Raw genomic sequence first — 137968 nt, forward strand, 5'->3', positions numbered from 1 at the left:
GCGCTGCCTACTGGTCACGCGTCACGCAATGTCGCACCGCTGCCGGTCCCCACATCGTATCATCACATCTCTCGCACCGACCATAGAGTGGATGAGCCCTGTCGCATTTTTCCTCATATAACCTCGACTCATGGTAACGCCGTGACATTGCCCCGCCACATAACGCGCCCGCGCAGGCTTCCCTGCACGGATAATCCCGCGAGGGAGCGCCCCTTCCCACCACGGGCAACGAATGTCAACCGTCCTGCTCAACCGGCTTGCACCAACATTGCCGGCTGCATCCAGTCGGCTCAGACGGCCACACAGGGCCATATATGGCCTGCGCTGACTCGGTGAACCGGATGCGACCACCTGCGAACAGGCTCGGGAGTCCTGAGAGGGAGCCGCGTCGAGTCGGCAGACCCCACAAGTCTTTCGAGAAAACCCGCGGCTACCAACGCATCGACTATGCCTAAAGCGCGTGTGCCCGGGACCCTCACAAAGAAAAAAATGCAGCTCAGGCAGCTCTGGTCACTGATATTCCATTAACGGCAAAACAATCCTCCACGCATGGCGGAAAACGCTTGCGGCACGATATGGACACCTGTGTGGCAGTGCAGTAGTACCGAAACTGAAACTGCTACGTCTCACCATTCATTGGCACCGTTAGAGCCGTCCCGACGTGTGCTCTATTCATAGGCTCGGGAGTCCAATGGTAGAAAGAAACGTTTTCCCGCGTGCAGTTGTGTGCAAGGAAAGGAATGATATCGCAGCACCACTTGAAGCGGCTATCCACAGCCTTGCTCAATCCTCAATCCCATCCCGCGACACGACAACCTCGCAGATTCGTCGGCGCCCAATCCAAATGTCGATAGCGAAATTCCTGCGCATGGTCCGTAGATTCGAGGGCTGACGAAATCTGCGTAGGCCCCCGAAAAACATGTGTAATAGAGGCGGTGCTGAAGCAACTCGTACCCAGCCACACCTGTCGCCAAATCCCCTGTTCTGCCAACCTTCCCAGTCCACTCACTGTCACCGCCCCGACACCCTCCACCGCCCAAGTCTGCGCCTCATGGTCGGCAACGCACTGACATACCTACCGAATCGTTGGCCCCCCACGCATGCAGTTTGCCATCTCTCTCACCGAGTAGGCCCCTACTCCTTGTTCAACATCCACTTCCTTACTACCTACCCTTTGAGGCTGAACAGAAAATAACAAGAGGCACCGCTGCGCTCACGCTATGGGCATGCCAAGAGTGTCTGAAACAGTGGGCGAATCACCTTGCTGGCGCTGCAGTCTCGCCTCGCTTCGCACTCAGCAGTTGCCTTGTTTGATCCCCAGACGTAATCCAATGGTTTCCGTGAGACCACACGTTGTCGCACACAGCGTCGCGTGTAGAAAATGCAGCACCCCGACGCCATTCGCTGCTATTCCACTCCGGGAACATCCGGTCCCACACAGGGTCCTTCCCCACGACCACCACCCCTGCCCCCCCCTTCCCCTTCCGGTGAGCGGCTATGCCCAGTCGGAGGACCCCAAACCGATGCACATTCCTTCACTACTTCGTCCCACCAGGCTTCGCCTCATAAAACCCCCGCGCACGCCTCCTGCACCAACACTCCCACAACACTGCCCCCTTCCCCCCACCAGCAACGAGGGTCAACGGTCCCTCCCGCTCAACCGATCTGCAACAACGCGACCACGCGCATCCAGTCGGGTGGGACCACCACACTCCGTATCATACATGTCCAGAAAGGAATCGAAGCCGACCAGTTGTGTCAGCACGCTCAGGACGACACGAAAGGAAGCTACGCTGAGCTGCCATGTCGCATGAGACGTTCGGGGAAACGTGCGGTTACCAACCCAGCAGACGTGTCTAAGGCGTTCCGCTCCAGGGTCAAACACGCCGCACACGTTGCGAGTCAGACGTCCCCGAACACTGATGTAGGGCGAAAGCTCTTTCCAGTTCCATGAACGACGTCTCATATCACATTAGCCTCGCTGCCATGGCCTATAGGCAGTTATCATTAGAACATATCCAGTGTAAAGATGGAACGGAGTGCTGCGTAAGCTTCCTCATTCGCCACATAACACTCCGCAACGCCTGGCACAACACACAAGAGAGGAAATATGGACACCTGCGGCGCAGTGTCGAACAAACGAAATCCCTCCCCACGCCTCTCTATCCATCCACAGTTTTCGGGGCGTTCGCAGGTGCGCTGCGTCCATACGCCGTCAGAAGCCACTGGTAGACAAGACGTGTTCTGTCGCTGTCTACACGAACACGTCTGTTCCGACACTTCTCACTGACCTCATCGACATGCCCACCTGATTTGCGGCACCACGTAAAGCGCCGATCCACAGCATCGATCAAACACGAAACCCAGCCACTGACACGGCATGACCGCTTGCAGATTTCCACGATTCTCACACTCGCAGCGCTTATCGCCGCCGAAACGAGAATGAACGGTGCGCACTTTGGGACGCTGACGTCACCCGCCGAGCCCGCCGGAAAAAATGTGGGATGACGGCGGTGCTGAAACAACGGGTCAACAGTCACGCCTGTAGCCAAATCCCCTGTCCTGCCAGCCTTCCAAATCCACTAACTGTCGCCGCCCCGACACCCCCCGCCGCCTCCCCCCCCTCCCTAGTTTGCGATTCACACAGCCGGCAACGCACAGACATACCTACCGATTCGTTGGTCCCTCCACGCATGCAGTTGGCCATCTCTCTCAAAGAGGGGATCCTCAATCCGTGTTCAACATACACTCCCTTACTACCTACTTCCTGGGGCTGAACACCAAATAGCAAGAGACACCGCTGCGCTCACGCTATGGGCATGCCAAGAGTGTCTGAAACAGTGGGCGAATCACCTTGCTGGCGCTGCAGTCTCGCCTCGCTTCGCACCCGGTAGTTGCCTTGTTTGATCCCCAGACGTATTCCAATGGTTTCCGTGAGACCACACGTTGTCGCACACAGCGTCGCGTGTAGAAAATGCAGCACCCCGACGCCATTCGCTGCTATTCCACTCCGGGAACATCCGGTCCCACACAGGGTCCTTCCCCACGACCACCACCCCTGCCCCCCCCTTCCCCTTCCGGTGAGCGGCTATGCCCAGTCGGAGGACCCCAAACCGATGCACATTCCTTCACTACTTCGTCCCACCAGGCTTCGCCTCCTAAAACCCCCGCGCACGCCTCCTGCACCAACACTCCCACAAGGTTGCCCCCTTCCCCCCACCAGCAACGAGGGTCAACGGTCCCTCCCGCTCAACCGATCTGCAACAACGCGACCACGCGCATCCAGTCCGGTGGGACCACCACACTCCGTATCATACATGTCCAGAAAGGAATCGAAGCCGAACAGTTGTGTCAGCACGCTCAGGACGACACGAAAGGAAGCTACGCTGAGCTGCCATGTCGCATGAGACGTTCGGGGAAACGTGCGGTTACCAACCCAGCAGACGTGTCTAAGGCGTTCCGCTCCAGGGTCAAACACGCCGCACACGTTGCGAGTCAGACGTCCCCGAACACTGATGTAGGGCGAAAGCTCTTTCCAGTTCCATGAACGACGTCTCATATCACATTAGCCTCGCTGCCATGGCCTATAGGCAGTTATCATTAGAACATATCCAGTGTAAAGATGGAACGGAGTGCTGCGTAAGCTTCCTCATTCGCCACATAACACTCCGCAACGCCTGGCACAACACACAAGAGAGGAAATATGGACACCTGCGGCGCAGTGTCGAACAAACGAAATCCCTCCCCACGCCTCTCTATCCATCCACAGTTTTCGGGGCGTTCGCAGGTGCGCTGCGTCCATACGCCGTCAGAAGCCACTGGTAGACAAGACGTGTTCTGTCGCTGTCTATACGAACACGTCTGTTCCGACACTTCTCACTAACCTCATCGACATGCCCACCTGATTTGCGGCACCACGTAAAGCGCCGATCCACAGCATCGATCAAACACGAAACCCAGCCACTGACACGGCATGACCGCTTGCAGATTTCCACGATTCTCACACTCGCAGCGCTTATCGCCGCCGAAACGAGAGTGAACGGTGCGTACTTTGGGACGCTGACGTCACCCGCCGAGCCCGCCGGAAAAAATGTGGGATGACGGCGGTGCTGAAACAACGGGTCAACAGTCACGCCTGTAGCCAAATCCCCTGTCCTGCCAGCCTTCCAAATCCACTAACTGTCGCCGCCCCGACACCCCCCGCCGCCTCCCCCCCCTCCCTAGTTTGCGATTCACACAGCCGGCAACGCACAGACATACCTACCGATTCGTTGGTGCCTCACACATGCAGTTGGCCATCTCTTTCAAAGAGGGGATCCTCAATCCGTGTTCAACATACACTCCCTTACTACCTACTTCCTGGGGCTGAACACCAAATAGCAAGAGACACCGCTGCGCTCACGCTATGGACACGCCAGGAGTGTGTGAAACAGTGGGCGAATCACCTTGCTGCCGCTGCAGTCTCGCCTCGTTTCGCATTCGGCCGCAGCACCTTTTGCATCCCGAGACGTATTCCAACACTTTGCGTCAGACCTAACATCGCTGAACATGTCCTCCAGTGGGTACGCATCGTTCAACGCGATTCCGCTGTCGTTCCACTCACGGGGACTGCCGCTCCCTCGATAAGCCCGTTGAGGGGATATGCAGAAGTCGAAGGACCCCGAGACCCCCACGTCGACGGCCATCGCTTCGCTACTCCGTACCACTGCCTCGTCCCTTAATATGCCCGCGTACGCGTCCGCCACCAGCAATCCCACGAGGCAGCGCCCCTTCCCATCACGAACGACGAGCACCAGGGTTCGTGTTCAGTAGCGTTGCAACCACACTTGGCCACATCCATCCAGTCTGTTGAGACCGCCACACCGCCAGCGCCACGCACGTCGTGCGAAGACTCGGTCGCGACCGGCTTTGAGCGGCCTCGGGCAGAAACAAATGATGAAAAGAAGTTGTAAGGCGTCGCCACAAACGCACGAGCCTGTCGCGGAAACGTGCGGTTACCAACGCAGCAACTATGTCTATGGCGTGTGCGCTCAGGACCATGACAGAGAGAAAGGTGCGAGTCAGGTAGCTTTGATCACTGATGTTCCATTAGCAGGAGGACGCCCAGCAACGTCTGGCAAAACCCACACCCAGGGGCACCTGCGCTGTTGTTTACTACACAAGGCTTATCCACGACTTTATTCATCCACACCTGAGGGTTTAGGCCACAACCCATGCGCGACGGTGCTTCTACGCGCGAGACCACACGAACCTTTGAACCACCACAAGGAACACAGAGGTCTTGAGAGAAGTGAATATCGATATCGGCTTCAGATACTGTTGTGATAATCACTCTGTCTCGTTTGCTTTGCGGGGACAAGGTGCTTGGGGCCGTTGCTGGCGAACAGGCGGGTACGACAGACACCGCTAGGGATCTGCGGCTGACCTCCTCAATCACCCACGCAGATATATATTTCTGAGGGAATGTCCCTTAAGCTCGCCATCGATCTGTGTAAACTTCGCCACAGGCAAGCGCGTGACGACTGCGTACTAGCATCTGAGGAAACCCGCAGTGGTCCCCTCACGCGGCATCCGTTGAACGCGTCGCTGAAGCAACACCTCCGAGGACGCGCCTCTCGCCCATGACCCTTCCTCGAAGTCTTCCTGATCCACTACGCTGTCGGCGCCACAGCTACCACAGCGTGTAGCTTTGGCACCTCCGCCTCAGGCTGTTCAACGCACTCACTAAATCCCGACACTCCCGGCCCACACGTACAGAGTTCGCCAACCCTACCAAGCAACGGAACCGGATTCCATCTTCCCCAAACCCCCGACTACCTACTCCTTGATCCTGAAAACGGAATCGGACACGGCAGAAGAACGGTGGGGGTCACGCTGTGAACGCAGCCAGGTGCATTTGGCACGGCAGGAAACCTGTGACGCCACGCTGGCACCCGTGTCCTACCCCATTCCTCACTAACCTGTCGAAGCCGGAGGCGTATGCACCAGGGCTGTGAGTACGGCCTGATATCGATGGAGACACGCCCTGTAGTGGGCTCGCATCACTCACTGTACGGATATCACGATATTCACTTTGGCAGTCTCCTTCCTGATGTGAGTCTGTACGGAATACACGGATCGGATTCTTGTTGGACCCGCACCCGATTAGTAATTGGATGAACGCTGTTTACGGATAGTATGTACGGAAAATACTCGACTCTTCTACAGTTTATCCGCAAGTGCTGGGACAACAAAAAGCAGCATGGCGCGCCACAGACCATATGCGAACAGCCCCCGCTTCCTCTGTGGCCGGGAACACAACGAATAAATGAGGCATCACAATGTCAAACGAAGACGTAGGTAGGAAGAGATGAATATCAGGCATGAGCGAAGGCTGATACAGTTGCAAGGACCAACCTGTTTTGGCCTTTCCTCGAGGGCGTCAGTCTATTTGTCGCTGTCAGCGAACACAAGTGCCACGACAGTTCATATTGATTCTCTCGTCTCGGACGAATGAAACACAGCACCGCGTGTAGCAGCTGTTCACGGGCTCGCTCAAAAGCACGAACCCCAGCCCGTCACACACCAATCTTGCAGATTCGCGAGCCCTCATTCTACCGTTCTCCGTCGAGGTCGAATGAGGAGTGCGTACTAGCATCAGCTGACGAAACCCGCGATGGCTCCCTCAACTGACGTGGAATGAAGTTCCCGCTGATGCAGCTCATCCGCAGTCACACCTGTCGCCCATCCCCCTGCCTCCGCACCGTTCCAAAGCCAATCCCCGCTCATCGGCCCAACCCCACCACCCACGTGCAATGCGTAGCTACTACAAGTGCAAAAAGCGCCACCACGCCCCTCAGTATGCATCAAAGGGCTTCGTCCCTTCTGGACACGTTCCTCTTCTATATGCCCCAAACTCAAACGGTAGTAACATCGTCTGCCCCCACGCACACAGACCGCACGACGCTTTTCAAGCTGCGCGGGGCGCCACACCCTATGCGCGATGATGCTTCTACACGCGGGATCACACTAACCTTTGAACCACCACACCGAACACAGAGGTTTTGAGAGAAGTGAAAATCGACCCGATTTCAGATACGGTCGTGGGGATCACTGCGTCTCGTTTGCTTTGCGGGGGCGAGCTGCTTCTAGTCGCTGTCTACCAATAGGGTGACCTCCAAGCGGTCGCGTGACACTCGACGTCACGTGTAGCTGCTAGACGTCCTCGATTCAACACGAACCTCGGCCCGTGTCGAAACCACATGTGGCATCTGTGAGGGGTGCATACTGCCAGTCGCTGACGGAAATCGCGTTGACTACCTCATGTCACATGCGATGAAAACGATGCTGAGGCAACTCGCGCGCCCGTGTGCAGACCTCCAAACCCCTCTGCCTGCCAACCCTTCAAACGTGACACGCCGGCATCTCCCCGAACCCCATAGCCGGCTACGAACCCCATCCCACAAACACCTCAACGCAACGCAATCACATACCTCCAAGCCGTACGTATTGCGCATACAGCTCGCCAACGATCCCAAACGGTGAACCCGCATTCCGTCACCCTACCAAACCAGTCACTACCTACACTCGGAGGCTGAACACGAAATGAAGAAAAAAATCAGTCGGGGCCCCCTCCTGAACCACTCCCAGTGCACCTGAAACCAAGAGACATACGCCGCAGATTTGCTGACGTCGGAAGGTCTCGTCTCGGTCTAGTCTCGTGTCTTCCGAAACGTATTTCATCCCGCTACGCAAGACCTGTTTTGACGCAGACGCGCTGCCTACTGGTCACGCGGCACGCAATGTCGCACCGCTGCTGGTCCCCATATCGTATCATCATATCTCTCGCACCGACCATAGAGTGGTTGAGCCCTGTCGCATTTTTCCTCATATAACCTCGACTCATGGTAACGCCGTGACATTGCCCCGCCACATAACGCGCCCGCGCAGGCTTCCCTGCACGGATAATCCCGCGAGGGAGCGCCCCTTCCCACCACGGGCAACGAATGTCAACCGTCCTGCTCAACCGGCTTGCACCGACATTGCCGGCTGCATCCAGTCGGCTCAGACGGCCACACAGGGCCATACATGGCCTGCGCTGACTCGGTGAACCGGATGCGACCACCTGCGAACAGGCTCGGGAGTCCTGAGAGGGAGCCGCGTCGAGTCGGCAGACCCCACAAGTCTTTCGAGAAAACCCGCGGCTACCAACGCATCGACTATGCCTAAAGCGCGTGTGCCCGGGACCCTCACAAAGAAAAAAATGCAGCTCAGGCAGCTCTGGTCACTGATATTCCATTAACGGCAAAACAATCCTCCACGCATGGCGGAAAACGCTTGCGGCACGATATGGACACCTGTGTGGCAGTGCAGTAGTACCGAAACTGAAACTGCTACGTCTCACCATTCATTGGCACCGTTAGAGCCGTCCCGACGTGTGCTCTATTCATAGGCTCGGGAGTCCAATGGTAGAAAGAAACGTTTTCCCGCGTGCAGTTGTGTGCAAGGAAAGGAATGATATCGCAGCACCACTTGAAGCGGCTATCCACAGCCTTGCTCAATCCTCAATCCCATCCCGCGACACGACAACCTCGCAGATTCGTCGGCGCCCAGTCGGTGCGAGTCAGGTAGCTCTGCTCACTGATGTTGCACTAGGGACTAAGCATCTCCACAACGCCTAGCGAAACACACAAGCGGGAAACTACGGACACCTGCGCCGCAGTGTAGTGCATACCAAATCGCAACGTTTTTCTATTCGTCTACAGTTGTCGAGGGGTCTCGACGCGTGCCTCATCCATCGGCCGACGGAGGCCCATCGTAGAGAAACGCTTCTGCCTGCCTGCAGGTATAACACGACGCGATGAATGTGTCCGTTGCACACCGCCCCACGCGCGATCCTGCATATGCGGCCGGAAACACAGGACATGTATGAGACACAACACGACAACACGATAATCTGAGAAGCGAAGCAAATGAATGACGAAATCCGGTTGACTTGCCGGTACCTCTTTGTCTCGCCGGTTCTGCGATAATGTTTCTTTCACTGTCCTCTACCAGCTGGCGTGTGACGCCGCCTCACACTAGTGCTCGCGACACGGATGGGCCGTACACGACATCACGCCTAGCAGCCGTTAACGTACCTCGATCGAAACAAGATTACCAACCTGTGAAACGAGACATTTCCAGATTCGCAACCCGGCCATGAAAATACATGACCACTGGGACTCGAGAAACGATTGCGTACTGTGGGCAGCTGACGAAACCCTCGGTGGTTCCCTCAAAAGGCGTGGGATGAAGGAGATGCGGAAGCCACATGTTCGCGGTCACGCTTGTTGTTCATTTGCCTGCTCGGGCACCCTTCCAGCACCCCGAATCCATTCGCTGCCTCATACGCAACAGCGTCTCCTCAACACCTGCACACCACCCATTATGTGTCTACAGTCTGTGCAGCAAGCCCATAAACCATAAAAAACAGATCATTCCGACCATGCGCAACCGCCTGCGAAACGTCTCATCAGGAACTCGATCCGAACGTCAAGCACCCGATCTCCCGTATCCCACCTCCGAATCAACTTATATCCAACACACACACTCAGTGCACCCGTCCCGAGACAAAATTCAAAAGCTGCCCACTTGCGACTCGCATCACAGTTTTGGACCACTGCCCGCATGTAGCCGCTTGTACTCATTCAGTGGCACCACGGTGAACAGCAGGTTAGTTCGACAGCAATCCGTTTGCCTTCAGCTCACCCGATGTACGCAATATAAAAAACGACACCTGCACGAAACTTGCGTCCACAACCAAAACCCATTTGCCAACCACGCGGTGCACTGAGCAGCCAGCGTCACACAGACGGCAACCAGCATACAGGCACCACGCGAAGCATACCACGCGAAACAAAAATTGGGGCGCAATGTCACCTCGCGCGACCTGGGGCAGGCCAGCACTGCAGTAGAGCGCCGCAGAGCGAACACCAGGGGGGAGGGAGGATGGAGCGTTTAAACTCCCACACATATACAGTCATGGCAATCAAAACAATGTGCTGCCTCTTTTTTTTCAGAGATGACATCAGCACAACCCGCTATGAACCCAACTCGTCTCATCCATGACGGCGCAGTTTCGCGGTCAACCACAAAATTGGTTCGCCCCTTGAGACTCGTTGCAAAATTATGAAGACGGCACAAACTGCCAGATGGCCTGGTTTGTTACGACTCGCTGGGCATGCAATGTGGCCGGCTGCAACCACTGCCTCGCTGTCAGTGCATACGCCCTGGACCTGGGGAAAAACGGCGCACCACATCGTGCTCGAACGCGTGCACAACAGCCGATACGTGGCAAAACCCCCCTCTCTCCATCGGTCATCACAGACGGCTCCACCGCCATGCGACAGACCTCACGCACCTCAATCACCGGCAGCATGGCAGGCCACGCTCGCGACGTGCCACCATAACCCTATTCGAAACCACCACACCCTTCCCGGGGCGTTGGGTTCATCTCCATGCTCGCAGACCACTCCACAACTGATATATCCAATGCTCAACCTACTCATACCCTTCGACATCGTACCGTTTTGGCCTGAAGAAGGAATATGGATAGGCAGCAGCCTGCACATGTATCCATGTTGCACCCATAAAACGCCACACCACGGTGAGGGTGTGGTCCCAAATCCGCCGTATGAAATTAATTCCTGCCAGGCCGCGGCACCGCCCCGGGCACTACCCCGTCCAAAACGTCCTCCCGACAGACGTGGCACCGTGAGGCATACACGCCCGCACATGACGTCACATGATCTCCCCGTCGTTGCCCTCATGGTGGTAGTGTCTCTGCTGTGATAGCGGTACATCTCACATGCAAGTATCTCTGCTACCTGACGGCATAGGCTATGACCATCGCCTCAACTGTATGCTTCACCTCTGCCGCAACACCTCTTCACCCGACTCACAGACATCATAGTCAATTCTCGATCGCCCTAATTTCCCGCAATCTCTTGCTTGTTTGCCCGAACACTCGCTGCGCCATTCTGGCCGTGGCAACGATTCCGCTCCTGGCTACCATCTACGTCGCTTTCGTGAGCCATCCCCTCGTAAGACCCTCTACAAGTGGCCTACAGCCTGGTTGCGACACTCAAACCTCCATCGTGTCAGCAATATGGAAGAGCCATGCCACCGTCTCTCGACAGGACTGGGATCCCCACACTGGGCGGCTACGGAGGCGGTAGACGTTCTTTTCCTCCTGACTCCTACGGTAATCCCATCATGAAGGAATACACGCACATCGCCTCTAAGTCCCTCGAGACTCTATGTTTTTCTGCGCACCCACTACTACAGACTGCTTGCCGTCTTTAAGCCCTCTAGACAGCATCAGAACTACTGTGGACACAGTACAATCGTAGATAGTACAATCGTAGCACAACAAAACATGGTGTCTCTACCCAAGCGGACGAGTACTCGGAAAACACCACACTCCAACAGATCTGCACGTGCTGCAACAAATTGTGGCCACGCGACGTGTCAACCGCCAAGCACCTACTCCCCTCATCATTCCTTGAACATGTAGCTGTCCTCTCGTGCAGAATCCGACCTGCTCCCAAAGACCCACCCATCAAGCCAAGGATGTGAAGGGATCCCTCTGCCTAGGCACTTCCATCGCAAGTCCCATGCAATGATCGTACTTCTTCGACCTACGAGGGTACACCAAAACGGAACCCATCGATATACCTGCGCACCCAGCTGCAACGGCCCCTGATCAGTCGATCGCGCGGCCAATTAGCTTGCCCTGGCATCCCCCCAAAATCACTACGCTGATAGCCCCACTACCCCCATAGCTATCGTCGCAAGGTTGCGCCTCTTCGTCATCATCAAACGGACTAGCAAACCTCTTGACTCGCTGGTTCCACGCGTATACAGGCAACCAAACCCTGCAACCAAGGGGCTCGCATTCCGTCGTCAACACCAAATTCCTGACTACCTACGTCCTTCGCCTGAACAGGACAAAGACAATGGAGCGGCATGGTCCAGGCTGTGAACATACCCAGGTTCGCCTGAAACTGTGGGCAACTGGTCACGCCTTGCTGGCTCCGGAGCCTTGCCTCGGTAGTTACAAGGATATCGCTCCCCAATGCGTATTCCATCGCGCTGCGTAAGACGTGGAATCGACGAACACGCCACCTCGTACCCACACGTCTCCCAATTCAACACATCTGTCTCGCCTGGAAGTATCTCGTCGCTCGCAAAGCCAATGAAGTAAAGACACAAGCTGCATTGGATCGCAAGAGCATACCCAACCCTTCACAAGTTTTTCTTTGTGCCAATGGGCGCTTTACCCTCCGAGCAGTCCCTGTACACAGACTGTTTTACGTGGTATGCATCCCTACAAAGCAGGAGACAAAATGTGATGCATCCCACAGCTTCCGTCCCCCGTCACTGCCGCTGCCTTCCCGACACCCTGACCCGCTTCTTCATACAACAGCGTCTCCTCAACACCTGCGCGCCCTATCCATCATGTGCGTAGAGCCTGGCAGCAAGATCACAAATCATCAGATGGCTCGGCTCTGAATAATTGCGACTGGTTGCCAAACGTCCTATCAGAAACTCGGTGCGAACGGCAGGCGCCCATTCCCTCATCCCGAACCATCAATACCTGCGCACTTGCGACACGTATCACATTTTTGGATCACTGCACGCAAAAAAAATAGGCGTCTTTACTCATTCAGTGTCACCAGGGTTAACAACAGGCTAGTTCTCGATAACAATGCGCTTGCCATCAGTCCACCCCGTGCATGCCATATAAACGACACCTGCACGGACCTTGCGTCCACAACCAAAACCCATTTGCCGGCCACGCGCTTCACTCAGCAGCCACCGTCATACAAACGGCAACCAGCGTACAGGCACTACGCGAAGCATGCCACGCGAAACAAAAATTGGGGCGCAATGTCACCTCGCGCGACCTGGGGCAGGCCAGCACTGCAGTAGAGCGCCCCAGAGCGAACGCCAGCAGGTAGGAAGGATGGCGTGATCAAACTCCCCCACATATGCAGTCAGGAGGGTAAAAAAGCCGGGACGCTTTGTCTGCGTAGACATCGTCCGCAGAACACGCTATCCCATCAAACTGAATCTAAGCGTCCCTGCTCTGTCCCGCACTCGGGCACTGGCTGGTCTCGCGTGTCTCCGCGTGAAACCCGTAAGACGGCGCAATCCGCATCAGGGCGTGATATCTTGCGAGTCTCTTGGCAGGCCCTTGCGGTCGCGTCCAACGACCCCCTCGCCGCCCGTGCGTACCTCCTTGACCTGGCGAAGCACGCCGTTCCCCGCCGCACTCAACGAGCACTCCACAAAGCGGCAGCCGATTGGGGGAGACTCCCCAGCGTCGAGCGCCTGTTGCGAACCGCTTCGCTGCGATGACACGGTCTCACCGACAAAACCGACGGGCGCCATACCTACCCCATCCCACCCCACCATAGCCCTGTTCGACAACAGTCGCCGAACTCATTTACATGCTTGACGATGTCTCTACATTAGACACAATGCTACGCGGCCTGAAGGCAGCCAATAACACAGATGTACTACGTGTTGCTTCTGAGGTTGGCGAAGGGGCAGTGTATCTCCACAGCCTGGTTGATGCTGCCATTATCAACCAGGTGGGGAATATATGGCCTCCTAATCAGGTCCACCAACCGGACAGTTATCATATGCTGCTCTGGTGGTGCGCCCGCGGGGTGCTGTCAAACAACTTCTGTAGACCGTCAACAATTGTGATATGCTGCCGGCAGGCATTAATCGCTTCAACACCCGTCGACGCTCTTGTGCCAATCCGGGGACAGCTGTGAAAATGCAATTTCCTTGGGAAAAAGGTGTCCATGAAACACCGCACCGCGTGAGAAGCCACTTGCTACCCCGTTGTACAGAGAAGTTGTGCTTCACAGTCGGTTTAGGTCACTGAGAACCGGCAACCGACGTGAAACCCTGGAACCTAGCTAATCTGGCAAGTCAGCGCCCAGTAGATACGGGGTGTGAAATGTCGACGGTCGGCCTTTGAACGGTGGACAGTTGGTGAGACCGGACCGTACTCTTAATGAAAAGGACAGGCGTTTTACCGTCTTCCCGTTGATGAAGGAGTCAAGCTTACACATTTGCCTCCGTCGCCGCCGCCGCCTGCTGCAAGCCTTCGTCTTGTGTTTCCTTCAGTTTCGCTACTGGTGTTTTTCAGCGACGCCTGGAGGCACTCCTGTAGCTTGACAAAAGCGAGTAGTAGCCCCAAGACCGCTGTCAGGAAAACGCCCGCCGTGGCCGCCATCACCATTTTGTTACGACGTAACGCCGCCGTGATTTTCTTGGTGGGTCCACTTCTGCAGTGCAACAAGCAGACACACCGATTGTCTTGTAATCGATATACTGAGTGTTCTCGAAACCATGCTAACACAATAGAACTTGGATCCGGTAAACAAAGGCATTCAAGATCTAAACCAGTAGTCCAGTCGCGTCCTCTCTGGTACTTGAATCATCTGAGTTTTCTCCCCTGTAGCGTCGTCGGGGCTCCGTATATACTCCTGGGTTGACAACGGTGTACGCCTCATCTCAACGTGTAAACCCTACCTCCTCGACATCTTCGGAAAAACATCATCTGCTGTTTGCTTGAGCATAGCTTCAACCGGTACAGCTGAGCTGGAGTCCACGAGTACTGCGTCGCTCCCATTGGTCGTGCTGTTGGTAACGGGCACAGAATCCACAGCATCTGTCGTCATTGCCCGACTTTCGATGCAGAAGCTGTGCAGGGCGCACAAAAAGATGACTGAAAAAACCAAAGCGGCTGCCGAGGACGGATTCACCATCTTGTTAATCAGATGGATATGTGACGGGCCATGCAACCGCCCACAATCGCGTTGGAGCCGCTGAGACGTTCACGACGCTTATGCTCTCGAAGTAAGAAACGAAAGGGACTCGAAAGATCCAGTTTTCCGTGTCTCTAATGTTGTAGATAGCAACCCAATTTTGGAGGCAGTGGGGCAGGGAAAAGAACGAGAAGTAAATCCCGAACAGGAAGTCGATACTGTGTCCCACTCGACTTGCCGGAGGTGGGAGCGCGTCTATTTTTCGAGCAGGGTAGCTACGGAACCACACAAACGCGGAAATTCCACGAGAGTGCTACACGGTGAATCCTGCCTGATATACAGCATCCAGGTCAGAAGTATGAAAGTACCAAAGCATATGCTTTGCACTGCGTCGAAACGAAAAACACAAACTGCAACCAGCAAAGTAGTAGGTACTTCTTTGCGTGGGGGTCGAATCACGGGCCCCGAAAGGAGCGTAGGACCACGAAGATCGACAACGACCTCCGCTTTTACTGGTCAGTGTACAATGTCACCACAGCGTGTCTGGTCGCCGCAACAAGAAGTTTCCTGTTAAGACTCAACACGCAAATTTTTGTCAAGAGATTGAAAGAGCTACTCAAGAGTTTGGTAAGCCCATACGACGTCGATCCCAGGCATCGGAATGATGACGATCTCGAGGGCGTTAGCACCGACACGCCGTGCGAGGTCACGAGAGCAGCTTCATGTTTGTGGTGCTCCGTGCAGCCGTTTGTGGCAATGTGTATGGAAAAGTTATTTCTTCCTGAACATCTGAGGCAAGAATGGGATTCTGTAAATGCAGGGGGATGTTTGTTTCCGACCGTTTCAGCGGACGCCCCCCTCCCGCCGTCCCCCCCATAAATCCTTGGGGCTCGCAGCGGCTGGGAACGTTTGGCGCCCCGCAGCATCGTGCAAGGACGTCCATCGTTTGCGGTTCCGTTCTTCATCACCTTCCATATTTTCTGCTCGTTCGTCTATATTTCATTTGCCTTGGACCAGGTCGAAAGCCCTCTATCGAAATATGCGACAGACCTCAAAAGCACGGGCTCTATCTCCGAGGTGCCGCAGATGGGGTGCCCTAGTGTAGCAGTGTGGCTTCACTCGGATATTACACCAGTATTTTCAGTCACTCAATTTGTGGCCGCTAAATGGTCTACCAGTGCCGCAGTAAGGCATAAGTCACTACCTCGCCACCGGTGACACACATCTGGGGCCAGCGCGCACTGCGGTCTACTGTCTTTTTGAATTTGTAGTGGCGGCAATGTGGTGGGCTTCGTCTGTGACGTGGACCGCCAGAATGTGAAAGTGATGCAAAACCGGAGGTCCCCCGTCAGTTGCTGGTGTATCCCAGATGGAGATGTTTGGAGATAGGCCTACAACATGGACTCAGGTTCTACTGGTCACCCGTAGTCGCCGGGACACCTGCATGCTCACAGGATGGATGCAACCATATTTTCCCGATTACCCATTTTTGCACCTCCCTAGTGTTTGCGTTTGGGAAAGGGCCTCAGCGAGTTTCATTTCCATGAATGGAAGCGAACTGCGTGTTTCTCTGTTAAAGTCGCTTCTAGCACCTTGTTACAGTCGTGTCAGCTAACGCCATGACCGACTCTAGCATGATGCAAGAGCAAATCTCTTTGCGTCTATCGCGGATGTGCATGCATTCACGTTACTCGCAACGCTCTCACGGTGGCATTTCCGCGTGGAAGAAAGGCGGAGAACTTGGCCATAATGCCTAGTCTCTTTTACTAACCGCCTTAATAATTTTCCGCGTAAGGCCTTCATGAGAGCTTTTTCTTGCACCGTGACCTCATTAATCGCTCAGTATCCTCCTTTTCTCCAAGGCCAACCATATCGTGACTTGCGAGAATTTGATACGTGCTACAAACCATGTTCCGGAGACGACACATATATCAGCCAGGCGAAGCAGGCTATGCAGCAACGACAGTGAGCAAGTTTGTGAGCGTACGAGCCGCATAAAATGTTTGTTAACAGATGAACCGTTGGTCGCCGTCCCGTCGACATGCATTCACTCGGAGAGTCTCCTGCTGAACGAAGATAACATGAAGCGGAAGCAATGCCGGCAGATCAATCCAGTGTACTGTAGAGGAGGCACGTCGAGCTGCAGATGCTTAAGCTACCTTCACATTGTTCACTTTCCAAGGACAGCCGACACATCTTACCGAGATCCGGCACAATTCCAAAATTCGCCTCGAGGGACACTAGTAGTCTGTGCACCTCGTAAGGGTTGTAGTATTTCTCTGTGTCATACAGAACAGAATCATTTTGTGGACTGGTGCAGTTACAGAGCGGTGTTCTAGAGACGGAGTACGGTATGCACACAGAAACTGCCAACTTCCGCTAAATCTAGAGAGATCCAATCCGCAGTTCCCGTTAAATGGAAGATATATGAGGATTTTTGTCGTAATGATCGTTTGCCTGTTCAGAGCGCGGAGCTAATCTGAGGTACAGTAGCGACGCATCGACTGCCGATGTCACTGTCGTGTTTAGAGGGCATACCCTGCTGATCATTGCGGCCCAGGACACGCGAAGAGAAAGGGTGTTGCGGAAGGCAAGGACATAATGTTTCGAGACCACCATATATACACTACAAGTCTCAGCTCTGGATGTTTTTCAGGCGTGGAGACAGTATCCTATAACCTTCCAGACGCTGCAATATACGCACTTGTTTGAAGTGCGTACTTGAAATTCTCACTGGTTCTCACGTTGCATATACCCATCTTTGGTGAGCGTGCTCGTGCCAGCATGGTCACTGCCTACGATGAAGTGCGTGCATCCAAAATTCTTTCCGATAAGAGCGCGCCATACACACTCTCGTGGCCCATCCATCCTCATTTAAATGGGGATCAGGACCATCCTCGCCTCATCGTATCCGTGGTTTTTCATTTTTTTTTCGGAACAACGGCAAACCCGCGGGACAACAGGCGTCTCCTGCTTGCATCCGCCAAACAGCAACGAGGTGGGGCTGTTTTCGGGAGCTCTGCTTGAACGTTCGTCAGCGCAAAAACACCCTAAACGTAAACAGCACTACAATGCACTCTACCAGAATTGAAGCTGAAAAATGCTTTCCGTAAAACAAAATGTCTACACTCTAGATCCATAAGCCACACATGGGGATCTGCCAAACCTTTTAGATATTCTAAGTGGAAAATCGCTCCTTCAGGCGTAAATAATTTCTACGTCCATGTACAGTATTTCTTTCACATTCTCGGTGCCTCCTGGGCATCACATGCCTACTCAAATATCTGCGCGTGATGAACTCTGATGTCAATGCGTTCAGTAGCTGGAGTCGGTGCTATTTTCGCTGCCTGCAGAGTGCTGCACCGTTGGATGTGCATATCGCTGCACAGATATACGAAAGATGATTGTGATGTAGGGGATGCAGTTGACTCCAATGATTGAGCGAACAACCGCGTATCGCGACAGCAGGTGAACACTGGATTCGCCTCCCAGGGCAGTCCATGGCAACATAGCCTATGACCCACTTTGTGTAAAACACAGGCCATGACTCTTAACCGCAACGACCGCGTGCGCAAATCTGTTTCCGGAAAGAGAGTTTATAGTCACATGAATTTGGTGCGAGGTAGTGTGGGTGAACTCCCGCTAGACGGCCCTCAACCCATCAATGATCTTCAAACAAATATTTGGAATTCTCGACACAGCAGTGGGCGTCGTCATCTCCAACGGTGCATACATGCTGTGCAGCGTAGAACATGGATGAAAAGAACACGGGTATCCAGGCTCGTTTGGCCCGCTCGCTTACTAAATATCAGGTGAACCTTTTTTCTACAAACGCCGACGCAACATCCCTGTCGCGCCACACTATGAATAAAACTACGGGCGGCTGAAGTTATGATCGTCCACATGCTGCCGTGCAAAGACACATAAGGCAGCGGTCGAATATATACCAACAGATTCCAGTTGCGCACAGCCACTATCACAAATCGTCCACCGTGTTACAGAGGTAACACAGCTGCAAATCACCAATACTACCACGGGGGACAAGCCTAATCGTGTAGCAAGCACAACCAGTGTAGTGCCCAGCATAAGGCCGCAGATGTGATGCAGAGAAAAAACCCATAATCCACAACGTGCAGCGAGTTTAAAACACCATCCACGGTTTGTACCCCCCGCGCTCCGTAAAAGAATGGACAATTGTCCGGTCTCTCAGTCTGGGGGGACAATCGCACTCTCCCTCTTCTAATGCAGTATGGTCACCACCCTCATACAGTTGCCGTCCCCCTTCAGTGTTGATGCGGTTGCCCGCGATCTTGAAGGCAGCCGCCGTGCCGGGTGTCTATTCTGCGTCGAACGGATTCCGAGGTTCTGCAATCTGCACCATACCCTCTGTGTATTTCTGAGTCAGGACCCGGCGCTGCAGGGTTTCATTGCAGCTCGAGTCCATCGAGCGCCCCAGGACATCGTCCCGTGAAGTTGTACCTGCCAAGTGCCCATTCGTGACGCCGTTCGAACCCGCCGCCCCCTCTTGTTGAGCAACCGGGGACTGGATCGGGCCCCATTCATTGCCGTGACAAATACTCGGACCGACATGCACCGGTGAGCTCGGAGCAGTAGGCAAGACAGGACAAAATCCATTACCAGGAGAAACAGGACGCGTCTGAGATTGTACCGGATCCGGTGAGATCGAAGAAATCCCCCCGAGGGGCAGTAATAGGGGCTGGCCGCTACTCGTTCGGTCAATCGAAGGTAAGCTAGTACCGTCCTGCACAACTCCGAGATACGCTTCTGCCTTGAGCATTTCTGGGGTTGTCATACGCAGGAAGTTCACGGCGATCAACACACTCTGCAAACAAAACGGGGCAGGAGCGAAGCAGTGGTCAGCCCTGATGGGTTCAGCGCGCTAGATCAACGGCTCTTTGCGGCGGCAGCAGCCCCTCAGTAACCCCAAGTGACCACCGCTGCGCTTTCATTCTGATACCTTGGACACCAACTAACGTAGCTACCGCCATGGGCAACGGTGCAACCTCCCTTGACATTGCCACGGTCTTCCTTGTCACTACAGTCACCGTAGAACCTCTGGCGACACGGGTCTCATGCACATGCCAGCAAGGAAGCACCGGCCGACGAAACGCCGACCCATCTATGAACAGCAACATAAACTGCGAGAATCCGGCACTCCACGAAATGCATTCATATTCAACGCAGGCACGTTCTGTTGAATCCTGCGTATCCGACAAGCGACGCCTGAAAAGTGTCTCCAAATTTCCATGCGGATCGAATAGGCACAGCCATTCACAACTACGGGTACTTGCACACAAAAAATCGGTGGGCGCTGTATTGATAGGAACGGCCAGAGACACAGCTCTTTACGTTATCGACTACCGGAAGCAACGCTCCTACATAAAAAGGAAAACTCACCCTGTGGACCAGCGTAGCTGCATCCAGGTACTTGGTGTTCATTGCATTGCTTGTCTCGAACCTAAAAAGACACAGCAAGAAGACAGCGAGACAGATTCGATCACGAATTCGCGACCACGGACGGCAGGTGTCCCGGTCAGCCGGACTCGGTGTACTGGGAGATCATGCGTTGCTGCTCCTGCTCTTTGGGACTTACTGCGCCTGCATTTCCTTCATTTTGTACTGATTCATCGCGGCGCTCAGCTTTTCCTCGGCCTGGCGTAACGAGAAGAGAGGACCACCGATAACACCGGAGGGGCATGCACAAGCAGACACAACAGAAGCGGCTGTGCTCCGCTACTACATCTGCACTCAACGCATCTAGCATCTCCCCCCGGGTTGGGTGGCCCAGCTCACAGTGCGCTGCGTGAAACCCTGTCGTCGACATCTGCACGACAAAGTACCGCGAAACCCAAGTGAGACACCAAACAGCAGCAGGCCGGGCGGGTGTGGTTTTCCCACACAAAAAACTCCCTTGCGCCTTCAGAAGACGCGCAACCAAAATCAGTTCGATGCATATGCCCATACCTTCAGAATGTCTCGCTGTGTCTTTGCATCTGGACACTCCGAATTTTTCGATTTCAGTCGGGTGAGTTTCTGCGGAGAAACAGAAAAATGTCTTCGGGCGTTGATGTGAGCACAGTAGCGCTACGCAGTCGATCAAGGCCCGTTCATCTTTTCCGCCGTTTGCTTATTGCCTCGCGGACCAGGCGCGTTTGCCAGACGGCTAGCCACGATCTTCTGACGTATAAGAACCATTCGAACCATACAGAAAAACACGCGAGACCAAAACAAGGCACGGCCTCAGGCTGTAAATACTATGCAGGATGCCTCTGTTCGCACGAGTTGTTACAGGCACAGGCGTGGGACTGCAGTGGGGCCGTCCACACACACCAGTCTCACACAGAGCTGATGCTACACAGCAGTATTCGAGACCGTGGTCCGCGTCGGGTGGTTTATGTTGTCCACACTCGCGCTGGTCCCCGTCAGTGCCCCGACGCGCGACTTCCCAGTTCTGGCGATCAGATCCTGGATTTGTACATGCGGATGACCCGAAAGAGTGTACAGGAGGGAGAACAATGAGAGATTAACATCTTCCTGCCCTCTGTGTTTCCTGTATCTGGAGAACCCACACGAGAATCTGTCTACGAGTCCTCTCATCCCATTCAGAGAACTTGCGCAGCCTAATGCGCGGGAAGCACAACCTACACACACAGACGAACAAGGGTGCAGCTGCTGGAAGCCGTTTCCGGAGCCTCGTTCCCTCTCTGCTGGCGACCGCCACGCTCTACGAGCACAACGGCAGAGACGGAAGGCCAGACACTCCCTGGGTCGGTTTGATCACGTGTAGCTCCGATCTGCGTCAGCCTGTGTTCAGTGGACGACACCTCTGAAAAGAGACCACGCAGCGTTGAACGCCCGCTTTCTCCAGAGGCAAACCGCCCGGCCCCTTGTCAAGAGTAACGGCCGATACTCACCTTATTGCGTGCGGTAACTTTCCGCGAAAGCTGGTCTCGATCGTCCACCAGTTTCTGCGACGGCATGAAGGGGGGTCGGAGCAGGAGAAACCAGGAACCCGAAACAGCGCGGAAACAGTCAATGAGAATTCTGGAGCGACGAAGCGCTCTGGAGCTCGAGAAACGTAGTTCCAAACGGGCAAGAACACTGCCAGGCATCTGGTTCCGCCGCAAGGACGCCACGAAACGACTAAAATGGAAACATGCAACTTAGACCATATCTCGGACACGCAGACTGCACCGCCTCGCCACACGGAAGTGAGACAACAGCCCTGAACCACTACCTAGAAGGTACATCCCCAAACGCTCCTGTAGATAGCTGGCCAGCTAAATGCATTGGCACGTCTTGCACAGGTAACAGCCATATGTCCACATCTTGTTGACACTCAAAAGACTGGTATTCCTCTCGAGAGGAAACCCTGCAACCGGAACACCCTTCACGGGCGTATCACCAGCTGATTCTCTGCTCAGGGCACACACAAGGATAAAGAAATCCGACTTGGAGCACGAAGACCGCCTTCAGCGCTCCCTCTCTTCATCCGCACTGAGCTACAGGTGCAGTCCCAGTCATCACCTCAATGTTTTTGGCCTTCTTCAAGAGCTCCGTGGCAGTTCGCCCGACGGCCACGATTTGAGGGCGCTGAAAAACAAAGGCGCAGCAGTCCACGCCAGCAACGAACAGAAACCTGCGTGGGAGGAAGGAGGAAGATGCAAAGACTCACCCAGATCCGCCTGCACGTCCGCAGGTCGGCGAATCCCCAGGCGCTCTGACGTGAGTCGGGGGAACGCAGCAAGAAGCAAACGGCTCGAAACGAGCCGCCTGAAGGGTCACATCCGTCTTCGTAGCTCAGCAACCCGCCCCCGCTTCCAAGGTTGGCCACCGCTTCAGAGAGGGAAAACTCACAAACGAGAAACGATCAAAGTGAAGCATGAATCTGCCCAAGACATCCCTGCGTACACATGTACAGCTAACGCAAGCGGCACTTCTCCTCCACACATGAACACTTTCACGTGCAGACCTATGGGAATATTGAGATTTTCACACGTATACACGCAAAGCTGTGCATCTACGCAGCAGACGCTGCGGGACTCCAGGCGCCGGGAGCCTGGCGATACAGCCAATTCGATTTTTTACGCGGCACATTGCCCATGCATCTTTACCAGATCCGCACGTGCCTTCTCGAAGATTTTCTGAAGGTACAAAGAAGGGGAAAGAGACGGCCAACGTACTCGCTTTTGTTCGCGCGGTGACGACTCATTGAGGCACTCATGTCTGTGGTCAGTTGAAACCAGAGCACGCTAAATATCGGAGCCGATCGTGGCCCTCACTGTACACCGTAGGCAAAGCGAGAAGGGGAAAGGAATCTCTGCATGCTCCCGCTTGCCCCTAATCAGTATCGAAGCCACACGAGAAAGGAGCGGTTGCTTGGAGTGGTACAGATGCCCTTTTAAAGCCACCCCCGCAAAATCCAATTCCGCCCCCCCCCCCCCTCCCTCCCACTCCCATGTTCAAAACGCTATACTCACCATATGCTGCACTATGGCGACCGTACTCTCCCTGTACGGCGTCCCGGCAGTAAAGAATGAGTCTGTCGCTCGGCCGATGCGGCGGTGCGTTTTCTCCCATTCTGCGCCGAAACCAAGGCAAAGTGCGACACTCTCAGGTTTCACGGTTCAGGGTGACTAACGAAAATATGACGCTCAACATGCGACAAACGCGCAGCAACCCACAGAGGTGCGTGAGTCCACAGCCCAGCATGCCTCGGGGCGAACGCATCTCTCTCTCGTAGGCCACACGAATACGGCTGCAGAAAACGCGAGTAGGGAAAAATGCGTCTACAAACAGTGAAAAACGAATATTGGCGTGACCGAGTTCTCAGCTTGCTGCACGCCAGAAGACCAGCAGAAGACTGCGAACCAGCAAAAACGACACCGGGAGAGGCGCTTGACGGTAGGCGCGCACGCCCACGGAAAAACGCGTAGCAAACGCCACAGAACGAGGGAGAAAAGAACGACGCAACACGTCCCTCTCTCGCGTGTAGAGCGAAAGCCTGTGGACCAGTGAGGCGGTGTGCAAGTGAGTGTCTGTACATTCACGCCCGCAAGAGCCGCTTACCTGCGAGCAACTTGTCAAGTTTTTTGAGGTACTCCTGAACACGCTTAATCAGCTTCGCTTGCTCCCGCAGGTGCGCCCCAACGCCGTCCTGTTTCTTGGAGCTTCCCTGACCCATGGTGAAGGCGCGGTGAAAGGTGCCGGTGCGACGGATTCCTGGTGCTCCCTGTTGCTCCGCCGACGCTCTTCATCCCTCCTTCGCCGCCAGCAATTTTCTCGGCACCCGCTGGCGCGGCGCGTTCCGGGCGAGACTGTCAGAAACCGCCGAATGAGCGTGGCTGCTGAGCACCGCTTTCGCGTCTAGAGAGACACCAGCAAGCAGGAAAAGTGGGCACTCTGCAACAGAGCTGAGACACCAGATGCGAGAAGCCGAGAACGAACCCCCTCTCTCTGCCCCGAGGACTCTCAACCCCTCTGCACTCGGCAAAATCTCGCAAAAAGACTGACGACCCTAAACGCGTGTGCAGTTCGCCTTTGTGTATTGTCGCGCGGGCACGAAGGCGTGTGCCATCATCACCGAGAGCAAAGCGCTCAAAGTCGCGCGTCAACTTTCGGGTGTCGCCCCCACCGGCGCGTAAACGAGAGGATCTACACGGGCGAATCACTGCGGAGGCGGCGTCCCTGTCCCTTTTTACGCACAGACTTCTCCAAGGGAGTGCGTGCCCCCGCACAGGGTGAACACGAAGATGTGACTTTTTCCTTGCTCATAAACAGGACTGAACCGCTCCCACACAGCTTCGAGGCCACTGCCTAGCAGGCTCCGGCGCGCAGTCCTTCACATCTTGCCGAGCTTACGATCCGAAATTGAAGGCGGTGCGTACACGCCTCCTGGAAAGCTTTCTTCGACGGCCAGCTCGTTAGCCGGTTATCAAATGAAAGGCAGAAGGCAAAACCTACTGTGCACGGGACAGCGGCTCCCCCGAGGCACCAAGAGACCTGTGCCTTGGTAAGGAGCAGCGAGCTTCAAAGGCTAGTCCCGAAAACAGCGAAATATTCAATGTGCACGCATCGCTTGAGAACTCTGGAAAAAGCGCAGAACCCCGCCGAGACAGAGGTGCTGGTTTTCTAGGGATCCTCCAGGGTTTCAGTCACACGCCCGGAGAATCCGAGGCGAGCGCCTCACAACTATTCTGCTGGACCGGCGAGACAGACAACCCGGCAGTTTCTAGCTAAAACGATCAGAGAGGACCTCGTGAGGAAGCACACACGCAAACAACTCGGTTCTCTTCCACTTTTTGCGCCACGGAATGCAACGCAATTCAGTCTCGAGAGCCAGCTGGCTGTGCCGGAAGGTCCGGAAAAGGGCGCGCGCTATCGAGACATCGCGCTCGGCACGCCGGTAAATAGGGGCGCAACGCGGCACGCCCCCAGGCGGACTCCTTCCAAATCCGCTCAAGTCTGCAAAGAACAAAGACGCAGACGGCTCGTAGAGTTGGGTATTTCTTCTGTCGACAGATAAATTTGAGAACGACGGGCAGATCTTGAATAGGGCCAGTGCCGAGGCCGGCAGTGGAGCTGCGGCGGAAAACGTGCGAATGCTGCCTGGGTGAAAGACCCACGTTTTCCCCTGCCGTGACACACACACACACACACGTCGACAAGGGAGGTTCGCGCACTAAAAGAGGCAGGGGCTGGAATGCACGAAATCGATATCTGCATTTAGAAAGAAGCATTCTTCGGTGTCGGTCGTGCGGTACCCGGGATAGAGAGATGCAGTCGACGACTTGTACTCGTCTTTTCTCGGTCCTTGCAACCCAGCTGCGCCGCTGCGCAAAGCTGTATCACGCAGAGCGAGACCATTGTCTTGTCGAGGCAAAGTAGAGGATTCGAGAACTCGCAGCAAGACAAATTACTTCCCATGCATACTGAGCAAATGTTTTTTGCAGCAAAAAGAAGCACTGAAACGTGAGTACGCGCCTATGTCTGACTCGGAGGGAAGACAAACGCACACGCAGCGGTTTACACCCGCACAATAATCTACTGCCCTCTTCCTTTAATCCAAGCTCAGTGTGTATCTCCGAACGACCTCTCCGTTCGGGATTGCCTTCTCAGCGGCAATTTCCAATTTTCTGAATGCCGCAAGCGAAAACCCCCGCTGCAGCCTGTGAGGGTGCTGTCGAAGGGCTTGGCGGACCACGGAACGTGGCAAGTAGCGTCTGCATGCGCTGGAAGCCTTCGCGCAAACTCTCTCTCTTCCATTACCCCTGTCCCTTCTCAAACGCGCTCGCCATACGGACGCTCCTTCGTGGCTCCGGAGAAGGACACAGTGGGCCGGGCTGACGTTCCCTTGGCCCCCCCGCCCGCCCGAAACAAGTGCTTACTTACACACACGGGGATGCTTGTCCTCTTATTCGCAGTTTGAACGGAGTCCGGCAGCCCTCTTCCAGATCCCGATCGCCACAACGGTCGCAGCGGGATCTGCGGACCTGGAGGCAAAAACTAGTTCAAGCGGAGACAGTCTCTTCTCGCTGCTCGCGCAGCCGCTGCCGAAGTTTCTTCGTGGCGTCCGGGCGCGCCGCGTAGAATTGGTTTCGCCTGGGTCAATGTGGGTTTTGTGCGTCATCGAGAACGGCATGTGAGCCCGTCAGTTGCTGCGGCTTTTCCCTTCGGGTGGCTCTGTCCTCGTGCTCCGTTCCCTTTTTTCTCCGTTCCCGTTCTTCGCCGTTCCTCCCGCATTCCTTGGCCCAGATCCGGATGACTCTCTCCCCCACGGAGCCCCGTACCCCGCCGCCCTCTCCGTGAAGCCGCTGTCCCCTACGCCCCAGGTCCCGCCGTTGAGCAGCTCGGTTGCTCCCTTCTTCCTTTACCTGGAGCTCGGCTGACTCTCTGTGGCGAGCCCTAAACCGTTGCCCGTTCTTGCATCCCGCAGGCGGCGTCGACTGCGGACCCCCTGGCTCTCGGGGGCACGCAAAACGCATTTCTGCGCTGTACAGCCTCGGGCGACCAGAACCCGCGGATCGTTGATGCGGCTTCTTTTCAAGTCAGTTCGGACGTCCCGTGTACGCCTTCCAGATGGACCCGCCGGCCCCGGCTTCCTGCGCCGCCTCCTCGGCTGCTCTGTCTCCCGCGGATTCTTTGTCGCCCCCTCTAGCCTCGGATGTCCTCGTCGTCGGGACTGGACTCTCGGCCTGCGTCTGCGCCGCGGCCCTCGCCCGCCGCGGGGCGCGGGTTGTTCAGGTCGAAGAGTCGGGGACCTACGGCGGCGCCTACCAGAGTATGCGTCTGTCGGAGTTGATAGACTGGGCCTTGGCGGGCGAATGCGCCGGCAGAAACAACGGAGAGGAGGGAAGAGAGACCCAGACGCAGGTGCCCGACCGGACGCCGATCCTTGTCCTGGAGAAGAGCGAGGAAGAGAACGCGGTGAGCTTGGCGTGCCGAGTCGCGGAGGATCGCCTAGAAGATCAGAGTGAGGCAACGGGGCAGGGAGGCACAGATGCATGCACTGCTGCGCGTGACCGGGAATGCCCTGACAACGCCATCGACAAAAGAGCCTCAGAGCCTTTCTTGTCTCCAACGCAGTTCCAACCTCGCGGAGGCCCCGGCAGGGGTTTCGGAGACTTCTTCTCTCGCCACGTTTCCTTTTTTCCCTTCGCAGAAAAGTCGGAGGTTTCTGGGGTTCGCCCCGGCCTCGCATCCGGCTCCGACGTTCGAGGCGTGCGCGCGCCTGCAAGCGTGCCCGGGGCGTCGAGCGTACAGAGGCCTCGCGGTGGCGACACGGCGCCGCCACGCGCGACGCAGACAGAGAGCGACTCCGTGTGGAGAAAGCGAACCATGGAAGCGCTGCTTCAACCGTCGACAAGCAATGGATTCAGCCTCGACTTACTTCCGCGCATTCTGTACAGCAACAGTCCGATGGTCAACATTCTTGTCGAAAGTGGCGCTGCTCGGTACCTCGAGTTCCGGCCTCTCGAAGCGCCAGTGTACGTGGCAGACCTCGAGATGGAGACCGAGAACTTTACGTGGGGCATGCACGGGGACAGGCACGCGCGCGCGCACTTGCGTGAGGACGCCGAGGCAGGCGGCCGAGCGGAAAAGCGAGGCAGGTCCGCCTGCGCCGAGCACACAGGGCGTACAGAGAACGCGATTGGCTCAGCTTGCCACGAGGACGGAAGCGACGAAGTGAAACGGCGCAAGACGGGAGTGGGCGACGCGGCGGGCGCCAACCGGCCGGCGGGGCATTCCGAGAGCAGCGCGACGCAAAGAAGTACGCCGCTGCTCGGCCGCGGGGGCAGTCCGCAGGTTGGCAAAGACGGCGCAGCTCACATGACCTTGGAGGCTGTTCCGCTGAGTCGAAGCGCCATCTTTGGGAGCTCTGTCCTGACGCTGCGCGAGAAGCGCTCGCTGATGAAATTCGTATCTGGAGTCGCTTCCCAGTTCCTCAGTCCACAGTTCCTCTCTGCCGCCCACTGCTGGGGAAGGAAGGAGAATGGCTCGCCGAAAGGCAGAGCGGCGACGCCTGGTCGGGGTGAAGCCGGGGCAAGGGGGGGTCTGGCCGGCGACGAGGACGAAAAGGAAAACCTAGAAAACGGGGAAGGTTCGTTGTCTTGGGAAGCGTTTCTGCGCCGGCATGATTTAACAGAACGTCTTCAACGTTACCTTACGTTTGGAGTCTGTCTCTCTGAGTTTCCTCTCTTGGGAGCAACCGGCGCGGCGGCGCGGGTTTCTCCGGTCTCTTCGTTGTCCCCTCGAGCTCTCTCGGACGAGAAAGCCCTTCTGGCCGGCTCCTCGCCATCGCCCGCGAGGGAGGCAAACTCGCTGCCACACAGCTTGGTTTGCTCGGCCAGGGAGGGACAGAGGCGCCTCGAGTTGTTTGTGCAGAGTGTCGGCGTGTACAGTCGGCAGACTGCTTCCGACGGAGCGTGGCTCTATCCGCTCTTTGGGACGTCGGACTTGCCCCAGGCCTTTGCTCGGGTGGCCTCACTCAGCGAAGCGGTCTGCATGCTGCGCGCAGGCATTCAAGAGGTGAAGGTTTGGCTGAGAGACGATGCCGCTTTGCGAGGCCTGGAGGCAGACGACGGGCTGCCGGCCAGCGATGAGGGGGCGACGGAGAAGGAAAGGACGCAGAGAAGGCGACCGCGCTCTTTGAGTGCGGCTGCTCCCGAAGCGGATTTCTGCGATGTCGCGAGGGAAAGGGGAAAGGAGCTTGAGGTGCACTTAACCAATGGAGAGAGGGTGAGAACGCACCTCATCCTGTTCGAGTCCGATAGTCTGCCCGCAATGGACACGCCAGTTTGGAACACGTGTGGCGTGAAGGCAGGGGCACGGCGCGGCAGTGTCGCCGAGCGCCCCGGCGGTGTTTTCGGCCAGAAAGCCGCCCCCGCGTCTCTACGTCAGACGCTGTTCGGAGAGTCCCTCCCCGAAGACAACCGAGCAGCATCGGACCCGTCTGTTTCCACGGGCAGCGCCAGAGGCCGGAAAAGCGAGGAGATTGGCGGGAGAGCACGGCCAGCGTCAACTGACGCGGACACCCGCGGCCATCCTCGTGATGCTCTGAAGCGTCCAGCGAGGGTGGAGACGGAGAGCGTCTCCCTGTTCTCCTGTCACCTCATCGCCATCTGCCGCAAACCGGTGCTGGACGGCCCGGGCTTCCGCATGTGCGTTTGCTCAGTGCGGGCAGGCACAGAGGACGCACGCGAGGTTCAGACGGAGGATCCCAAGGCTCGGAAACACCTGGAAACGGACGCGACGCAACGTGTGCGGGGGGCCGACTCCGATACACCCATCAACTCTGCGCGTCCCTTCTCGACCGCTCGCTGGCCCGTCCACATTCTTCAGACCGACGCCTCATGCGCCACAGCGCCCCGAGACTTCACGGTCCTTCACCTCGTCCACGTAGGGTGTCCCGCGGTGGGGCCCTGTGGGTGTTGGCCACCGCGCGCGTCCGCAAACGGCCACTCTGGGGGGGGCGACGCCAGAAAACGAAAAGCGGCGGCGGGAAGCGAGGGAGGAGGCCTGGGCACAGGTGACAGCTGTGCGGTGGATCGGCGACGAGATGGAGAGGAGATGCACAAAGGCCGCTGTGGAGGATCCGTGAGAACACAAGGAAGCATCCCGTGCAAAATTCTCAGAGAAGTCCTGCGCTCTCTCCTGGAGAGGGCTCAGGATGGGAAGCCGGACGACGACTGCTTGCTGGCCTGCTCCTTTGTTTTCTGCCCAGCCGTGGAGCGCCCTCGCGACGCTGCGCTGGCCGAGCGAGCAAGCAAGCGCTTCGAAGGCTTCCTGAGGGGCTTCCGAGAGGGCCCGCTGATGCCCGTAGACGCTCTGGAGCGTATTAAACGCATGCGTTCGGGCCACGCAAAAACCTCGGAAAGGGATGTGGTAGACGCCTCTGTGCAGGAGCCGAATAGCCCGTCTGGAGCTGGTGTCGGTACAGCGCCGCGAGCAACGGACGCAAATGCTGGGACTGCCGAAGCGGAGGCGATTTGCGAAACGACGGACGACGCCCATGGGGTGAATCATACCACGCTGGACCACTCGGCGCCGGCAAGGGACGAACCGTCTGCAGCCAACGAAGAGACTGCGGGGGAGCGAACCTGTCAAACGCTGTCGGCCACGACTGCAGCTTCTCGGAAAGAAGACAAAGACACTTCTGGTTCTCAAGTGGCTACAGGGGCCGAGGAAAATAACGGCGCGGCAGCACAAGTCACCAGAGGAACGCTTCTCGAAGCGAGCGGCGTGAAGGGCTGCGGATTCGCGCTTCTGCCTTCCGCCCCGGTGACTCCCTTCTTCTCTCTGTTGTCCGAACCTGTTGCTTGTCGCGACGTCCTGTCGTCTCTCCTCGCATTTAAGGAGACGCTCAAAGTTGACGACGTGGTCCCCAAGCACATCCTCCAGGGGCTGGAGGAAGTGGAAGAGCTTCAGAGGGCGATGAATGCTCCCTACGAACAGCTCGATAAACTCGGCATATCAGCCACTCGCGAAGGAAACGAGCTGTGAACAACTAGGACCGAGGCAGGCAGCGCGATCGGAGCACGCCATGCTGTGTTGGGGGCAGCGAATTCGTAGAAGGCAGATCTCGGCCAAAGGCCGCGCTCGAGTCCACCACGCGTACTCCGTACACTTTGCGATGTGGTGGACGACCCTCTGTGTACGTTCCGCCTGTCGCCTCTGTTGGCACGCAGGCGTGAGGATTCGGGGTCGTGGGTTTACCGGTCGAGTCCAGAAATTAGTTGTACCGAGCTTAGGATCAATGCAGCGCTTGACTTCGCGCCTTTGCTCCGGTCTGTATACTTGCAGCATGGCCACTGCATCCACAGCATTCCGTGTCATTCCACGGAGTCTACAGGATCTGCAAGGATTTTGAGGCCGAAAGCTTGTCGGCATTCGGGCATTCGGCTGACGGGCCTCCTGCCAGGGGCGTTGCCAGTGTGGCCCCCCTGGCGTTCCCGTTGCCACTTTACTGAGAACCTTCGCAGACTTGTGACCGGCTGAAAGGAGCTGGACTCCGTTCTTAATTGGTTTCCGTTCCTAGAGGTAACTCTACAGGGGTTTCTTGCCATTGAGTCACTTCCCCGCGCGGCAGACGATTTTTCCGCGGTGCCTCGTGTGAAGTGCTGCAAAGGACACAACTGCCTTTGAGACCTTTGAGGAACGCCACATGCTGCAGACTGGGTCTGCGATGGACCTGTATCCATTTGTGGTCTTTTAGATTGGCGAGGACCTGGATACACGCCGGCAAAAGTCGCGCAGTTGCTCGGGAATGTACATGCCCAGAGACGTTGCGAATTGTGAGCTTCGCGCGAATGTGTTGCTCTACCGACTGTAACTAGCTCTCTAAGGCATATAAGGTTCAAAAAGTGTAGAGGCGAGCAAGCCGAGACGTGCTCGATTTACCCATTATTACTGGCGTTCCAGTGCTGCCACGTCAATCAGCATCCGAGCAAAAGGCAACAGTCGAGGAGAGAGTGTGGAGTCCGCCCTTCGGAGGAACGCCTCACCTCCCTAAGGAATCCACCTTTTTCAGCTTCATGAAGTCCAATGAAGTGTTACTGGCACCAGCTGCAATAAAAAAATCGCAGCAGACACGCCGTGGACCAGCCGCTATACAGCAGCCCCTTTTGGGAGCGAAACGCCACGATCACCAGAGAGAATTGCCCAGATATCTCTGCCACAAACCGTCAAGAGTTTGTGCATCAGTGAACCGAGGGACAACTTGCGTGCTGAAGTGGAATGCAGTCGAGCTACGCTAAGCGAGATGTTCTGTGGCCGTACTGGCTGGCCCTGGCGAACCGGAGGGCGGTGTGGTTACAACGCGACTGCTTTGGTTGCATCGCTGGGGAACTGCAATTTCCTCAAAAAAAATCGTTTTGGCGTCTTCTACATCCAACGCCTTCAAATACAAACAAAGGTGACACAAATGCTTAATCTCGTATTCCAAAGCCGCCCGACGGCTTTGTCGGGGGGTGGTTCTTCGGCTCGCGCTTGTCGAGCAGGACAAGAAGACGCTTCCGCAGTCGTTCGTGAAGCGTCTAGAACTTTGCGGTGTAATTTAGGTGCGTCCACACACCCTGGTGTTTTTTCCTCCTGGAAATTTCAGTCTCATCTTTCTTAAAACTTTCCCCTTGGTCACTGGAGACGTTCTCCGGGACCGGCCGCTAGTCTGTTTGTGTGACTACGCAGCGCGCCAAGAAAACGGATGTCTCCCGTGTCTCGAAGACACTTGCCCACCTCTGTGAAATACATGCATGGTCACTATGCGTTATAAATGACTTCGCAACGCACCGAAGCTATCTTGTTTTTCATCCGTGTAGCGGTAGTGTACCAAAGACGACGAGAAAGACCACCGTCTTCCTCGTCTGGTGCACGAATCCATCGTTCTAAGCTCACGTCTCCAGGTGGGAGGGAGACAGCGCGACTCCTGAACTATCCGCGGGTTGGCTGCCGGTCTTTTTTTGCCTTGCTGGCTCCGCGAAGGACCGGACGCCGCAGTCGCGTTTTCCAGTCATGTGAAGGCGTATTTTCTCTTTTTTCAAAAGCCTGCCTGTCCACTATCCCCTCCCGTAAAGGTCCACGTTCTCTCTGTGTTCACTAGCACAAACGACAGTGGTCAGATCCACGAGGCTGCCCAAGTACTGATAGAAGGCGACAGTACTGATCCATGGTTAAGCGTCCGCTTTCGAGCTGTGCAAAAGAAAGCCGTAGGAGAGTGACAGCATCTGACAACAGGCGTCTTGTTGTTTGCAGATTCGCGGGGTTTTGGCGCACCTTTGCGCGTGTGCCAAGTATTTCGGACGGGAGGTAGAGCGCCACGACTTATGCCTTGCAGTTTCCCTGCCAGTATTGGACTTTTTTCGCTTAGTGCTCTTGTAGCATTCTGCTTCCTTATTTCTGGCCCAGTTCAGAGCCAGATCGTGGAAAGTCTAGTTGCTGCGAGAACAGCCGAAATCCCGGACGGCCGATCGCCTAGACGGCGCCGACTGATTCTTCCAGTTAACTCCGTGACCGGTATCGACACTCCTGCCACGGTCTCCACGGAGACAATCGCCGACCCTGAAGTTTCTTGGGCTGCTTCAACTGCCAAAGTTTTCCTGACGCTGCGCGGGTCTAACGATTCCTGCTCTGAAGCCATGGAAGCTGCCACGCTCGGACCGGAGGTCTCCATGACGGAGACCGCCGCCAGCAACAGTGATGTGGAAAAGGTAAGAGAACGTGGTATCGGACTTTGGATCGTTCTTTGGTGGCAGAACAGGCGAGACTAGCCCGACTTTCTTCTGCAAGAACACGCCGTCGGTTTGTAATGCTAAAGAACATCGTGGAAGTCCTCTGTTGCATGCATCCCGAGGTTGTTGAGGATGCAGCGGGACAGGAGGAGTCTCTAACAGCATGAAAGGCAAAAGTGAATGCCGCTTTGCGTTGTTGTTGGATTCTGTAGATATGGGAAATGGACGAAACACTTCCACTCGTGCACTGGTCGACTGTCTAGTGTCAGGAGCAATGTTTTTACGACGGTATTGTCTGCTTCCGGGTACATAACACAATCAAGGAACGACCACCAGTCATACGGACTTGCACAAATATCGGTTGAAACGCTCCCGGCGGCTAGAAAGGGCATCTAAAGACGGCGTTGCTGCTTTTGTCGCGCAGTTGCCGTCGCGGAGCCCATGCAAAAATTCTGGTACTCCGCTTTCTGTGTTTATCCTCACTGGTGCAGGAGATCTGCGCGGAGGAAAAGGCACGGGCCGTCGCTGCTCCTTATAGGCCTCTTACCCATTTGGAGTACACCAATTCTTTCCAACTCGGTACGCGCATCTATCGTGCACTGAATGAGGAGGCGGGAAGCACGACATCGGTCCTCTCAAGAGCCGGGCGGTCCCAGTTCCCTCCTCAGGACCAGGGATGGAGATATGCCTTCCTAAATCTCTGTGTCCCCTTCCATTGTGTGTGCGGCCATGCTTTCGGGTTTGTGTCTTTGCCAATCTCAGGCGACATCGCGGAAGTCTGGTTCGACTCCATCAGCCGACAGGCCGCAGCCTTTCGGGGCAGTTGGCAAGTCCTTCTTAACCGGTCCGATCCTGTGGATGATCTTATGAAGGCCCTGGGAATCAGCATGCTGAAGCGTCGCGTGATGGCCTCATACAGTAGCATCACAGACATGGAACTTATCAAGGACGACGAGAAGTCGCCGGTGATGAAGATTACAACCCACCTTCCCCTGAACAACCTGAAGCAGTCTGTCGTCGCTTTCGACAACACATGGGCTGAGCAGAAGGTGAGCGACAAATGAAAGGGAAAGAAAAGCACTTTCTAATGAGTCTCATTCTAGAGGGATGTGCAGTGCATGAATATATGCATGTATTCAGATGTATCTCGTCATTGTTATGTGCACAATTTTCATGTATACCCTAGGTCCTTGCATGGGCGAGGACATTTTGTCTTATCTCTGACTGACCTCTGCAGGACTCAGACACCGGCACCTGGCGCACGTGGAGTGTCTGGATCAACGGGAGGGCCATCCAACGGAGAGAGGGGCCTCTCGGCACTATGTTCGACGTTAGGGCGATTTTTCCCTCCGATCCTCTTGCCACCGAGACGAAAGCTGGACAGGAAGTTTCTGGACCTCTCATGCTCTTTAAGGTAACCAACTGGTTTCAACAGAAGACAAATTGCAAAATAGCACAGTACTGCGTGAACGTTTTGCCTTGGCTGCCTGCAGATTAAGTTGCCCAATATTGGCGATTTTCTGGCGCTGCTTCCTTTATGTACCTCGTTCTATATTCGCAGTTATTCTGAAGAGACTGTGGCGCCGCCGGAAATCAACAGTGTAGCTTCTTTTTATGAAGAAGGAATTCCGAAGAGAGAATGCCCAGCCACGGGCCATACACACAGGCTTATGCCCACCTCCAGTTGCGGAGGCGTAGCTTCGTGGAAGGCCATGGCATTTGCTCTTACGTTCCTACTTCACCAAATTAGCCAATGGTTGTTCTCTTTTTCGTCGTGCAAGTGGCTAAGCAACCGGCTGTGGCGACGAAACTTTCACAAATGTAGGGAATTAGATCTTTTCGCTAGAGTATACGCGCGACATGGGAATAAATCTTTGCCGTGTAGTACAGGCAACGCTGCCGTAGGCATAGCAGGCCTCCATGTAGTGGTGCAGCGAATTTCTCTCCTCGGTGCCGACACGTCCCCCTGAACGTGATTCCTGTTGATGGCCGAGTGTCAGTTCTTCTGTTTCCCTGTCCTTACGCTTCAGTGGACGTATATCCCCACAGGCAAGCAACCAATCACGTCCATGCGTTGGATGAAGAAGCTGTAAGGCATTTAGGCCGTTGGACATGCAGCCCCGACGCTGCATCCGTCGGCAGCCAAACTGAGTCAAGGGCAAAAGATTTGGAAGGGAGAACTTTTAGATAGAGGAGAGATATAACGTTTATCGAAACGGCCACGCGGCTCACAAACTACAGCGTTATGTACTAGAGTCTGCTGGTTGCGTCACATTGTATGCTCGCAAGTACCACTCAAAGGTAATTGATGCCTCGGGTAAGACTGCGGCAATTCTTCAGTCGACGGAAAGTTCCTATTCGATTTTGATGTGTGAAAACACTGTAATGGAGATGCTTCGGTAGCAGTCTTCCTTTGATTGAAAACACTGTAACCGTTGTGCCGGGAACCACGCCTGAGGTTTATCTTTTCTGGGCGACCTATGTGGAGATTGCTGGGGCGTACGGTGAGTGTGGGTGAGGGTATTTGCCTCCACCGTGGCGTTTCAGCTTTTACGCGACTCGTTAACTGACCGAAAACAAGATATTCTCACCGCACAGACTAGTAGGGAAGAATCTTGGAACGAACAAGACGTTCTCGAGCCGAGAGTAGGTTTGTGAACGCGGAAACTCAAATAGCAGGAACAGTGATGCTTCTCCGTTTCGGACTGACCCATGCTGAGGCCTCTCCTGGAAAAAGACATGGGCAAACAAAGTCTTCACAAAAACCACAGGCGTAGCCGGTGGCGTCCCCGTCTCTGATCGCCGCCGGGGGCAGTTCTCTTCCCCTAAGCTGTCTCCCATGCTTGCCACTCGGCCTGGTCGAAAAAAATATAAGCCACCTTACTTTTGCCTGCCCCTGATATCTAGATATACACACATTCACAATACATCTCGTTGGTGATGGCAAGTTTAGAACGTTAGTCAGGGTTGCCCCACTGGTACACTTGCTACCGACTTTAGAGAAGCCTTTCCAGGTCTGATGAGTTAAGTCGCTCGTCCATCTACAGGGTGGTCGCTTCATCATACCATACCAGAAAGGTCATTCCACTTGCCGTCTACACGGACGAGAAGCTTCTTCCAGACTGCGGTGCAAACAGAACTGGCACAGTCGGTGAACGATGAGACTAGACTTCATCCGCGCCTCGTGTGATCAGGCTTCCCGGAAGCTGGTGTTTGAACAATTTGTCTGTACAGATTCAAGCTTCAGAGTATATTAAAACAGAGTCGTCATGGATGCTCAATTAGAGACATGATTGACTTCAATTATAGGAGACGGACACCGTTTATTCCATATCTGTACGTTCTCGGGCTTATTATGTGGAGTGTTATATTCCGCATGAACAGCGAAACAGAACTACTAATCAGATGCTAGGTGGATCATAGATCATAGGAAAGATAAATCTCTGAGATACGATTGTTTATAAGCGTTTATTGGGGATTACCTATCCTGATCCAAAACTACTCCTATTATTAGTGAGTGTGGTAGTTGGAGCAGGCTCTCGGAAAGCAAGGGGGATACATTATGTGGTATACTGCTTCTGAGTGTCTGGACGATTCACGTGTTTAACCAATAAAAATCGTCACAACGCGTAACTGTAGTGTACTACGGTATAGCATCCACTCAACTGCTCCGAATGTACACGTTTCATTACGACGGCGATACAGTATCTGGCGACATGCAGATAATGCCCCTGTAACGTGATCAACCTTGAACGGGTTACCTTCCCAATACGGTGATACTACCTACCTATATCTGCGTCTTACGCTGATTAACTAAGTTATTCTGGAGCAGATTGATGTTGCCTTCGGGTTACCGAAAGAAGTAGCAGATGAAAAGAACTCCGTATGCCAGATGCAACAGAGAGTAGTTTCCGAAGTTATCGTTCAAAGGGAGGCTCCTGAAGTATGCGCGATGTTGTTGTTAATGAGTCGATCCTCAAAAATGTCAACTCAACTGACTGACAGCTGTGGTGTTGTGTGCTGCCCCTTGTCAGGTTACAAAAGCACCGCAGTAATATAGGCAAAATCACCTGCCTGCTCCACCGGCATTCTCTTAAATAATTCAACCCTATGAGCAGGAATTTCCACTATGTTCAGTTTGCGTCTGTTAGGTTATATCGGCAAGCTTGCTATTATCTGAAAAAGCAACTGCTCAGCCCAGCGGCCGCCGTCCGAGGCCACTGGCTGCAGGCGTTCTGCTTCTAAACTGAAACGACCATTCGTGAAGTTTGCTCCAAGAAGCAGTTTTGGACACATCGATTTCAATCTCCGCTATGGAGCCATTGTATCCCCAGTTAAATGGCTTATTTTTTGTGATGTGTCCCATCGTTTTGCTCTTGGTGTTCTAAGGGCCGATGTGGCTCTCTGGCCAGCTGGCTAAGAGGTTCTGATCACTGAAGAGTTTGGAAATATGAGGCCTTCGTGAAGTAGCATTAATTCGTCTGAGACAGTGGGAGAAAGACCGCACTTTTGCATCGTGGAGTTGGCGGGGGATATCCAGACTCAGTGCTTGTTGCGTTCGTGCCAGCAATGCGGTGCGATGGAATTACCCACACAGCCAGGCAGGTGTGTTTGACATGAATAGCCACAATGGGAACTTTCATGAGAGCTGTTTACTGCCGGGCGACACCCTGCTCAAACAACCGGCTCTCTAGAGCCCGCCACTCCCTCATGGTACGGCATCATGCGAATGACGCGTCGACTGGCACTGCGGGAAGCCACGCTTTGCAGGCTGTCACAGTCCGTTCGGCAACGTGCTCGGGTAGATGTGCGAGAAAAACAGAAGACGACCGATATACCATAAACAACGCTTCTGGATGGGCTTGCACTCGGCGTCTACAGAGAGACAATAACGCAGCGACAGTCGTGAAGCCTCATACATCTCGAGTTTTACGGCATTCAACTTCCCCTACAGACTATCAGGGTGGGGTGTACTCTCTCTGTGCTCTTGCATCGGCAACTGTCCGCAATCAGATAAGTCCGGTCTCCTTTAGTAAGCGGCGTTACTCACCATGGAGAGAAGACGACAAGTGCCATATCCACACCTCTGCCCTGAAGCGCTTCCCGGTTGTCGATGGTGGGACCTCGCGCCAAGCACACGCCGCTACGGCAAAATGCATGCCAGATGGCGAAAGTCGGGAAGGAGGTAATGACTCCATCAAATGGCCAGGAGGCTGCGGCGGTAAACTCTGTGCCGGTTGCTCTTGTACCACCAGACTAGTACTCGAACCTGAGCCTCTACCTGATGGTAGGGAGGCAGGAGTTTCCAAACAAACATCCACGCGGTCATCGAAGGCGCCCTCCCAACAAGATCCTAGAGAGGACGACGACGAAGAAGACGGAGTCACATCGGGTAAAGGCATGGCAAAACGACACGCAGGAGATGATTGCTTTTGAACGTAGCGGCTCATCACAAACTTTGTTGTGGAACAGTTTTCACCTGAGGGCAATACCAATCACTGCAACCGACTTGCCTGGGCGTATACTTCAGAACAGATAAGAGTAGTTTTACAAGGCGTTCCTCTTATGCAACCACGTATATACGTATATATATATATATATATATGTATATATATTCATGGGAATCTGCATCTGCGTGCTCAGAGATACATACGTGCCTTTGTGCGTAAGCGTTTGCTGTGACTCGTGAAGTAACTGTGAGCCACACGCACCGCGTGTCTAGAGGATCGCCTCTGGTTTCCTCATGAACAGCCAGAGCACTTTTCTTCACACACCACCCCTCTCAGGATGTTGGGCAGCCGAAATACACTTCACCAACTGCACCGCATTGGCCGGTCTTTCCGGCCGTCGAGCAAGACCATTAAAATCAAGCCCTATACACTGCTGCTTCTCCCACGATATCAGCGTAATTTCTGTCAATGACACCTCTCCTTCCGCAGGCCCTGAACCTTGTTACTCCCCCGTTCATTCCGGTTACTACCTACAAGAATGCAAGCGAAGCTTCCAAACGTCATACGGTGGCATGCTCGATTCTGTCAGCATTGCATACGAGACGTGGGGAGACTTGAATGCGTCCAAAAGTAATGCGGTCCTCCTCACTTGTGGGCTTTCCGCATCCTCCCATGCCCGAAGCAGCTCCATGAACCCCCAAAGCGGTGTGTGTCCATTCCATCATTGCTTGAAAAAAACGGCAACCTAAAGCTACACGGAATCGACATTCTAACCGGTCACCTGTTTAAGGATATGAGAGACCGCCTTTTGGGGATAAAGTGTGATCATTGGTTATGATGCTTCGTCAAGCTTTCGCAGGGCTTTTGCTCCTCCAGTTATCCTTGTCTTAGAACGAGCTTGGACAGTTATGGACATTGTAGTAAGCGTGTGATCATGAGATGAGTGCAGCTTCAATAGAAGGAGCATATGTGATATGCGAAAAGCAGTGCAGCTGTTCACCTTTATCATCTTGTTTCTACACTCTTTTGCGACAGAGGATGTGGTATCGAAAAGCATCTCTGGCCTCCACGAATGCCGGAGTTAAATCTGTCTCTCTGTCTATGTGGGTGAATCATCTGTCAGGCTGGTGGGAGAGCTTTATTGGCCCAGGTCTCGCTTTGGACACCAACAAGTTCTTCATTATCTGCGTAGCTAACTTTGGAGGTTGTTCGGGAACCACAGGACCTAGTTCCTTCAACAGTCGAAGAGACGGGAAGCTAATACGTTATGGCTTGGAATTTCCGATGTTTTCAGTTCAAGATATGGTGCGAGTCATGTTTCGAGTTGTCGGTAAGATGCATCAATGAGCAAGGTGAAGCTCGTATCCGCTGGCCCGTTTCTTGTTTGCTTATCGCTTTATCGCAACTTATGGGTGACTTTTATAGGGTTCAGGTCTGCGATTCTCGGCGTTCTCATGCCAAATACTGTGTGGTTCGCCAATAGAATAAACCCATAAAATCTTTCCTAATGTGTAGAAGGTTTTGCTTCTGCATTTCTACGCACTTCTTCACCATACATGCAACTGTAGCAGTCGAACGGGTGTATGTCGCCTCTGTGTTCCTAGATGTCGAGAAAGTCACCAATGGCTGCACCCCCGCACTGGAGTGCTTGGGCCGACACAGGGACATCCTGTGTCGTTTCCCTGTCCCGAATATCGGTTCAGAGTTACATGCTCCTTCTGCTTTCCCGTTAACGCAGACCACCTTGGCATCGAAACCCTGCATGCCGTTGTTGGCAGCAGCCTAGGCGGCATGCAAAGCGTTGCTGCTGCGGCCATGTATCCGGAGAGGGTGAAGCGCCTTGTCAGCATCAGCGGTGCTGCAACCAGTTCGCCTCTCTCAATTGCCCTCCGATATGCCCAGCGTCAAGTTCTCGTAAGTCCCCCAGTGGGTTCTCTGTCGAAAACTGTTTGGTCTCTAGTTTCGCGCAAACCATGACGAAGGACGTTGGTGTTTGCGCACATGTTTTTGTTCGCACTCTGTTGAAACCTTCTGTTCCCACATTACATGCGTCGTACTTACATTCAATAACACATGCTACACTACTCCACAAGTATAAAGTGCAGTAAGAGATGAAAAAGGAAGCTCGCATCGTTGCCCACCCCGTAGTATGAACTATGGGTCTGCTGGGGAAGCAAAACTTTTGAAAACGAGTGCGGCCTATTTCGATGGACACTTGTGGCAGGATCAGACGAACTATAGGCACAGAATCGTCTTGGTATAATGCTCTCTGCTAGAACTGCTCATCTCAGTGAGAAAAACTGCTGCTTAATGCTCGTTCCTCACAGATGGCAGATCCCCTTTTCAATAATGGCGACTACTACGAAAAGGCATATCCGTTTACCGGTATGAAACTCGCTAGGGAAATCGCAACTATTACCTACCGGAGTGGTCCTGAGTGGACACAAAGGTTCGGACGCCAGCGCGTCCATCACCAAGTCCCGACCGACAATGTCACAAAGAATGCGGAAAGCCAAGCAAACCTTGCAACAAAACGACTGTACGACCGTCCTCCTACTCTGGGTCCGGACTTCACCGTTGAGGCATACCTGGAGCATCAAGGCAAAAAATGGTGTCACCTTTATGATCCAAACTCGATGTTATTCATCTCGAAGGTGAGGCAGCCGGGGCACACGAAGTCAGCTGCGATTGAAAGTACGGGGGCGTGACACTGCTCGTTCGGGAGGTGAACTCTCTGCAACAAGTGTCTTGTGCTTTGTGAGGACAGCCAAGACGATCAATGAGGGGGTTTCAGCGTCGCGTATCTGTCGAATTCCAGGCTTTTTGTGTCTTAGACAAATCCGAAGGATCAGCGGAGATCATCCTCAGCCGGCGTTCTGCCAGTTATAAGACCGTGTTTGCTGTCGAACCCAGACGGTCCATAACAGATAAAAGCCTTTTAGTTATAGGAGGCTGTTTTCTGTAGTGTGACCGTTGCATCAGGCGATGGACCACTTCTCTCTCGAAGAGCCCGTGGGACCGACCGGCGAGCTGTCTTTGGAATACAGTCTCCGCCGAGTGCGGATGCCTGCCTTGGTCATCGGCGTGAAAAGCGACATTCTCTTTCCAATATGGCAACAGAAACAGCTGGCTCATTCGTTGCAACGAGCAGGAAACAAATCTGTCGCATTTTACACGCTTGACTCAATTTATGGGCACGATACGTTCCTTATCGACGTTGCCAACGTCGGTGGTGCCGTCAAAGGTCATCTCGAGCAGAATCATTCTTAGTTTTCTTTCGACCATGTGGTCATCATCGGATACTGATCAACATCCTCCAAATATTCTCCCAGTAGTCTTCCCTGCCTCTTCCTTTTTTCTCTATGGACATGTTGTGACGCTTCATCCTCAACAGAATCACAGTTCCAACTTCCATCTTCCGAACACGTGCACATATGAACATCCGACACTGTAATTACGCGGTTCGCGTTCACACAACGCCAGCTAGCGCACCAAAGACAACCGCCAGACGCCACCACCGAAAAATTGACGTTGTTACAACCATTTACACTTTCCTGTTTTCACCTGCTATTCGCACCACGGAATATGCCCCTTCTGAGATTCGGAATCCGCTTCTAGTCAGGTAAACTGGAAAAAGAGTATCCGAGCTAGTAGTCGCTCTTAAAGGCGCATTCCAGTTGTAAGCTGCCTGGGTGGCATTGAGCGACTGCCATACCACACTGTTGAAAACCTAAACTACCAGTGCACAGCTGGGAGGGTATATGGCAGTCAGAGCTCCTGAAAGCTTCGGTTATGAACAGCAGTTCGGCGGTATTCGCATGGGATGGTTGATCTTCCATCTGCTACCGGTCACACGACATCCTTCGGTAAATCTACCAGTGGCAGATAGCGGGGCATCTACACACTGTAACACAACACACGAACATTCCAGATTGGGCAAGACCATGGTTGCTTATTGCGGTGGAAGAAAAGCAGTAAAGCAGGGTTGAAAGAACTTCAGCTGTATGTAGCAATCTCGTAGATACACGTTTTTTTTTCGTTCCTATAGAGGTTCCTCCGTTTCTTCGGGTTCAACCACCATACGTCGCAGATGTGCAGAAGGCAGATTTACGTCGGATACAGTGTGCTGCGGTTGATGGTAGGACTAGCCGTGCTACACAACTGTTGGTGATCTCATTCGACACACAAACATGCGAGAGCCATCTCACCACGTGAAGATGAGCGCCAAGACAGCGGCAGGATGGCTGGTCAGCAACTGCCAGCTTGGTGGCCCACTAAATCAGCAGGCCACAAAGGCACCGCATTGCAATTTTACGCAGAGTGCGGCTCGATTTATTCGCGATTCACGGTTTCAGCCCAAGCAAACGCTCCTCCCCGGAAGAAACAGAAAATTTCTTCCCAACGAAAAAAAGACGACACACGGCAACTGCATTTTTAGTTTTTACGTACTCTACCACAGCAGGACCGAATCTATTTCTGTGTGCCCCTTCTTCTGTTGGACGCTTGACATGCATCCCAAGCTATCGAAGTGCCCTCCTGCTCCGCATTCCCGTGAGACGAATCGAGAGAGCCTGTGTTATCCGCGTACTTTGTAACGTTCCTTCATTAGCACCTAATGTGTGTTGGGTAGAGGCCGATAGTTGCGCGTCTTGACTGTTTTGGCGTACATGCGCTCCTGGGGGGATGGGGTGTGATGTGGTTTCTGAAGAGGTTTTTTCAATGCGACCAGGTCTTTGATTGTCGCCAACCAGGGGCAGTGACCGGTGACAAAGAAGCTCTCCGGCAGCCGCCGCATGGGGGATCGCTGTTTCAGAGAGGTTGCTGAGGGATGAGGAAAACTCTCTCCCGTACCGCTGCGGCTGAGGCGTACGCGAGTAAAGCAAATTGCGCGGTTGTTCGACGTTGTCACCACATTCTATTGATCGGGTAGCGCACTCCAAGTCTCCGCACAATTACATAGTCGTGGAAGGAAAGACACCCGGAGAATCCGCCAGGACACTGAAGATGTCTACAGGATTCGACTCAGCCGCGCTACGGTGCGCCGAGGGTCTTGCCTCAAAGAGCCTGCAGCTTGTCAACCAGCTTCGAAGTGCGCTGTACCAGAAGCCTGATCCTGTCGTCGCTGCGTGGTATGTTATGGACAGAAGGTACAGCAGGTCTTCTAGAGACTGGAACCAGGGCCAACACGGCATTGCTTAGAGATGAGTCTGCTCGCACCCCCGGAGCATTCAACAATACCGAAGGGGATACTTGGTATTTGCAGCGCAGCTGCAGGCGTAGTTTTATGTGGTAGTCTCTGCCTGTCGAACCCACAGGGAGGAGATGTGATGCTCTACGTGGTCTGCTCGCTTACTTGTTCCCTTACGCGTTTTCTTGCTGTCTGCGTGTGTTGCTGACAAGGTGGGATGGCATAGAATGGATGAAATTTATTTCGTCTTTCTTTGGCCGAGAGGAGATATCTATTCACCTGCAAGTAAGTTCATCGAACCCCATTTGTCGAGAGGAGACGGTCAGGGTTCCACCCTAGCATTGTCGACACTGGTTTCAACCCGCTGGGATATCTCGTATTCCCGGCAAAGGCGGTTTCCATGGTTTCCTCCGTTGTGTCATCTGTGGTTGTGGGCTGCAGTATTTCCCCCCTCGTCAGGCGTCTTCGCTCTTCACGTACTACCAGGGCATACATGTGGAGCCTCGCTTGTTGCCTGCCACCTTTGTGCGCCTGGCCGCCCTCCCTCTTGCGGACTTCTACTTCCCAACGAAGCCCGTCGTGCGACGCGTTGTTTACGGCATTTCTGCTGTCTTTCTGCTAATTGAGCTATTTCCCTCTATCGCTTTCCCCATCATTCACGACAGTGTATTCTGGATTATCAAGGCGTGGCGTTTCGCCCTAGAGACGTCACGGAGCTCTGCGTAATGTGCAAAGCTGTTGTGCACCAGGGAGCGTTTTTTAGTCGACATTGGTAAATGCTTTGTTTAATGCGCCGGACATTTGATGCCGTATTCTGTTTTATTTGGCGTGCCAAACGGAATTCGTGAATCCCAGTTAGTTCACATTTCGCGGGGTGGTTTCCGGTTGATATTCTGCTGAGGCTGATCTTCGGATACAAGGAAAATTTGTGTTGCGCTGAATCTCGGTAAGTGCCGTCCCAGCGGAGAGTTGCCAGTTCGCTGCATCTGCCGAGTGAAACCTGCACATGATTCAAGGATTGCAAGTGCCGAACCCTCCAAACTCGGAAGATGTTTTTCTGTATGTTCGTTGTACTTGAGTATCTTAAAGTCACTTCCCACGGTGAAGGATCCGTTATTTTTCCCCCGCGGCGCTGCGTCACGTTCACACACAGCCGGCTGGGGAGATTCTTGTCATTCGGCCTGCAGTGCCGTGCAAAGGACGGTGCCAACAGAAACGTCTTCGCCAAGCGAATGCCGGAATTCCCCCCACGGCAAAAGATGTAGTAGATATAGTATTACTGGAGTCACTATGACCCAATGACTAAAGGGAGTGCCAGCAAGGAAACAGGGCTGCATGTTACTGATGTTACGTCAACTTTCCGACCCGAACGCAGACGTAGGAAAATATCAGACCGGCTTCCGAGACCTTGGCATGAAACTTGCGCTGTCATATAGCACTGATGGGATAGCAGTCCTAATCGAAGCCGCAAAGTTGTTTGAGCTTTTTGAGAGATTATACACCACCCGTGGACGAAAATGGATACCGGCAGAGAGTAACATAAGCGGAGTGAGAGGTTGCATTCCAGTGAGATCTGATGGTCCTTTGTCCTAGTATCAGAGAAACGCGGTGAAGCGGATTCCGTCAGGTACTCCGCAGAAAGCAGAGAGAGCAACACACCTTCGGCCCGTGACGTCATCAAATCAACCAAAATGTGGTCAGCAAAACATTTGAACCTTTTTACTGCGAGACAGTTTCCAATGTTTTGACTCGTCACAGTCCAGAACCATCCGATCTTGAGAACGCTCCCCGACATTGTACAAGAGACAAGTGTGCTTGACAAGGCGGAAGAAAAGGCTCGATACGTCTCGGATAAAATTGCGCTCACGGGTTCGGGGAGACCAAAGGCTCCCCTGTTGCACACATCTAATCTTTACCTGCCACTCAGTTTCAAAAAAGCATCGCTGTAAAACACTTGTCATACCGAATAGTACAAGACATATCCTGAATGCTCGCTTCAATGTATTTGTCCTTTAAACCCCCGCACAACCTGGTTCTTTGCCCCAAGTAGGGCGGTCTTCTGTGCCCAGGCAGCTGATAGATTTTCCTGCGATAGTGCTCGCTCATCCTCTGTCAGTGGAATGCAAGAGTACCATTTCAGAAGAGCAAAACACCGAATCATCAGCTTGACCAGTCCCTTGGTTTACTTGTCTCTTGACGGCGTATGGTGGCCACAGTAGCATGCAGGCCCCCTCTGCCTGGGTAATTGCTGTCTGTTCCTGTTATTTCTGATATAACGGTTTCCCAGGCTTTCTGCTCCCGTGTTTTCAGCTTCGTAGAACTCAAGGGAGAGGCAGGACCCAAGCTTCATCCCGAGCTATTTGGGGAATACAGAGAGGCAGTGTCGGGGCGCTTTCAACGGCGACGCCCTTGACAATAGCTGGAGATTCACAGGCGACGGGAGGCATACTGAGTAGCTTGGAAACGAGATCGATAAGTTTGTCTTCACGTGCTGATTCTTCCCCAGCAGGAGAGTCACAGCCAGGAGAAGGATCAATGTTGCCATTCAGACTTGATTCACTTAACCTAACTTTCTGCAGGCCTTGATTCTCCTTCCCATCAACCCCGTTATCCTCTGTATCTAGTGGGCCTAAACTTGTCTTGACAGCGTTGTTGCTCTCGCGTTTCTTTCTAGCTTCCTGGCGGCCTTGTTTCAGGGCCACTAGAACACAGAACGCGACTGCCTTTCTGAGCGGATGCTGCAGTCGATAAGCAAGATGCGCGTAGGCGGCTAGAATTGCGTCAATGTGTCCCCGCAACTCGGCCTGCCGAAAATCATTCTCTTTTGGAAACAACGGTGCACATGAGCTTCGTCTAACAGCCTGGACATTGACCGCCGGATCTACAAGGTAACGTGTGTTTCTCTGCGATTCCGCAATTGAAGCGCCAATCAAGAGAATCTGGACACCCGTAAGCTTGGAAAGCCTCAAGGCGGGCTTGTTTTCCGGTCCCAGAAAAAGCGGTAAATGCGGCGGAATCATCTGACAATAAAACGGCACGCACACACACAACAAGAGACAACAGAAAAGAGTAGGGGCGCTGACATCAACGACGAAAACAATAGTGACGATCCGCGAGCGGTCAGGCTCGGTGCAGAAGTCGAGAGGTGTCAAATGCTACGAGGTAGGCATAAACAAGAAATCGCGATTCGCACAACGTTTCTATCGTTATGATGTTCTCGAAAGTGGCGACAGCCGTGGGAAACATGCCCAGGCGAAAAAGACTGCTGACACCGGTGAGCATGTCATGTGCCTCTCTATACTTTGGCAAAACGTATACTTCCTATACCTAATGTCGGGCTCGAATGCAACAAAACAGGGATTTTCCAAATTGGGCTACCGCCACCTTATCCTCAGGTTCCGGGAAAAACCCTGGTTATGATTGGATGGCGAGAAACCTACGCCGAAATGCACAACTAGGTCTCCTGGGCTAAGACAGAGACATATGAAGCAGGTTAATTGAATGTCGTCGTTTTCAGGGGGCATTTGCTGAGCCTAGGCGTAACGCTACCCGCGTTGTATTTTCCATCACCCCATGAAACTAGCGCCGGAGGACCGCTAATCTATCTTCGGCTGACAGACGCATTACGTCTTCTTTGCGAATCATATGCCTGCTGATTGGCCCATGAGTTCCTTTCTTTTGAACACAGTCAGATTCGTGGACGCCTGAAACAGCTAAGACAGGCCAGGTTCAAGCCGGATGTCACCGTCTACTCCCGAATCGTTGGCGTATGCCCCCATGAGAATGTCAATTCTGACTTTTAGGTCCTACAGGTCCGCTGAGGCCTCGCACACCCACGTGAAGAAGGCAGTTGTCTCACTTACCATGATTCCCCTAAGCTAGCGTCCGGCGAAATGGTATTAAGTATTTTGGTGCATGCCACCATTTTTACGAGAGAGTTTAGGCAGCTACATTCAGCGACATTGTCTGTGAGGGACAACCAATACTGATATTTTGGTGTCTCTTACTCGTTACCATATATATATATATATATATATATATATATATATATATATATGGTAACGAGTAAATGTGCACAGCTATCTGGTTTGTGACCAGTTTTCCTAATTGGTAATCTGACAGCCCCGTATCCAGTGAGACGGGGGGAGACTGTGCCAGAACTTCGAGTAATCGTAGGCTTTTCTGACAACTAATAGCGCGCTCGGTTTCTGCTCTCTTGGCAGGAGGTATGCTGCGTTTTTCGGTTACTGACCTTGAGCAGAAGAGAGACCTGCTGTAGTTTGGACGAGAGTCGATGGACGAAGTAGTTGGTGAGGAGGCGCTGGAGGACCATGTCATTATCTTCGACGCCAAGAAACTGCTGGTGGGGCTGCACATTTGTATCCAGACCAAACAGGGCTGCAGCCTTGAATAACGGAGGAATGCACAGCCTCCCTTGCAGTTGCAGGTGAAGCTTCCCTGCCTCCTTTTCCCTGTTGCACGCGGCAGGCAGACCTTCCTGGGATTCCGCTATGACCGCTTCGTGTTCGTCTGTATTCTGACGGTTGCACGCGCGTGGTGGCCCTGGAAGAACAATCGAATTGCTAACGAACGACTTGTGTTTCTGTAGTGCTTCTCCCTCTGCTTTTCTTAAAAGGGGAACCCCCGGGTAACACCTTTTCCCTTCAATGGTGTCGTCCTCAGTTCGTGCCCCCCCTCCCAGACTGAAGCTGTCTTTCTCGGTGCCAACTGAAGTGTGAGCTTTGTAGTCGGATGCTTTGGGGTTGCTGGAAGCAGTTGCCGGACCTCTTGGTTCTGTTTCTTCGCTGTTTTGTTTAGGATTTGATTTGGTGGATGATACCGAGGACGATCTCTTTCCTTGATCATGTTGTCTATTATATCTCAACAGACAATCGAGACGGTTTCGAAAGAGGCGTATCCACTCTTTGTTTTCGAATGCCTTTTCAAAGCTCGGCCGAGACCGCACGAAGACTCGCCCTCCTCCAACGTCAGGCTTGGCAGCTTGTCCAGACCAGGGTGAAAAGTGCTTTGATTTCCTGCAGTTTTTAAAAGGCTCTTTTGGCGACGCGACTTCACTGGAGGAAGTTTTCTCCTGTGAAGACAAGACCCAGGAAGAATGGCGAGCTGCATCTTTCGAGGCCAGCTCCTCAGACGCACAGTTCCCGCCTGCTGCACGCGTTGAGGCGCCTGGGTGCGAAAGAGAGTCTGCCACGTTCTGCAATTGCTGGGATGCAACGTTCATCTGACGACTGCAAGTCGGCATCCTGTAACGATTCAGGCGAGTTGTCGACGATCTATCCTACGCGCCACACACCGCGGTTGCATATAAAGAGAGTTCGTTAGTCGGGACGCAGACGCACACGCATACATCGTGGCACACTCAACAGAAAGCGCGCGTGCATTTGTTCTGAAGCTCAAATACCAATAGTGGCGTGCATCTTTGCAAGAACAGACAAGATCTGTTGCCTCACAACAGCAGTACACAGATCCTGGCAGAATGAATTGTGCGTCAATCGCTTATGCGGTGGCGATACGTGACCATGAAGGCAAAAAACATGGTGTAGTCTCCGAATGGCAATGCATTGGTTCTCGAACGTTTGATCAAATGGAGGCTTGTTGAGAAACACGTGCGAGGGCGTTCGCTGACCTAAGAACTAGCTACCGTTATGCTAGTTCGACAAACCACACTTCTGCCGATTAACTATAAATCCAGGGCAATACGGAGCAAGTCCGTTGCCTCATTCGCGCCTCTCGGTAAGCAGTTTGAAGACAACTCTCTCAAAAACGACACAGGCAACTAACGCAGCGAAAATCCAGCAGAGCCATTAATCTATTTGAAAGACTGTGGCGGCGAAACTGTCTTGAAATATCACCATCATTTTCACCACATGAGTTCATGCACTGTAGCGGTCATTACTTGTCTCATACCTCCGCACATATGTATGCGATGCATCCACACAAACATACATCCGCGTTGCATGTATCAAGGTTAGACAAGGTTGCCTCGATGAGAATTCAGGCGGTGCCAGTGAAGACGATCGCGTGGTTGAGTACCTTTGTTTTGTTGCAGGTGCGGCAGGTCGCTTTCTCAGCTTTTACGTGCGACGACAAACAGCAGAAGAAGCGCATTGCAGACAGTCTTCCTAGGCGGTGTCGGCAAACAAGAAAAAAGTAGCTTCAACGTGGAACTGACGACGAAATTGGACCCCCATTGAATGTTCTTGAGTCTTTGGGTCTTGTATGGACTTTCGTAGTGATAGTCATAATGTACTTTCACCCATGTACATGTACACGAGTATATATGCAAATGTTTACGTAATGTTAATTTTCCAAACGTACATGCATATTCTGTAGCACATTTGCGGGAAGGTCAATCAGCTGGCCAGAGTTGCTTGAGCAGTAATTTGAGGCAGTTCGCCAACTTTGTTGACTACTTGCCGATCAACGTTACTCCCTCTCCACTTATTTACGGGAACAGGGTCGCCGGGAAACAAGCTTGTGGGAGGGCTACGATGATGCAAATGAATCTAGCCGCGTCATGTTTGAATCATGTTGGAGAACTGCATTCGCTTCCCACGAAGGAACAGCGTTTCCCCTGGTTTGCCCAGTTATTGTCAGAGACAGAAGTTGATGACTATATGTATACATAAGTACGCATGCACACATATGTTGTGTACATGGACGAGTACACAGTGTATCTGAATGCCTCTATCTCTGTTCAGAACGCACTCATGCAACCTCCTAGCTGGTGAACTGCATGCTTGCTGAGGGCAGGCTTCTTCTTTGATGCCCTTACTTCGACCAATCTCACCTCGCCAGGGCAGACGACGACCAGTGCAGGCAGTAGCTGGCTTCTCTCATGGGACACTGGACCGGAAATTGGAAAATGGTGAACGAAGGCGTACTTACGCCCGCTGGAGGTCGGCGCTCCCAAAGGGTGCCCAGACTGTACAGTCGGTAAACGATCGTTGTGAATTATGTAACAACCTTGCCGGGCTGTCGTTGTACTTCCCAACAGTAGGATAAATGAGGGCGAAGAGTGCACGCTGTGAAAAACGGTGGTCAGCAGGTGACTACTGTTGTTAGTGTCCAAAACTTTTCGGAAAGCTAAAAGGTATTTTCAAGGTGACCAAAGCCGAGAACCACGACACCGCTGGATTTTGAGTTGAAGCGCCATAGAGCAGAAACAGCGTTGAAAAAAGGAGAGCGAATTAGCACAACGCGATGGCATGGAGGAAAAGAGCGTACCGCCGGTCGCCCAGCGCTTCCTTTTCAAACTAGTTCGCAAGATATCTTGCTTCCTTATGTGGAAAGCAGGGCCGACAACACACGGACGAGCCAATAACGCAATGCGTTTACCTCAATCGATTAAAAGGACCTATTCTCCAATGCAAAATAAGGGAGACAGGATGAATTGGAGAAAATCTGGACCTGACACACCAGCCACCAGGAAATCAACCTGACGCTCGCGGGTCTTACAGATTGTTCCAAGTGTTACTGGCATCCCAAGGAGATATTTTTCTCGTGTGTGTCTGAGGTCCTCAAATCAGAGCAAAAACAGAGATTACGACGGAACGTCTTTCAAACCAATTGCCTCTACTCGGAGAAGAAAAGAAAAGTTCGCAGTTGCCCGGCAACTTCGACAGAATATCGTGAACGCTTGCCGCCCTGGGTGGCCTCATGCTGGAGGTCGGGTACCTCAGTCCATGACCTGGGACTGGACTGCCACTTGGATGAACTTAAACCATCTCTGTCACTGACACGAGAAAACAGCGTAGCCCTGAACACCAGTTACCGCGCAGCAAAATTCCGCCACCTCGTCCCCACATGCTGCTCCTGAAGGACAGCATTGGTTCGCCTTTTTGAATTCGTATTCACGATCCATGAAAAGAAGTAAATTAGTTTTACTCCGACGGGAATCTGGGTAGCTGACTGCTCCGACTCGACGATAGAATGCTTTGCCTCCTCAACTGACCCCATGGTGAACTCCATGCCGTTGCATTGGACTGTTACAACCGTTCAGATCCCACGTGAATGGTATTCGTCATCATATTACCAGGTGTAGCTTGCATCAAACTTGTGGTTTTCCAAATGTACAGGGCACAGCTCTGAGTTGAGCACGCTTAACGTGGTGGTCACGAAAAGCACGGCATATCTTGAATACGATAAAGAGAGACATCCGTGATCTAACCTTGTAGTAACAATGCTTGTACCGGATATAAAACGGTGCACGCTGTGAATGACTTTGTAACGTTGTGAGTGAATATAGCATAGCATGAACGTGCATTGTGGATATGGAACCAACCGAACACCACCCTTTAGAAACACAAAGATAATCGGGTGAACCGGGACACTCCGGGTTACAACGTTAAATTTCAGGATATTGTTAGGTATGAACGTTCGGACACTGCTGCACATGAGCATAACCACCGTTACATTAGCTCATTGGAGCCCATGATGGTACGTGCCAGAGGAAGGCGGTGCCGAAATGATGTAGATCTACAGCTAACGCAGACGTCGGTGGGGTAGTTAAATAGCTGCAGTTCCAGTTGCCCACACCTGGAGCTTTGCATTTTGCAATCCCCAAGAATACAGACCAGAGGGGCCAAAAAAGAATTCAATCCTGTACATCCCATTACACTAAACGGACGGAATCACCGAGTGATTGCTTTAGCATCGGGAGAGTACTGGTAGCAGTCTTGGGCCGCGAACGGTCTCAGCCCTGGCCCGAAGCAACGAGCAGGCCCACACACATAAGTCGGCAACAGCTGTACCGACCTAGCGAGCAGTTCTTGTGGGCGAAGGCGGAAAGAGACAAACCACCACGTGATGGGGTAGTGAGCCTCATCTCTACTGCCGGCCTCCACCACTGCAACCATACCGTTTGCGCTCCATCCCCAAGGGTACCCTCGGGACGAGCGCGCTGGTCTACAAGAGATAGCTTTCTTCCTTACACATGCATAGTACTAGAGTTGAGACAAGAAAGGCTTGTCGGAGCTGACAGAAACTCGTGAGGACAAATCGCAGTGAACAATGCTGAAGTAATAAATGCTGGAGTAAATTAACAAGCGAGCATCACGCCTTCATTGTAAGCTGGTGCATACAGATGTCGTCGTTTGGGGCAGCACGACCGTTGAATTTCAGAATGACGAGGCGGACGTGACGCGGTTAAAACCGGTTATTCTGTTAATGTAGTACAGTTTAGTTCCACGGGGGCTCTGGGTATTACCGGCACCCGGCGCATGGACTCCTGAAGGAAGCTGAAGCAGAATTGAATGACTCTCTGTTGCCACGAGCAAGAAATGGAAGTTCTGATGGGACACGTCGATTTGTCTTCGATCTATTGTGTCAAGAGCGATGCCACTTGCGAACGTTCGGTTGGTAGCATCTGGACTCCACAGCGGACACGGATTTCTCTTGGCGCTGTGTGCCGTGGGGGATGGGAAAAACGGCTTCACTCGTTGCCAGAGGAATAAACACCTGAAGATTGATGAATGCATCGGTCTTTTGACTTGCTGGTTACTTCTGCACTTCCTTGTATTTCAACGCCAGCTTGGCTCGTGAAGAAGGAAATGCACGCCACGTACAGAAACGGGTAAAAGAGGAGCGCCAACCTGCTGCACACAACTTTTTCTGTAGACCTGGAGGTCTGGTAACATAACAGCTTGTCTTTTTTGTAAGACGGCGGGGTTAGTTTCATGTTGCTCACTCTCCGTGTTCGCTGCCCACGGTTCCGTCTGTGCACGGGGACCGCGATTCCTGCTCTGGAGGCGCACACAGAGTCACAGCTAGTTCTAAGGAAACCAAAATGGCAACTAATTCGGTTCCATATCAACCCTGTGACGCCACTAAAGGTTGGAGATTGTCAATTTAAGCAACCCCCGATTTGCATGGCAAAGTTTTAGACATCTCTGCCTTCCCGTCAGGATGTCCATGTTGACTTTCAATGTTCCCCGTTTTCCTCCGGGGCTGTGTGCTTTTTTGTACGGGCTTCAGTTAATCGTCGGCGAGTCGGCTGCCGGTAAGTGCTCCACCTATACCGTTCCTAACAGATATCTAGCAGTGTCAAGCATTGGGGACCTTCGTGAGAATAACAGTTCGCTTTTGTTTAAAACGTGAATGCACTGTACCCTCTGAAACAATGACACTACGATAAAATTTCTGGATGGAGAAGCTGCACCTGGTTCGGCGCTATTTCATTTGAACCGTGTCTTTCGTTTGTGCCTAGTTAATAAAGGGTACCCGCTTGTGAACGTTTCTGTCCTACTTCAGGGATGTATCTCCCTCCTGAGCCGCCTTCTGATTTGGAAGACGCGCCACTGCCGGCAGACCATCGTGAATCGCCTACCGTACCTAACGCACCAGGAATGCCAACTGAGGGCTCATTTGAAGAAGCACTTGGACCCACTGAGCTTTTCTACCAGAGCGTTCCAAACGAAGGAGACGTGCAGCTGGTTGACGCTGTAAACAGGGCCATTTATCTGTCAATCTATCAAGGAACGGAGCAAGAGCGACTCGAGCGCTGGGAAAGCATGTGGCAACGTTACGAGGCTAAGGAGAGTGGCGTAAGCCATAGTGACTCTCTGCCCCCCTCCCACATGTGCTCTGCACCAACAGACTTTCCGTCGCCTGGAGAAGCTGTGGGATCATTTAAGGAGAGTGTTTTGGATCAAGAGGAGCTCCTGTACCTTTCAGATTTTAGCATGCCACCCTTCATCTACCTGAGTCATTCTCCTCCGCGTGGTCAAATACGTGTTGAAGACGTCAGATTCTCACCCGGTCAGAAGGAGGGAAAGGAGAATACAGCGGGCATTAACCCATGTAAAGAGCCGAAATCAGAATATGTGGCCCCGCGGCATCTTAGCGAGAGATCTCGTAAAATTAGCAAAGAGAGGTCCTGGTCCGAAATCACACACCAGCCGGTGAGGGGGGGACTTTTTATACGTGGACTTGCAGACTGTTATAGCTGCGTAGACTAACGCTCTGGAAGGCTTCGCTGGGCTGGCAACGGTACAACTCTTTCAGAGATTCATCCACACGAATATCATGTCCTGCCCCTGGCTTCCTCAGGACGCGGAGTGGAATCGCATGGCGTCCTGCGTGATTTGGTCGAGGAAATTATTGCACCTATGCTTACGAAGAAGTACAACGTCTCCGGTCTGGCAGCTAATTGGTCGTTTAGATATCCATCCTGCGACTTTAGAACCGCGGCTGACAGGTAAGTCAAAGCTCCTGTCAGCCGCATCCCTCGAAGCGGCTATGGCAAACCTATACCTCCCCTGTATCAGCATTAGGCCCACTGTACAGTAATGGCACGTCGCCTGACTGTCATGACCTTCTGGAATCTTCTTTGAGAAGCTCGGGCACATGCAGCTACAGCTGTCACGACTTTGTGAGCGCCCTACGTCAGCACGTCCCTTGCCTCTACCCTCGAGGCTGGACTCATCCATGACATTGCCTGCCTTACGATTCCAACTTGTCATCCTACTGATTTCCAACCGTCACAACTGCTGTGGCGATCGCTTTGTGCTCACGCAGTTTGTACTCCAACCGCGGCTCCATGTACGTGGGGCTGGCGACTCCTACTCCGTACATGAGCAAGTACTTCAAGGCAAGCTGCCCTGTCATGATGTATGGCATGATGAGCCTCATCAGTGGTTATTTAAGAGGCCCACGCGAAGGAGGAGTTGCATCCTGGAACAAACCTGACATTACCATCGGCACCGTTGCCTTTTTGCCGTATGGAAAGCTTGTCGCTGATCATCTTCCCAAAGTAAGACCTAGAAAAAGGCGCGCTTGAGCAACACAGTGCTTAAATTTTTTCTTTTATGGCCGCATTTCCCACATCAGCTCTCGTACTCGAACAGGGACAAGGGAGGGGGGTCATCTGCAGGTCTGGGCTTCTAGCTCCACCGCAATCGAGTCGTATTTGGCTATTGCTGTGGCTTACTTGGTCCAAGATGGCACACGCATTGATGATCTGGACAAGCAGCAGAACATATATCTAAAGATGGCCCACCATGTGCATGTTGCAAAGCACGTGTTCATAAGGGGTGTGCAACCGTGTACGAGCGTATGCATATCGATTGTTTGCTGTGAACACCTGATTTTTGCTTGCGTGATTTTTGTGCGCGCGATTGCGTCTTTCTGTGCACCTATGCAGGCAAGACTCCGTGTGTATACCACAACTGCGTATCTGATGGCAGCGGTATACAGCCGAGACGTGCACGGCTTTTTGTTGCCCTCGGACGCAGCCCGGGGTCTGCTGGCGTCAGGCGAGTTTTGCGCCGATTTGGAGGGAGGATGCAAAATCATTGGAAATATTGGTAGAAATGATAAGCCAATAGTGTTTCTTTTTCGAAAGTATCCTTTGGATGCCCCATACGTCAACACTTTCCTTGATGAGACATACAGTCCGATAAGCGACTGCCAGCAGGTTTTCCAGCCTTGACTGGTTTTCCTTCAGTGTGAACGCACCTGGAGGAGAGTTCTCTCATCTCCTCCCGGTGCTCGCCCATTTCCATGCTGTAAGGGTGAACACGGCCACAGACAGGTGTGCCCGTGACGGACTGCATGTGCCAAAAAAGTGCAATACATATCTGTACACGCATGTGGGCATGCGTACGCTGTGTACCTCGTGTATCAGAGACAGATTTCAATTGTCCAATATCGCAAGTCTGGATCCGTGGATTTTATCTTAAACAGTACCTATTCCAATGTTGACTTTTACACGTGTCATGCTGAAATTCTAGTTTGGAAGTCTGTCAAACAAGTGGAAACTTTATTTTGGTTGTCAGCAGCCTTAAATCACTTGAAGGAAGCAAAAAGGATATTATTATGCCGGCGCTGTCCCGTACGTCATCACAAGAGCTCGAAAGAACATGCTTGTGATGTACAAAGCCAAACGCAGCTTCTGTCATCCGCCAAACAATCATTCTCATGAACACCCATGCGTACCTCCGCTTAAGGCGTTTTTTAGCATTTCTAAACCTCGTTGCGGTGAACGACGCCAAAGGCACAATTCAAGAAAATGTGCCTTCGGTAACCCTAGTTTCACACGGAGGTACACACACACCTCGTCAACGGGCAAAAGGCGGGTTTCCTTGTCAGCGTGTCCACAAATGAACCATTCAGGATAAACGCTCCTGTCCTGATAACACCTCTGTGGGTGACAAGACACGAGCTTTCACGAACTGGTGACGTAGCCACGAGAAATTCTGTTGAGGTCGCGTCAATCGAGTGCCTCGCAACATGTGGTTCCCCAAGGCAACACTTCAGTGAGCACGTTCGGGGACGTCGCTAGTTATATGGGCCAGCCTACATCCCTAACGCACCCGTTCCCCGAAACCCCATTTACTTTCGTCTCCCAGGGTGAGGTTCCTGTTCCTCACCGTCGCCCAAGAGTAGGTGCTCTTCCTTCTTTTCCTTGTATTTCGCCCGTTGTTGGGCTTCCATGATATCGAGTTTCGTCCACTGCTCCTGAAGTTCTTCCCACTCTTTCTCGAGCCTCTGCCGATATCGAATGGCCAGATCTTTTGCCATCTGGAAACCATACGTGCCCACCCTGAAGTAACACTCGCATCGAACGAAGAAGTTTCGTTCGTGATTCCGCCGAGAGAATTGCACTCGCCACGCACCCTGGGGGTGCCATCGCACGCCCCTCTGGTGAGAAATGTATGCGTCCCAGTTGATGCGCTTTGCGGCCTCCTTGGCAGCGATTGTGTTGTTGTTCAAGAGTCTCTTCACCGTGCTGGTTGCAGTGAGGGAATGAGGAATTGGAGGCGGTCGCTGCTCAGAGGGAACATACGCTGTTTGAGCAGGGTGAAGGATGCGCATTTGATGCCGGCGCTTCTGAACTACACGCTGAGTTCCGAAGCTTCGACGGCCGAGCTGAGCACCCGCGACTCCGTTTCCGCAAACGGCTGGCACGAGAGGCCGACACGACGTGCAATGGAAATAACGCGGGTGCGTTCGTTCGCGCAGTTTTTGGCGAGATATTGCAGACGAGCCTTTGCTGGCTGGGACAGAACTTTCAGGAAAAAACCTCGAGCTGGCAGAGAAATCTGACAAGAGCGAATAGCGGCATGGAACGGATGGACGGGAGGGTTTCTCGCGAACCGTCGAGCGATAAACACCCGGGCGGGGACTGGAAGCAACGGTATCCCTTAGCTGTAGGCTGTAGTGAGGGCCCTCTCTCGGTTTTACACAGGAAGATGCGTATTTCATCGACAACGAAAGCTTTCCAGATGCGCAAGAATCTGAGGGAGAGCACCGATCTCCGTCAGCGCGGCGTCTAGACCTGCAGAATGCGCCGTTTCCTGCCGAGAAACAGTTGCTCTGGAAACCCCCGAAGACATCATTGCCGCTGCGGTTTTGCGCCTCAGGAATGCGCTCTGCTACAAGAGCGAGTCGAAATGGACCACGAGCGCTACACGGAATCGCCGCCCCCAATTTGGCGTGTCCCCCAAGACAAGACGAAGACTTCGACAGCGGCGCTGTGAAATCGTGACTTATTGCTGGGAGAACCTTGGACAAAGTCCGGACTGCCATTGTAACGGAAAAAGAGCGGTCCCAGAGATCCCCCCCGAGATTACGTTGAGCGAGAAATATCGCGAGAAAAGACACTTCCCTTGCACATGGTGCCGCCCATCTCCCCAACTGGGGCAGCGGCCCGACACGACACAACGCAATGGAAACGGTCGAGACAGGACTCGTTGTCGTAATTCAGACTCCGACAAACGTGGGGCAACGTCACCGCAGAATCGCACCGCTTTGACAGAAAACGCAAGGGACCGCGAGGAATTGCCGAGCCTGGGACCGCGAGCGTCCTGTGACATCAGTTCGGTCGTGTCGATACTGTTTCGTCTCGGGGACCGTGCGTCAGAAAAAAGTGAACCACGTCAATTGCAATCCGCTTTCGCCGCTTACAAGCTAGCCGCTGACCACAGATGCTGCCTGTGCGTGAAAAGAATCGGACGGTTTGTGCTTACACAACCACGAAAAAACGGCCGATGCATGCACACCTGCCGGCATGCAGCATCGCGAACAGACTGACTGCGCGAAGACTAGAATCTGGTCTCGCGAACCCAGTTTTCAAACTCCAGCAACAACCGGCTGCGCCAGGGCACGAGCTCCGTTTTACCAGCATATTGCGGGACGCCTGCGCTATAATGAACTCAACTCCAGTTTGCCCAAGAGGAATTTTGTTGAAAACGCTGCGAGATCTGAATGGACTCCGGCCTGCTTAGGGATGCTCTCCAGCGGTGCGGTACAGTCCCTCGGTACTCTAACGGCCTCACGAACGGGAGACCCAACACCAGAAGGCATCTGACGAATTTAGCCCCTTAACTCCGTGAACTTGACTGCTGCTAAAGCTAGCTCCAAATTCGACAAGCATTTCACAGCTAACCTCGTTTCTGCTGATCATTTTTGCAGCATTAATCAGTTCGAACTACCTTGCAAGAAGACACCCGATCGGGAGACACTCTGAAGCCACAGGTAACGCCGATTTCCCTCCGAGACCCGCTGTCCGTATCACACCGGGAACAACCGCCGATACCGTTCGCGCGAGATATTCAAGTTTTAAAGGGGGATACACAGGATGACACCCCCAATGGGGCGTCTGCATATCGTCAATGCATGCAAATCTACAAGAATACAGTGGAAACTCAAGAACGGGCTACCCTCGCGTGCATTGCTACCTAGCGATCCTGAGGTCCCAGGTTTCCTGGTGTTGGATAGATCTGTCGCGGACCCGAATCCTCTGAACCGCTCTTCATCTGAGGTGTTTTCTCGGAAACGAAAATGCAGCCCTATCCGCGCAAGCGGAAAAGCACTCAGCGTAAACAAACTAAAGCAGGCAACTAGTCTGCGTTTTCCAAGCTCCTTTCTGAACGCGCGAGTGCATCCCTCTACGGGCTGGCCCCCTGGACAAAAACGCCCCTTTCTTCTGTTGTCCATTCGAGGCTGCATCTCCAGTGCGGCCGATGCGGCTTTGCCCCTCGAGTCCCGTGTGAATCGTGTGATATGGATCGTCGCCAAAGTTCTGGGCGTTCACGCGGCCTCTTTCGCAAGTCTTCGGCCCATCACCGTTTCGGAAACAATACAGAAGAGCATGACGCCTATAAACTATTTTTCGAACCCCAGGAGTGCAGTAAGGCACTTGTGTGACCTCCCTCGGTGTGTGCAGATATCCAACCGCGCCTCTGAGCACGGTGGACAAAGAGCGAGAAACGTTACTGTCCCGTGCTCACACACGGTCCGCGCTCTCTTTACAAAACGAGCTGCTGCAGGCCATTGATTCACAGGAATTTGGGGAGTTGGAGGTTTTGTTCTTTGAAATCGTGATTGACGAACTTTTCTTGGGTTTCCCCTTTCTCAGCAAAGAAGCTCCTCTATGGACACAGCTGTGGCATCCGCATCCGCCGGCACCTGAGGCGTACTTTGAGGGGTTGCATGCGCAGGTTCCAATATGCTCGGGTTCCCCCCCTCGACGACAGGACAGTCTTGGTCCTTCACCCTCGACGAAGAGAATCCTCTTGAGAAGGGACATGGGCCGTGAGTCAATTCCAATCCAGAAGGTGAGTTAGGGATGGCACTGGCGGTTGCGGGCACCAGGGAAGGTGGACCAGCGAGCGTTCCGCAACTCGAGAGTCTGCCTTGAGAGTTCGCTCCACGGCAGGCCGCGTTCAGATCTCGCACCATGTTAACAATTTCAGTCGGAAGGAAACTCCACATCTGGTTTTGGAGCGCAGCCGCCAGGGCTTGGGAATCACCCGCCTTGTAAGCGTCCACTGTCTCGGCAGCCAGATGGAATTCTCGACTGCCCAAAAAGTTGCTTGCAAATGCCTGCATGTCGCAGCAGAACGAGAACGCCTGCGTTTCCACCTATGAGGCGGCAGAGCGCTTTGTTCTCTCGCCCCAACCACACAAAACACTACGGTTTGCATGTGCTCCCCGCAGTTCGAGGAACAGGACACGCGACGCCCCAAGAGGCAGGCGTCTGAACCTTTATTCCTACGCGAAGCTCACAGCCTCATCAGAAAGAGTGTCGCCACGTCCATGAGGGAGACAGACTCCTTCGTGCTCTCCCGCAGACAAAGTAACAGTGGAGCGAACCTCTGCCTGTCTGCCTGGACGCGTGGACACGGTTTGTGCGCGCCGCGCTACCCCACCAGAAAACCGACGCACTCATTCGTGACGGGTTTTAAAGCCGGGGATCTGTGTAGACATCGTAGCCTAACGCACACTTCTGTGCGTTCGTCGGACTGAAGATGCATGAATCCAAGGATGGATGCAAACACTGATGTCCTTACCACTTCGTCAGAGAGGGCGTTATCTGCTCTCACGGGATCATCCATGGTCAGGCAGACGATCACTTTGCTCATGGCGGCCTTGTAGATGCCGTTTTGCTGGCCCAGCCTGTGGAGCACTTTTACGTGCCTATCCAGTGCCTGAAGAAGCTCTGCGTGCATGCGTTCTCGCGCAAGGAGGCTAATGAGGTCCCGGTAAACCTCTGAAGCGTAATGCCACTTCTCGTCTTCCTCGTGTATGGACACACACTCGCTGAGGATCTCCGCAGCGCCACGGCCGTCGTTCTCGTTTTCCTCTTTGAACTTGGCAGCCTTCTGCAGGACGCGCACCGCCGCGTCGCCTTTGCCTCCGAGTCGATACCGATGCGCCGCTTCCCTTTGCAGGCGAATCACTTCCGAGAAATCCACTTTCAGTTGCCCCGGCTGGCTCGTGGACAGCAGAACAGCCATCTGACACACACACGGAAAACCGACGCTGCAACCAGCGGTACTGAGAAGGTTCGAGGCAAGGAGAACTCCGGGATCTGAGGCGGAGACAAAAAACTGAAGGAGGACAACCGAAAGCTGTGGAGAGCCCACTATTCCGGTGCCACACGCATGTCCCGGACTGCGAAAATGGGAAGGCGTTTACAAAGCCGAGTTGCGGAGTCTCCTGAAACGGCAAGGTGCGCAGCAGTTCGTCGTGACGCCACACAGCGTCACGTCAAGAGCTAAAAACATGGAATTTCATCGGACGGAAAACTGGCGGTTTCGTCCAACTTTTCGGGATGGGCTTCTGCTGGGACTGGCAGTGAACGCGTTGCACCGTAGACACTCTCGGAGAAACGGGCGGCTACACTCCTGAAGAAAAACCGAAAAATACCTGCTCGAGAGCCCGCGCCGTGCCAAAGGCATCTTGTTGCTTATCGCGAATTTCTACGACCTTTTGCCAGCAGTGCAGTGCCTGGGCAAGAGCCTGTTCGCTACGATCTTCTTGGAAACATTCGGCAGCAGCCTTGTACTCGAGTGCTGCGATATCGTAGTCTGGAGAGAATTTGAGCAGAAAGACAGAGGTTTTCAGCGCCTTTTCTGCTCGCTGACGGTGCTCTACTCCGTCGTCAAATTTCCGAGAACCAGGCGAGTCGTACTCCCGGAACCCACCCCGTCCCGACGCTCCTGACATCGCGAGATCGAAACCCGAAAGTATGTAGACGCTCGTGCAACGGGGAGGGGTATCAGCAGGAAACGCCTCGACGCGGGGAATGAGCGGTGGACTTGGACATCAAGGAAGGGGTTCGGTCGTCCCAGATCAGCGACGCACTCTCATGGGTTTCGAGCCGGGGAAGCCTCAAGTCCACACTTTTCACATGTCCCGCCGCGAAAAAAATTGAGGAGAACCGGCGTGTGTGTGCATCTGCCCGACAAAATGAGCAAAGGACTGGCAGTAGAACACGCACAGGGGTCGTTGCGCAGAAACCTCGTGACGGGAATGTATGCGAAGCAAAGAAGGCCACAGACAGCTGTAGCGCGATGTAATTACCGCCGTCCGCAACTTGGCATAACACCCGCACGCGATCGCGCACTTCGAAAAAGAGTGAATGGGAATTTCCCTTCAGTGACCATGAGAACGGGAGATGGGCAAACTGTAAATCGGGCCATGCGTAGTCACACGTGCTCACAATCGCACCGCAGGATTTCCGGCGCTGAGATCACAGGGGACAGTGCAGAGTCAGGCGCGCACTTTCAGGCTCACAAATCAAAAGTAAAACCTGTTGCAGATGGCGCCACATTTTTGTGACCGATATTCTGTGTACGTTGAGGTGTCTTCTAATGCCATCGACAGAGACCGCCCGGTGATCGACAAAAATGCATGCCAGAGACACAGCTACTGGGGAGGCTTTTTCATCCACCGTCGCAGTTCACCCGAAAATCGATGGGGTGGTCCGGATGTTCCAGGAGGCTGTGCCGAACGGGAACCCCAGTTAGAGTTAACGAGAAAACATCGAAATAAAAGCGCTCCCTGTAGCAGAGCCACTTGCCGCATTGAAATCGAAATCTGACGCCGAGCACGTTGCCTTCTGAGGTCGCAGAACCGCTACGAATGCTTGTCTAGAAGCGTGGATTTCAGCATCGAAATCACGCCAGTTCTGCATTTCCTTTCTTTACTTGGCACTGCTTGCGCCCCAGCCTCTTGCACATCCCGCTGAGAACGGCGGTGACCTTTAAGGGTAAGGGAAAAGTAGCCGTTTGGCCCACCGGCGGGGTCGGCACACTCCACTTCGACCGGCACTAGACCGCGGCGACACCATTTCGTCTGTTTCACAGATATGCATCGAGCCCCACATTCACAAAGGTTTTTTTTATCCTTCCAGTTCAGTGCGCGCTAGTAGACCTTTCTCGCGACTTTCTCCCGCTGTGGACTGTTGCCAGAGATCCAGGTTCAGCCGTTCTCTCCGGCGGGCGATGGGGCATGTGCCGACGGGGCGCCACTCTTGGCCGGGATTTTTGCGGTTGTGTTGACTTCTTGGAGCTGCCAGTTTCCATTAAGGCACTTTGTCTGAAATAAGGTGCCCGTGGTGTGCAGAGAAATCGAAAGAGATGCATTCACGTGGAACAGTTGCCAGCTTCGGTGTTCCATCTGCTCAACTGGAACCCTGCGGATTTCGGCGGCATCGGCTACGCGGTCCACGCGAGCGGCCTCAGAATCCGCCTGGCCTCGAGCATTCAGCAGTATCTGAAGTTTTCTGCTGTTTCGTTTGCGACTTTAGGTGGTCTGTTTTCCGTGTTTGTTTTCCTGAAAGCTGCGCTGCATGCTCGTGGCAAAAGCATGTGCACGCGACCGTGCAACAGTCCGAACCGTTTCGCTTCACCACTCTTCTGCTCGGCCACCGTGCCGTTGCCTCTCGGGGGTAGCCCCTCCGGCCTCTCCCGCTACCTGGCTGGCACAGATCCCTGCGTGAATGTGTATTGAAGAGGTTTTTGCACTGCAGGAATGAAGGTTTTTGGCCCATGTAGCGCCTCAGCAGTCGGAGAAGAACGGTCTGAAAAATGTGTCCCCCATCTACCTGCGACGACACCTTCTCTGCTGTTTCAGCCGCACGCGATCCGCGCCGCGTCGAGACCGTTTCCCCGTTTCTTCCCGAAACTGCCGCGGGCTCCTCGCCAAACTCACGCGCCCCACATCCTTTTCGCGGGCTGTGAGCGCGCAGTTGTTTGGGGCTTGACCCCTGGACCCGCCGCCTTATTTGCGGCTACAGGATCGACGGTAAATTTGTTTCGACTTTGAGTTTTCAGGCCACGGCGGTTTCCCCGCGAGCCATTCGGCGCGAGGAGGCCGTGCTGTGTCAGACGGATTGTCCTTTTTTACTTTTCACAGCCTTGTCTAGTTTTTTCCTCTGCAGAAAAATTCGCGGTGCGAGGGAATGTGAACAGGTGTCGGCGCTGCCTTCCCCCTCTCGCCGCTCGTGCGCCGGCGAATCGCCCTTCTTTCTCGGATTGGCGACCTTTCCTCCGGTAAAAAACGGCGATTTGCGGTATGCGGAGTCGATGCTCCAACATGACACCGCTCCATATCTGTTCCAATCCAACTGGGAACATAACCTTTTTCAACGTGAAGTGTGAGCAGGCGGGCGAGCGCCGCGCCCGGGAACTCCGGGCATACTTCACCTCAGGATCGGGCGGGTACACCCCACTCCAGGGGGTTGCACGAAGTCAAATTGCCTGAGATTGTGTGCTTGTAGATTTTTTTTGTCCCTAAAGATAATCTGTTCAGATAGACAGACCCTAGGTTCATGGGGCGTCATGCGCTGTGTCGTGGCGCCTCCGGCGGGTGACTGGCGAGCCGCGTGCCCCTCGAGGCCCAGGCCGAAGTTTCGTTTTGTCGCTTTAGAAGTCGCTCTTCCCTTTCCTCCGAATCCTCCGCTCCTCAGTTTGTTCTCGCCCCAAGAGTGCAGGTGACTCTCGATGCGTCGGCTCTATCGACTCCGCTTCTTTCTCGAGGGTGAACACCCTAAGTTTCTGCAGGCAGCTGCTGACCCGCAGCCAACCGCCCTTTTTCGAGAATTTTGCGCGGTGCCTTGCAAGTGTACTACAGTTCACCGATCCGTGTGAAGATTATGTTTCCATAGTTCCACATTCCCGTTCAGCCAGAGCGATGCGTTTGTGTTTCCGCATCGCGCCATCTTTTTCTGCAGATATGCATGTGCATTTTTCTCCGTGTCCAAGTACACCTGTATATGAGCATGCGACGATGTAGCACCATTTGGATACACGTGCTTACTGATCGCTTCTCGTTTGTTGCCAAAGATATCACGTGGAGGGGGGCGATGTTTCTCGACGGCCGTCGGGGCAGGATGCTATAAGGAAGCGCTCTCTGTCGCCAAAAATCTCTTCTGAAGGCTTTCTACCGCTGTGAAGGCCCCTTCGTCTTTTTCAAGGCAGCGCCTTTTGTCTGGCTTTGGAGCGCAGGTATCAGCAGACTTGTCGACTGGTTTTCGATGCGCCGAGACGTCCACCTGCGACGGACCTCCGCGTGTCTCCTTGTGAATCTATGTATACGTTTAGTCCACTCTCTGCTCTCTCGCCTATGCCGCCAAGGCTTGTTCCCGAATACTTCTGAGATCGTTTTTTCCGAGCTCCCTTCGCTTCTTCAGGTTCTAGGCTGCATGTGTTTTTGCAGTCGGTGTACAGCCTCTCGGATCCTCCATTCTGGGCGTCGCCTAATCCCCGTTTTACCTCGTTGGCCCGAAGTGGGCGACTCCCGGGCCCCTAGGTTTCCTGCGCTGCACGAGTCACTTCGACAGGAGAGCGCGACGCTGGCAGGAGCCGCGTAGTTCGTGATTCGAGGGCCCTCAGGGCGCCTGTCTCCTGTCCCCTCCGAGCCGTCTCAGAGAGGTCGTCTCCACGCCACATTGACAGCTTGGTTCGCAGGAGACACGAGGGGACGAAGGGGGATATGAGGTCGGCGTTGGGCAGCGTTTCGGACTTTAGACGAAATTCAATCTTTCGACTGCTTCAGAACGCTCGCTCAGACTGGCGGCAGCGTCTCCAGCAGCTCCGCCTCTTTCGCCTTCCTGCGCGTCCTGTCCCGCGCGCACGCGCCCGTCGACCTTTTCTTCCGCTGAGTCCTGTTCTGATCTCGTTTTTTCCTCGTCTGCAACGGCGGTCTTCCCAGCGACGCCTTCCAATCGTGTGCAGTCGCCCGAGCGAAGTCGGCTGAGAAGCCGAAGTCTCCAAAGCGCGTCCACAGCTGCGGCCTCTCCCTTCATCGGCACCGCCTCCCCTTTGCTACCTGACCTCCCAGGAGAGGCTTCGAAATCCGTCGACGCCGAGGGACGATGAACGCGCGGGAGAGAAGAAGGGGACGGTCTCTCCTCGAAGAGACGGAGGCTTCTGCGGCGTCTCTCACGCTTCGTCCGTCGCAAGCGACGAGTCCTCTTCTTCGTGCTCACGGCCTGACGTCTCCGCCCGCTGCCCCTGCCGCGTTTCTGCCGTCTGCGATGCGGACTCCATCGGAGAAGAAACATAGCAACGCGAATATGGAGGCGACAGAGACCGGGACGCTGTGTGCCGACGAAGCGGTGTCGCAGGAACCTGCGAGCGTCACGGAACTTGACGACGTTCAGTCCCCCTCAGAAGATGGGGGACTCTGCGAGACAACGGCGCAGACGGCCGCACTGGAGGAAGAGGAAGAGGAGTGTGAACCGCGAGAACTCGCGACCGAGGGCGAGACAGGCGGCCCGAGCGACGGTGTGCGGTTTGCTGGCGACGCAACCCGGACTGGAGAGGCGCGAAGCTCGGGCGAAGGCGAGACGCAGGGCCATGTCGATTTGAAGCCCGCGTCTGCGTCGCGTTTCCATTCGTACGCTGAACAGGACGTATGTGCGTGGGCCACCTCGATGCTTGCTCGCAACGAGCTGCGCAAGTTGAAGGCGGCTGCGCTGAAGCTCGAGGGCGACCGCATGCCGCGAAGCGATGTCGTCGGCCTCTACTTCAAGAAGCATCGTCCGTGCTGGTCTGTGGACTACCACACGCGCCAGGGAAAGAGGAAGACTGTGGAGTTTTTCGTGCCGGACCTTTCGCGGGAGACGATTGAACTCGTCCTCGTGCACGCAATCGAGTGCCGCAAGTACATGCCGCGCCGCTTCGACCAGGCCCCAGCGTTTGTCCCGGAGCCCGACGACACGACCTCGGGCATGCCCTACCGGTACGGCGCGCGGTTGCTGAGCCCGGAAGTGCTGGCCTGGGTCCGTGAAAACAACAACTCGGGGCGCAACTCCCAGCATGCGCACGGCCAAAGCAGTCGGCGAGGAGAAGGCGAGAAGGCAGGGAGCGAGAACGGATTGCCGTCCTGTCCAGCCGAGGGGACGTCTCTGCGCGGCCCCCGAGGCAACCTCGCGCGCCAGAGAGACTCCCGCTGGCAGGCCAAAGGCGCAGGCGGCCGCGCTGGCTCAGGGCTCGCCTCCAGTGAAGAGAAGGCTCCTCAAGACAGCGAAGCTGGATCCTCCGCGGGCGGCCTGCCTCGTCCCGGCGGTGTCTCGGCCTACGTCGACTGCAGCGCGAGACACGTGCCCGGTGGGGACTACCCGAGCCCCGCGCACCTCCCCCCCGGGCGGATCCCGGGGCCCCTGTCGGGGCCTCAGATGTTCGACCAAGGCCCAGGCATGCACGTTGCCGTGTGGCGAGAGGAACCACGCGAGGCTCCGCCGCAGGCCTTGCCCCCCACGTTCGCTGTGCCCCACGCGACCTCCTTCTCCCCTGCCGCAGGTTTCCATGATCGCAGAGAGGCGGCTGTAGAGTCGCATGGCGACCTGTACACGATGCGGCAATATCCGCCTCCGTACCCTTACGGGCCTGTTTCGCCTGAAGCGGCCGCGCCGGTGAGTATCCTTTAGACGCCCCCAAGGCGAAACGCGCCCGTCGGTCGAGACTGTTCGCTGCGGTGGTCTTGTGCTTCACGCCCTCGAACCGGTGTCTGTTCTTGTTTTCTTGTCTCTCAGGCGGTGTCAACTTTCCGCCACCCGCCGTTTGCGAACGGCTCAGGCTACGTGAACGGGCGAGCGCCCTGCGCCCCGCCTGAAGCGCACCGCCCGCAGTCGCCTTTCTGGGGCCCGCACACGGGGATCCCTGGAGAGGACAAGGACTGCCAAGTCATCGGGTGCACGGCCCCGACTGGGTCGCCGGCGCCCGGGCGAATGGCAAGCTTCGTGGGAAGCGGAACTGCGTTCGAGGGGGAAGGCCGACATCAGGGAGAAGCGCCGACTACTCAGGCGGAGCAGACCGCCAAGAGGCGGCGGGTCCAGGGAGACAGCGAAGGCGCCGGCAGGGCGGGTCCCGAAGCGCCTGGCAGCGACAGTCCCTTTGTAGGGCCCCCGATGTGCCTCCCCGCTCCCAGAGAGTGGCCGAGGAACGGCCAAGCTTTTGCGCAACCCGGGACCGGACCAGGCGCGTGCCCCGGCGCAGGGCTGGCCCCCGGCACGGAGGACGCGCGACGATCTCTTCACCTTTCGGCCTCGTATTCTTCGGCCTCGTTTTCTTCGGCCGAGTTCCCTTCCGTTCCGCCTCAGACTCCGCACGCAGCCTGCGTGCTGTCGGACGGCGACGCTTCTCGGAGCCAGGTGTCGGGAGCAGCGTCGGTGGGGTGCGCCTCTCCGCTCTCTCCGCCCTTCAGGGGAGAGGACGCTTCCGCGTGGGCCTCCAGAGAGCTTTTCGGCAGCCCTGAAGCGTTTCCCGAGAAACCGGGTCCCTTTGTGCCTGGGTCGGCGCTTCCACGGAGACAGTCAGTGGCCATCAGCGACGCAGGTCTCACTACGGCGTCGACCGCGTCGCCTTACCAGCATTCCTGCTGCAATTCAACGGTTGCTTCGTGCTCCCCGAAATCCGCTTCTCCCATGTCTCAGAGCGGATCCTTTCCCTGCGATTTCCAACAGGTGCCGCGAACGCGCTTCTCCATTCCAGGAGTTCAGACGCCCGATGATGTCGCCGTGGGGTGCCTTTCCAACCCTGGAGAGACGCCGGCGCAGCGGGCCGGCACCGAAGGAACGCTAAAGCCAGGAGAAGCAGGTGCGCTGGACTGACAAAAAACCCTGCCGGTGACGCAGGGACAGGCGAAAGCCGTATGATGTGCATGCTTTCGCCGAGTGCAGCGGCGCCTTGCTCACCCTCAGTTGCTGAAGCTAGCAACCGGTTCGCGTCCCTTCCGCTCATCCAAAACGGTGGCTGTTTCGCTTTTCAAGCGCGTGTCTGTGCAGCTGGATAAGTGTCTCTGAGTCTGCGGCGCCTCACGCTGTGTCGGCTGCATGCCACCCTCGCGCACATCCGCTGCCCGCTGCGCTCACGTTTGAATGTACCTTCTCTTCCCTTGCTCGGCTTGTTTCACAGGCCCCCTGACGCAGCCGCCAGGATGGCAACAGGACGCCTCTACTCCAGGTGCTGAGTTCTACGCACCTCGACCTTTCGGGAACGCCGCGCCTTCGCACAGTGTGTCTCCGAGGCCTGCGTGGCCGTACGGCACAGACCTAGGCGAAGGCGACTTTTCAAGTCCACGAGGGCAAGCGCCTCTCCCAGGCGGCTGTCCCTCGTCGCCTGTCTGGGGAGGGGGCCGCGGAGTCTGGAGCCGCTTTGAGGAAAGGCAGCTCTTGTGTCCTGTGGACGCGAGCGACGGAGTCGGGGAGAGAAATGCATGCATGGGCAGCAACCTACACGAGAGCTGTGGCGTGCAGGAGGCTACCCTGGACGGCAGTCGCGTAGGGCGTTCGGAATCCCCCGTTGGGCCTGCCGGGGCGGCAACTGGAGGGCCAGGGGACCGAAAGAGGCTTGGCGAGCCGGGGTCGTGGGGCGCGGGCGACAGAGGCGTCGGCGAGGACGCCCCCCGCAAGGACCACTTGCAAGACCACCTGATGTACGTTTCGGGGAACCGCGAGCTCGCGTGTTTAGAGGACAGCGCCGTGCTTCTGTCCTCGCCTCTGAATGAGGGCGTGCACCCCCTGGAAAAGACCAGTTCCGGCGCTTTCCCCGACTTGACTGCCTGGGTGGGGAGCCCGCCGCACGATGGCAGCTTTGTTCAGGAATTCGACATGTTCAGAGAACACGGGGACCCAGCGGGCGATGACGCGCTGGCTCTGTGGTCGAGTGGCGGGGCCTTTGGACAGCGCACCGACCCTCTTTCCCGCGATGACGAAAGGGAGCGGGAATTCTGGAAGAGCCAGCAGACGCCGTTCTGCGGCCCGCCAGCCTTCTGGTGCATCTTTCCTGTCGGGTACACCAGAGAGTATGACGTTATGGACATGGTGACTCTTCGCGATTTGAGCAACGTTGACACTCTCGTGTCTCGCCCGCTCCAGGGACCGCCGCCGTACGGAGGCTGCGCGGCGGGCAACGCCGAGGAGTCTCGGGGAACGGCCTTCCACGGGGGGGACGGCGCTGCGCTCTCCGCTGCTTCGAAGAAGGGGTACGAGTGCAGAGCCGAGGCACCGGCGGACGCTGCGACTGGCAAGGTCGAGGTGAAACACGGCGGAGGCAGGAGAAAGCACGTCGAGGAAGGGTCTCAGAGAAGTGGGCGAGAGAAAAAACTCGTGGAGGGGGCTGGTAACAGGCTACAGACTGCCTGGTAAAGCAGCGCATGCGACACGGCAGACAGGAAACAGACAGACAGGAAAGGATAACAGGAGGGCTCTAGGGCCAGGGGGGGGAGTAGAGCACACGAGCAACAGCCGAGCACAGGGGTCGGTGGAAGCAGACGAGACGGCGTCTCCGGGCCAAGAGCCGTGGAGACGGTCGAGCGTCGGCTGACACAGAGGTTTGGTTGTACCCCTTTTCTGGCGAGAGAGGGGTGCGGCAAGAGGGCAGGCTGACGGAGCAGTTCTCGATAGCCAGTGCTCTCTTAGGTCTCTGACTCACGACCACTCCTCTCCGTCGTCGTCCTGGCTCTCCTCGCACCCCCCCTACGGTTCGCTGAAGAGCCGTCCCCAGGGCGCGAACGAGGCAAAGGACTTGAAGCAGGGCGGTTCCACCCCGTGGGATGCGTCTTCGCGTCGAGCGGTCCCAGAGGGACCGCGTCCGACGTTTGTTGCAGGACGTCAACGCCTCTGCTCGAGTGGTGGGGAGGCGCGCTCGCTGAACGGCGCCGCCGCGTAGAGACAGGGTCGAGAATGCAGGAGGCTTCAGCGGCACAGAAGAGCTCCGTTCGAGCGCCGCGCGTTCGCGTTTGTGTCGGATGTGAGACACGCCCCCAGAGAGGACACGCAGGGAGCGGCGTGAAGCTCCGCGGGTCTGGGGGCCGTTACTGCAGAAAATGCGTGGTGCGAAAACGGACGACTGCGTTGGGGCCTTTTCGTTGAACGCTGACACTGTGTTGTCGGCAGTCGAGAATGTCAGGGACGTGATTGACGTTTGACTGAAGCCGCTGAGTGCCGGGCGGAGAGCAGGTCCCCAAAGTTTCTCGTGTTTGCGGACCCGTGACAATGCACTGGGGAGCGACTTCCAGTGTTGCGCGCCGCCAGCGTCAACATTTGGGAATGTTTATGCGAAGGCGTCACGTGGCGAGGGATTTAAATTCGCGCGTGAGTTTCCACGCATGTGATTCGATCGGAAGGCAGGTTTGCTCGCGGCAAGGCGCGTTCAGCCGTGCTCTCGGCTTAAGCGCAGCGAAACAGAGCCCCTTCATTTGAGGTGCGTTGCGCATCTGAGCTTCCTGACACGCGTTCCCGTGCAGCACTTGGATTTGCGAAACTACGGGAGGGAACGGATTCCAGTCTTGTTCTCTGTCACGCGTTTTGTTGGTTGGCTCTCTGGCGGATCCGAGGCGCAAACATTTGTCATTCCTTGTATAATCCGTGTCCCCCGGCGCTCACGAGGTCCGGGCCGGAGCAAACGCGTGCGTCTGACAAAAGGTCTGGTTCGTGTCGACGCCAGTGGTCGTCCCAGTTGCTCGGCGGCCCTCTTGGCCACGGCGATCGCTTGTGTACCGTTCTCGAACGGCCTGCAGCGCGTCGTGTGAGAAATGCGCCGGTGAAACAGCGAAAGCTGTGCTTCCCGTCTCTCCGCACTGCTCGCATGCACGCACAGGTGCTTCTTTAGTTCTTGAGGAAATCGTTCTCGTAGGACCAGTGTGGACACCTTTGCAGGCTTGGGGGTGCCGGTGAAGAGGGAGGGCACACAGGAACATGTGGCATGCGCACGCACCGGCGGTTAGGCAGTAGTGTGGCCTCCCAAGAGATCTCTTCCTTCCGGCTTTGTGCTCTCTCCATCTACAGAAATGAGACAAAGAGGAGAGTCGTAGTTTCCAGAAACACACACACTCACACGACTTTCTTCCTATTACTCAAGGTGACTCGGTGGTCGAGAGCGACGACGCAACGGGAAACATGCGGAGAGGGCAAGCTCAGGCAACTTTACTCGCGTAGCGATCTGAACACCCACCCTACGAATATCGGTGATTTGCCGCCAAAAGCATTGGAATTTCTAGTTCATGGTGAGTGTAGGAAAGTATGCAAGTCAGGAACCGTAGCTGAGTCGTGGGGAGGGGGGGGGGGGGCCTTCCATTCAACAGTTCCAGGTATTCGCGTGCAAAACCCTGCACGGACGTTGAGTCTGAAATGCGGGGACGAGCGCAGAAATCCGCGGACGTGTCTATGACAGAGTCGGCAAGTGTATGCCCAGGCACAGCTGCAAGGTGGGCAGCTGCCCGAGGAGCCTCCTCGGTTCGGGACACGGCCGAACCGACTCTACTTGCCGCGCTACGGGGTATACACTATCCTGTACTGGCGGGGCCAACGCAAGAGAGCGGGAGAATAAGGTCCAGTGTCAGACCGCTGGGTCCAGAGGCGCCTTGCGCCAAGAGGAAAGGAGAGCTAGCCCCTGCCTCACACAGCCACACCACGTCACAGCCTCCAGGGTGAGGCGCGCTCGCGCGTCATCACATGAAATCATCACCCTTGAGCAAAAACTCGCAGATCTCCGGGGGAACCGTACCTACGAACGGTCAGGCGATTGCGGCTGTTCTTCGTCGTGTGTCACACAGGGAACGGATATAAAGCTGGAGGTGCGTCTCTCCGTTCTGTCTAGCGCAGCAACCGGCTAAATCGTGGCATCATGCACTTTTTCCATGGTGATCGACGCACTGAGTGGTACATCTCATCGACAAAAGGCGGTTCGGACACCCACAGGCTTGCTACGCGAGAATAACGGACGAATGGGTTCGGAGCCAGAGCTTTTGTGTCACCTTTCTGCCCGCTTGAAGTCGCAGCTAGGCTGTTTTGAGCGTTCTTTTTTGAGGGTCCATTTCACTCTTTTGAGTGGACCTGCGAAGCAAGTGGCGCCAAGACCGATGTCATTCGGCCGACGGAAACTGTCGACGCTATGCAGAAGAAACGCCTCCGTTCCGCTCTCTGCCGGGGTTTTCGGGAAATGAGGAACGAGACACTTTTTCCGGCTGCCACACACCGGTGAGAGCGGCCTCGACGGCAGCGCTAGACGAGACTAAGCAGTAGGGGCCCTCGAATCGCACAGAAAGACGCCAGGCTCTACCGAATTAAACAGGAAAGGAAATTGCTGTTACGCGTTGCCACAGGACCCGGCAAGTGTGAACTGGAAGGCTTCCACAGTGAGATCATACCCACATGCGCGTAGACGAAGGTAAACTTTTCTTCCCTGTAAAGCGGTCTAGAGTACTTTCTTCAGACGGACCGTTGTCACTACAACTCCACGTAGGAGGGGACCAGAGGAAATGTAATTTTCCCGTGGATGCGAGCGGGACGTGCAGCCGGCTGCAACGTATGCTTTTCAAGGGTCTTTTTGGGCTCTCTGTGCATGCAGTGTCTTCTCTGGTTCCCTCCACACGAACCGCTTTTTTTCGAACTCACCCATCATCTAGCGGGATTTTTCCTCGGTGTCATCGGCAGGTTTCTCCTGGGGTCTTCTCTGTTGCCGTTTAGTGTACCGCTTTTTTTGCCACGACACTTGCAAATTCCTTGGTTTCCATCCGATCGAGCCACTTCGATACACCTCAACCGGCCGAGCGCGGTTCGCTCGGCGGCGCGTGTGCGTGGCCCGCGCCAGGTCTCCTCCGTCGTCTGGAAAAGAGCTGGTTTTCGGTCCTCGTTTCCTGTTCGACTTTTTTCGCTCGTGTCGCTCTTTTACGACTGTGCTTCCTAGTTGCCTCCGCTGTTCTGCTCGTTTTAGAGTCTCCGCGCCGCGGCATCAGCAGGTCCGAACCGACAAACCGTTCCTGCGCTTTTCCTCGAGGTGACTCTCTTCCGAAACAGCCCAGAGGGGGCGAGCCGGGGCCCATCGCCCTCTTTTTTTTCCCGGCTTTTTTGGCAGAGTGACGTGTGTGCAAACGGCAAACGCACCTCGTGGCCAGCGGATTCCCGCGAGGGCGTCCGACTCTTGGAAGGCATCGCGGAGACACGCGGCCAAGTTTTTTCTTCTAGGTTGGCCCTTTGTCTTTCCCGTTCTTCCGCCGACCTTTCTCGACCACGACCGTTCTTCCTCTCTTCAGTCTCCAACGGGGACCGAACCCGTGTGTGCGTTCGAGGATAAGCAAATCGCGAACGAAGAGCAATGGAAAGAGCTCCTCGACCTCCGCGCGAAACGTCTCCTTCCGTCCCTCTCAGTTGCCTCTCTGAGCGCAGGCGTGCGGGGCGAATGATTCCTGCCAGGATGGGCGTGCTTCCCGCCTGCGCAGGGATTCATCAGCCGGCCTTTTGAGGAAAGCGCGAGACACGAAACGGGCTCAGACCGGGGCGTCAGCTCCTCTGTCTCCTGGAGAGAGGCCACCGGTCTACACACACTCACACTCAAACACACACAAGACAAGGGGTCTCCAGGTGTGAATGAGAACAGGAGGCGCGCAGCTGGAAAAGGCCGAAAGCATCCCGCGGCGGCCACGCAGCGCGTCGCGTTTCGTCCTGTTTCACACCTTTTGTCCCTCTCGCTCGTCCCTCCGACGTCGCCTCTTCGACAATGGTGATGCCTACGGGGTTTGCCCCCCTCGCCTCGGGGCGCTCGAGCCTCTTGCCGACCGCCTCTCCCTTTCTTTCTCCGAATTTCGTGACTTCAGACTTCAGCTTCACGGCAGGCGCCAATGGCAGCAGCGAGTGGCAGTGTCTAGACAGCGTGTGGTACCGGAAACTGGACGTCTTCGACATGGAGTGGACGGAGGAGAGACAACTCTTTGACCTGTTTGTCGTTGCCGCCGCGCCTTACGGAGGCCCGGTCGCGTGTGTCAGAAACGAAAAGGTTTTCCAGCCGGCGAGAAAGAACATTAAGCCCGAATTGCAGGTGAGAAATGCAGCGCGTCCGTTGCTCTGAACAGTTTCTCATGTGCGAAACAAGGCAGCACATGCCTGCCATCGCTGCTTCGACGGAACGGGCACCACCACAGGTTCTCTCCCAGTCGATCGATGAGTCTGTCTATACACCCAAGGATCCTCGTGCAGGCCTTGCGCGCCGAAACCACGTCGGTGCTGTTTTCTGTCTTTCCGCGTTTCCCATTCGTCTCACCATCGGCTTCGGCTCGAGCGTCACCTCAGAGGGAATCGTCTCCAGTTTCGCGACTCACAGACAAAACCACGCCTTTGGCATTGGCTGTTGTACCCCTTTTAAAGGAAAGTGGAGAGCTGAGATCCTCGCAGAGATAATACAACATGGCCAGGCGCACCACAATGGTCGCTTCAAGCACTTTATGCGGTGATCAGAGGAATTCCATGCGGAACAGAGTGCTTGTTAGCAGTTGTCCCGTCAGCCTTCCAGGCCGAGAGTCGTCATGTGATGCGTCCAAATTAGGGATCCCAGGACACAGATCTCATTGACTTCGGTCCCGTTCGTGGCTCTTAATTCACATGACTCGACTCCAGCCGTCCTCGGCCAATCGAGCGTTCAGACGAAGGGCGCAACTCCGCATGGAAGATTCGCGAACCATCCGTCGCTTTTCAACCGCACCAATCCGGTAGTTGTAGAGTGCCTTCCGCTGTCCCTCCAAAGTTAAAGAAGTCAAAACAAAGGCACAGACCGCGTGCGGTGTCGAAACCATGCTGACGAAAGGCAGCTTGCAAACGCATGTTGTCTTTGAACAATTCTCCGGAAACCACTACACGCGATGGGCCACTTGTGCGCGAGTGCCCATAGAGACTTCTGGTAGGACACGTTTTCTCTTTCCGTCTGAGGACAGCGGCGTGTCGCGTTTTCCCGGTCTTCGTTTCCCACAGATTTTCTCGGCCCGCGGGCGGCTGCTGGCGAAGTCCCCGTGGACGTACAGCCGACTCATCTGCATGAGCTGGAACAACGACGAAGTGCGTTTCGAGGCCGTCGGAAGAAATCCGTCTCTCGGAGCCGTGTTCGAGAGAAGCCGCGCAGTCGTTCCCTTGGCAGAGAGGCGTGCTTCAACTCTCACCTCTGCCGTGCACCTACGTTCCGAGAGTGGCTTACATGTTGTGCCTCTGCAGTTGCTCAAAGTTATTCATTTCACTGGCCAGCATGCAGCCAGCGAACTGTAAATCCTCTGAGTAAAAAACTGACTGATCCGTACACCTACAGACCTCTGCGCGCCTTTCGACCGATTCTCCCACTCTCCTGTACAAACAGTCGGGATAGGTAGAGACGTGGGAACACGACAGGAGACCCGTGCGAAGAGACGGGGTATCTATCTATATCTATCTATACTATCTATATCTATCTATATCTATCTATATCTATCTATATCGATATATCTATCTCTCTCTCTCTATATATATATATATCCATATCTCTCTATATATGGAATTTCGGGAATCTCACTGCGTTTGCTTTTGAGTGCTCTCTGCATGGCTCGGCTCTTCGGGCATGCGGCCTCATTCAGGCGACTTTGGGGCCTTGCTCTGTCGCTCGCTGCGTGTTTCAGGTGCTCGTGTGCGTCTTTCAGGACGGCGTGGTTCGGACCTTCTCTCCACAGTGCGAGAAACTGCACTTTTTCTCGCTGGACGAGCGCGTGAAAGTCGAGGGCGGCCTCGTTCAAGCTGTCGTAGGCGGCTGCGGGATCGTCGCGCTCACCGCCGCTCTGAATTTCTACTACAACGATGCTTTCGATCGGTGCCAGGCCGTCGTCCTTCCAGACCCAGGTAACGGGCACGGAGTGACCCGGACGAAAAGGGGGAAGGCTCAGAGCAGGAACCGGAGGAAGAAGAGAAAAAAGTGGAGGTAAAGCAAGCAGAGAGAGTGGGGCCAAAGCGGAGACAGCGAGATGCCGAGGACGCGTGCGGATCGCCGACCTGTCGTGCCGCGAGTCCCGTTTTCCTGCCCCCCGCTCCCCGTCCTCGTTTGGCTTCGCTTTTTCCTCCACCTTTGGCTTCCCCACGCCTGGTCTGTTTCCTGTCTCTCGCTGTCGCCAGGCCTGCGCGGACCGCCTCTGAGTTTGTGCATCTTGCCCTCGCCGTCTCCAAACGCGCACGACTCCGCCGAGGGCACCTTCTCCTGGTTCTCCCCCTCGGCGACGAAACTCGAAGAGCCGCGCGTCCTCGTCGCTGCTGAAAACGGCCCACTTCTGCTCCTGGATCGACACCGTTGTGTGGACCTGAAGTAAGTCCCCGTCCTGTTTTTTGCGTCCCAGAATCGAGAAGCGAGGCTCGCCGTGTCTGGTTTCTCGCGGCTTGTCGGTCCGTCTTCTTGGCGATGCGCTGCGACCGAAAACAATGCGGGAAGAGGGCCGGAGGGAAGCACGTCACCAGATGGGGAAAAGGCAGACGAGACGAGATCGGAAAAACGTTCCCCTGTCAGATCCCAGAGAAAGGAGAGGCACACCGGGAGACTGGGGAGGGGTTGACGAAGCAACTGGCCATCAAACCAACGAGGAGGAAGCAAAGTCGCCGGTTTCCAAACACACCGAGAGACTCGCGCATACCTTTCCGAGATGCGTTTCCAAAGATTTCGAAGACTTCTTCCCTGACGTGCCGCTCCACGTTTCGTCCTTCTGCCTATTCCCGTTTTTCTGCTGTCTCGCGACTTTTCCCTTTATTCGTCGACTCTCGCTGCCCCCAGACTGGAGGACGGTCCCTTCGTCGCTCTCTCTGTCTCCCGATCCGGCCGTCTCCTGGCGTGTCTCTCGGCCTCCGGGTAAGGACGAAAAAGAGCAGGGAGAAGGCGCGCACCGCTCGTGGACACAGGACAGCGAGCGCCGGTCGGCGCACTACAAAGTGTTCACATGCCTCTTCCAGAACCACCAGACCTGCGTGCAAATTGAATCTATTCATCCGCGTATGTGCCTGCCTCGCTGACGATACACATGCAGGCATATAAAGAGATGGACAACGCCGTCAACGCCGTATATGTACACACATGCTTATACGAATGTTGATGTGCATATATACATGTATGCAGGCATGGGTGTATGCATTGTGTATGTGTGTAGGGGCTCACATAATAGGCGTGTAGATGTTTCGAGATACGTTTCTGTGGAGATACGAGTGATGTGCGCCTGCTGCTTAGGCAACTCAAGGTGTTGTCGACTGCGGGCGTCCCTCAAGCCATTGCTTCGCCCATTCTCGAGAGGCAGCGACGCCCGAAGCAGGTCCAGTGGTGCGGCGACGACTGCCTCGCGCTTTACATTCCCATGCACACCCCGTCGGGCGACGTGCAGGTGAGCCCAGAACTTCAGACGTCTCTCCCAGAGTCGCTTTTTTCTCCAAAGGAAATTCTGAAGAGTTACCGACACCTACCTGTCCCCGCGCGCGTCCACCTCTCCCAGCCCACGCATTCCTACATATATATATATATATATATATATATATATATATACCTACAAGTGTATGCATGTGTACTCATATGTGCCCCCAGTGCGTATGTGTGGATGTGTATCTATGCATATGCCTGTAAACGTGGATGATGCGTGTGGATATAGGAAGCGCCCCAGTGCATGTCTAAGTGGATCGAGGCGGTCTCGCATCCGTGGGGCGTTGCGCGCGTGCCTTTTGCCGTGTGTGTGGCGACGTCGGGTGTCTTTTGAGGTTGAGGCCTGGCTGTGTCTCATCTGCGTCTCGCGTTTCAGCACACGCTGTTTCTGGGCGGGCCGAAGAACGAGTGGTTGCCTTACCAGTACGGGACGAGCAGTGGGGGCTCGAGTCTTTTTCTGGTCTCCGAAGTCGACGGCCTGCGCATTTTGTCCACGTACAAAACGGAGTTTTTGCACCGAGTGGCGACGAGCACCGACGCAGTCTTCTCCGTGGGCAGTTGCGAACCGCCGGCGATGCTCTGCTACGCCATGGAGCGCTACCGCGCACAAGACGCCGCAGCGGACGAAAGCCTTCGGTCTATCAAACAGGACTTGGGTGAGTGTGCGGGGGGATCGCGCGGCAGAGGGTAGATTCGAGCTCTGCATCGAATACAGAAAGCTTCAAACACCTGACCATGCGCTTTTTTTTGAAGTCGGACAATGGGTGCGTCTAAAGTGCGTTGAAACGGTCGAATCGCACGCTTTTTGCGCGGGGTTGTACGTGTCGAGGGCTACGTTTCATCGTGTGACGGCAAAACGTTGGGGGAGAGATTGTTGTTTCGGGGAAAAAAAGAGCGGAACACGCGAGCAAAAGTTTGGATGGCCCAGGCGACCAGAGAGGCCGACGGGTCGCGCAAATGGATGAGGGCGGAAGGCACGCAGGGTGTGCATGCGCGAGATTCAGCTGAGCGCCACGTTTCGAGCCAGGGAATTTCGCGACAAAGAGCCAAAGCGCCAAGAGCACACTCTGACCCCCTCACCACAGACTCGACAGCAAACCTGCATGCAGAGGTCGTCCCGTGAGGACGGAGAGAAGACACACACAGATTCACATCTATCCTTTAACGTATGTATAGCCATGTGTCGAGTTCTCCACCGAAAAAGATGTGCACATGCCTAGGCGTTGTGGGCATGGACAAATGTACCGTTTCTCGGTTTTCAGAGCGGGTCTTTCGCGTTTCCCCGTGCATGCAGTTTTCGCTGTTCCGCGTTTTCGTGGCTGCAGCGGGCGCTGCAGAAGCATGCATCGACGCGGCGACCTACGAATGGCACTTTGACCAGGCAGCGCTCCTCCTCCAGGCCGCAGTGTTTGGTCGTCAATTCCTGGACGGCGAGGCCCGACAGAGCTGTCGAGCCTTCGTGCGCGCATGCAGAGATCTTCGGTACGCGGAACCTGCGATGGAAAAACGACGAAAAGGCGACGAGAGATACACACGGACCTCTCTCCTGACTCCCACAAACGTATATATATATATATATATATATATGTATAAATGCATATATATAAATGCATTTGTATGTACCAGTGTGTATCTCCTTTCCAGGATGGGATTTTGTGTCCGTGTTTTGCGTGCAAGAGCGGAGTCTGCCAAGTGGCTGTTTGTCTGGGGGGAGGGGACCGTCCAATGTCATCAATTTTCGCAGTTTCCATTCGGCTTCTCCACCGCCTCAAAAACGAGGACCCTGTAGGTGTGCCCCGAACTGTCGCTAGCACCATCGCCTCTGCATGCCGTTAGCCTTCTTTATTGTACCTGTCATCCATATCTGCAAATGCACGTCTGTAGACAGATCGGATATATGCATGTGTATATGGACGCGTGTCTATAGAGGTGCGCCTCATATATATATATATATATATAGAGAGAGAGAGAGAGAGAGAGATTTCTGATTGCCTGAGCGTGCATCTGAGGATCTTGGCTTATGTGCTTTTGTGTATTCGGGATGTACGTGTGTATCCTCGTAAACACATTTATATATATATATATATATATATATTGTAACAGCCTGTCGATGTGTGCAGCATATTTGTCACTCTTGTCTTTGTGTCGTTTCTTTTTACTTGTCACTGCGCTTCGTGTGCGTTTCCGGCTTCCAGGATTTGTTACGCAGTTCGCCAGCCGCCTCTGGAGATGCCCATCTCAGTTGCGCAGCTGCGACACATGAGTCTCCCCACGCTCGTTCGTCGCATCGCCAAGTAGGTTCGACCTTCTCGGCGCCTTTACCTTCGGCGCCTGCTTGCTTTCTCCTTCTTCCTTTGCGTGTTTCCTCGGCCACTCTTCTCCGCCTAGTCCCAACGTCTCGTGTCCTCTCTCCCACTTCATTTCCACCGAAACATCTCTTCGTCGCTTGGCGGCACGGCTGTCTCCTTCCTCTCTACCTCTCGTTTCGTGTCGGTGTGTCTTCCCCTCTTTCCCTCGCTATCGTCCTGCTCTCTCTGTCTGTCTCTTTGTCTCCTTCGCGGTCTCTGTGTCTCCTGCTGCTTTCTCGTGGGCGTCGCACCTGCTGTCTCTGGCGGACGCGAGAAACTCGCGGTATTTGCTTCCGTTTCCTCTTTTTACGCGTGGGCGACTGACTCGCCGCTTCTGCTTTTCCCCGACGAGCTGCATTGCGCGGCGCGCCCCGACGGTCAGCCACGTGCACACCCGCTTTTGTGCCCGGACAGACATGAACCGCAGATGTCGACGCGCCAAAACCCGCAGCCCGCATGTCTTGTGGTTCGCTTCCCTTCGTTTCCGTTCCTCTCTGCAGTCGACGACAACACCTGCTTGCGTACCGCATTTGCCAGTACGTCGGGCTGCCGGCGCGCGCCGTGTTAGCTTCCTGGGCCGTGGAGAAGATCCACCACAGCGTGTCTTTGACGGACGAGGAGTTGTCGGCTGTGGTGTGCCGACGCCTCTCCCTGGCTTCCGGCGACGCCGCGCTGGTCCTCGGCGCGCCGCCTCCCCTCGAGTCGAGCGGCGCACAGAGAGGCGGACGGAGCACTCCCGACGCCATCTCGCCGGTTCTCCCCTTTGCGAAGGTTGCGCTCTGCGCCGCACAGGCTGGGCGACCCGTGCTCGCCACGCGGCTCGTCGAATTCGAAGTGGTCACCAAAGTGAGGAACGCTCGGCCAAAAAAAACACCGCGCGAGGAGAGGGAACAGACGAGAAGAGAAAGAACGAGAGAGCAGGACGGGCAGAAAGGTCCAGAGGAGAGGAAAGAGAAAGAGCGCTGAGAGTGCTGACAGAGAATGCTGGCAGCGGCTGTTTCCCGAAAGCTTGCATTTCGTTTCGTGGTACCTGTTTGTCTCCCCTTGTGCGGCTGTCATTCTCGCCATGTTCTCGTGGTTAGCGCTTGGCGTTTTCCCACTCTGTCCTCGTCTCGACCTCTCGCTCCGCTCGCGGGGTCTCGCTCAGCTTCTTGTTTTCTTCTCGCCTCGTTCGGGGAATTGAAGCGACTCCGCCGCCGGGACAGTCGTGAATTGCCGCCTTCCGTGCGTGTTTCGCCAGAGTCCTGAAATGCGGTTTCGTCTTCCTCCGCGCTTCGCAGGAACAAGTCAAAATGCTGCTGAAACTCGCAGAACTGAACATTGCGACGGAGAAGGCGGTGGGGGCCGGCGACCCAGACCTCGTCATGCAGTGTCTGTACAGCGCTCTCGCTCACGAGCAACAGACAACCGGCGACGAGTAGGCGTAGGCAGTCCAGAACCATTTTTTGAATCGTAGAGAGTTTTTGCCGCCTCACGGTTGGCCACTGGGATGAGGAAATGCGGCCAGTCTTGTCAAACAAGCATTCCCTTGTCTCTCCTCTTTCCCCAATCTCGGATGTCGCCTCGGTCTGGGTCTAGCTCTGTCTCTGTCTGCGACGAGCACTTGTCGTCCCTCTGTGAAATTCCCAATTCTGTGTTACGTTACGTGCGTTCTCCGCGGGTTTTCGACGCCTTGCCACGCGTCTCGTGGAAGCTTTCGACTGCTGGGTCGTCGCGCGTCTTCTGGAGTCGCCTGCGGCTTTACCTCTGGTCGAGACGTTTGTATTTCCTTCGCAGAGCCGACCTCTCGTTGCTGACTGAAGTGCTTCAGGATCGGCCTCTCGCGCAAGACCTCTTTGCCTTGTACTGCCGAGAGACGGGCCAACGAGACATGGTAGGTAGAAACGACTCAAAAGAGAAGGGGCCAGTTTTTGCTTCCACTTGCGATGTCGCCCGTCTTTTAAGTCTCCTCTCTTTCTCTTTGTCTTTCATTCTCTCTCTTTCGTGTTCTCTCTTCGTGGTTTCCGCTTTTCTCGTGCTCTCTCTCTCTTTGCGTTTCCCAATCTTTTTGTTTTTTCTTGCCGCGTCGCTGCGCGCCGGGCTCCCCCGATCTTGCGGCTCTCGGCGGCGCGGGGCCGCGGAGACCGTCCGGATGTTACGACGTCTTTCCAGCGTTTTTCGTTTTTTCTGCGCAGCTACAGCTGTACTTCGAGAGGAGCAAGCGGCTGTACGACGCAGGCTTGACGGCGCTGAACATCGCGTCGCGACAACGCTCCTGGGAAGGCAAGAAGCATGCGCTGGGACGCGCCGCGACCTTCTTCGCTGCATGCAGAAACTCGCACGACCTCGCAGCCTTCGCGCATGCGCAAACGCTCTCGCAAATTGACCTCCTCAACTACCAGGTAGGCAGCCCGTCTCCAGGCACAGGGGGGCGTCTAGCGAGGGGGATCTTTTCGAGAAGCGTTTTCAGGCGACGCCTCCTCACGCGATGTGGAGACCGCACAGAGTAGGCAGAGGGAGGGGGGAAGCCATCGAAGACAGGCAAAACGACGCTTTGCTGTCCTGTGGAAAAATTTGGAACCAAAATTGCCTCGAAACAATCTGTAACGATACCACACACGCAACTAATTCCAACTTGCGTGCGGCTGTAGAGGCTAATCAGTCTCGTCTCCATATATATATATATATATATGTATATGCATATATATATATATATATATATATATTTGTTTCTACATGCGCATCGATATCTGTGTGATGCATGCGAACGCGAGGTCGGTTGCTGGTGTTTTTTTCAGAACGAGTTGGAAGTGAAGGCGAACACGCAGGGCTGGCCGAATCCGCCGCATGTCTTTGTGGGCATGCCGCTGATGGAAACGGTGCGACAGGTGATTCTCAAGTAAGTCTGGGGCGTCGAGCGCGGCTGTGTTGCTGGGTTGTTTCGACCGAACGACACAGGCAAAGCGTGCCTTCTGTGTCGTTTCCCAACTCGTCGTTCCTGTCGAGCGGGGTGCGGAGTGGCCGGGCTATGATGCGGACGATGAGTTGGATCTTGGTAGCCGCGTCTTGCAGAGTTCACGGAAACCCGAGGAATCGCAAGCTTAACGTTTAACTGCGCGCCTCTCGGCGGAGCTTTCGCGCGGGTCTGGCCTGCACGCACCTCTCTGCCTTGGCGCCGGCAACTGTGGACCCGCTGTGCTCCGCATCGCGTGACTCAATCGTGTTTCCAAAAAGCAAAGACGTGTTTTTCAACGAACAAAGGCCTTCGTGCAGCTGCCTTTTGCTCACGCACACGTGCGTGACGACACATCTATTCAGCTGTCTACTGATGGATGCATATGCATGCTCATTCATGGCCGTTGATGTGGAGCTACAGCTACACATGTGTATTCCTGTAAATATACATGCTTGCGTATACAAACATGTATATATATATATATATATATATGTATGTATATATGTATATATAAGTATATAGTGAACGGACGTTCCCTTTTCAGCGGAGATTGTCGTTGCCACTGGAGACGGGCCGTTGATGGACTGTTGCTTTGACGTTTCGCCTGCCGTCCCGCGGGTCTTTCTTCGTTTGGCAGAATGGAGTTCCACGAGGCAGACCACCTCCAGAAGATGTTCAAAATCCCCGACAAGCGCTACTGGCGGTGTAAGATCGACGCACTCGCTGACGGGTGAGACGCACACCATGAAAGCGAAGAAGCGGAAAGCGGCAAAGAGAAGGCAGACGAGACAAAGGAAGAGATATAAAGGGAAGGAGACAAAGGAAGAGAGACAAAGCAAGCGAGACAAAGGAAGAGAGACAAAGGAAGAGATATAAAGGGAAGGAGACAAAGGAAGAGAGATGAAGGAAGAGATATAAAGGGAAGGAGACAAAGGAAGAGAGATGAAGGAAGAGATATAAAGGGAAGGAGACAAAGGAAGAGAGACAAAGGAAGAGAGATGAAAGAAGCGAGACAAAGGGAAGGAGATGAAAGAAGCGAGAAGGCCAAGGAACGTTTGGCGTTTGCATGGATAGAGAACGCTCGGCAGCCGAGTGAATCGGGTGCAGAAAAGGAGAAACGCTTGTTGACCGAACGCAGGTTTTTGCGCAAAGTTGCCGCCTCGCCTTTTCCTCGCCCTCGGCTTTTAAGAGGATGCGCGGGGGAGATACGGAGCTGTCAACGGGGCAACATGAGGCAGAAGGAGGCGGAGAAAGGCGGAAACGCAGCTGAGGCTGCGCAGGGAGAAGCACGAGCGACGGGTAAAAGGGAAAAAGTGAACCGGAAAAAGAGAAATATCGAAGAAGAGAGAGGCGTGGAATCGAGAGACGCTCACTTCTCACGGCGGCCTTCCCAGATGCCGCGTACAGGCGAGAAGGGACCTGAAAAGAGACTGCTGGAAAAACCAGGAAGTCTCTAAGCGAAGGCGCATGCTGTGAACAGGCGGAAATGGGAGGCACGTGACGCGTTTTTCTTTTCAGACATTATTTCGAGGAACTCCTCGCCTTCGCCCAGTACAGAACGTCTCCGGTCGGCTACGATCCCTTCATCATCGCCTGCATGCGGAACGAGAGCTGGGACACAGCTGGTGAGAAGCGAATCGTGGAAGGCGCGCGTTGGTCCTCAGGCGAGCGCCACGTGGAAGTCTCAGAAGGAAAAGGATCGCCTCTCCCGTCGACTCGCCGCCGTGCACATGCGGCACGCATGCACTTGTGTTCGTGGTGTACATACAGCAGGAGGAGACCGAGATGCACAGTCCACGTGCATGCAGACACCTATTGGTTGATGCATCGCAGTATTTCGGAACTAGGTGTGACATATTCTCTATGTAAATAGATGTTTGTATTCGCTGTGTATATTGATAGAGAAAGACTGTGGCTGCAACCTGTGGAGTGTCAGCCGCGGATGTGTCTTTTCGTTTTCAGCGAAAATCGTTCCAAAGGTGAAGGATCCGGAGGAACAGGCGATGTGGTACTCTGAACTAGGCATGCAACGCGAGGCGGAGGCTGCGAAGAGCGCCGGCTCTCAAGTAAGAGAAACACGAAATGTTCCTTTGAAAGAAGAGGAAACGATGTTTGACGCTCGATAACAGGATGACAGACGCAACGCTCGAGTCTGGGACAGCGTCGCTCTCTTGACGCTTTTTGCGGAGAGCCTGTGAGGAAGCAAAGACGATGCACTCGCTGACTCTCGAACCTGCCTACGAGCCGTAGACCCCCCCGTTTCCGCTGCATGCTCGAAGACTCACCAGTGGAGGGGTACAGCTGTCTTTGCACAGCACAGAGGGTTGGATTTCAATTCCTACGACTTGCCATTCGACATCAGTTACGGTCTAGGCGGTTCTGCGAAAACATCCGTCTCGCCGCTTTCTGCTGTCTCCGCAGTCCCTCAGCGGCGGTTTGTTCCAGACCCTCACCGACGCCTTCAAAGGCCGGAGGTGAGATGAACCCCAAACGCGAACCAAGAGGCGCGAATAAAAAAGCCCAAGCAGGTGACAAGGTGAAGGCTCAGCTGATAAGAAAGACTCGCATGCAGATCCGGGTGTTTCACGCGTATGCATGCATATATATATTCATATATACTTATATATATACTTATATATATATATATATATATATATATTGATATGAATATATTTATATATATTTGCATGTACATTTGGATCGGATTCCATTTTTGTCACTGTTCCTCGCTGTTTGCTCCGTTTTGCCGATTATTGTTCTCTTCTCAACGCATACTCTGCAATTCGCAAAGATGTGTATGCTGTCTCTGCTCTCGTTTCTCCTGCGCCGCTTTCTCTCGGTTCCGTTGTCGCGTTTTTTCTCGATTTTCGTCACGCTCTGTCCCAGACGGCAGCGGCTCCACACGACGCTGCATAACCAGTCTGCATCTGTGCCTGGCCGTGTCCATTCCCCATTTCTTCTTTCGCGCCTCTGCTCCAGTTTCAAATTGCTTACCTTCTCTCTTGCTCCCAAACCCCTTCGTTTGGAGCGCGTCTCCGTTAGCTTCGTCCCGTTTCGTTCGTCCTTCTCTCTTCGTTTCTTCTCCCTCCTTTCTCTCCCTTCTTTCTCCCTTCTTTCTCTCTTTTTCTCTCTCTCTCGTGCTCTCCTTTGCGTCCTCACGGCGTTGGAAAAGGGATATATTTGCGCGAGACAACGTGGGCATGGCGGGGCCGGAGCTCCACGGCGCGCACGCGCCAAGAGTTTCGGGGTCGGAAAGCGAGGGAAGCAGGTTGGTCTTTGTGCTCTGAAGAGCGCCTTTGTGCGGAGGTCGCGTCTTCGTGGCAGTCTCTCCTGGGGATTCCGAACGCGCTTTTTCCTACAACGCGATCTCCTAAAAAGAGCAAGAGCCGTGCCTCAGAGGTGCACTTGCGACACGAACTGGACGCAACGCAGGAACGCGGCGCTGAGAGAGGCGAGTTGCGCCTCGCAACCGCGAAGGTGGACCTTGAAATCGATTGAATCTTCGACACGAATCGGGGATCGGCTGGAAAGCCGCAAGACCTCGTGCATGGATGAAGTTCTGTGGCGAGGCGTTTTGAAAAGACAAGGGAGAGACGAGAGGCGAGCAAGCACGCGAAAGCCAAAACGCGGAAGCTCTGCGCAGTTTGAGCTTCGGCGCTCCGAATATAAGCCGAAGCAACAGCGGGCATGCGAGAGGCAACTTTTTAAAAATTGGCGACACGGAGAGACGCGAGGAAGCGTGGGGAGCCTCATACCTCTTGTGGGGTGCATCCCTACCCACCGCGCACGACGCATCTACACATAGGAACTCAAGGGACCGCTTCGTGTTGGTAAACGCACGACGTGACGAGCAAGTATATATGCACATATGTACATATATGTAAATATAGATGAATCGAGATGTAACTGACAAGCCTACCGCTCCCTGAAAGGACCGTTACCCATCCACATCGCGGGCGGTAGCTGCCTGAACGCAGTCCGGACTAACTGCCTGCGTAGATTCACAGACAGACGCAGACCTGTGCAGCTTCAGATTTTTGCACGCACGCTTCAGAAGAGGACCGGGTGGAGGGGAGCAGCGTTCTTTCGTGTTTTCTGCCACCAATCGTTGACGCTTGATTCTGCGTGGAGGAACGCCGCAAAGTTAACGGGGACGAGCCCCGTAGAGACCCTCGAGAGGCGGGAAGCGCCGATGGCAAGCGTCGATCACCTGAATCACCAAAAAGGGAGAAAAATATGAAACGCCATATCTACATATATATAGGTATGTATATAAACATATAAATATATATATATATATATATGTATTTATAAGTGTGTAAAACTGCGCATGCTACGGCTTCGCTCACCGCTGCACCAGTGTGATGACAAGCCCAGACCGACGCCAGGGTGCACTACACATCAAACGCGCTCGCTCAGCCGCGGAGTTACGTTTGATTCTGAAGGTTACTTTGTGACGTTATAGAAAGCAACGAGGAACAAAGCAAGAGAGGCTTTATGTAAGCATGGAAGGGAACGACTATAATTCCCAGGTCCTTTAGTTATATATGTATATATGTATACGTATATATATATATATATATACGTATATATATATATATATATATATGTATACTTATATATACGTATACGTATATAATGGATACGTATATAGATGTGTAGAGATAGATATGTATTTTTACGTGACGCGGCGTCGGTAGACGCAGGGGGAGAGGTATGTGTGTGCATGCATCCAAGGAATGCATGCAGATGAGAGAACCTCGTTGGTTTCGTACTTCGATCGGGTTGACGAATGGCCAAACGAGCGGTCCGTTGAATTCCGCGGCAAGGAGCTCGAGAAAGTCTCCGGTCTCTTCCTCTTCCTCCAGAGTCTCACTGGCTTCGTGTTTCGCGTCATCCCCCGCGATTTTCCGGTCTTCTCGCGCGACGGCCGCGCCGAGCCACGACAGGAGCGCCACATTTCGCAAGTCACGCTCTCTTACATCGTCCGACTTGCCTGTGAGACGCGCGACGTCCGGTGGCAAAACGAAACTCCCGTCGTCTTCTTGAGGGCCGCCGCAGCGTTCTCGCCAAGAGGGCCGAGCAGACGGACGTTCCGTCTCCTCGTCAGAAGAAGGAATGAGTGACCGTGTCCAACCGAAATCAGCGGCATCGCCGCCCGTGGATTTGCCTGTTCCACGTCGAGCGGCCGACGCGTATCTTGCGACGCCTCTCCCCACCGTCTCTCGGCCACTGTTTCCCTCGCGCGCACCTGCTTCCCGTTTTTCTCCTGCTTCGCCTGCTGCAGTTTCTGCTGGCGCGTCACGGTTTGCCTGCGCGGCTGTTTCCAGTCGCCGGGCGTCTCGCGCGCTGCCTTGGCGTGAGTTGCGCAGCTTTCCTTCGCGCGTCGTTCCGCCGTTTGGGTCTCCGGCGGGGCGAAGAGGGCGACTTGCCTGCTGCTCGAGCAGCCGCTGCCTCGCTGCGTTCGCGAGGATGTCCTCAGCTCTCAGACCGTCCTCGTTCACCAAGGAAGGATCTCCGCCGTGCTGGAGCAACAACAGAAAGAGACGCAGATCTTCACGCGCCGCCGCAACGTGCAACGGCCGCGTTCGGCCCGCAGGTTTGTGCCGCGGGGGGGGACACCAGGAAGAAGCCTCGCAGGCCGTGGCGTGAGACGACGCAGAAAGAGAGCACGAAAAGGAACAAGAGAGTGACGGAGAGAAAGGAGAGGAAGGCGACGAATAACAAGAAGGAAGAGACGACGTGCCTTCGGGTGTATCTGGGGCGTTGTTTCTTCTTGAAGACGATTCGTTGACCAGCGAGGCAGCAGAGGAAGACGAACGAGAAGAAGTCTCCGGAGGGGAGAGAAAGGAGAAAAACTCTCGAGGAAAAGAGACATTCGGGTCTGCGCCTCGAGCAAGAAGGAGCGCCGCCGCCTCGACGTTCCCACAAAGGCACGCCTGGACCACAATCGAGACACAGTCGCAGGCCGGGGGACATAAAGGGGACAGGACTCGCCGGCGACACCACGACTGATCTGCCCGGAAAGAACGCCCGCAGGAATCTCTCACGGCATCTGTGACGCCCACGCCAGGGAAATCGGGTTTGCGACTACGCCTGCCGATCAGGTGCATCCACCTACCAGGCGCTGATCTATCTGCAACTATGAATCTAAATAGGTATATGCATAATATATATATATATATATATACATATATATATATATATAATGTGTATAATATAAATATATATAATATAAATATATGTGATATAAATATATGTGATATATAAATATATATAATATATAAATATAATATAAATATACATACATAAATATATGTGATATAAATATATGTGATATATAAATATATATAATATATAAATATAATATAAATATACATACATAAATATATGTGATATATAAACATATATAATATATAAATATAATATAAATATACATACATAAATATATGTGATATAAATATATGTGATATATAAATATATATAATATATAAATATAATATAAATATACATACATAAATATATGTGATATATAAACATATATAATATATAAATATAATATAAATATACATACATAAATATATGTGATATAAATATATGTGATATATAAATATATATAATATATAAATATAATATAAATATACATACATAAATATATGTGATATATAAATATATATAATATATAAATATAATATAAATATACATACATAAATATATGTGATATATATATATATATATGTGTCCAGGGAGACAGCGTAGGCGCTGTTGCGAATTTTATTTGCATGCAGCCGGGCAAGAGAGGGTGACCTGGAGAAGAAGAAACGAGAGCTCGGCCGTGGCCTGAATCCTCGCGAGGTGCTGTACTAGAGGCAGGCGCGTTCGCAAGTCGTCGACGTCTAGGCGAGACGCGTCCAGTCCTAGAGCCGGAAGCGCCGCGAGCCTGCAACAAGAAGAAAAAGAACCGAACGGTACCCCAGATGCCAGAAAAAAAAACAAGAGTCCTCTAAGATTAGCATTTCCTTTCTCTTTCTATATATATGTAGAGAGAGACAGAGACGAATACACGAATACACAGAGATGCAGAATTATGCATATATAAATATATATATATATATATATAAATATCTATATATACATATATACCTATGCATATGGATGAATAGACGCAAATGCACGGAAATGCACACCTATCTGTTCGCAGCTGCGTGTCTGCAGAAAGGGATTTTGTTTGTCCTTCTGACTTATATTTGAAAGCGCGGATGGCGTCCCAACGTCCACCAAAGTCCACCTGGCGTCTCTGTGTTTGCGTGCGTTCCGAACGTTTCATCTCTTCCGCAACCCCCTGCAGCTCTGCCGTTTCCCTGCTCATTTCCGGTGAAGCGGGGCGAACGGTTCCTACGGTCGGATGTGCCTGGCGTAGAACGCGCGGAGCGCCTCGATACTCCGCTCGCCCGCAAAGGCCGCCGATTCGCGCCGAAAGAGAAAGGCGACGACCGAGTCGGCAACCGCGACGCGTGCAAGCTGAAGAAACCGCGCAGCGCCCGAGGGAGACAACAGGGCCTTCGTGACGGCGAGGAGGAGATCGGGAAGGTGGCGGCTGCATGCGCGAAACGCCGGGAGATTCGCGAAAAAAAGCAGAGGACGGGAATGGCAAGCAATGGGGAAGTCAAGAGACAACCACGCGGCAAAAGAAGCGAGAGGCTGACCCTTTCCCGGCTTCGTAGCAACACCAAAAAGAGGCGACGAGACGAACTAAGAGAAGAGCGTTCGTTTGCAGACGAAACCTTTTTCTTCGATCCTCTCTTGCCTCGTTCTAGATCTCTCGCTCTGCTGCGCTTTGTCCGTGTGTGGAGCTTTTCTCGGCGTCAGTTTCTCAAGTTGGATACACCCCGAGAGCAAACAACGCGAGAACGTTCCAATCCTTTTCACACGCCTCGCCATGCTTGCTAAAACGTTTCTCGCTTTCGCCTCCCTCGGCTCCTCTGCTTCACCGGTCCGTTCTCCATTTCTTCTCCCCCTTTCTCTCCCGTCTCTCGTCTCTTCTCCCCCTTCTCGCCTCTCTCTCGTCTCTTCTCCCCCTTTTCTCTCCCGTCTCTCTTCTCTTCTCCCCCTTTCTCTCCCGTCTCTCTTCTCTTCTCCCCCTTTCTCTCCCGTCTCTCTTCTCTTCTCCCCCTTTCTCTCCCGTCTCTCTTCTCCCCCTTTCTCTCCCGTCTCTCGTCTCTGCTCCCCTCTGTTCTGCGCTTTCTTCCTCCCCCCCCCCCCTTCGCCCCCACTCTTGTCCCCTCTCTCTTCTTTGCGGCTCGTTCTGTTTTTTCGGTGTCTCTCTCCTTTTTGTCCCGTGCTCGCCTACGTGGGTTCGAGCACGAGGAGGCGCCCGCCGACGCACAGCACAGCGCCGGCAGAGGCGAGGACCGCATCGACCTCCTCGGCGCCTTCGGCCTCTTCGCCAAAGTCGGAGGAATTTCGCACGAGGAGGTCGTCCAGTCCGGCGATGAGGAGCGCAAACGCCGTCTTTAAGAGCGGCAAGTCGTCGCCCAGAGACGCGCAATCTTGCAGCAGAAACCGGCATTTATTCGCCTTCTCCAGCGCTTCGGTGCGCGACAAGCCTGCCGCGGAGGAAGCCGCAGAGGAACAAAGAGAAGGACAGCGAAACGAAGACGAAGGGGGAGAAGAAGAAGACGAGGGAGACGAAGGCGAAGAGGGAGAAGACGATGAGGCAGGAGACGAGGCAGAACGTGAGAGAGAGAGGGCTCGGTCGGACACGTCGATGCCAACATAGGCGCGAAAGAGCGGCGAGAGGGGAGACAGGAACGAGATCTGGGATGGGAAGAGCAGACGCAAGGCCGCGAAGCAGAAAGACACGTGAGACACGGAGACGGAAAAGACAAACAAAAACAGGAAACAGGTGACTCCGAGGCGAGCGAGAAACAGCAGAACGAGAAGCCAGACCCGACGGAAAGGGAACCAAAAAGCCGAGACAGCGAGACAGGCTGACACATAACGGCACAAGTGCGGCAGTTGGTCAAGACGGAATGGATCAACAATCTGAACACCCGCCAGGAACAGAACAGGGAAAGGCGAGGGAACGCGGCTACAAGCCGAAACGGAAGTGAATGTGTAGAAACGTCTCGGAAGAAAGACCTCGAGAGAATTCAGCCTCGTCATCTGTTGCTCCTGAGCGCGTCGTTCGCTCTTCGCCACGATTTTCCCACATCACGTCTTGCACCCTATTCCTTCCTCTGTCTGTTTCGTTCTCTCTCAATCTCTATTTCCCTCTTTCTTACTCCCTCTCTCTCTTACTTTCTTGCTCTCGTACTTTCTTTCCTTCTCTCTCGCCGCCTCTTCCCTGTTCTCTCCCCTTCTCTCTTTCCATCTCTGTCTCCCCCCCCTTTCTCTCGCTTTGCGACGCACCTGGTTGCCGCGGCCGCCGCACATGAGTTCCACGAGGGAAGCCGTGCGAGCGCGTCTGGGGACGAATGGCCCGCCTGCAGCGAGCGCGTGTGGCTGCTTCGCGTCTCCAAAGACGGAAAGCGAGACGAGAGCCTCAAGGAGGTTCTGCGACTCGGCCGAGCTCGCGGGCGCGCCGGGCGTTCTCAGCAGCAACTCCTCGACGAGTTGCCGCACGCGCCGCGAAGAAATGAAGTACTGAGACTCTGCCGTCTCCTCGAAAACTGCGTTCCAGTAAAGCCGCGTCTTCGAAGGTGTAGGTACACCCTGAGAATCAAACTGAAACACTCGGGAAAAGGGCGTTTGTGTCTCTCTCGCGTGGATGAACCCGCGTTCTCAGGTAGCAGAAGCGCTCCAGCGAGGCACACAGAAACGCGACGGCCACGCAGGCGCATGCGACAAGCCCCGACTTCCCCAATGCACATGTACATATATGAATAGATACGGAGACATATATGGAGACATATATATATATATATATATACATATGGATATATATATATACATATGGATATATATATATATATATATATATATATATATATACATATGGATATATATATATATATATATATGCATACATACATGTGGATACGTAAATGGCTGTATGCTCGAGCACATGTATATATAGGGATATATAGGGATAAATATAGAGCGAAGTGCCTAGTTATACATGTTATGTAGATGCATATGGCTGTATATAGCGCCACGCGTGTGCAGTGCGGCACACGGTGTCTGCATCCAGAGGGAGAGCGCAGGGGCGCTACGGGAGCGAGAGGAAGCCACAGAGGGGTACGCGCCTATCCGAGTGCACAGCGTCGAACGTACGGTGCAATTCACCAGGTTTTGAGAAACTCTCCAGACGTGACTCTACACAAACAGAGAGAGAAAGTGGTGCCTTTTCATTCGCGTGTACCACGTGCGGCGCGTCACGCTGATGTGCATGCGTGACCTGTCGCGTCGAGGCAGGCTCCTCAGTGTTCAAGCGAAGATGACCGCGCAAGTTGCTTTATGCCTTTCTCACGTGCCCGTGCAAGCGCGCCGTGACAGGTCGGTCGTTACCTCGCCACACACGGTTTTCCTCCGTTTTCGTCTCGCTGCATCTCCGTTCTCTCCTTCTGGAGTGTTTCCGCGTCTGTGGCGATCCCGTTCTCGCGGCAAGGCTGCGCGATCCTTTTTGCGCGGCGTGTCCTCCGGCAGCGGGGAGGGGCCTCCCAGCCTCATCTTCTCGCTTCAGGGGCATGTCGCTCCGGAGAGGAAAGACAGGCGAGAGGAAGCAACGGAGAAGCGAAAGAGAAAGGGAGACGGGGCAACAGGCGGGGCGGGAAACGAGCGCGTGTGCCTTTCCAAGCGATGCTTTCTTCTGGGCATTCACGTCCCTCAAGAGACAGCTTGTCGCCTTTCCCTTCTCGTCGCTTTCCTCGAATGCGCGATCACCCTCGGAGCAAACGAGGTGGGCGAGGCGTCAGACAGCGACAAAGACAGACGAAGAACCTTGGGGAAGAAGAGAAAGAGGAAACGGAAGTGGAAGAATGAAGAAAGACAAGAAGGAAGACCGAGAGGAAGAGAAAGAAGGGGAAAAGAAAAAACAGGAAAAGAAAGAACGGGAAGAATGAAGAAAGAATAGATGGAAGAAAAGCAGGAAGAGGAGAAGGAAGAGGCAGACGACGAGAAAGGAGAAGGGACAGGAGCACGGCAAGGACACAGTCGCACACAAGCTGAGACAGATTGACTGTAACCTTCACCTCAGTAGAAGAGGAAGAGATTTCGCCGGAGAGAGAAGAGCGGCAAGATGAGAGGGAAAGTGTGTACACACAGGAAAACGTTTTCACGCGATGCACACTCTCGCATTTTCTCGCTAGTTAGAGTTGTCCGGCGGAGGTTGCATGCAGGCGGGAGAAACAGCGAAGCGCAACTAAGCGACCTGGAAAGGGAACAGGCAAAGATTCGGAGACTGTGTCTAGGAGAAAGACAATTGATGCCTTGGTAAGACGGGGAATTTCGCAAAAAGCGTCGTCTAGAAGCCGCCCGCAAATATCTGCATGCGCTCGCTGCCAGTTGGTCGCGAGGCCAAGAGCATGCAGAGTGACTTGGGTTCAGGAGGGCAGGACAGGAAACCGTCTGCATGATCTACGAGTTGTGTTTTCTCTCCACAAAGGTTTGTAGCTTTGCTTCGTGTTTGTCTCTTACTATCCCTTCGCTCTTCTCTTTTCTCTCTCTTTCGTGATTTGGGAGGCTGCCGAAAATTTGGGAGCGCCTCCGGTGGCCCGCGCGAAGGAGAACGATTCCGCGGGGTTTTTGCTTTGTCTTCTTTCCCGTGTCGCTTCCTCTTTTCCCTTTGCTTCCCGTCCCTCCCCGTTGTGTCCTACACAAGGCCTGCGCATTTGCTGTCTCCCTGCTCTCGTTCTCCTGGTGATTCTCTCTCTGCATGTACTGTCCTATCTTGCCCGTGTGGAGTCAGTGTAGGGACACTCGCTCTTTCATTCCGATTCCCTCTTCTTCCTTCTCATGTCTTTCCCCTGTCTCTCCAAGCAGTAAATCTTTCGCTCGCTGTCGTCGAAAACGCGAGACGAAGACGCAGTTGCGATCAACGCGCGCCCGGCCGAGTCTTTTCTCCGTTTCCTTGCTCCTGCATGCAGCGCACGCGCCCGTCTGTGCAGAGAAGAGGAAAGCGTTTGTAAACGGGAAAGGGAGGAAGGGCAGAGAGAGGCGCGCGAACACGAAAGGAAAACGGAGCAGAGAGGCGGGTTCGAGACAAGCAGCAAACAGAAAAAACGTACGCACTCTGTCTCTCTTTGTCATCATGCCAACCTCCGACAGCCAACGCGAAAGGGCCAGCGGCCGAGATCGGGACAGGAGACATGGACAGGAAGCAGACAGAAGGCGCTCGGGAGACACTGAACGATACAGTGGAGAAGAGAGAGCTGAAGAAGAGAGAGCTGGAGAAGAGAGAGATGGAGACCGAGTCTCACGGGGGCATCATCGGGCCAGGAAGCCTTCCATCTCGGGTGACTCCGACGGTGAAAAGAAAAAACTGACGCGCCAGAGAAGACATGCAGACACCTCCGGCTCGGATGAGGAAGACGGCTGTAGGCATGGCGAGAATAAGAGAGGAGGGAAAGAGACTGACGACGAGGACAAGAGACGAAACGACGGGGCAGGAAAAAAGAGAGAGGAAGAAGCGAAACCGGTACGCGCTGGAGGAGGAGAAGGCGCGCCTTCTTCCGCGCACCCCGAAGATGACGAGAGTAGCGATGACGACAGCTTCGGTGAGCGTTTTTTCTCTCTTCGCTTTCTTCTTGCCTTTTTCTTCTCGCTTCCTGTGTGGCTTTTTCTCCGGCTGCGCTTCGCCGTTGCGCCCGACCTCGTACCTCGGCTGCGGGTTTTGCGTTCTCGCCTTCATCCAGGCGTCTCGTTCTCGCTCTTCGACGGCTGTGGTGCGGTCGTCCCTCTCGGATTCTCTGTCCGACGCTTCACAGTCGTGGCGTTTCTCGCGCCCCACGCACATTTTCTTTCGACACGCGTCTCTCCCGTCTTCTGTGCGCTTCTCGTTTCTGCTGCCTGCGGTGTGTTTTTCTCGCCTTCCCCTCTGTCTCCACGTTTCCTCTCTCACCTGTCTTCTCTGTCTTTGCCTTCTGATGCGCGTCGGCCACCCCTCGCCCGGCCGCCTCTCTGCGGTTCGCCGTTTCGTTTTCTTCAGAAAACACGAGCGATGCTCCTGTCCCCGGCATGTTTCCGTCTGCGTGCGTTTCCCTTCTCGTTCCGCATTCCCTGCTTCCGCTCGTCCTCGCGTCCTCTCGGTTCCGCGCGTCGTTAGTGAAGTAACCGTTTTGCCAAGGCGAAGATTAGTAGACGCCTTGAGAGGGGAAACAGCCACAGAGCGATTGAAATACAGCTCTGACTCCTAAGGGAACAGCGGGGCATTTCTCTCCAGTCCTCGTCTTTCTGTTCCTCTCTGTCAGTCCCTTTCCGTTGCTTCCCTTCCCTTTCTCGTATTCTTCCTTCGCTTGTCCTTTTCTTGTCTTTATTGGGTTTCCTATTTCCTTTTTTCCGGATTTCAGGTCCAGCGCCAGCAGCCAAAGGCCCCGCAGGAGGCGCGCACGGCCTCGTTAAGCGTCGCCGCCTCGTCCCTCACGAGGAACTTTACCTGAAAAACCTTCCCCACGGAGAAAGATATTTCAGATCTTTCATGCACAGAGACGAAGTTTCGCACGGTACAGAAGACGCTGCCGGCCGCTGCGTTCTCTACTCATGCGTGGTTCTCTCTTCCTCGCTCCCTTATTATCTCCTTGACTATCTCTCTGTAGTTCTCTCCCTTATTCTCTCTCTTCGTCCCTCCCGTCGTCGGTTTATTATTCTCTCCCTTACTCTCTCTCTAACTCTCTTATTCTTACTGTCTCTCTTATTCTCGCTCTTATTCTTTCTCTTCGTCCCTCGTTGCTTCTCTCTCGTCATCGTCCCCTTAGTTTCTCTCTTATTCTCTATCTCGCCATTTGTCTGTTCTGTCTTGTTCGCTCCTTATCTCTCTTGTTGTCTCTCGTTCTCTCTCGCTGTCTTCACGTTCGTCTTTTGTGTCTCCCCTTATGCGCTTGCTTCAGTTGTGGTCAGTCCCCTCCATCGCTTCATCATCACCGGAAGCATCGACGGGCATGTCAAGTTCTGGATTCGCGAGGGCGAAGACATCGAGTTCGTAAAACATTTTCGAGCACACGTTGGTGAGGCGCTCCCCCCATTTTCTGTATTCTCCTTTTTCCCTCTCCGTGCACTGTCGCCGCTCTCCTCCTCGTCTCCAGGCTCTTCGTCGTGCGCGTAGTCACAGCGCTTCACGTGATGTGCCTTCTCTCCCTCCTCGTCCACACTGTGTTTGTCGTCTCTCTCGTTTCACCATTTACGTCTCTCCCCTCCCTTTTCACCCTTTTTACTCCGCTTCCCTCTCTTTTCACCTTCTCCGTCTCTGTTTCGCGTGCGCGCCCGACTCTCGCTCCGGTCGCTTCGGCTGAGGCGGAGCGGCCGCCCACCGCGCCTTCCTGTCTCGTGTGTCTTTCTTGCGTCTCGTCCCGTCGCCTCTTGGTCCCTGCGCTCCTGCATCTTGCCGGCTTGGCTCTGCGGTTTGGCAGGCGCGCTGCACTGTCTCTGCGTCTCCGCGGCCGACGGCGGCGCCGTCGTCGGCTCCGTGGGCAGCGACCAGACCTTCCGTCTCTTCGAGGTGGTTACCTTCGACATGCTCTGTCTCCTCAAGCTCGCCTTCATGCCGTTAGCCTGCGAATTCGTCCACGGGAAAGAGGAGCCTTCTCCCGTCGTTGCAATGTAGGCGCGACCGTTCTGCTTCCGCAAAAAGACGAAAGACATATCCTCTATAGGTGGATGTATAGATGCCGACATGCATATACATTGGTATATACAGGCATATGCTTGCATACATAACCACTCTGCCCATCGATCCGCCTATACCTATCTATATATATACATATATATATATATATATGGACGTGGAGGTACCAGCTGTACATGTGTGTTTGCGTGGTGTTTCTCCTGCCGGCATCTGCGTTTGACTCCGTGACGCACTGCGCTTCACGCCGCTTTGTGTGTGTTGGGCATGCGTACACGCGTGTCTTCTGTCGGTTTGAGGATCGCTCCGTCATGGCCGCAACTGTTTGTTGTTCCGTGGCTGTCTTTAGATCGGCGAAAGAGACGCCGGAGATCTTCCTGTATAAGCCGACACTAGGCACAGAGTCGGTGGCGAGTTTCTCTCTCCACATGGCCCCCGTTCACCTTCTCCGATTCAACCCAGTGCTGGATGTTTGCGTGTCGTCGGACAAGGACGGCGGCCTCGAAGTCTGGTGTACAGACAGCTGCCAACGCGCGACGAGGGAGAACCGCCAGGGGAAGATTCGCTACTTCCTCAAGAGTGAAACAGATCAGTTTGAACTCGCCAAGGTACGACCGCAAGGGTCGCTCGCGCGAAGAGCGAGGCGAAGGGTGCTCCTGAAGAAAAACGAAATTCAAACCCACTCCCTGAGTGTATCAGCGCGTTTCGGCGAAGAGCCGAACTGGCCGATCTTGTTTGTTTTTCCTTCGCGTCCTCTCCGTTTCTGTACGTTGCACCGGTGGCCTCTCGCTCGAATCTCCGAACCGACTACGAACGTCTCCGCTCTTTCCTCTCTGTGTCTTCTGCACGTCTCGCTCGCTCTCCCCCCTTGGTCGTCCACCAAGTCACCCCGTCGTCGTTTGAGCGACCATGCGTCCGTTTTCGTTCCCGTTTCGCGTCCCCTGGAATCTCGATTTCCCCCTCTCTCCTCTTCTGTGTTTCCGTCTCGGCAGCTCAGAACCTACGCGTTAGCCCTCGCGGTGACCCCCGACGGCCATCTCCTGGCCGTCTTGTCTGCTGACTCGACCCTGCGCATCTTCCGCTTCGCCACCGGAAAGATTTCGAAAGTTTACCTGGAAACAATTGACGTAGGCGTTTCGCTTTTCCACACGTTTATCGCCACAAACCGCATGTGCTTCGCTCCTCACAGAAATCGTCTGCGTGCGATTTTGTGAACGCCGTGGCGTCGGCCTGCTCCGAGTAACACTCAGAGAGGAGCGCGGCGCTCGCAGTGTATGTACACCGGGTCGGGCTGAGCCCAGACTCTCGCACCAGCACGGCGCTTTCGTTCGCGTTTCAGGCTTGGGGGCTCTCTGCTTTCGCGTGCGTTCCACCCAGAGGCGCCCCGAGGCCAGCCTGCAGCGAGCGTCTCCGCTTCTCGCTTTTTCGCAGATGTACCAAACCGCGCAAAATGACCCACAGAGACGAGCTCTGCACGTCGACGCACTCGACTTTGAGCATCGCCTGGCTGCTGAGAAGGAACTGTCCAAGTCTCGCGCGCGAGAGTGGCAAACGATGGGCTTCGACGAAAGCTCCAACTTCCTCGTTTACCCGTGCATGCTCGGCATCAAGGTTGTCAATATCAAAGACAACAAAGTAAGGCGCAGTGCCTCAGCGGCCGCTTCGCAATGCCGAGAAACTTTAGGGGCGTTTCGTGGCGGAGGCGCGTACGAAGGCAGGGAGAGAAAGGGTGAATTTCGCGCGATCGAAGAACCGGACGCGTTGCGCCTCATGTCCCAGGCCGTGCACCTCATGAGAAACGCTCTTGCGTCCACGATTGCTTGCATGCATGCACACTTGGAAATACTTTCATGCGCGCGTATGTATGCCACTGCAGCTGTGTCGCTTGATCGGGAAGCCCGAACACAGTCTGCGGTTCCTTGCCATCGGCGTCTACCAGGCGAAGGCACAAAAGGTGAGAAAAACTCTCACGGTCCTGAGAATCACATGGTCTCCAATCTCGTATGTGAGGACACAGTGCATATATATATATATATATATATATACATCCATAACGCGACAGATCGCGCAGACAGAACGTATGCATGTCCATTATGCGTGTGGATGTAAAGCAGTGGCAGAGTCCCAGGAGATAAAAACTCGAAACACATAGCACACTCACTGCAACCATTTTTATATATTTTAATCTGTATATACATTTGCAGCAATATAGCCTGCACTGATGAAAGCCAGAGAGATGGCCACGGCAGCGAGGGCGGTTGCTTTCCCTGGTCTCGTGGGAGCACCTTGGCGCGAACAGAGTGTGGTAGCAAGATCGCGGCGGTGGCGGCCTGTGGACAGGCGTGTCGGCATTTGCATGCATAGAGCGTTGAAGTGTGGGAAATGTGGTTCTCTTTCATTTGGAATTTAGCGGAAGCCCACGACGACGGTGATTCTGGGGAAGAACGCGAAAGGACAGGACGCCAAGGACGAGAACCGCATGGACTCCGTCATCGTCGCCTCGGCCTTCAAAAAGAACAGGTACACCATTCACGCCGCCGCAGGAAAACAACCATTTATGCGTGCTATATTTATATATTTGTCCATATATGTATCATTGGAATGCTTACGTGCAGGTTGGAGACGAAGATTGTAACCTCTCCAACTAGATGTATGCATGCATGTGCACGGTTATGTGTATCCGTATGGCTGCATATGGGTGACTCGTCCGTTGAGGTTATCTGTCTCCGATTTTAGAACGCCTAAGCGGTGTAGCTGTATGTCTCGTCCGTCTAGTGTTCGGCTACAAAGCCAAAAGACATGCGGGGGCGTGCATGTGTTCCCGTGCGAGAGGGCAGCCGTATTCCCGCGCGTCTTCGAGGCTTTGTTGCTTCCTTTGAGCTCTTTTTTCTATTCCTTTAATACTCGCCTCCTTTGCGCGTCTTGCGTTACCCCGTTGGATTACCCCGTTCGAGTGTGTCTCTCTTCCCATTCAAGCAGTCCCGCCACGGTACCTGCTGGTCCGCGTGCATGTCTTTTTCTCCCTTCTGCTGCCCTTTTGCCTCCTCAGCGGCGAACCTCACCAGCTGGTCCCGCCTTTTTCCGTCCTGGCTGGCGTCTATCCTACGTGTCGTTTTCGTCCTCTCGCGCGTGTTCTCTCGTTTTCAGTGTCGCTGTGTGTGTTGCCTCCGCCGCGCGTTCTGTTTCCTTCTCTCTGGCTTTTGTATTTCGCGTGCCTTCGTTTTTCATTTGCTGCCTCCATTGCTGTCGCGTCTTTCGGGGGCTTATGCAGAGTCTACTTCTTCACGGCAGACACGCAGAAGGAAGGCATCGTCGACTTGAGAGACGTTTTCAATGAAAAGCCTTCGAAGGAAGAGCAGGAAGCTTTGGCGCGTAAGTCCGGCCTTTTCCTCTTCTGTCCGAATCGCTCGCGAGCGAGGCGCGACGACCCTGAAGACGTCCGCGCCTTCGGCCTCGCTTTGCCTGGCGTTTTCTTCCCTTCCAGGCCTGCCGACCTGCGACAAACCTTCCTTTCCCTGTCAGCCGCATCGGCTCACGAGAGCAAGCAACCGTATCATCTTTCCCATCACAGGAACCTATCCATCTATATATATATATATATATATGTAAATGTATATGTATATATATATATATGTATATATATATATATATAAATATATGTATATGTATATGTGTACGTGTATGTACATGTATTTGTATTTAATATATATAGGCACGGGCACAGATCGCTATGCTCAATCAAGACCGAAGCTATGATGCAGTCCCATGCCGCAAGAGGCAGTCAGCTGTGGATGTAGGAATTCCCCCAGCTGCCCACCGCTCTCGAAGAAGCCGGGCCCGTGTGTACCCTCAACCATATATATATATATATATATATATATATATATATATATATAATATAGAGCGGTGCGTACTTGTCGAGATGCTGGTGGGTTTGGGTTCTGAGGTTTTGACTGTTGCCTCAGCCGCGAGGCGTGTGCGTGAGGTTTCTTGCATGCTTTGCGTTTTTGCTTAGCGAGTGCGTCGTCGGCCATTGCGCCGTCGCTACGGTCGGGTCGGACGGCAACCATTTTCACGACGATGGGCGACATCTTCATTCGGCTCTTCCCTCAAGAGTGTCCCAAGACAGTCGAGAACTTTTGCACGCATGCGCGAAACGGGTACTACGACCACTGCATCTTTCATCGTGTCATCAAAGGCTTCATGATTCAGACCGGCGATCCCAACGGAGACGGTACAGGAGGTAAGGCAATTTGTTCATTGGCGCTCCTGGGGAAGCTTCCCCCTCAGCGTTGCGTTTTGACATGCGCCACATTTGCCAGGCGTAGAGCTGGCGACCGCGTCGTAATCGCTTTGAAGCGACTTCGTTGTGTCCATGTTTTCTCTCCACGGAAATCTGAACGCGAGCGCCGCTTCCCCGGTCGGTCTCTCTCGCCCCCCGCGCCGAGGCGGCAAGACACGGGTGTTTTGTGGTGGGTTCAGGGTCATGCCGTCTCAAGGGGGGGGATTTGAATGGAGTCTTGGACTTCGTGGCAGAATCGCGTTTTTCCGCGAATCGCTGGCGTACGCCTCGCTCGAGTCGGGTGTCCAGACGGCGTTCAGGTGTCTCGGTTTTTGCCTTTAGGCGAGTCCATCTGGGGCGGCGACTTCGAGGACGAATTCCACCGCTCTCTGAAGCACGACCGACCCTTCACAGTCTCGATGGCGAACGCAGGCCCCAACACGAACGGCTCTCAGTTTTTCATTACGACGGTGCCGTGCAGCTGGCTAGACAACAAACACACGGTTTTCGGCCGCGTCGTTCAGGGCATGGATGTGGTAACCAAAATCGAGAATGTAAGCGGAGAGGAAACCGGGAGGGGGACAGAGCCAAAAGAGGAACGCGAAACGGTTTCTCAGCCGGAGGGGTTCGCGGCTGCAGCTTCTCCTGCGCACGCATGCATTCGAAAACAAAGGGTGAACGGGATGTGCATCGCGCAGGTCGCGTACTCCGGGCGTGTCTGTCTCGTGATAGCCGTTCCACATCACACACTAGATGTGCGTGGGAGTCGCGCACTGTGGAGGCGCACTTTCCGGTCTGTGTAGAGCCTCGCGGGTCAGAAGAACTCGTAGCGGGGGATGCAGAGGCGCGGCGGAGTCCGAGCAGCTGTATAGCGAAAGGTGGAGAGTCGGTGCGCGTTTCCACGCGCTCTTCGTGTAGCACAACGTGCAAACAACGCCGACACTGGAGACAGGCAGCCTGTCAACATGCACGTGTAGCTGCCGGGCGCGAAACGGCGAGAAGTTCCAAAGCGCGAGAGGGAACGCACGGTCAGCTGTTTCTTGGAGGGACGAGAGTTCGGCCCGCACCGCACGGGTGGATGCGGCGGTGATCAGCGAAGGAGAAACTTGCGCTGGAAGGGCCCTACCTATACTGACGAAGATCATAGTACATGGCCAAATCATACACCATCCACTGGCTGCGAGTGTGGCAGATATCTTGGCGACACTGACAGACAGGAAAACGGAGCGGGTAGCCAAAAGCGGTTTGGCGGGTTTTTTCAGCATACCTCTGTTCCCGGATCTAACCCCGCGCATCAGTGCGTGAACGTGGCGCCGCCCCGTTGGTGAGACATTCACGCCCGCGTCTGGTGTTCGACAGACACCCTCGAGGCGAAGGAACGGCAAAGCTGCGAGTTCGATTTCCAGTCGTCTGAGAAAGGCCCTAATTCTGGGCGACGGTTCTGTCTTTTTGTGTTTTTTGCAGGTGGCGACCAATATTGAGGATAAGCCGAAGCAAGACGTGAAACTTTTGACCATCAAAGTGACGTCGTAACCTCGCGCTTGAAGTTTCCCAGGAGTCGGCAGAGTCGGCACAGGCAGAACGTGGGAAGGAACCCCGCTGTCGAGTCTTCGTGAAGACGCGTGTGGGATGGCGCTGCGTTGCCATGGGTAAATCATCTGTTATACTGTGAAAACCGTGCTTTGACTGAAACGCGTCATTTTCCTGTCGGCAGCTGTTAGCCTTTTTCGAACGAGGCAGGAAGACGGTCCTGCTTGGAAACGCGCACTCGTCCGGTCACTGCTTCACCAAATCTAGCCAGAGACGGCCCGGGAAGACACGTAAACGTGTACGGCCAAACGCCTTTAGGCAAAAACAGGAGTTGCCTGACGAATTGTAAATGGTAGGGCGACGATTCCCCGCACAGAGCTGAGAGCGCTGGCAACCGCTCTACTACTAATCGGAGTTCCGTAGACGCGCGAACATTCGTTTCCGGACCACGACAGACCGGCGGAACACACGGAAGGAGCACAACACTGGAACTCAACATTCGCCATATTCACAGCCCTATCTTCTCCCGGCACATGGAAAACTCGCCGGTCGTTTTGTCCTGGCCGGAAAAAGCATTGATGCCGCGTTCGTCAATGCACAAATAGATGGGCCTCTAACTTCGGTGCACTAGGGGCTTTCACGTATTGTGGCTCTAGAGCGCGTATCACCGATCGACGGCTACCTTCCGTGGTCCTGTGTGCCAAGGGAAGGTTAATGCGTACGCGAAAGAAAGCGAGTAGACAGACCACCACCAGAGTTCTAAGCGAACGAAGTTCGCCAGCAGAAAGTGAACCGCAGGTTTTTGGGGTAAAACGGAAAAAAAAAGGCAAGCGGATGAATTTGTGCACAGCGTACGCCACGATCCCCCTTACATCTTTGGAGCATTCTTGCTACGCTGGTGTCTCGATTTCAGTGACGCTAGAAGATCTTCGACAGATCGTGGTGGGGTAAGAAAGATGCGAACTGACGCTGGCATGTTGCGGGGAGAGTTCGGCGGCAGGGAACAGTTGTGTCTCACAACCCTTCTTTCCTGGGGTTGTGCGCCGTGAACGTCCACAGACTGCTGCGCTTGTTTGCCGCGCGTGGCCAGCGACGATTGTCCACTCTCCTAGGAGTTCTATTCACCTCGGTATTTGATTTTGCTGCTGCCGGTCGTCCTGTTACAGTCAATCGTTGCAGGTTGGGGTTTCAAGTCCTCCGCTGCTGGAGACTGACGTACACCACCCGTGCGGAGTCGGCGGCTTAACACTTCTCAGACGCAGAGCCATCAACATCAAGAGTACAGGCATCTTTTATTACGACACGGGATCTAATTCTCCGTGCCTTTGCATCGAAGCTTCCACTCGATACGAATTCCGGCCCAGGTTACCCGTGGGTTACTAGCAAGTCTAGAGCTAGCTTGCCCGGTTTTTCAGTATGCCGTTCGTAAGTGCGTTCATGCCGATGGCATGCAGCCGACCGGGCGTTACACAACACACGTCGCACAAACTGAGCGTTTGCTTTTTCCTAATCTCCCAGGGTGTGTGTTTCCAGTAGCGTAAGGTTCCCCAGATTCCTTGGATTGGCTGCAACGGTTACTCCCTCGACTGCGCACGCGAGAAAATTCGACGTAGTGCACTCGTCCCTTGAGGCGCCGCAAGCATTCGCGCCTTGACGGTGCCCCTGAGTGTGTCCTGCATCTGTTTCTGGCGGGGAAACAGCTAAAAATAAAACTGGCCAAGCGACAAAGAGGCTGCGCACCACCAAGTGCTCCGGTGTCTCCCCATCACTTGTGCTACAAGGTTCCTCGCCCCGCACACACAGCCCGGCGGCCCGCATGTGGCGTCGAACTTCCGCGCATTCCGTGCCCGACGTGTCGAGTTTCCCACGCGCGCGCAAAAGCCCCGGCACGCTTTTCGTCGATTGCTCCGGAATGGGACACCCAACGCTTTTGTGGGAAACGCTACGCGTCGCAGTGGCTGTTTATGCGCCGCCTCGAGTTTCTACGCTCCTGTCTCGACGGCTCTCGCCACTATGAAGGCCCTCAGGGCGCGATCCTGTCTCAGATGAGCACTCCCAGTACGATGGACGAGGTAAGCCGCTTGTGGAATAGCACTACCTATAATAATCAAGATCATACTACATACCCAATTAATAACCCATACACTGACTACATTTCGAGTCATAAGTTGTTGACGAATCCACATCCGTGTATTTAAAGCTCGAATCTCTGATAAATCGAATAAACAGAGACATTGTAGTACCTAAAGGATATTGAATATGACTCCAGTTATGGGACACAGACAGCGAAGCTCTCTTCTAGCATATTATGCACTGTTAAAAGTAATACCATCCAAAACCGGTTGTTTGCTACAAAGATAATCAGAGTAATCTGGGATCCTTCTCGGCATAACGTTAAATTCACGTTCTTGTTGCTCACACGTGGAAATTCGCCGAGGGCGACAGCCGCATCGAAGGTGTTCCTGTTGGGTTCAGGCACACTAGGTCACTTGCCGCAGGGGGGGGGGGGGGGAACGGAGCGTGCGCGAAGTGACCAGGGGTATGCGTTAAACCCCCAGCATTCGGATTTGTTCCCGTCTCTGTGCGCGGCGTTGATTTAATGATCGAGGAAAGAGAGTGTACAGTTTGTTGCGCGGCAGCTCTTGGGTTTTCGAAGTCGTTTTTTTTCACATTGTTCATTGCCCTCGATCCCGCGTCCCGCCGTCGCGAGAAACGTTTAGATTGCTGTCTGGGGGACCGGTTTCGTAGCCCGACGTCACTGACCTGTTTTCAGTGTTTTCTCGGGTATACTGGTCGCGTAGATATGGAAGGATCTTTTCGCTCCTCGGTTGGGAGGAGCGGCTGTACTGTTTCTGGCTGCCAGGGGCACGGTTCTATCGAGGTCTTGCGTCCCAAGCCTCCGCCGGCGTCGTTTTCAAACGGCGGAAAGAAGCTTACGATGCGGGTCTTCGTGTCGCTTTTAGGCTTCCTCTGCCTCCATTCATGGCTGACGCCACCGTTTCTGTCAGGCGCTTGCCTCGTGTTTCTTGTCGCGAGTGGCGCCTCGGCAGAGCCCTCGAACAGTTCCGGTGTACATACAGCCGCCGGTCCGAGGGCCGCGTCGATGCGCTTGCGTCGCAGTGGAACGTTTTTCCCGCAAGGCCGCCGGCTCTCTGAAGCGTCTCAACCGCAAATAGATAGAGTGGAAGATGGCCTCTCTTCAGGCAAGGAGGACGGGCTGCGCCACCGGAGTGACGAACAGCTGATGGCTGATGTCGCCAGAGTGCGGTCTTTCATTGGATGCTGCGTCAAGGGCTGGGAGAAACTCCCGGCAGACGCAATAGACGTTACGGTTCTCTCCGGGGGGTTGAGCAATCGGCTTTTCGCAGTTGAAGCTGTCCCGCCCGTGCCGTCGGGTAACGGGAACGACCCGGATGCAGACGAAAGACAACCCCGGCAACACAGGCACTGCCCGTGCGACAGTCGGAAAGAGCAATCTTCGACCGCCCCAGACTCCAGGTCGCCTTACCCGGCGTGGGACGCCACTACCCCCCCGCAACGAGTGCTCGTTCGCCTCTACGGTCATGGCCAAGAACACTCTTTTTTTGACGCATCTGAAGAACGCCGGGTGTTCAAAATTCTGGGCGAGCTGGGCATCGCACCGAAATGCCTGGCTGAGTTCCCAGTGAGGAGGCGGCACGGACAAATGGACACGGCGGGGGGGAAGATGAGCACTTGAACTGGCGGGCCAAACCGATCTGTTATCCGGAGGCGACAGGCATCGAAGCTGTCGAAGAACGGCTGCTCTCGATTTCTGTTATTACGCGTTTTAGCCGGGAGCGACCACGGTTCCTCAGATGCTCGGGTGATCCGTGCCGGACATACTTCGCGGTGGAGACCGCAGGTTTCCATGTGCGATGCGTTTGTCTCCCGGACGCAACGCAGTCGCCGCTGATGCGTGACGGGACCGTAGCGAGTCCGTCCGTTGTTAGTGTAACGGGATATTGTCTGTGTGCAAATGATCCGCGAGCCAGAGCTGCATGCCTCGGATCGAACAAACAGAGGAAAGGGTGCGTTCCGTCCCTTTGGATCAGTGTGCAGCGGCACAAAAACTAAGCGAACCTTCGTCTTCCCGCTGCGTTGCCCGCCCGGCTCTCGACAGGGTGAATTCTGAGCTGAGGCGTTCCGTGGTGCGTTCCTGTGTACAGGGTGGTAGGGTCGAGACTTGGATCACGGGCGAAGCCCTGAAACGGACGGATTTGCAGAACGAAGCGGTGCAGTCCCGGATCGCTACCATTGTGAGACGTCGTTCTCAGCGTGGACACGCTCCCTAGCGACTTCGTTCACATCGTCGTGCAATGCGCGAGGGGCGCGAAGGGCGCGAGGTGGTGGAGTGTTGCGATCGGATGCGTAGAGCGCGCAGTCGCATGGTCTTGGCGTTTGAGGAACCACTCAGGTTGGAGCGTCGGTACCCAGTTTTGCGTCGCTCGTTCCTGGCGTCTCGCAGACGCGACCTCACCCTCACCCTGTCCTGCGTTGTTTCTCAGCTCGGAAACTTCCACCAAATTGGCCTTCCGCGATCGTCGGAAAGTGCTTCCGCGGCCGACCCTGCTTGGTGTCGATGGGTTCAGCAATTGCCAAAGGTGTTCTCGGAGCGCATCGACAGCGAGGAATGCCAAGCTGAGCATGCCCGGCCCCGTTGCGACTTCGCGTTCTGCCGCCTCGATGCCTGGGGCGCAACTGCAAGGGAAGGGCCGGCAATGAGGCTCTTAACCAGATCTCAGATTCCCGCTTTAAAGGTAGCCCTCTCTCGAGAGGCGTCGCCTGACGCCCACGAGGCCGGTGTCGTTACACCTGTGGTCGCCGGGCCTTTGTCGCTGTTGTCGGACGCGGAGAAACGCCGGCTGGACGAAGTCGGCCTGGTCCAGTATTACCAGGAAGAAGCGAAGAAACTCGAGCAGGTACGCGACGCAAAGATGTGGGGCGTAGAGTGAGGAATCGTGACGAACTGCATCTTTACCCCTTCCGGTTCGTGGTTCGCCGTGTGGCACATTGTCGCCGGTCTTCGTGGACCGCTCTTTTAGTAACTTGGAGCTACGAAACAATCTTGCATGCGGCGCCACGACACAGCGGTATCGGTGGTCCTGTCTCGCTCTCGTTGCCGTGCGCCTCCAAGGTAATACACCTCGAAGAACCAGAACGCGCTGGCAGGAGCATGTGGCCCATGACTGGGCCCCGTTTTACTGTCTGCAGGCCACGTGTGTTAACTGAGAGAAAGTTTTAATGGCTCGGAGGGCAGTTTGCTGACACGACGCGCAACCCTACCGGTCTTTTCTGGGATCCTGCCTCGTGGCGAGTTGCCGCGCGTTCTTCTCGCGGCTGTCCGAGGCTCGGGCCGTGAACTTCGTGGTGCCTGAATATTCCGTGCCACCCCCTCGCAGGACTTCGTCTTCTCCTCGGCGTTTTTCCGCACTCTCGGCGACTGTGTGGTGGCTGCGTTTCGCTCAGGTGGTGCTCGCGCGCGTGGCGCACGAACTGGAACCGCAGCGATTAAAGGCCGTGTACGGCTCTGCGGATGCATGGCAGCTGCTCTCAGGTGCGTCTGTTGTGTTTTCACACAACGACGTGCAAGAGAACAATGTGATACAGGTGAGCGTGGCGCCTTTGCGAAGGCCTGGCTCGTTATAGTAACAGAGCCGGAAAACACGTGTGCGAGTCGGCGACCCGCGTTAATCAGTGTAGAACGTGTAGACCGTGTTCAATTGGTTCCATTTCCACAGCCGTGCTCATCGTAACTATGCTCTGCTAAAACGATAAAAGTTGGATTCGGCAAACAAAGACATTCAAGATCTAAACCAGTAGTCCAACTCGTGAAGGGCGGCGAGCGTCTTTTCGTGCACACGGGTATCGAGACTTTTGCGCAAAGGGAACACTCGGCTGTCCACGCTGGGTGGTTCCGCGCACTTGTCGAGAGCACACGGTCCGTTTCGTGTAAACGATGGGACGGGTACGCTGAGACGCCCAGGTGGGCTCGCAGGGTAAGCGTGAGCGTTGGTGGCGTCGCTCTTGGTGTCGCCTTTTGTGGGGGTCGGGCAGAGTCACTCGAGAAGCTGCTCGAGGAGTATCGCGCGTGCACCAGAGACACGGGCGTTTTTCAGAGAGGCCGGGGTTCGCTCAGTGCTCTCTGCATGTGGACATGATGACGCATGTGTGGCCTGATGCAGTATGAAGACGGCAGGCTGCAGTTGATCGATTTCGAGTACTCCGGCAGGAATTTCCGAAGCTATGACATGGGCAACTTGTTTCGCGAGATGACGATAGACTATGCGGACGTCGAAGGTAAGCACGAAGCGGACTGCCCCAAGTCGTTGCGGGGTTTCTGAGTGTCTACGGGTTACGGTTTCGGCCACATGTGTCGGGTCTCTGCCATCGCCGGTCTCGATCCTCTCTCTAGCGGAGTCTTTTTGTGAGGCCGGCGTGCTCGGGGAAAAGAGCGGGGGGGGGGGGGGGGGGGAACCAAGAAGAGGCAGATAGTGGAGGTATGAAAGGCGGAGGCTGTTCGGGGCGTGTCGCCATCTGCCACGATGGCGACACGCCCCGCGCTCGGCAGTGACACCATATTACAACACGGTGAGACTTGCTGTAACGCGCGACGCACAAGGATATACGCCAAGTCGGGTGTATGTACGGTGCAGGTTACCCCTTTTTCGTCGTCGACATGAGCGACTATCCGTCACTGCCGACGCGACAGCGTTTCATCAGAGCCTACTTGGAAAACCTGCTGAGCGTCTACGGTCCAGTGTCGGGTGCTTCGAAAGCCGTTCCACATGGAACGGTTTCAAAGACTGTCGTGGACAACTTTGAAGTTATGGTAAGTCCTCGAATGCGGAGTAGTTGCTCGTCGCGGCTGTGTCGGCAGCAGCTGCGCAGGGGGGGGCGGGGGGGGGAGAGGTTGCGCTCAGGATGCGGAGTGTGGACGCTCCACCGGGTCTTAAACCTTTTCTCAATTCCGCAGAACTGCGCGGTCTGTGCCTCCTTGGCTCTGTGAACAGGTTGAGCTCACCGGCCTGGTCTCCGATCTTCTCTGGGCCTTTTGGTCTCTTACTCAGTGAGTTCCTGAAGGCGCGCTGCCACGCAGGGTTCAGAGCTCCTGCACACGAGTGATAACAGTAATCCATATATTACGCCTAGAACATAATTGATGTGTAATAACCTCCGGCGGACACCGAAAGGCGAGTGGGACTGCCGAGCGTGTACGGCCCCTTGGTAGCTGCCGTATACGCTCGGTGTGTCGAGATCGACGGTTTGCTCAGGCTTCGACTGTGGTTCGTCCGGTTCGTTTGGCAAGATTCCATTATTGTCTTTTTCGCGAGTGCAGCAAACCGACTGAGGGCGTTTCGCGACCTCTCAAGCTCTGAGAAAATGGAGCTTCAGAGGTCGGAGTGCGAGGTGTGCTGAGTGGCGAGTGGCGTGAAGCCACGGCTGTATGATGGGGAGGAACCTTTCATCGCCGTTCCCGAGTTTTTTTGGCAACGGACGCGTCACCAACGCAACGCATTGTCTTGGAATCTAAATGCCCTCCGTGTGCGCAGGATGCCGGAAGTCGAACCGTTGGACGAGTTTTCCCACGTGCAGTACGCATTGGCTCGGTACGCGTTTCCACGCCACGCGATGTTTCGAGAGTTTGCAGTTATTTTCGCGTTTTTACCGTCACAGTCTGAACCCACACCGCCCCCGTAGGCGTGCAGAGATTTGGTGAGGGCGCACGTTCCATGGATTCGGGAAACTGTGTCCGTTCCGGATCGCTGGGTGGTCAGCATGCAGGGGTGGAGTCACCCGTTGTCACCCTCAGCTGAGAGGTTTCGTTCGCGCGGCGCACTCGGCGACAAACGTACCTCAGTAGTGCAGACCTAGCGTGGGCCGCGACTCGTCGCTGCATCCAGCACTGCGGTGTGTGTTCCTGTTATTTTGTCCCAAATGTCAGGTTGACGATGTATGAGCACAAGAAAAACGAACTCGTTCGGCGCGGTCTCTTCCCGGCTCGAGGTTGACGCGAGAGAGAGTGGCAACGAAACTCAGGTCCCGGAATCGTCTGAGTCATAGGCACGGAGGGTGCACGTGAATCCGTTCATGGCGGGTGGTGCGTCCGACGAGTCTTCTTTTTCCATCAAAGTACCCGTCCGTGATGGAAGCCACAGGCGGTCTTTGCAGGTTTTTTTCGTGGACCACGTGCAGTCGACTCGGGTAGATCTGCAAGGCGTGCAGTCGACTCGGGTATATCTGCAAGGCGTGCAGTCGACTCGGGTATATATCTGCAAGGCGTGCAGTCGACTCGGGTATAATATATCTGGAAACCGTGCAGTCGACTCGGGTATAATATATCTGCAAGGCGTGCAGTCGACTCGGGTATATATCTGCAAGGCGTGCAGTCGACTCGGGTATATCTGGAAACCGTGCAGTCGACTCGGGTATAATATATCTGGAAGCCGTGCAGTCGACTCGGGTATAATATATCTGGAAACCGTGCAGTCGACTCGGGTATAATATATCTGGAAACCGTGCAGTCGACTCGGGTATAATATATCTGGAAGCCGTGCTGTCGACTCGGGTATATATCTGCAAGGCGTGCAGTCGACCCGGGTATATATCTGCAAGGCGTGCAGTCGACTCGGGTATAATATATCTGGAAGCCGTGCAGTCGACCCGGGTATATATTTGGAAGCCGTGCAGTCGAGTCCGATATCAAGTGTCGTTGCAAGGTGGCTGCCGTTCTGTGGAGCCGCAAGCGTGTCGCCTCATTCGATGCCCAGCACAGCCTTACTTTGTCCGCGTGCGGTCGACTGCTTCAATCTTGCCGAGTTGGCCGGGTTTTTTTTGGACGGTGCCCGGCGAGTCGGTTCGACATGGCTTTGCCCGGGTTTGTGCATTTTCATTTGTAGTGGAATACTGTCGGGTGCTGCGGCGCGTGGCGCACCTGTGCTTATTTCATTGTGGATTGCCGTTAAAATGAACGAGCTACACTGGTGTCTTTCTTCATATTTTGAGGTGAATGTAGTACCTCTTGCAGGTAGCTCAAAAAACATGCTTTCCGTCCTGAGTATCCCGTCGTTTTCAGGGGCCACCCGAAGGGCGATATACACCCTAAAGTTGCCGCGGCGGTATGTGACGTATGTGCGGGAGATGCGTTCTTTTGTGTTGGTGATTTGCCGAGACCGTTTGTAAAGGCAAACAGTCTCGTTACGGACAACTTGCCGTTCAGGTCAGACAAAAAACCAAAACCCCTTGGTTGAGTAATGCACGCCGTGCGGCTCAGACAGCCGGCAGCGAGAACTGGACCCGTCATCCAGCTTAGACTGCACTAGTGCTGACAACGCTTGCAGCGACAACAATTCTCGGATCGTCCTGGTCGACAGATGCGTAGAGGCACGAATTCGGAACCAGGTTGGAAAACTACGCCTGGCGAGCTGCAAGCATGCGTGTCGCGACCTCGGTTGGTGGCCAAAAGGCCATACAGAACAGTCACGTGACTCTCCCCAGAACAAGCGCCATCGGGAGGTTTGCCGTATCCCAGCAGCGGTGTGAAACACGGCAGGCAAATGTCCTATTTTCAGATTCACATGGCTAGGGTTTTGCCTTGCGTCGCTTCCGACACTCCTTGCTTGTTCTTATTTCGACCGCTTTTGGCGCTCCAAAATTCCTGTGCTGTGTCCTTCCACCCGCGCGAAGGTTCTCGCTGACGTTTTCGCCTAGTGTCACTTTGCTTTCGGCGTTGTCACACACGTACGGTCTGCCCGAGAGGCCACACTTTGCAGCGCAGGGAAGTCAGGGTGTGTTGCATGCTACAACTGCCTCTTTCGGATCCTTGTGTATTGTAGTTTACATGACTCGAGGACTGTACAACAGGAGTCACAGTTATTTATCTACCGCAGTCCAACGCGTAGTATATACTCCCCAGAACAAGGAAGCATTCCACTCTCAACTGAGTGCTGCGCGTTGGTCTATTTCTAGCGTTTTCGAAGAGGCTTTTATGGCGGTTTGAGGTAGACGTCTGTAGCGGTGCATCAATTGCATGTTTTTCTGTCCGAGAAAAACGCGTGCTACGCGCGGGCGGGGGGCGGGAGTTGGTCGACGGTTCCTGTTTGCGGTTTCGTGAAGCCCAGGTGGAACTGCTCCCTGAAGTTTGCGACTTCGAATGGGATGTCACTCCGCTTCGTTGGGACCAGTGCGTTTGGTTGAAAGAATCTCGAAAAAGGATCTTGCCACCGGTCCAAGGCAGCGCGGTTCACACGTTCGTTTCCGGCAGCCATAGAGAAGTGCTCTGATGCCAAATTCGGGTGGCCGCGCGCGCCCCACGGGGAAAGCCTCACTGAAAACACTCAACGCTTTTCTGTGCCAAGAGGCTGCGGTTCTCTTTCACTTCGCTCCTCGAAGTTTTCTCCAGTCGCGCTGGCCATGACTACCCGCGACACTGGCATAGCTGGAGCATGAAGTCCGAGAGAAAGAGAGAGAAACGCGGAGAGCAACGTGCAAGGCATCTCGGGACGTGACAGCAAATGGATGCGCTTTTTCTGAAGGCGATGTTGTTGCCTAAGACTCCTCTTTGCTCTGTCGTCGTACGCTGACACCTGAGCGTTCAGACCGTGCACAAAAAAGTCCGTGCAGGCTGTGGCAGTAAAGAGCTTCTCGCTCCAGTTCGAGGATCATTCGACCCTGCTGATTCACCTCTTTGAACGTGACGCCTTTCTCTGTGCGGCAATCCTTGTGGAACGACGTCGGAACAGCGCAGGGACGGCAGCCGCCTTTCTCAGTCGCGCGGGAGCGGGTACACGTGGTGTGGCGTGATTGGCGGTATGCAGCCGCGTGAACGCGTCCGCCTGGCGCGGCTTTTTTGCGAGCGCAGGGAATCGGACTTTCTTGACTGTCTGTTCTTTGACGTTCTTGTGTTACGGGACGGGGTTTCAACGATTTATGAGCCTTCGCAACATGCCTTTGCCAAAACTCGACAACTTCGTGCCGGTTAGCGCAACGGCAGACCAGGTGGGGCACCGAGGGCATGCAAAGACACCGGGCAGAAAAAAGCGGAAGCAGTTCCGGCCAGCCGCGCAGAAGGAGGGATCCACTGACCAATCTAGGCGATAAAAGACGTATTGCTACATCGATCCTTAGCAGAATCGACCGTTGCTTGTCCACTGTTTCGGCTGATTCACCGCTTCCGACCAGCAGGCGTCGGGAAGCCGTACGCATGCACCAGCTGCGGCCAGTTTTTAGCTTTCTCCCGATGGCGTGTCTTGCGTGCAGCGGCGCGTGCTCATGATGTCGGCGCGGTGTGTATCGTGACGCTTTCACACGAACATGCTTTTGCGTCACTTTTCTTTCTTCTGTGAATGGGTTCACCGAGCGACGTTGTAGAGTCCTCGTAGATGCAACGCGGACTCTGCCAGGCTCCGTCCGCCGTAGCAGGAGAGCAGCGTCGATGTTCGGTGACCGATCCAGTCGGTCCCGTCCCAGAAACCTGGCCCCACAAGGGAAGGAAACAGCTGTCTTTGTAAGCTTCGAGAATGCGGGACACGAAAGAGTTCGGAGTTTACGCGGCGCATGTGCAGAGTCGTTTCGGTGCTGCGGCCTGCCGTGCATGGACGTCCAGGCCGGCTGAGCGTCGTGTGTATACTTTTTAGGTCTACATTTTTTCGGACACCCCTTCAGAGAGTGTTTCTTCTCCAGTCGGGGAGTAATTTTGGAGCGACCGTCTTTTCAATTCCGTCACCCTCCATTCAGAGCCATGTTTGCCTTTATGGGCGATGTCTAGAGGCCATGCCTTTTGCCCGACTCGACGCCTTCTACACAGAAAAGACGATGGCATCGCTTTTGTCCCGCCCTGCGCTCCCTGCTATAAAGTACGACGGTTTGCCAGCTTGCCAAGGCTGGTGTACGTCTAGCGCGGCACGCACGCGGCAGGGGACGCGGCGTCCTCTTTCGAGGAAACCGCCCCGTCCTCGTTTATCAATTCGTTCTGCACTTGCGATTCTCGTCCTGCTCTCCTTCGGACACATATGGGGCCGTGAATGGGGCAGTGTCGCGCTGGTGTCGACGGAGGGGGGAGCCGCTGGAACCTCGCAGTGCGGCAACGCATTTCCGTGTCTCCCTTTGAACAGGCCGGTGGCCGTACAGGCGGGTTCCCGGCGCTCGCCTTCCATAGCGCGTCGGCGTCGCTGCCTTTTGCAGATCTTCTCTGTGCTTCCAGCTGGATCCTTTTGCAGCGAGAGCTGCACGGAGACGGAACCTGCGTCAAACACGCCTGGCCCGCATCCCGCGCCTTTGCGTGTCTTTGCGCTTCTGCCGAAACCCGTTTTTCGGAAGGCTCGGTCGAGAAGCCGTTCGCGTTCTCTCTGCGCTGGTGGAGAGCCGTCTCTTTGTTCTCGTCGGCGCAAAGAACGCCCGGTCGGCGCCTGCGTTTCGAACCCGAGCTGGAAGCAGCCAAGGCGGGGCGGAATCCTACGGAGCTCTGTCGGGTTTCTTCGCTTCTCGCCGCGTCAGAGTAGCTCGCCGGCGGCGTGGTCGGGCAGAGCGACGCCCCGCCTGCTTCGGCTGAGCCAGCCACGGCACCGGGAAAAGAGCGAAAATCCACTCCAAGGCGCCCTCACAGCCAGTTCGCGATGCCACGGTGTCTATGCACCGAACCTTCAAATGGGGACCCAACCTCCAGACGTGATCCTTCGAGAGCCGGGAAACACGCAGTCGGGATCGCCCCGCGTGGGCGTGATCCGCACCCTCTTTGGCGACGTCGAAACTCCAAATTTCATCCTCTGTGGCACGAAAGCCTCTGTGAAGGGCGTAACCGTGGAAATGCTTCGTGAAGCGAACACACAGGTGCGGTCCGACCCGCGGAAACTGTCATGCTCGCGCGCCCTGACGCAGCGGTCCACCTGCAGCGGCGCTCCACCGTGAGCGACTGTGTCTGGTGGAACTTCCCGGTTGGAACCGCCGCATTCCATGAACAGGAAAAAAAATAGTGCTGTCGCTGGACATGCAAGCGCCGAGTTGCACGACGTATCAACATGTATGAACGTGTATCTCTCCGCGCACCTGAAGCAAAAGACGCCTCGCATACCACACGGTGCATGTTCTTGCGGGCCGATTCTGTCTCCTTGTTTGTCAGATCATTCTTGCGAACACGTACCACTTGCTGGTGTATCCGGGTCCAGAGGTCATCGAGCGCTTGGGTGGACTTCAGGTAATTCGCGCCACGTAGAGCTCCACTGCCGTTTGCATCTCCGGCACTTTCTAAAGTGTCTTCCCTTGTGGCTCCAGCTAGGCGTTGACCTTCGAGAGGTTCACTCGCAGCGACAGGCGCACGCGGGGATGCGTCGCCTCACTGCCTGTCGCGGCGAGGTCGCGCCTTCCCCACTGTCACTCCTGCTCGCGCAAAATTCTGGGGTGGACTCGCGTCTTCTTTCCTGCTTAGCCCTCTCGCGGTACGGCCCTAAGCGCGCGCTTCGCGACGGTGACTCGTTACCCGACATCGTTCAGCGTCGGTCGATCCTCCCGGTCTCCTTGGCGGCACTCCAGGGCGCCGTATGTTCAGACGAGTCCTGAGTCCTCGCTGTTTCCGGTTTCGAACGGGGTTCTGATTACGGAACGCTTTGGGTATTCACCGGAGGTTCGTCTCCCGTGTGTATGTGGTCTCGCCGGTTCAGCACTTCACCGGGTGGCGTGGGCCGATGTTCACAGACAGCGGCGGCTACCAGATTTTTTCGCTTCACCACGGCAGCGTCGCCGATGAGGTGAAGGGGAGGCGCCGCGGCACCGGCAGTCGCGCTCCCTCTTCCTCGAGTGCTGGTGCGCGTGAATCGTCCGAAGGCGGCAGAGACGGGCGCGAATGCATCGAGAGATCGAGGGAACGTCTGGGTGACGCACCTCTCGAGGCGCAAGACACTGGAGAACCCGACTCGCAGTTGCTTCGCCTCGATGAAACAGGCGCCATTTTCCGAAGCTACCACACCGGACAGCGCGTCGAGCTGACTCCCGAGCGAGCCATGGAAGCTCAGACACAACTCGGTGAGCAGAGGAAGGCCTGTGGAAAGAAGGGGTCTCGAAGCGCCGACGCGGGTGGTGCGCCCCGCCTCTGAACAAACGCGGAGGTGCGCTGAATCTGTCGCATGCGCCGTGTGCACGCCGTTGCATGCACGAACGAGCAGGACTGTCCGTGAGTGGAAACGGTCTCCGGCATGCGCTGACTCGCACGTGTGTCTCTGTGACCTGCAGGCGCGGATCTCATCGTTGCACTCGATGAGTGCACACCTTTCCACGCTTCCAAGGTAAGGTCGGGCGGTTCAGCCTGAAGGAGTCGCGTGGCTGTCAGCGCTCTCTCCACAGGCGCTGGCGCTCTCTGGGCCTCAGAGAAACGTTTCATACTTACGAGCTTGAACATGGTCTCGTTTGAACATGGTCTCGTTTGAACGTGGCCTCGTTTGAACGTGGCCTCGTCGAGGAATGCTCCCGTGTCGCGTCGCTCAGAGTTACACTGCTGCTTCAATGCGACGCTCCCACCGGTGGGCCCTCCGGTGCCTGCTCGCCCTCAAGCGCCTCAGGGAAAGGAGGGACGGGCTGCCGGCGCAGTTTCCCGTGTTTCACGAAACGCGTTCCTCGACTCCACAGCCACTGTGTCGGTCTCCACGAACTAGCGGCAGCCGGGCAAGCGTCGCGGACACGCTCACCTCTGGAGATTCGCGGCGAAAGGCAACGCGGTCAACCGAGTCCACCCCGGCCGCCGACGCGCGAGGCCGACCGTGGTGCCATGTCTGCTCGGAGTCTGGGGAGCGCTTGGTCGCCTCAACCGGGCAAGGAGACAACTCGCGCAGTCCGACTAACAAGGCGTTTCCCCAACAAGGTTTATACGGCGTCGTCCAGGGAGGCGTGTACAGGGATTTGCGGCAGGAGAGCGTCAGCTTCGTCAACGAGTGAGACGGCGCACGGATGAGCCCCTGCTTCCTGCGACGCACGCGCGTGATAAAGAGACACACATCCGCAGTTTCATGGCAGGCGACACTGGTCTCGCGTCCACGGGCAGGATGGGCGGCAGCCCTCAGGTCTCTTCGGCGCTTGCCGTCTGTGGTGTTGCTGGGGCTGCCTTATCCTGCGATCTTGTTAGGCGAATGAGAGACTCAATCCCACCGACTCCACGCGCGAACTGGAGAGGGCCCCAGCGGCGCTATTTAGCGATCAGTCTGGCTCTGCCGGGGCAAGAGGCAACGCCAAAAACATACTGCTCCATCAGTCCGGGACTGACGCGTCTTCCCGACTTGTCGTTCCCTCTCTGATGTACAGGCACCCCTTCTTCGGGTCGGCAATAGGTGGAAGCTTAGGTGCTGACAGCGAGCAAATGCATGCAGTCGTTCAAGAAACTGCACGGTAAGCGGCAAACAGGCAGCTCCCTGAGTGAGTCGGAAGGACCGCCCTGACCTCAAAGATCTGTCGCCAGCGCCATCAACTGCAGTAACGTGATATGTGCATGCGGCGAAATGCGGGCGGCGTGGCCTCCAACGGGTGAAGGCAGTCTGGACACGTTGTGCGGGGGAGAGCCGTCTTTTGGAAGGCCACACACGCAGCGTGGTGCCTCCTGCCTTCTTTCCACGGCCTTTTTGGGTTCCATGAGCCTCCGTCCCCCGGCTGCCTTCCCCCTGGCTTCAGGGCGTGATGCGAGGCAAGGGAGCGGACTCTTCAGTGTGCGCTAAAAATCCGCAGGCGTTCCCGTTCGTCGGACTCGAACGCCCCTTTATAGGCTGCTGCGACAGACGTCTCGCCCAATCTATGATTGCCGAAGCTTCGGAATCTCTACGTGTGTTGCAATGTCCAGTTACATCATGTGTGTAGGTGACAGGGCTGCCGCCCCATGTATATCCCCCGAGTGTGTTCAGTCGTGCATCATTTCTGTCAGCCCGTTTTGTTTCTTTGCTCCAGGCAGCTTCGAAAAGATCGGCCCATACATTTGCTGGGAATCGGACGCATGCGCGACATCTTCCACGGGGTCAAGCAGGTACGTGGCATACCAGCCCGGAACCTGGCTGTCGAACATGTCGCACAGAGGACCGGTTCCGCCTGCAGAGACGGTCTGAGCCGCGTCATCAGTCAGTTCCGTCTCGGCCGTTCCTTCGTTCGGAGGTCCACGTTGCTTTCGCAAAACGGATCACTCGTGGGGCTCGGGCAAAAGCAAAACATGAGAGAGACAGGCCTGATCTTCCGCCAACATGCTGCGCGCTTGACATCTATTGTACACGCCAAACAGAGAGAGAGAGAGCGACCCGTTTGTTTCAGCAGCGAAAGACCCAAAGTCGGAGTCTAGATCTCCTTTCTGAACTCTGTTTTTCCTTCCCGTAGGGCATCGACACATTTGATTGCGTTCATCCAACGCGTGCCGGACGCCATGGCAGCGCGCTCGTTCCGCGGGCTTTTTGGGAAGGCGACGGAGCCGTCGGAGTCCCTCCGTCTGCCTGCTGGGACCACGACGACTCGAGCGTGGAAACAAGAGGATCGGCTGAGCGACCAGATCTTCGTGCCGGCTCCGTTCCCGAGTTGGCCAGCTCCATGTCAAGTCCGTCCACTGCCTTCTTGACGGGTCGCCCGAAAAGGAAGAAGGCCTTCCCTGTAGCAGCTCAGACACCCAAGGAGTACGTGGACTTGCGAAATGTAAGTCGCAGCATTGCCGTTCCCGCCACCCACGGCGGCAACTACGCACGGACGGCGCGCGCAAACGTCGCTCTTATCAACGGTTTGCCACAGTGTCCTTGACCGCATTCGGCGACGCTGCCAATTGTGATGTCGCGCAGATGCTGGCATGGAGCCAGAACGTCTCTGTGTCACAGGCAAGCGGTGCATGCATGAAGCGTCCACGCAGACGCGCACGGTTCTATTCGTGCCGGCTTTGTACGGAGGATATGGTAAAACGTCTTTGGACCCGTTTGTATTGGGGCGTGGAGTGAGCGTCGAACGTCTGGGCGACGAGACTTTGACTGCACATTTGCCCCGTTCCGTGTGTGCAGGCAGCGTTCAAGTTCGACGACCGGCCCATTCTGCACGACTGTGGCTGTTACACGTGCAGGACCGCTAGCAGGTTCGTTTTCCAGTTGAATGGAGAGCTAGTGGGCGTCCGGGACTCCGGAAGGCTCTAATCGCCGCAACGGCGTTCAGCGCTGTTTCTCCGGCAGATTCGTTAAATCGATCCTCGGTTTTCTCAAGCAGAATAGCAGCTTAGTGTACGCCGTTGTTTCCTTGTTTCCACAACGCATCTCCGCAACCGCCTATCTAGTACCTCCTTCTAAGGGTTCAACCGGGAGGGAGTAGGCGCGACTCTTTCACACGAAGTCAACGAGCTGGGGCCATGAGCGGAGTCGAAACCACGCCCGAGACCGGGATGTCACCCCATCACACGACGCAAAAAGAACGCAACAATCAGCACAAGCAGCAGTCATCCTAAACATCCTGAATTCCCGGGCTCCTCGCTCCAAAAATGTGTCATCTCAGGGCGTACTTGCACTATCTCTTGAAGGCCGGAGAGCAGCTGGGAGGAGTGCTCGTTACAGTTCACAACATTTACACCATGAACAGACTCATGGGTTGCATCAGGTGAGTGTGTGTATGAGAGCAGAAGCATCCGCAAAGGCAACTAGCGGTACACGCTCATGAACGGAACGGACAGTACGGTAGCGCGCTGAAGTAACTCGTGGATCCCCGCGTGCTGACTGCGTTGAACGCATTCAGCCGTGGTCTGTGCAGCCTCCTCATTTTCGGCGTATATGCCTCCTCGTGTAAGCTGAGCCTGCCACCGTCCACTCAGCGGAGGTCGCGTGGCCTGTATCGGTGCTTGTTCGTAGGCAAGCGATAGTGGAAAACGAGCTCGAGGAAGAAGAAGAAAAGTGGATACATCCGCTGACGCGGAACTGAGGACCTGGCGAAGCAGCGACGCGGCGTCTTTTGGATTTGTTTCAAACATAGATTCGCAGACAGTGAACTGGAACGGTATCGTTAAATTGTTGGTGAAATCAGACAACCTGGCAAGCGACGCATGCCCTTAGACTCAAGTCTGTGTGACCTTGGTCCGTCACATTCACGGGTCCGTGCGCAGTTTCTGCACGGTCACCAGAGAAACTGTTCGTGTGGGGCCAAATCCCCGGATTCCGTGGTATCCGAAAATTGCGGTAGTCCAGCTCAACTTGCAAAGTTTCTGAGTCTAGCCCGGCCGTTGCATGAACTGCAGTCCTGTTCCTCGCGAGAGTTCCCCGGGCGCAACTGCGAACGCCCACACCTAAAAACCCGAGAGAAAAGAAATCCGCTTCTGCCTGCGACTACGGCCTGTGAGGAGAGCCTAGCTGGACCGCGGGCCAGACCCTAAGCGAAAGCAGATCCATATATCAAGCTGTGGTTTAGCCTCTCAATTTCGTTCGTGATCCACGTCTTGGAGTCACGCGCAACCCTTTCTGGCCTAGCCTTTATAGTATTTCCGGTGGCCTAACAAACGACTGTTAGCGGTACTGGGTCTCTGCCAGTATCATGGCGCCCAGCTGTCGCGCCTGAGAGCTTGACGTGTGGCGTTGTGTGTTTTCCTTCACAACCATAGAATAACCGGATCTTACATAACGACTGGCGGGGGCCAAGCAAAGATGTTTCTTAGCTCTTCGACATCGCCTGGCGCATGCACTACGAACGACGGAGTGGAGCGTCTCCACGCATCGCTTCCAACTGAGGCAAGAAGCTCTGAGAAACGCGTCGGCCTTCCCAGCTCCTTTTGTGTGCTATCGCGTGGGAGAGCGTGCCCCGGCAGGTGGGCATTTTCATCGGTTCTGCGAAAGCGGATGCCGGAAACCACCTCGCGTCGATGGGGATGTTCCGCAACAGCCCCCAGTGGCGCTGAAGCTGCTTCCTGATCTGCATCCGAAATACCGGAGCTCCAGTGTGCCTGGTGGATTCGTTTTCCCTTCCCTGGTAGCCCTTCGTGCTGCATGTTGTTCGCCTGCTGCGCGGCTGGCCAAGACGGCCGCTGTGGCAGCTCGGCGCGCCTCCCTGCGGTCTCTCTCCCTGTCCCCTCTTCAGCGCAGTTTTCCTTCTCACATGTCGTTTCCTTACTGTACACGGGTTCGCCAGCGCCCAGCCGCAGGCACAGACTAGTCACATCAGCCCTAGAGCACGCCATCAACTGCATCAGCTGCTTCATGGACACCAGAGTGCCCGGAGCTGCTGCGAGCGAGGCGGCTTTAACCTCCGCAAGGACACCCGCCCGAAGACGATCTGTGCTTGGATACACGGCGCAGCGAAGGAGGAAAGGCACAGGAGCTGTCTCCTGACGCAAGAGGGAACGGCGTGGTTCCACACCAGACGACGCTGAAGCGCACAACGCAACAAAAACCGACCGACTGGCATCCAACATCCACGTATTGGCAGTCTCCTTATCTGTTCCCATAAGGGCACTTCACAAAACGGTGCAAAGTGAAACGATCAACTCGCGCAACGGCTGCGCCTGGCACGGTTATCTATAGTGTGTGTCTGAGCAGCGGTTCCCCAATTGATGCTCGCGTGCCGCACAAAAAAGTGCACTTCCGAAGCCTTGAGAGATTGCCTAGAACAGACGCAGACGCAATTCGACACAACCATCGGGCACTGTGGCTAAGAGTATCGTCAAACGTTTGACCGAAAAACACGGAAGAGCGAGACGGGCACGAAAAAGAGGCACACAAACACGCCTTGGCAACGTTTCCGTTCAACTTGTGCAGGCACGCCATGTAGAATGGACACACAAGGGGAAACCGCTGCTCTAAAGATCGTCTCGCTTTTTCAGCTTGCCTTGGATTGCCATTCTGATCGCCAATGCAGACCAGGGAAGGTGGCTCCACCAGATGCCGAGTGCTCTGGTTATCTCCTGGATCACAAAAATGCTTCGTTCTTGTCCCTTGAACGTCGGTTGCACAGGCACAGCGAGTGTCTGGGACAACAAGAAAAGGGAGACCGCCTCGTCGATTTCCGAACTTTCGACGCCCAGTCCCCGAGCAAATTCCTGTAGCTGCTCTCCGCTTCTTTCCGAGGACTTCTCGGTGATTTTTGCATCGCCAATCCCGCAGTCAGTTCGCGGCCCATGATCCCGTCTTTTCCGCCGCAGCAACAGCCGAAAGCGCCGCGACTCTCGGACAATGATGCCCAGGAGCTGGACCAGGCAGGACGACAGAAGAAAACGGTTGAGACTCGGAGAGAACCCAGAGATTTTGAAAGTCGCTTCAGGAGACACTTCCTGTTCCTGGGCACCGCTACTCGTGGCGAGAAGGTGGTCTCTGCTCCCAAAGGTTTCAGCTGGAGGCGTGCATGCTGGCAGCTGCTCTGCGCGTCCCTCAACTCCGTTCCTGGCGTGCGATTTGTCGCTACCGAATGGAACCCGTGTCTTATCGGCAGCTGGGTGATCATGTTTCACGAGCTCCCGTCCAATCCGATGTGGCGACTCGAATCCCTCGAGCGAGGGCGCCGGCTCAGCTGACCGAGTAGACGCGTATATTCCACCACTCCAGAAATACTCGGCAAAGAGATGGAACCGAGCACACTGAAGGAGGAGAATGAACAAGTCCGCTGTGTTGAGGCGCTGGCGAACCGCGTCCTGTCGGATGGCACGAAGCCGATCGGCGAAGAATGAGTAGGCGATCGCGGCTGAGCTCTGTGGGTTTTTGCTAGCAAGCGAAGAGTTACCGGTCTCTGGGGGGGTGTCGGCCAAGTCGCTGGCTGATGGTAATCCCCCTTCATATGTAGTCCCACCGCTGCCGCGTGCAAACGTCGTGGGGGAGGCATCCGCAATGGTGATGTCTGCTCCTGTCGAGCCGGGCTGTCGCATGCAATCTGTGGAACGGTCGCTCGATATGTGTATCGACTTAACTTGTTCTACAGGTTCTGATACAAGCAGCAGTCGACCGCACCGGCTACACCGTGCATTGCCTGCATCCGTTCTTTCCGTGAACGGAGCGTGTTCTTGGGTCCTGTGACCAGAAAGCGATTCAGATAGAACGGATGGGAGAAGGCGTCGCAGAAGGTAATCACAGCAGGTGAGTAAGGCGTCCCGCGGCCTGGCATCAGATCCCGTAGAGTTGTCAGGCGCTTTCGGGTGATTGCTTGCTCGAGATGTGCTGCTTTCGGCGTTATGACAACGAGAGCTCGACCCACGCGAATGCCCGGTTGACCTGACGAACTGAGACACCAGGCACCGGCCAGCCCCCCTCTCGAAGGGGTGGACCATACGCAAGCGAGTACGCGATTGACATTCGGCGAAACCACAAAAGTCCAGAGAAGGAAAGGCAGGGACAGAGCAACAGAAAGGGCGAGGGTACGCGGATTCAAATCCTTCTCCTGGCGCAGAGCTGCGTCTACCCGACATGGCGACGGCTTTGCGCAGCAAGACACACAGCGTTTGAGAGGGGAGATGTCTTTTACGAAATCGACGAAGAGCTTTGTCTCAATCGTCCCAACAACTCGTCTTACAGCTGGTCACGGTCCGAAGAAACCGAGAAATGTCACACCGGTGTCCCAGATCTTCGGCGATCAGCATGCAAGGCCCAGAAGCCACAAGTCTCGCTGGTGTTGCAACAGGAAAGCCAGCATATTTTTACTGGTCTTTCGCAAAAGATGGAGCTCTGAAGGCTTAGTGGTGCAGTTTACTCGCGAATTTTCCCGCAGAAGAAGCACATGATAGAGGGGACTCAGAAGCAGTCGTGAGGGAGTGCAAAGTTATACATGTAGTAAGGAACAGATCGTACGAAACAAAAATGGCAAGTAACAGGCACGCGCTAGCGCGCATGCACGCGTAAACCGCATACATCGAAGCCACACCGGGTGTCGCGAAAACTGGCCCATTCTCATTGCCTGCGATCGTTTTTCTTAGAGTGCTTCTTTGGACTTTTGATGGTGTCTGTTCAAAAAGGCTGATTTGCATGCCATAGATGAGGAAACGCTGTCGGCAGCCCAGGAGTTCCATGCTTTTGGACAGCGCAGCAGGAAGATCGTGTGACGCACAGCAGCAGTATCGCAATACGCAAATTGCCGTGAGGGGGGGCCGTGGGTGCCGATATCCTTTTCGGTTACAAATGGGGCAAAAAGCGAAACTGCACAGGACCGTCAAGACCAACTGCAGAAGCAACTAGCGTGGAGAAATAGAACGTGATGGTCTCTTTCGCCATCTGTTCCCGTGTACCGATGCACAGCTAGTGCCTTTGCAATTGGAAACACAGAATGCTTTTCCGACGACGGTGTCTCCGCCTTTTGAGAGCCCAACAATTCTGGTACTGAATCTTTGTGCTAACGCGATTCACTTTTGTGACTTTTCTGACATGTGGCTCTGTTTCTCTTTAGTCAGGAGGTACTTCTAGTGAACGGTATTATTCGCAGAACGTGGTTGTAGAGGCGCTCAAAAAAAAAACTCACGTGTGTCATGTAGAGACCGGCTCCTCCACAGTAGTCTTCCCTTTTCCTTGTCATCGGTGTTACTTTTGTATGCTGATTCCGTGCAGCTGCAACGCTGTTAAAGGGACATCATGTGTAGTCGCTTATTCCGGTAGAGGCTACACGAATCAGTGTAGACCCCCGGATCCAAGACACTGACTGCGTCGTCCTGTGTTCTTTTCCAGCGCTGCACACCTTCCGTAACACCGGACTCAAATGTGCTAGAGCCATGCTTTTGTCTACGATGGGACACAAATGTCTTGTGTTTGCATGTGGACTTGAAGAATTTCCAAGCCAGGAAAAGGTACTACACATGGTCGTGACCTGTACAGAGTCCAAAGAAAAAAAAACAACCAAAATGCGAGTGTTGCCGTAAAGCCTGGCTTCACAGCCGCAGTCTCATGATAAGCCCGTCCGAGAGGTACCCCTCTGCCACAGTACCTGCAACAAATCACACGTCCCAAGATTGCATACGTCCTTTCATTCAATGTTGAGAAGGCAGACGCCTCGCCAACTGGGGGCCTCCCGCAAATGGGCATTCGCCTCAGGCTGAATAGTCGAAACCAGACAAAGCGAAACAACAATGGGAGTAGTGCCAAGGCGGCACCCGTTGAAAATGAGAATGGAAAAGATCAAGTTAGGAGAAGTGTCTTTCGTTTTCAGGTGGAGCTGCAGGCCAAAGATCGCGGCGGCGTATGTGAAGAGATCCTTACACTGTCAACCTTTTCAGTATAGTCCAAATTATCTTCACCGTGGCTTTCCACTAGTGGACCAATGAGGCACTCAGCAAGTGCTGCCGTGGCACATGGTAACACGACTGACAGCACAAGCGCTGTCGTCGAATTGACCCCCGTTACCAAGATTCACATCCTTTGCACTATCGGCCTAGTTTCAGCATCACCACTTCAGCAAACGGGCTTCCGTCAGCATGAGAGCGGCAAACTGCTACCGGCGTTAGCCGACCCGCGAGCATGAGCTGTTTGACTTCCTACTCAGCTGTCCTCGCATCAGCTGCAACCAAGTAGTTTTAAAAGACCAGTTAACAGGAGTAATGCACATCAGCCGACACATACTAGTGCGAATCGGTGCATTTATGGATGTTCTCCGGCGACACCCGAGACGCTAAAACTTGTCGAAAAAAGCAGTTGAGCGCGGCCCCAACGGGTGAAGCCCCCCTTCCCCTTGCCGTACTCCCTAGCCTGCAGTGAAGCATCGACGTTCTGCCAGTGCAGGAAGCCGCTGGGTTGGTAAGTTCCCCACCAGTGCACCACCTTCGCTGCGCCGCGGGCCCGTTTCCCCTCAACAAGGCTGATGAAAGTTCCCGCAGTTTCTGCTTGTGCCCACCTCTTGAAATTGCGAAGCGAACACCTGCGCTTCAAAACGGTACCCTGGCAACAACGCAACAGATTGGCCGCAACCATCATCTTGTGCGCCCACGTGTGCTGCTCATGTTTCGTCTGTCCTTGGTCAGTGCTACTGAACACTGTATAGAGTCAAACGCCAGCTGGGCTAACGTCCCCGGCAAGTAGAGGAACGCTGGCGGAAGTGAGGTGACTATGCTCAATTGTGTGCTAGACGTGTCAAGGGAATCCCTGCCGTGGACGCGTCGTCGGTACATTCCCTCGAGCACTACTGCCTAGTCACATCAATTCCGGATGTCCGCGGGTTCGTTGCTTCCCCCTGCAAGAACACGGGCTGATCACCAGAATATCTACCTACTTTCGTGGGGAGTGTCCAGTGATCGGCTGTAGGGTGTATGCCGGCAGTGAGCTCCTGCGTTCGCCGTTGGCCCAGCCATTGCCTTCTTGAAAACGGGTTCTATCGATGAAAATGCAACGAGCAAGCCTTGTTGGACGACTGAGGTGTCTGCTCAGGTGTCTCCTGGCACAACGTCGCCTTTCAAAAGGGGTTATTTTCGGATGCTCCTGTCGGATCATCGCGCTCGGATGAGGCGCGCGCCGTCCCTTAGCGAGCAGGAGTGCCGAGAAGAGGTACTGTTGCACCGCAGCTGTAGTAAATAAGAACAAATGAACGTTCTCTCGATTCGGGGTCTGCTGTGGCCTGAACACATCTTCGTCTCTACCCCCGAACAAAATGCACCACCTGTTCACGGAAAATAGGAGCCTGCGATATGGTTTCTAGCGGTGAGGAGTGAGTCTACCAGTCCCTTTTATTAAAGTTGCATCACGACCCGCAATACAACAGCATCGTGAAAGAATGTAGGAAATACTCATGCAGACGCGTTCCTCTTCCATTCGCATGCCAGCTGCCTCGACACTTCAGAGAAAGTCAAAACACCTGCGTTCAAGCATGAAGTAGCACTCTCTTACACCGGTGTGTTTTGCACGCAGTCGAGTGGGTTAGGGAGGGGAAAGGGGCGGTGAGAGATTCCATAATTGCGGCCACCGCCTGGATGGGAATCGCACATTGGTAACCGCAAGCACGAAATGGAAAGACAAGCCGCACGCGCAGTGGACGGCACACCGTCGTTTACGTCCAGCATGGTTCCAGCAGAAGCATCCACCACCGCGTCCCCCACCTAATATATCGGGTGTTGTACTCTGCAAGCTGGCGCATGGGGGTGGTTCTTTATGCGTTCTCGATTGAGGCGGTCGTAAATGAAATCCACCCCCGCATCGTCCGCGACACTCACTCCTGCGCTCCCACCTCAATATAAACCCCAAAACCCAGAAGAGGTTGCGTGGAACCCACAGACCCGGGAGGTTGGGAAAGTTACTGGCCGGGTGGCCGGCACCCCGTTCCTGTTGCTGTCGAGTGGGCACCCGTTGATGACGGAAGCCGAGTTGTGCTGGTTGTCAGCGTTGAACCCCTCGAGTGTCGACAGACAAGAGCCATTTATTTCCTCTGCTTTCACTTCTTTAGGTGAGGAGACACTCTTGGTTTAGCGTTTAGATAGCGGTGGAAAACGCATAGGGATGACGTAGAGCAATGAGCGTGCAGCTGTCTGGAGAGTGGAGTTGGTTGCTGCGTCCACCGGTTTTCGAAGCTTTCTTGCTGGAAATGGGCAGCATTTTACCGTGAACAATTCGGGTATGCGGTTTGGCCTGTTCTGTACGGTCGAGTTTCGCGTCCGTAGTACCCTGGTCATGAACGGGAGTGAATCGGTTCTTTGTTGCAATGTGCACTGCATAGATCTAATTGTGATACCCTCGTGTGGGGACGAAGCGTCAGGGCTCATCTTTTGCCCCTCTGTGCTGTGCGATTTCAGCTTTTTTTCGTTGACCCACCGTCGTCTCACCACTCGTCCCAGTGCATCACTACAAGATGGAGGAGCAAATTCAGAGAGGCCACTGCAAATGGTTTGACTCGAAGAAGGTAAGCCCGAAACGAGGACGCAGCTTGCCACGGGTCCCCCCTGCGACAGGTCGCCGCGATTTAGCATGCTCAGTTCTCCGTCGTGCTTTTCTGGTGCTGTGCAAACGCGGGTGTGCTCTTGACTGGCGTGACCGTTATCTGTCATCCCGGGCTGCAAAACGCGCTGTTTTCAGGGCTTCGGGTTTATCACCGCCGAAGACGGCACTGACCTCTTCGTCCATCAGACGGAGATCAAGGCTCAAGGCTTCAGAAACCTTGCTGAGGGAGAGAGTGTGGAGTTCCGTGTCCAAGTTGGCCACGATGGAAAGAGAAAGGCTGTTGGCGTGACTGGCCCGAACGGTGGTTTCGTGCAGGTGAGTTCAAATTGAACAAAACGCGTGACTTGCGTCATCGCTGCTGAGGTACTGCTGTGGTGCTTTCGCAGGTGCCACGCGGTGGTTTTTCGTGTGCTGATAATGCTTTCATAACGCAGGGAACGGACGTTTTTTTCGTATGCTGTTCGTATTTGCTGTACAGGGTGAACCACGACGCATGGACGCCGGCCGCGGGGGCTACCGCGGAGACGGCAACCAAGGCCCCAGATACGGTGGCAACGCCGGTGGTTACAATGGGGGATACAACAATGGGTATGGCAACCCCGCCCCTGGCGGCTATGGCTATTAAGAAAGGCGGAGATAATAAGCAAAGTTTAGGAGGTAGTAGTTCTGCCAAGGAAACGATTTAGTACGAAAGACCTTGCTGTTTTGCCTGGATGGGTGACAGGCTTTCGCCGGATTCAATCCGCTTGACTCGGAAGCCTCTGCGAAATGCAGTGGATCGTTCCGTCTGTCGTTCTCGTGGTAGTTGATAAATTAGAGCTTCATTTTTCGACAGGTTCTGAGTATTGCTAGTCGCGAGAGTTCACAGTATCACTATGAGGGAAGGTTGTCATTGGATTACCCAAATGAATGAAATTGAAGAGGTGTGCGTACATCAGGATAATTGCGTTTTATGCGTGAGATATTCGCCTCAGTACGAAATACCAGACAACAGTGTTTTATTATTGTGGTCATTGGTGGGTTCAACAGCGCAACGATTTACAATTGAAAAGGCGTCATTGTTATCGGTTTAGTTCGTTCAAACCGTTATTCTTGATCACTGACTCCTCACCGTTGAAATTAGATCTTTCCTCTGATCCATTCTTTGTAACGGGCTTTCCAAAGAGCTTCGTCAAATTTGCGGAAGTCGTGAGAGGGTGTCCGTCGTTCGGGCAAGTTTCATCTTTCGTTCCACACGTATCGTGGCTTGGTAAAAGATGCTTCTTTCAGACGTGCCGGCGTCTTAATATGTGGATTCTTTTCCGCTTGAACGTATGAGCTTGCTCTGTCCAGTTAAGAAGCTCTTCTCGTCACTTTCTGAGAGCGCACGTGGGAAGCAACCACGTCTCTCCAGGGGACGGGCGGCTCGGCCCCGCCACTGGCTTCGCGAACAAACTTTTGCTTGTAGTGAACGCGCCCACGAGGCTGCCGCTTGTTCCGAACGTAGCTTTTTTGTTCACTGCCCGTAGTTAATTTGTTTTCCGTGGAGCTTCCCCATGAATTGAAATGATCACCCGTTGCCATTCGCCGAATTTCTGAAGAGATTTGTAGCGCTCAGCTTCGGGATCCACTCCACCCTGAGTACGTCAGACTTTCTCTTCTGCAGATATAGATACGACTTATATACTGCTCTAGGCATGACACCACGTCTTGATTTTACGGCTGTCTTTTCTCGGCACGCTTGTAAGCCTTCGTGTGACCAAGTATACAACCTAGCAGCTGCATTCTCATCAGCACGGTGTCCCACTTCCAGCATCTTCATTTTAGTTTTGTTGTAACGACATAGAGGAGAAGCCTACTACTGCAGTGACGCCTTCTAACGTGCTGTCGTCCTAGGTGCCTTCGCGATCAACAAAATGATGCATCCCGGGGTCCTGCTCGGATAGGCGCTAAGGCCTGCCACGATAAGCGCGTTGGGAGATCTAGCTAGTAATGCATCCTCCAGAAGAAGAGAGACGGTTTCCTCTGAGGGTAGGGGCAAACATACTAGAGTTGGCGGCGGGGAGATTGAGGACCATCGATCCGTCACTTCTTTCGATGCGGCGGTTGCCTCAGTCAACCAAAGAGGGCGAACAGGGGACAGTGCTATGATAATGGAGACGGTTGGGAGGAGGCACAGTTGTACTCTCCACGCTGCAACCAAAAAGCTACGGTCGTGAACGACAGCGGTATGAAGAAAAGTTAGACGCACGACCTCAGTCTCGTGGTGGTTGGCGCCGTCACACAGAGACAAATCAGCGTCGAACGTTAGAATCCCAATCACTTCTGCAGCCTCGATTGCTTTCGCCGTCAGGGGTTCTGTTGCATTTGTGCTGGCAAGTAATGCTTGCCTTGCATATCTGCTTTTTTCTTGACAATGGGATGCCTGTAGTTGTTGGTGACGGTCCGTCTTTTCTTTAATTATCGTTTTCCTCAAGCTGGGAAGCAAAGCTTCACGAGGGTCGTGGCGGGGGACTTGCCTGCCTACGACAAATCTTGCCATCACGGCGCTGGATATACGCGTGGACAGCAACAACCGGCAACAGATACAACTGCCGGCACGAATCCCGGCTTGGCCACACTGGGAAACATAGCGTCAGTCGAGGCTCCGTCCACGAGCCAGCAAAATCCTCCAGATCCGGTTTGTTGTCTTATGCCTGCGGTCCACTTGCAGCTTCCTGCCTGCACTAAAGACAGGGCCGGGCTGCAAACATTTCCTCCGACACACATTTTCTGGCTCCGATCTTCCGTGGAAACCCGCGCATGCTGTGGCACCTAGGCCGCAGGGTCTTCATGGCCGACGGTGAAACTGGTCGACGCACACACCAAGGGATAAAACGGATAACGTATTTTGTTAGAGACAACGTCAGCTTCTTCAGTCTTCCCTATCCAGGCACACACGACGTCGCGACAACCGCGGTGAGGCGCCCGCGACCAAGTGTGCTGCGATACACGTGCCAGGCGACTTTGGTTTACCTTGTTGGACCGTGTCAATTTCCTCCGGCTGGCATGCTGTTGCCCTGCGACATGCCACAGCACACCGCCGCTGAACAGGAACAACTACGCCAGAAGACATTCCATATTAGAGAGTGGTTGGTCGGTTTTTGAACCGCCAGAAAAAATCATATTTGAGGGACGACATGCCTCATTCCGGCTCGGGTTTTTCCCGACAGGGCTTTGGCTGCATGCAAAATTTCGTGCACGAGAGATCCCCGATCTCCGCAGCGGCTCCTGAAGCGAACCAAGTCCCGAATGCCTTCTGTGTCACCCCTCAATCACCGTACGTAACCGAGTCTCTCTTCGCTGCAGTGAGACTCGCCAACAGGGGGCCCAAGTTCCTGGACTGTCACCTTTTCTTCCATGTGGCAACGAATAAGCGAGCCCCGAGTATGTTCGCGAAACACTCTGAACGCTGCGAGCTCTACAAAGCCAAGCGCCGCAGCCCCAGAGTAGGTGGCTTTTTGAGACGAGTTGGAGTCACGGAAAACAAAGCCAGCTGATGCACGGCGGCATCCCTTTAGCTGTTCTCAACGCATGGATCTCGCGAGGCCCATGCGATTTCCCTCACGCAGTAGCCCCTTCCTTCTTTGCGCTGGAAATCGGGAGAAATGCTACACGCTCGTACGTGGCATGCGCCTTTCCAACCAGGGGGTGATAGTTTCCCATGGCGACGGTACGCAGTCCGACCAGCCAGGCAAACCCTGGCTGGGTGTCCCTGGGAAAACGCTTTTTAAGGAAGTATGATACCCCCCCCGCCAGAGGCGGCACGGAGGTCGCAAAGACTTTGTCCTTCGGAGTCCCTTCCGCGTTACAGGCAGTCCATTTGAATCGTGAAACATCCTGCACACGCCATGGCGTCTTGAGAAATCGGCCCGGCCGGCGGCCTCACGCGGTGATAGAGCTTCCACACGCTTCGCCTCCTCGGCCTGGCGCCGTCTCGTCGCTCCGTTCGGCCCCACGCGGGCTTTCCTGGAACCCAAGGACGGCTTTGTCTTTCTCTTATGTTTCCGAAATCTCTCGCCATGACGCCGTGCTGTCACAACAAGGACATCCCTTACAAACACAGCGGTGTCGATTTTTCGGCTTCCTGTGCACAAAGAAAGTGGAGAAGCACCTGAAGCTCCATGTTCATCCAAACAACATGGGACCCTCGGATATCAGCAACTTGGTCCGCCTAGTTGCTGGCAAGAAAGTGAACGACGGTAAGAAAGGGGGGCCAGAGGAAACTCGACGTGTCCGTACACCACAGCGTCCTCCAGATGTTCCACTTGGGCTGTTGAACATGCCATGACATGTACGTAAACTCGAGGGCTGCCACGGATGGCATTGGGAGCGTGGCCCAGCGTGGACACGGGCAGTGAGGGACGCGGGGAGCAAAGATGTTGATTTCCGTCCGACCCCTCCAGTATACGGTTGGTTAGTGCCGTTGCCTATTCTCGCGGTGCTTTAGCGCGTTTGGAAGGACGCGCTCGTCGCGTCTATATTCTTCCTTGCCCAAACACACGCGGGCCCAAACACACGCGTACGCGTCGCACCTGTTCCTTTGCCACGCTCTGAAACAGGTGCTCTGTGGGCGGCAATCACACGACGGGTTCACTTTCTTAAGCCGGTCCTGTCTCCGAAGGCCATCGCCCTCATTTCCAATGGCTTCGCCCGCGCACAGAGACGCGACTTTGAACTTTTCATCAGCCTGGCGGAACAAAGCGCCCAGCGTCTCCAGGTAAAATACCGTCCTACAACACCTGTCAGCATTCCTGCTGACACTTTATGACGGTTCTTGGCATTCAAGCGTCAACTGGTATCGAGGCCACCTCGATCTCTCGCGTCCAAATCAAACTGGTTTCCGCAGAAAAAAAAACGAAGGAAGTCCTGCGGCCGACATATCGAAACAGCGACCATCAGACACATGCAGATGCAGATTACAAAGTTTTTTGCTGTTGCCTTTGGTCGGCACTCTAAGCACGCATCTAGAGCCGTGTTTGGTGTGCCTTGGCGCCTGCAGCATTTCGAGGGCCACGACACCGCCTTGTTCTTGAATGCTCTCGCGCGGCTGGAGCTTCAGTACCCTCGGCTTATGGAACTGTTCGCAAACCATCTCTTGGAGGTAAGAGCTCCTCGCGGATTCTTCGTGAACGGGCGGGGAACGCACGTCCGCATTTCACGGTTTGGTCTCGGCCCCCCAATCTACGTACTGCCGCGTCTGGAGGCGAACAGATGTGTCACGGGATACGTGGGGGCTTTGCCTCAGGATGAACGCGCTGTCAGATGCCCCGCGACACAGCAGACGTTTTCCAACGCTCTGGAGGTGTACTTCTGTTCGCTTCTGACGCTGTCGAATCAGCCGTTGAGGGGAACGCGTTTTAACAAGGTAGATGTCCCGGAACAGATAGCTCTTGTTTGATGACAGACCGTGTGTGCCCGGGGAAGACAGACTCACCGCCTTTAGGATTAGGGAACCTCCACTTCACTGGACTGCTGAAGACACAGCTAAAAGTCTTGGATTTCAACATCCCAGGATAGTGCCACTGGATTTCTGATGACCAGATAAGCGCACAGGACACCAATCCGACAAGCACAAGAATGCCAGGTTGAACCAAACAGTGATTGCAAGGCGATGACGCCCAGAGGACAGCTTGCGAAAAAACGTCAGGGATGGTCCGCGTTGCCCCTATGACTAACGTGGCTCCAATTGTGTGATGCCTGTGCTTCGCTCTTTCAGAAAGATTCGCAACTCGTATATGAGGAACAACACCTCGCCCTGATCGTGAACGCCTATGCAAAGTAAGTCCCTCTGCCGCGGGTTCCGTCGACCAGTTCTTTCTCTTTTATTGAAATCGCGGTTAGGGCTTCTCCTCCGTTGCGTGGTTTGCATCTTCGTGTATGCGGTCTCCCTCTCGTCCCGGCTCCGCGTAGGTGTTTCTAAAGCAGGCCTCGGCTGCCGTGTCTTTCTGAATTGGCTGCTGCGCTGTCCGTTTCCAGGTTATGCCCTCCGGGAAGCTTTCCGGCACTTTTTGCAGCTCTGGGGCGGCGCATTCAGCGACAGGCGGCGGAGTTCACACCCCAAGGCCTCGCCAACGTCATCAATGGGTGCGTTGAAGCCGCACGCGCCTCGAACCGCCGGAGGCGGGAGTCGTGAGGCTGCGCCGGCTAGCTGATCAGGTGGAGTCTCCGGCTAGACGTTTCTGAGTCGAGAGTTCCTCGCCGCCGTCACTCCCTGTCTCACGAGTCGGGCTCGGGGATAGTATCGGCTGTTGCCGGTCACCCGCGCTTCGGCCCAGGAGCGTCTGTCACCGCTGTGAGCGTTTCCGGTTTCTTTCTGTGTGAGCAAACAGCCGCTCGAGTGCCTGCTCCGAAAACTACAAAAGACGCCCGCGACGCGCGCACTGCCTGGCTTGATGTCCCTGGCGTTCAGGTACTACCGCCTCGGTCATAGAGATGACGCGCTCATGGCAGCTCTGGCGCCTGAAGTGCTTCGACAAGCAGGCCGCTTGGAAGCGCAGCATGTTGCAAATATCCTCCAGGGTTACGCGTGGCACAGGACGCTCATCGCTCCTGCCTCATCCGTGGCCAAGGCGCGGCCCAGCCGACACGACGAGGTCCTCAGCGGTCTCGCAAACCTCCTTGTAGGTACCCCTGGATCTCTTTCTCACCTCGGTGCGCGGCTCGTCGCGCCGACGCTCTCACCTCTCCGTTGAACTGTCTTCGCATTTGGGAACTCAACGCCTCTCCAGGTTCTACTCGGCTTTCACGGGACGCGCGGAGGCTGAATTCGTGCATGTGCCCCCGAGAGAGCCAATGCCTCAAGGCTCCGTAGCACATTCTTCGCCGGCTTGCCCCGCGTGGAGCATGAACGCCAGCAGGTGAAAAGCGGGAGCCAGGTTCATCCAAAAGCGTCAAAACTGTGCTCCGTAGCAACCGTAACTCCTCCCTCTCAGTTGACCGGGGTGCTACGGATACCCCGTGCCCCGCTGCTCGAGCCGCACATCGCCGGACCAGCGAGGCGCGTGGGTACTTTCCGCCGTGTGCGCAATCATCGCCTACGGTTTCAGCTTGTGTCCCCTGCGCACGTGTTCGCCTTCAGCCTCGTCTACAGCAGCGTCTGGGGCCTGTCGAGGCGGCTGCATGCGCCAGCGCCTTCGCCAC

At 54.7% G+C, this 137968-nt stretch overlaps 17 protein-coding genes across 17 annotated transcripts in view; 12 read left to right on the plus strand and 5 right to left on the minus strand.

The window, feature by feature from the left end:
- Nucleotides 1-19146: 19146 nt before the first annotated feature.
- NCLIV_009520 (conserved hypothetical protein) lies at nucleotides 19147-24015 on the minus strand (the record flags this gene model as incomplete). Its single annotated transcript, XM_003880467.1, has 9 exons — nucleotides 19147-19653; nucleotides 20229-20289; nucleotides 20425-20483; nucleotides 20796-20864; nucleotides 21746-21799; nucleotides 22359-22424; nucleotides 22946-22975; nucleotides 23312-23412; nucleotides 23901-24015. 9 exons carry the CDS (start codon nucleotides 24013-24015, stop codon nucleotides 19147-19149), a joined length of 1062 nt encoding a protein of 353 aa, XP_003880516.1.
- Nucleotides 24016-26909: 2894 nt separating this feature from the next.
- NCLIV_009530 (conserved hypothetical protein) lies at nucleotides 26910-30833 on the plus strand (the record flags this gene model as incomplete). Its single annotated transcript, XM_003880468.1, has 1 exon — nucleotides 26910-30833. One exon carries the CDS (start codon nucleotides 26910-26912, stop codon nucleotides 30831-30833), a length of 3924 nt encoding a protein of 1307 aa, XP_003880517.1.
- A 2630-nt stretch (nucleotides 30834-33463) lies between these two features.
- NCLIV_009540 (conserved hypothetical protein) lies at nucleotides 33464-35649 on the plus strand (the record flags this gene model as incomplete). The annotated part of the gene is made up of 5 exons (XM_003880469.1): nucleotides 33464-33535; nucleotides 34048-34135; nucleotides 34319-34605; nucleotides 34794-34970; nucleotides 35587-35649. The coding sequence occupies 5 exons, from the start codon at nucleotides 33464-33466 to the stop codon at nucleotides 35647-35649; spliced, it is 687 nt and encodes a 228-aa protein (XP_003880518.1).
- A 3650-nt stretch (nucleotides 35650-39299) lies between these two features.
- Nucleotides 39300-42276, plus strand: NCLIV_009550 (putative homoserine O-acetyltransferase; the record flags this gene model as incomplete). Its single annotated transcript, XM_003880470.1, has 5 exons — nucleotides 39300-39711; nucleotides 40130-40336; nucleotides 40745-40920; nucleotides 41334-41660; nucleotides 41989-42276. 5 exons carry the CDS (start codon nucleotides 39300-39302, stop codon nucleotides 42274-42276), a joined length of 1410 nt encoding a protein of 469 aa, XP_003880519.1.
- Nucleotides 42277-44010: 1734 nt separating this feature from the next.
- Nucleotides 44011-44920, plus strand: NCLIV_009560 (conserved hypothetical protein; the record flags this gene model as incomplete). Its single annotated transcript, XM_003880471.1, has 3 exons — nucleotides 44011-44135; nucleotides 44407-44479; nucleotides 44636-44920. 3 exons carry the CDS (start codon nucleotides 44011-44013, stop codon nucleotides 44918-44920), a joined length of 483 nt encoding a protein of 160 aa, XP_003880520.1.
- Nucleotides 44921-53496: 8576 nt separating this feature from the next.
- NCLIV_009570 (conserved hypothetical protein) lies at nucleotides 53497-56946 on the plus strand (the record flags this gene model as incomplete). Its single annotated transcript, XM_003880472.1, has 6 exons — nucleotides 53497-53571; nucleotides 54191-54215; nucleotides 55265-55412; nucleotides 55733-55967; nucleotides 56358-56520; nucleotides 56900-56946. 6 exons carry the CDS (start codon nucleotides 53497-53499, stop codon nucleotides 56944-56946), a joined length of 693 nt encoding a protein of 230 aa, XP_003880521.1.
- Nucleotides 56947-57547: 601 nt separating this feature from the next.
- Nucleotides 57548-58744, minus strand: NCLIV_009580 (uncharacterized protein; the record flags this gene model as incomplete). Its single annotated transcript, XM_003880473.1, has 1 exon — nucleotides 57548-58744. The coding sequence occupies one exon, from the start codon at nucleotides 58742-58744 to the stop codon at nucleotides 57548-57550; it is 1197 nt and encodes a 398-aa protein (XP_003880522.1).
- Nucleotides 58745-60571: 1827 nt separating this feature from the next.
- On the minus strand, nucleotides 60572-62668 carry NCLIV_009590 (gi20748, related; the record flags this gene model as incomplete). The annotated part of the gene is made up of 3 exons (XM_003880474.1): nucleotides 60572-61042; nucleotides 61510-61956; nucleotides 62369-62668. The coding sequence occupies 3 exons, from the start codon at nucleotides 62666-62668 to the stop codon at nucleotides 60572-60574; spliced, it is 1218 nt and encodes a 405-aa protein (XP_003880523.1).
- Nucleotides 62669-66821: 4153 nt separating this feature from the next.
- On the plus strand, nucleotides 66822-71619 carry NCLIV_009600 (uncharacterized protein; the record flags this gene model as incomplete). The annotated part of the gene is made up of 4 exons (XM_003880475.1): nucleotides 66822-68363; nucleotides 68484-69546; nucleotides 69865-71092; nucleotides 71370-71619. The coding sequence occupies 4 exons, from the start codon at nucleotides 66822-66824 to the stop codon at nucleotides 71617-71619; spliced, it is 4083 nt and encodes a 1360-aa protein (XP_003880524.1).
- Nucleotides 71620-75447: 3828 nt separating this feature from the next.
- On the plus strand, nucleotides 75448-86886 carry NCLIV_009610 (vps16-like protein, related; the record flags this gene model as incomplete). The annotated part of the gene is made up of 18 exons (XM_003880476.1): nucleotides 75448-75765; nucleotides 76692-76775; nucleotides 77384-77579; nucleotides 77850-78036; nucleotides 78496-78570; nucleotides 78943-79093; nucleotides 79502-79781; nucleotides 80451-80607; nucleotides 81321-81419; nucleotides 81974-82319; nucleotides 82754-82890; nucleotides 83250-83346; nucleotides 83648-83854; nucleotides 84251-84351; nucleotides 85046-85138; nucleotides 85927-86033; nucleotides 86371-86474; nucleotides 86830-86886. 18 exons carry the CDS (start codon nucleotides 75448-75450, stop codon nucleotides 86884-86886), a joined length of 2796 nt encoding a protein of 931 aa, XP_003880525.1.
- Nucleotides 86887-88552: 1666 nt separating this feature from the next.
- On the minus strand, nucleotides 88553-95079 carry NCLIV_009620 (putative ankyrin repeat-containing protein; the record flags this gene model as incomplete). The annotated part of the gene is made up of 7 exons (XM_003880477.1): nucleotides 88553-88618; nucleotides 89184-89933; nucleotides 91216-91348; nucleotides 91808-92005; nucleotides 92759-93225; nucleotides 93820-94122; nucleotides 94918-95079. 7 exons carry the CDS (start codon nucleotides 95077-95079, stop codon nucleotides 88553-88555), a joined length of 2079 nt encoding a protein of 692 aa, XP_003880526.1.
- A 1579-nt stretch (nucleotides 95080-96658) lies between these two features.
- NCLIV_009630 (putative cyclophilin) lies at nucleotides 96659-104999 on the plus strand (the record flags this gene model as incomplete). The annotated part of the gene is made up of 13 exons (XM_003880478.1): nucleotides 96659-97124; nucleotides 97917-98069; nucleotides 98454-98570; nucleotides 98973-99162; nucleotides 99534-99792; nucleotides 100177-100311; nucleotides 100616-100819; nucleotides 101061-101138; nucleotides 101595-101704; nucleotides 102456-102556; nucleotides 103200-103427; nucleotides 103809-104020; nucleotides 104931-104999. The coding sequence occupies 13 exons, from the start codon at nucleotides 96659-96661 to the stop codon at nucleotides 104997-104999; spliced, it is 2322 nt and encodes a 773-aa protein (XP_003880527.1).
- A 3100-nt stretch (nucleotides 105000-108099) lies between these two features.
- NCLIV_009640 (putative choline kinase) lies at nucleotides 108100-113026 on the plus strand (the record flags this gene model as incomplete). The annotated part of the gene is made up of 9 exons (XM_003880479.1): nucleotides 108100-108660; nucleotides 109184-109273; nucleotides 109523-109936; nucleotides 110484-110624; nucleotides 111200-111314; nucleotides 111671-111846; nucleotides 112028-112083; nucleotides 112568-112624; nucleotides 112960-113026. 9 exons carry the CDS (start codon nucleotides 108100-108102, stop codon nucleotides 113024-113026), a joined length of 1677 nt encoding a protein of 558 aa, XP_003880528.1.
- A 4633-nt stretch (nucleotides 113027-117659) lies between these two features.
- On the plus strand, nucleotides 117660-123277 carry NCLIV_009650 (putative queuine tRNA-ribosyltransferase; the record flags this gene model as incomplete). Its single annotated transcript, XM_003880480.1, has 11 exons — nucleotides 117660-117842; nucleotides 118132-118206; nucleotides 118670-119030; nucleotides 119238-119290; nucleotides 119883-119932; nucleotides 120300-120383; nucleotides 120933-121008; nucleotides 121350-121658; nucleotides 122012-122082; nucleotides 122493-122594; nucleotides 123226-123277. 11 exons carry the CDS (start codon nucleotides 117660-117662, stop codon nucleotides 123275-123277), a joined length of 1416 nt encoding a protein of 471 aa, XP_003880529.1.
- Nucleotides 123278-123597: 320 nt separating this feature from the next.
- On the minus strand, nucleotides 123598-126372 carry NCLIV_009660 (conserved hypothetical protein; the record flags this gene model as incomplete). The annotated part of the gene is made up of 2 exons (XM_003880481.1): nucleotides 123598-124346; nucleotides 124806-126372. The coding sequence occupies 2 exons, from the start codon at nucleotides 126370-126372 to the stop codon at nucleotides 123598-123600; spliced, it is 2316 nt and encodes a 771-aa protein (XP_003880530.1).
- Nucleotides 126373-130718: 4346 nt separating this feature from the next.
- NCLIV_009670 (cold-shock protein, DNA-binding, related) lies at nucleotides 130719-131432 on the plus strand (the record flags this gene model as incomplete). The annotated part of the gene is made up of 3 exons (XM_003880482.1): nucleotides 130719-130769; nucleotides 130943-131122; nucleotides 131286-131432. 3 exons carry the CDS (start codon nucleotides 130719-130721, stop codon nucleotides 131430-131432), a joined length of 378 nt encoding a protein of 125 aa, XP_003880531.1.
- Nucleotides 131433-134966: 3534 nt separating this feature from the next.
- NCLIV_009680 (hypothetical protein) overlaps nucleotides 134967-137968 on the plus strand; it is a gene marked incomplete at both ends in the record, with an annotated part of 12497 nt that continues 9495 nt past the window's right edge. Inside the window, 7 exons of the mRNA XM_003880483.1 lie at nucleotides 134967-135027; nucleotides 135388-135545; nucleotides 135828-135929; nucleotides 136545-136606; nucleotides 136805-136912; nucleotides 137238-137448; nucleotides 137907-137968. The exon at nucleotides 137907-137968 is cut by the window's right edge and continues 13 nt beyond it. Coding sequence (XP_003880532.1) covers nucleotides 134967-135027; nucleotides 135388-135545; nucleotides 135828-135929; nucleotides 136545-136606; nucleotides 136805-136912; nucleotides 137238-137448; nucleotides 137907-137968 — 764 coding nt within the window. The remainder of the gene's footprint in view (nucleotides 135028-135387; nucleotides 135546-135827; nucleotides 135930-136544; nucleotides 136607-136804; nucleotides 136913-137237; nucleotides 137449-137906) is intronic.

The sequence above is a fragment of the Neospora caninum genome, chromosome IV (assembly GCF_000208865.1).
Source record: "Neospora caninum Liverpool complete genome, chromosome IV".
NCBI lineage: Eukaryota > Apicomplexa > Conoidasida > Eucoccidiorida > Sarcocystidae > Neospora > Neospora caninum.